The 106,943-nt window shown below is 42.0% G+C and overlaps 11 protein-coding genes across 26 annotated transcripts; 6 read left to right on the top strand and 5 right to left on the bottom strand.

Annotated features, from left to right (window-relative positions):
• Positions 1–27,655: 27,655 nt before the first annotated feature.
• On the top strand, positions 27,656–29,291 carry LOC135676461 (U-box domain-containing protein 27-like). Its single transcript, XM_065187663.1, has one exon. It carries the CDS (start codon positions 27,868–27,870, stop codon positions 29,164–29,166), a length of 1,299 nt encoding a protein of 432 aa, XP_065043735.1. The 5' UTR covers positions 27,656–27,867; the 3' UTR covers positions 29,167–29,291.
• Positions 29,292–31,098: 1,807 nt separating this feature from the next.
• LOC135676460 (transcription factor RF2b-like) lies at positions 31,099–35,532 on the bottom strand. Of its 2 annotated transcripts, XR_010514307.1 has the most exons (5): positions 34,839–35,532; positions 34,322–34,454; positions 33,322–33,406; positions 31,281–31,610; positions 31,099–31,185 (listed from the first exon to the last, which is right to left on the bottom strand). XR_010514307.1 is itself a non-coding variant. In XM_065187661.1 (4 exons), exons 1-4 carry the CDS (start codon positions 35,390–35,392, stop codon positions 31,363–31,365), a joined length of 1,020 nt encoding a protein of 339 aa, XP_065043733.1. In that variant the 5' UTR covers positions 35,393–35,532; the 3' UTR covers positions 31,099–31,362. The 2 variants fall into 2 exon arrangements, 1 of the variants encoding a protein (XP_065043733.1); XM_065187661.1 differs by having other exon boundaries at positions 31,099–31,610.
• A 14,920-nt stretch (positions 35,533–50,452) lies between these two features.
• Positions 50,453–51,089, top strand: LOC135676459 (histone H3.2). The gene has a single exon (XM_065187660.1). The coding sequence runs from the start codon at positions 50,530–50,532 to the stop codon at positions 50,938–50,940; it is 411 nt and encodes a 136-aa protein (XP_065043732.1). The 5' UTR covers positions 50,453–50,529; the 3' UTR covers positions 50,941–51,089.
• Positions 51,090–52,709: 1,620 nt separating this feature from the next.
• Positions 52,710–54,190, bottom strand: LOC135676458 (protein WHAT'S THIS FACTOR 1 homolog, chloroplastic-like). Its single transcript, XM_065187659.1, has one exon. It carries the CDS (start codon positions 54,096–54,098, stop codon positions 52,839–52,841), a length of 1,260 nt encoding a protein of 419 aa, XP_065043731.1. The 5' UTR covers positions 54,099–54,190; the 3' UTR covers positions 52,710–52,838.
• Positions 54,191–55,460: 1,270 nt separating this feature from the next.
• LOC103988105 (protein BYPASS1-LIKE-like) lies at positions 55,461–58,471 on the top strand. 7 transcript variants are annotated; one of them, XR_010514303.1, is made up of 3 exons: positions 55,461–56,850; positions 56,941–57,018; positions 58,194–58,471. XR_010514303.1 is itself a non-coding variant. In XM_009406629.3 (2 exons), the coding sequence occupies exon 1, from the start codon at positions 55,660–55,662 to the stop codon at positions 56,833–56,835; it is 1,176 nt and encodes a 391-aa protein (XP_009404904.2). In that variant the 5' UTR covers positions 55,461–55,659; the 3' UTR covers positions 56,836–56,850; positions 56,941–57,169. The 7 variants fall into 7 exon arrangements, 1 of the variants encoding a protein (XP_009404904.2); XR_010514304.1 differs by having other exon boundaries at positions 58,191–58,471; XR_671942.3 differs by having other exon boundaries at positions 58,176–58,471.
• A 5,130-nt stretch (positions 58,472–63,601) lies between these two features.
• On the top strand, positions 63,602–66,212 carry LOC135676456 (exocyst complex component EXO70C1-like). The gene is made up of 2 exons (XM_065187653.1): positions 63,602–65,870; positions 65,945–66,212. The coding sequence occupies exon 1, from the start codon at positions 63,704–63,706 to the stop codon at positions 65,840–65,842; it is 2,139 nt and encodes a 712-aa protein (XP_065043725.1). The 5' UTR covers positions 63,602–63,703; the 3' UTR covers positions 65,843–65,870; positions 65,945–66,212.
• On the bottom strand, positions 65,129–72,137 carry LOC135676457 (protein SET DOMAIN GROUP 41-like). Of its 4 annotated transcripts, none has more exons than XM_065187654.1 (7): positions 71,282–72,137; positions 71,118–71,157; positions 70,925–71,037; positions 69,986–70,084; positions 67,051–68,213; positions 66,890–66,972; positions 65,129–66,156 (listed from the first exon to the last, which is right to left on the bottom strand). In XM_065187654.1, exons 1-5 carry the CDS (start codon positions 72,110–72,112, stop codon positions 67,290–67,292), a joined length of 2,007 nt encoding a protein of 668 aa, XP_065043726.1. In that variant the 5' UTR covers positions 72,113–72,137; the 3' UTR covers positions 65,129–66,156; positions 66,890–66,972; positions 67,051–67,289. The 4 variants fall into 4 exon arrangements, with proteins under 4 accessions (XP_065043726.1, XP_065043727.1, XP_065043728.1 ...); XM_065187655.1 differs by having other exon boundaries at positions 70,925–71,025; positions 71,282–72,136; XM_065187656.1 differs by lacking the exons at positions 65,129–66,156; positions 66,890–66,972 and having other exon boundaries at positions 68,026–68,202.
• Positions 72,138–72,517: 380 nt separating this feature from the next.
• LOC103988102 (syntaxin-61) lies at positions 72,518–83,364 on the top strand. 3 transcript variants are annotated; one of them, XM_065187652.1, is made up of 10 exons: positions 72,518–72,598; positions 72,784–72,891; positions 73,443–73,556; positions 74,058–74,171; positions 74,346–74,545; positions 75,088–75,178; positions 75,651–75,716; positions 76,036–76,101; positions 76,774–76,832; positions 76,917–77,853. In XM_065187652.1, the coding sequence occupies exons 2-9, from the start codon at positions 72,838–72,840 to the stop codon at positions 76,786–76,788; spliced, it is 720 nt and encodes a 239-aa protein (XP_065043724.1). In that variant the 5' UTR covers positions 72,518–72,598; positions 72,784–72,837; the 3' UTR covers positions 76,789–76,832; positions 76,917–77,853. The 3 variants fall into 3 exon arrangements, with proteins under 3 accessions (XP_065043724.1, XP_018683587.2, XP_009404897.2); XM_018828042.2 differs by lacking the exons at positions 76,774–76,832; positions 76,917–77,853 and adding an exon at positions 82,967–83,364; XM_009406622.3 differs by lacking the exons at positions 76,774–76,832; positions 76,917–77,853 and having other exon boundaries at positions 76,036–76,291.
• Positions 76,601–86,194, bottom strand: LOC135676455 (uncharacterized). 4 transcript variants are annotated; one of them, XM_065187651.1, is made up of 14 exons: positions 85,874–86,194; positions 82,868–85,766; positions 82,189–82,743; positions 81,673–82,065; positions 81,354–81,533; positions 80,624–81,247; positions 80,492–80,554; positions 79,435–79,767; positions 79,281–79,340; positions 78,582–79,187; positions 77,894–78,463; positions 77,730–77,792; positions 77,077–77,658; positions 76,601–77,000 (listed from the first exon to the last, which is right to left on the bottom strand). In XM_065187651.1, the coding sequence occupies exons 1-14, from the start codon at positions 85,991–85,993 to the stop codon at positions 76,750–76,752; spliced, it is 7,299 nt and encodes a 2,432-aa protein (XP_065043723.1). In that variant the 5' UTR covers positions 85,994–86,194; the 3' UTR covers positions 76,601–76,749. The 4 variants fall into 4 exon arrangements, with proteins under 4 accessions (XP_065043723.1, XP_065043720.1, XP_065043722.1 ...); XM_065187648.1 differs by having other exon boundaries at positions 81,673–82,743; XM_065187650.1 differs by having other exon boundaries at positions 80,705–81,247; positions 81,673–82,743.
• Positions 86,195–86,866: 672 nt separating this feature from the next.
• On the top strand, positions 86,867–90,943 carry LOC135676454 (5-formyltetrahydrofolate cyclo-ligase-like protein COG0212). Its single transcript, XM_065187646.1, has 6 exons — positions 86,867–87,306; positions 88,093–88,183; positions 89,975–90,201; positions 90,281–90,356; positions 90,436–90,561; positions 90,646–90,943. The coding sequence occupies exons 1-6, from the start codon at positions 86,905–86,907 to the stop codon at positions 90,792–90,794; spliced, it is 1,071 nt and encodes a 356-aa protein (XP_065043718.1). The 5' UTR covers positions 86,867–86,904; the 3' UTR covers positions 90,795–90,943.
• Positions 90,944–92,490: 1,547 nt separating this feature from the next.
• LOC103988465 (ethylene-responsive transcription factor ERF110) lies at positions 92,491–93,780 on the bottom strand. Its single transcript, XM_018826844.2, has 2 exons — positions 93,320–93,780; positions 92,491–93,239 (listed from the first exon to the last, which is right to left on the bottom strand). The coding sequence occupies exons 1-2, from the start codon at positions 93,528–93,530 to the stop codon at positions 92,683–92,685; spliced, it is 768 nt and encodes a 255-aa protein (XP_018682389.2). The 5' UTR covers positions 93,531–93,780; the 3' UTR covers positions 92,491–92,682.
• Positions 93,781–106,943: the final 13,163 nt, after the last annotated feature.

Genomic DNA, 106,943 nt, shown 5'->3' with positions numbered 1-106,943 from the left:
AAGAAATATATAGACAGAGTCTATAAGACCAGAAGAAAGAAGGAAAAAGAGAAAATTAATTATCTCCATTGACATTCTCTCTCTCTCTCTCTCTCTCTCTCTCCCCTCCTCTGTGTATCTCTTATAAAGACTGAATCGAGCTAAAGAGAAAAGAGGAGGAGAAAGAGAATGGCACCAAAAAGATCAGACGAAAGCAGCCATTAACTTATTCTGTGCCCGGTGCTTCAGGGTGGAGCCTTCCTCTGAAGGCCAATGGAATTGTGCTGCCTAGAAGGACCGGACGGTGGGATCGGCACCCCCCTCGGAAGAAAACCCATGAAGTAACCAGGGTTCCTCATCCCACCATACCTCTCCTTGTACACTTCTATGTCCCGAGAACCATGGCAACATGAGACCAGCAGCAGAAGAATAAGAAGAAGCCGCGCTGCTACAACCGAGTCTCTCTTTAGCTCACTCATCTGGCCTCACAAAGAGAGAAGAGGAGAGCAGAAGATGGAGAGTAGGAGAGATGTGAACGTAAGTATATATGCACAAAGGTACACATTAAATTCTAGCAATCCTGTTGATATTTATTGTGTGGACGTGCGAAGAAGAGGAGGTGGAATTAAATGGAGGACGAGCATGGTTAGATAGCAATGGTGGGTTGAGGGGATTCTAATTAGGAGTGAAGAGGAAGGGACAAGGATTAATGGAGGGGCATAAGGAGAGGTGAGGAATGGACTTGATAAAGAATGGAAGAGGAAGTGAGACAAAAGGAGAGATGGCGAGGGTTACTGAAACGAAAAAGTAGGGTGCTGTCGACCGGTTGGGTGAGGGAAGGGGGCCACATGAATTTAATGGCCGACGAAGGAACGGGGACTGTGCTCGTAGCCTCGAGCAGCATCTGCCTGTGTCAGTTGATTCGGTGATACATGGGAAGGAAAAGGAAGGAGTTATGTACGTTAATGCATACAGACAGTGGCAAAGTAAAGGAGTTATCTCATGTTTTGTTTGCTAACAGTGTCGAATAGGAAAAGTGGGATCACTCGTCTCCCTCCTCAGCCTATTATAATGAACGTGCAAATTTCCTGACATAGGATTGTTGACCTTCAGTATGCTGTCTCTCGACCAACCAAACAGAATCCATGGTTTCCTCGACAGAATGGAGGAGTTAGCGAGATAAAGGTTCACTGTAACACCTTCCTTACATTGCACGCTCCTTATGAGGCGTCGATCGTATTCATAAACAAATCTTATCACTAGTCTCGTATCGATAGTCAACTTAGATTTATATTTTCTTGTAAAGGTTTGACCGATGCCCTATTAATAATATGAGCATAAATCGGTAATTTAGACTCAACGAGTTAATATATCAATTATTCGGAACGGTGATAACAAATGAAGTCTTTCACCAAGATTTTATATTATTTGTAAAGCGGAAGAAGTTGTCAATATTCTAGTCAGTCAAATGTAATTTGGACCCATATGTATAGGATTGTCCGGAGTATATTTTAAGTGAAAACGTCAAGTTTCTGATGTGTCACTTATACGAAGATCAAGGTTGAGAGAGGTTTCTCAATCCGATCTCTTCAATACCTAAGTTAGTAACCCGAGGATGGTGAGTGCAGATGCAAGTGGTCAAAAATTGATCTTTTTTTTTTCAATGTATTAAAAATGAGCTTTTATACCTGATCATAAATGGATGAAATATTCTATAGGGAGACAGCCTCTAATCGCCTCAAACAATCTTCCTTTAGTCTTTTATCCACATGGGCGACAAGAGGGGGATAGCCTATAATCATTTGTCTTGGATCCTTGTCCATACGAGTAGACAGGCGGAGGGTGACCTTTGTCTTCTCCTTCTACCTTAGACACCACATGGAGGTAACGTGTCGGGTGACTACTAATTGATAAAGCTCTTTCAATCATTTATCCCCTTTAAGGCGTGCTTCAACGACTCTCGTAAGAGGGATCAACGTGCAGTGTCTAATTCATCTGATATATTAACCTTATACCTTCTTGATTATTCTTTGACTCCATGCATTAGGCGGACGCTAATGGGATCGGGGGGCGCCCAACCCGCACATTGAATCAGTGACCTTTGTCCCTCAGCAAGGGGTTGCTCCTCGTCGATGGGCCCTCCTCAATAGTAGATCAATCTTTGCCGACATGAACCAAACCCTCCTCCAAGCATGAAGATTGGTAATTATGGGGCTTAGTTCTTTGATCTCTGTAGCTCGATGGCAACGACTCTCGTAAGAGGGATCAATGTGCAGTGTCTAATTCATCTGATATATTAACCTTATACCTTCTTGATTATTCTTTGACTCCATGCATTAGGCGGACGCTAATGGGATCGGGGGGCGCCCAACCCGCACATTGAATCAGTGACCTTTGTCCCTCAGCAAGGGGTTGCTCCTCGTCGATGGGCCCTCCTCAATAGTAGATCAATCTTTGCCGACATGAACCAAACCCTCCTCCAAGCATGAAGATTGGTAATTATGGGGCTTAGTTCTTTGATCTCTGTAGCTCGATGGCGACGAAAAGGGAGGGTTGGATGCTTGACCTCTATGCCTTAAGCAGAGGACAAGGTCGAATTTACTGACCTCCATACATCAAGCAGAGGTGAAGGAGGGATGGGAGCACTATTGACAGTGGTCCATCATCGACCTGCCCCTCCCATCATTAAGGGACCCACCTCAATCGGAGGGGGATTGTTTCTTCTTGACCTAGTTGGGTTTCTTGATCACCATGCCTCGACTTAACCTCCTTAACTCATGAGGATCGTAAACGAGGGATGTGAGCACTATTGATGACAGGCCATCGCCAACCTACCCCTCTTCTTTTACTTGCCATCGAGGTGGGCTACGAGAGGAGCCAAAGCGGGCTGTAAGCAATGTAGAAGTGAGCTCCTCCTCTACCTGTCCCGAAGGGAAACACGTGGGGCAACGGATCCATAGTAGGGATATTGTGAAGCCCCTCATTGCCATTCGGCCCTCTCTACTCGTCATCGAGAAAGGCTGTCAGATGAGTTAAGACAACCTATAGGCAGTGTAGAGGTGGGCTCCTCCTCTGCTCATACCCTAAGGGATACATGTCGATCAATAGGTCCACAATGGGGATGCTACAAAGCCTCCCGTCACCGACATGCCCCTCTTCTTTTATTCGCTATCGAGGCAAGCTATGAGAGGAGCCGAGGCAACCTATAGGTGGTGTCCAAGTGAGCTCCTCCTCTACACATCATCGAGAGAACTGTTGGAAAATCTTGGGGGTGACATCATATGCGTAGCGGAAGAACAAGAAAACAAAATCCCCGATTCCCAAAGAGATGTTCGTCGTCGTGCGAAGATTGGTGCGCAAAATCCGCGAAACTGAAAAACTGCATATAGAGTAGATTATGTTACCTAGGAAGATCGTATATCCTTATTTCCTTGCAGATCTTTAGAAGAGGGTAAAGGAGGTCAAGCGTCCTCCTCTCTAGCGGTGATCCACACAGCAGCGCTGCGACGACGCTCCTCAAAACTCCAGGCCTGCTTTGAGGTGGAGAGGGGAAGGAGAATAGGAGAGGCAAGCAAAGGCTCTAGCTTATGAGGCTCTGAATCCCTCCTATTTATAGAGGTCTCATATCAAACCTTAATGGATCCTCCCCTAGTGGGTATTGGATCTGCATCCAATAACCCAAGCCTTTTAGATTAGTGGATCTCTATCCAATAATCTCTCATGGGCTCTTATTGGATCTCGTCCATGGGATCCAATAATTTAGGGGCTTATTGGATATCCAATAAGATAAAGGCTCTGTCAGATATCTCATATTCGAACCTCTACTCATCGCAATGCCTACCATATATGTATGACCCTCTAGGCCCAATATCGAGCTGGCCGTGAGTCATACTTGTCAGAACTCCTTCTAACTTAGTGAATTATTATCTCTGTAATAATTCACTCGACTCATCGACTACGGACGTACTAGGCCACTACGTCGTAGTCCCCAGACGATACAGGGAAATCCAATCCATTGGACTTGTTTGTCCTCAGTTACCGTGTACCTATAGTCCCTTATCCATCTAATATCCCAAAGACCGTATATCGAGCATGGTGCTGTCAGACCCATACGGTTTCTACTTGAGTCTCGCTCTAATCGGATTCTCCCAGAGAACTCTTTCTCTCTCAACCCGAATGACCCTGGCCAGGGATCTGTCTGAGCAAAAACACATGGTATATTCCTCTCATGACGCCGAGAGTGGATGATCCTCTATCGACACTCAATAGCCCTCGTAAGGTTGACTACCACTCCCAATGACCAGTTGTACTATATATGGGATAGTCAAACCTATAAGTCTGGTATCAAAGAGTGGAGCACTCATACAGGACATCCTTGGTGTCTCAAGTCTAAGGGCCAGATATACCACTAGGACTATGGAATCGCTGTCTGACAATAAGGCATCATCAACCATCCAGCATTCTGTAAGCGGATCAATCAGTGAACTCATTCTCCAATGAGCACCTGTATTGTATCCCTAGTGTCCATACACGAGCAACTATAAGACCAGCTGCATCCATCATATGGACGAGTATACAACACACCAGTCTGTCCGGTTATCACGATATCCCTCTCAAGTAACCTATGACCGGGATTATTTAGGATATGTGTTTAAAGGTGAATCGATCTCATTTTCGTGATCTCATCACGATCCGATTCCCATTGCACAAATCCAAAGACATCACAATATATATATACATGTATGTAATAGTTATAAAGTGATATATGCTAAAATATCATAAACAAAAAGATTCTGTATCAAGTCACACGTGCCATCACTCATGTGATTGGCTTGTTGGGCACCTATAACTAGCAATCTCCCACTTGACCTAAAGCCAATCACCTATGTGTCTGATCCCCATCAGACCCTTGTGACACTCAAAGATAATCTAAGACAACGGCTTTGTCAGTAGATCTGCAATGTTATCTTCGGATGGAACTCTTTCCACTACTACATCTCCTCGGGTTACGATCTCTCTGATAAGGTGGAATCTCCTCAGAACATGCTTAGATTTCTGATGAGACCTAGGTTCCTTGAGCAATCGCCTCGTTGTTGTCGCAATATAAGGAGATTGGCTCCTCGCTACCCAACACGACTCCCAAATCTATGATGAACTTCTTCATCCAGACTCCCTCCTTCGCTGCATCTGATGCAGCAATGTACTCCGCCTCAGTGGTCGAGTCAGCAGTAGTATCTTGCTTGGAACTCTTCCAGCACACTGCTCCTCCATTCAAGGTGTACACGTACCCCGAATTCGACTTACTATCATCGACATCAGACTGAAAACTTGAGTTTGTGTAGCCTTCAACCTTAAGGCTACTACCTTCATATACTAGTAAAAGATCCTTAGTCATTCTCAAGTACTTAAGGATACACTTTACTGCTTTCCAGTGCTCCAAGCCTGGATCCGCCTGATACCTGCTCGTGACACTTAGAGCATGCGCTATATCAGGCCTAGTACATAGCATGACATACATGATAGACCCTATTGCTGAGGCATAAGGTATCATATCCATGTTCGCCCTTTCTTCTGGAGTCTTTGGGGACATACTCGTAGAAAGCGATATCCCATGTCTCATCGGTATGAGACCTCTTTTAGAATTTTTCATGCCAAACCTTTTAACAATGGTTTCTATGTACTTGGACTGGGACAAGCCAAGCATCCTCTTGGATCTATCTCTATAGATTCTAATCCCCAAGATATAGGATGCTTCCCCTAAGTCCTTCATGGAGAAGTGTCTAGATAACCAAGCCTTTACTATGGATAGCATTCCTACGTCATTCCCGATGATCAGGATGTCATCCATATATAACACCAAAAAAATGATACCGCTCCCACTTACCTTCCTGTACACACAAGGCTCATCTTCGTTCTTAACGAAGTCATAAGATCTGATTGCCTCATCAAATCATATGTTCCAACTTTGGGAAACTTGCTTTAGTCCACAAATGGATCTAAGCAACCTACACACCTTATTTGGGCAGTTCTTGGATACGAATCTCTCAGGTTGCATCATATACACCTCCTCCTCGAAGTTCCCATTGAGGAATGCGGTTTTCACATCCATCTGCCAGATCTCATAATCATAGTGTGCTGCAATAGCCAATAGAATTTTGATGGATTTTAGCAATGCTACGGGTGAGAAGGTTTTGTCGTAGTCAATACCTTGCCTTTGACGATACCCCTTAGCCATTAGCCTTGCTTTATAGGTCTCTCTACCTTTCCATCTACTCTGATCTTTTTCTTAAAGATCCACTTACAATCGATGGGTACAATACCTTCGGGCGCATCAACTAGGTTCCAAATCTTGTTGGAGTACATAGAATCCATCTCAGAATTCATGGCTTCTTGCCACTTCCCGGAATCTATACTCATAATAGCCTCCTCGTAGGTCTGAGGATCAATATCCTCAACATCCTCTCCTCTAATATGCCTCACATTTCTCTCAGGAGGATGGGATACTCTATTAGACCTACGTAAAGTTGAAACTTGTGTATTAGGTACCTGAACAGACTCGGACTGTAGAGTGGTGCTTGAGCTTGGTTCTCCAACCTCGCTCAACTCTATCATTCTCCCACTATCTCCGCCAAGAATGTATTCATTCTCAAGGAACACTGCTCTCTTAGCTACAAAGACCTTTTGGTCCTCGAGATGATAGAAATAATACCCACAAATTTCCTTGGGGTATCCCACAAATTTGCATCGCTCTGTCCTTGATTCTAACTTATCGGGGTTGTGTCTTTTAACGTGGGCAAGGCAGCCCCAAATCTTAACAACCTTAAGATCAGGCTTCTTCCCTTTCCATATCTCATATGGTGTAGACACTACCGACTTAGTTGGAACTCTGTTCAGAAGGTAAGTTACGATTTTTAGAGCATATCCCCAGAATGAGATGGGTAGGTCAGCGAAACTCATCATGGACCGTACCATGTCTAATAGCGTACGATTTCTCCTTTCAGAGACACCATTGAGCTGAGGTGTATAAGGAGGTGTCCATTGAGATAATATCCCATGGTCCTTGAGGAACTGAGTAAACTCTGTACTTAAGTACTCACCTCCTTGATTTGATCGAAGAGTTTTGATACTCTTTCTAGTCTGGTTCTCCACCTCATTCTTATACTCTTTGAATTTCTCAAAGGCCTTGGACTTGTACTTCATTAAGTACTCATATCCATACCTTGAGAAATCATCAATAAAGGTAATAAAGTAGGAGTATCCACCAATGGTATGAGTTGACATGGGTCCACATACATCACTATGTATGAGTTCCAACAGCTCAGTGGCTATCTCTCCAGTTCCACTAAATGGAGAGTTAGTCAGTTTTCCACAAAGGCAAGGCTCGCAAGTTGCATATGACACATAGTCGAATGGATCTAGATATCTATCATTTAGCAACTTTTGAATCCTTATTTCATGGATGTGACCTAGCCTACAATACCACAAGTATGCACTGTTCATCTCATCTTGTTTCCTCTTGGACACATTTACATTCATGATATGTGGAGTAGTGTCTAACATAAATAAACCATTATGCAATGTTCCTTTCATGATAATCTTATCATCTAATAATATCGAACAACCATTATTCTCAAAAACTAATTTATATCCACTAACTGTCAAACATGAAATGGAGATAATGTTTTTGATAATAGAAGGAACAAAATAACATGCATCTAATGCAATAAAAGCTCCACCAGGCAGATGTAGGGCGACCTGGCTAACAGCTACTATAGTAACTTTTGCTCCATTACCCATCTTGAGGTCCATCTCACCTCTCTCTAGTCTCCTAGGCCTTGCCAGAACCTGCAACGAATTGTATATATGATAAGCACTACCGGTATCCAATACTCATGTGTTATCATAAGAGTCTGACAAATGGAGACTGATCATGAATGTACCTAAAGCTTCATCAAGCTTTTGTTTCGCCCTTTCTGCAAGGTACTCTTTGCAGTTCCTCTTCCAGTGCCCATCTTTGCCATAGTGGAAGCACTAACCTTTGTCCTTTGCTGGGTCTTTCTTAGCAACCTTTGCTTTACCTGGTCTGCCCTTGCCCTTTCCCTTCTTAAGGGACCTTTCTGCTTTCCTTTTCTTTCTGGTCTCACCAGTGTAGAGAACTGGCTTCTCTTTCTTAATAGTACTCTCTACCTCCCTCAACATATTGAGGAGCTCTGGGAGAGTCACCTCAAGCTTGTTCATATTAAAATTCATTATGAACTGTGAAAAGGAATCTGGTAGGGACTGAAGCACAATGTCCACACACAAGTTATCCTCTAGGACCATTCCTAGACCTGTGAGTTTCTCTATCCACTCAATCATCTTTAGGACATAGTTCTAAACCGGTGTCCCCTCAGTCATCCTAGCGTAGAAGAGGCTCTTGGATATCTCATATCGCTGAGTCCTTCCCTGTTCCTCAAACAATTTACAGACATATAGGAGAATGGATCTGGCATCCATCTTTTCATGTTGTCTCTGTAACTCAGGAGTCATAGAGCCCAACATATAGCACTGAGCAAGAGTGGAGTCATCAATGTACTTCACGTAGCGAGCGATCTTATCCTCGCTTGCCCCTTCTTCGGGCGTAGGCATCACTGTATCAAGGACGTACACGATTTTCTCCACCATGAGAACAATTCTCAAGTTACGGAGCCAATCCGTATAATTTGGACCAGTGAGGCGGTTGACATCAAGTATGTCACGTAAGGGATTTGAAAGCGACATTTTCTGAAAATAAAGATGCAGCAGAAATGAATAACATACAGATTTTGAAAGAAATAAACTATCAAGATATGGACTTCTATCTTAATATGCTCTCACTATTTTACTAGCGAGTCACGCGACACCCTCAGCACGTGAAACGAAAGTCTCCGGCAGACTTCTAGTGGGGATCAGGATCCAATCAACGTCTTAGTGTAACCTCGAGGGACTCGACCAATCACACTAAGCCTAAAAGGTAGGCAACTCTTGCCGATCACAACTCCTTGTGATTCCCGTCCTGTGCAGCCTCCGAATCACCATGGTCTCGAGAGACTCGACCAACCATGATGCTTGGTTAAGTCAACACCTTCGTTACAAGATGAGTCTGATTTGATGATATACCCTCGAGGGACTCGACCAAGCATACCATGTTCTCAGGTCACCGGTGACATCTCTATGTCGTAAGCAAGATAGCGAATCACGATATAGGTGAATCTCGAGGGACTCGACCAACTCAACCTACACCGGGAATCGGTTCCTACTTATAATGATGGAAGGCCACGTGGGTCAATCTAATTGCCTCACGTTTACCGACTTAATATTATCGAGAGAGATGTTTCTATGATTTGGTCTCCTAATATGACATGTCACACATATACATATTTAATATATATCTACATCGCATGCAAATATATATACATATCTATTATGTGTATAAGCAATCACACCAGATGATCATGGACCACAACCTAATGTGATTAGGCCTAAGCCAGTAGGCCTAATCACTCACATCAAGATCTATATGTGCAACGGTGCATCTCCATGCCCTGTGATCGTCCATCTCGTCCTCATCGGTTTCGTCGACATCTCGATGCATTTTCATGTATCGCGATCGTCCGTCTCGTGGGTCCCGCTATCGCATCCAAGCTCCCGCTGCGCCTCCTCATGTGATTACAACTTAATCATAGGCACGCAGGGCCGACAATAAACGAGAACTATAATGGAGGCTCGCAGATCCCAATAATAATAATCACAAGTACACACACATCACACGGTCCATGATCATCCGTCCACATATCATACATCACATGTATAAATAATCATCATCATGTATGACTACTAGATAATAATAAAAATAATAATCAACTAAACTTTTTAATTAATTAGTATTTTATGAAATCAGAGACATATAGGAAATTTCTTAATTCCTAGGGGTATTTTCATAATTTAGACAAAAGACAAAAATTAGAATTTCTCAAATTCTAAGGGGCAAAACTATCTTTTGCCCAGAAAACCCTAATGCCCTCATCCTCCCTTGCTGCTACCGCTGTCGCCATCGCTGCCATCCTACCAGCGACGGGCTGTGCGGCGGAGGGTGGGGTCGCTGCCCTCGCCTGTAGGTGGCACGCCCGCTGGTGGCGCTGCCCCTGCAGTTGGGCGCCCCCGCGGGCGCTTCCGCCTCCGCGGGCGGTTCTGCCCGCGAGGCAGCGCCCGTAGGCGGTGCTGCCTCACCGGGAGACCGCCCTTGCGGGGTTTTTGCCCGTGGGAGCAACAGCCACAGGCGCCGCTGCCCTGCGGCGCGTCACCATGCAAGAGTAGCGGCCGCAGGCGTCGTTGCCCTTGCGGCTGCTGCTGCAGGCTGCTTGCCTGCACGTAGATGGCAGTGCTGCCATCTGCGACGGCAGCGAGGGCAGCAACTTGCTGCCCTTTTTCACTTTTGCGTCAACGATTTTGACATCAAAAGCTTCTCCAAAACACAACACACGCAGTTTAAAACCAATCTATCGCACGAACAACCTGACTCTGATACCACTGTTGGGAAATCTTGGGGGTGACATTACATGCACAGTGGAAGAGTAAAAAAACAAAATCCCTGATTCCCAAAGAGATATTCGTCGTCGTACGAAGATTGGTGCGCAAAATCCGCGAAACTGAAAAACTGCGTATAGAGTAGATTGTGTTATCTAGGGAGATCGTAAATCCCTGTTTCTTTGCAGATCTTTAGGAGAGGGTGAAGGAGGTCAAGCGTCATCCTCTCTAGTAGTGATCCACACAGCAGGGCTACGACGACGCTCCTCAAAACTCCAGGCCTGCTTTGAGGTAGAGAGGGGAGGAGAATAGGAGAGGCAAGCAAAGGCTCTAGCCTATGAGGCTCTGAATCCCTCCTATTTATAGAGGTCCCCTGTCAAACCCTAATGGATCCTCCCCTAGTGGATATTAGATCTGCATCCAATAACCCAAGCCTTTTAGATTAGTGGATCTCTATCTAATAATCTCTCATGGGCTCTTATTGGATCTCGTCCATGGGATCCAATAATTCAGGGGCTTATTGGATATCCAATAAGACAAAGGCTCCGTCGGATATCTCATATCCGAACCTCTACTCATCGCAATGTCTATCATATGTGTGTGACCCTCTAGGCCTAATATCGAGTTGGCCGTGAGTCATACCTGTCAGAACTCCTTCTAACTAAGTGAATTATTATCTCTGTAATAATTCACTCGACTCATCGACTACGGACGTACTAGGCCACTACACCGTAGTCCCCAGATGATTCAGGAGAATCCAATCCATTGGACTTGTCTATCCTCAGTTACCGTGTACCTATAGTCCCTCATCCATCTAATATCCCAGAGACCATATATCGAGCATGGTGCAGTCAGACCCATACGGTTTCTACTCGAGTCTCGCTCTAATCGGATTTTCCCGGAGAACTCTTTCTCTCTCAACCTGAATGACCCTGGCCAGGGATTTGTCTGAGCAAGAACACATGGGATATTCCTCTCATCATGCCAAGAGTGGATGATCCTCTATCGACACTCAATAGCCCTTATAAGGTTGACTACCACTCTCAATGACCATCTGTACTAGATCTAGGATAGCCAAACCTATAAGTCTGGTATCAAAGAGTGGAGCACTCATACAGGACATCCTTGGTGTCTCAAGTCTAAGGACCAGATATACCACTAGGACTACGGAATCGCTGTCTGACAATAAGGCATCATCAACCATCCAACATTCCGTAAGTGGATCAATCAGTGAACTCATTCTCCAATGAGCACCTGTACTGTATCCCTAATGTCCCTACACGAGCAGCTATGAGACCAGCTGCATCCACCATATGGATGGGTATACTGCACACCAGTCTGTCCGGTTATCACGATGTCCCTCTCGAGTAACCTATGACCGGGATTATTTAGGATATGTGTTTAAAGGTGAATCGATCTCATTTTTTTGATCTCATCACGATCCGATTCCCATTGCACAAATCCAAGGACATCACAATATATATATATATATAAAGTGATATATGCCAAAATATAATAAGCAAAAAGATTCTGTATCAAGTCACACGTGTCATCACTCACATGATTGGCTTGCTGGGCACTATGACTAGCATGAACCATGTCATGTACCGAGTCCATAATGAGAATGCCATGAATGTTGAATCTCGTATTTTGATGATGAAACTACTTGATATATGTTTATGATTTAATCTGCGTTTTGAGTGACGCAGGATGCTTCGATCAGGATGAGACAATTAAAGCAGGATAATCATGTTGTGCCGGAGGAACATGTCAGAAGATTGGACGTCGGGCCGGTGGATCGGTCGACGTATCGACAGAAGGCTTCGGGCCGTGGACTCGGGCATCGGGCCAAGAAGAGCGGGTATTGTGCCAAGGATATCGGAGTTGCGGAGTCAACTGGCCGATTGGGCAATAGGCTGCAGGAAAGGACGATGCGCCGAAGAATCGGACGAAGCGTCGAAGGACCAATGACATGCCGGACAACTTGGTTAATTGCTTAGGATTAATTGTCTCGATCGAAGTTTTGTTTTAAGTGTGCAGGATTAACTACGATGAGAGTAAGACAAGCAGCAGGTATTGCGCCGGAGTCAAGATCATGATCACGTTGGGAGTTCGAGAGTTCGACGGAAGTTCGGACGGTCGTCGGAGGTTCAGCGAGAACAGATCCGAGTAGTCCAGAAGCTTGCCAAGCGAAGCTCGTCGGAACTCGCCAAGTGGATCGTCGCAAAGTCCAGGAGTATGCCGGATGTCCGCAGAAGGATCACCGAGGGTCATCGGTTGATCGACGGAAGTTGGCCGGAAACTCGCCGGAAGAAGCGATTGACGCATCGGAGCAAAGTTGCAGAAGTTGTCTTAGAGTTAATCGTAGTTAGCATGATGATTAAGCATGAAAATGGGAGGTGATCCCATTAGCTTAATCTTGGGGCAATTGGGCCCCTGAAAAGATTCGAATTGGGCCGAATGGAGTGAACCATTCGGACCCTGATTGCACCAGGAGGTGCAACCGCCCCAGCCAGGAGGTGCAACCGCCTGGGCTGTGGGGTTGGGAGGTGCAACCGCCCCAGCCAGGAGGTGCAACCGCCTGGGCTGTGGGGCTGGGAGGTGCAACCGCTCCAGCCGAGAGGTGCAACCGCCCAGAGCTCAGTCTTCGAGCTTGACTGGGCGGTGCAACCTCCTCTGCCAAGAGGTAGCACCGCCAGAGCTCAAGTTTCGAGCTCTGCCAAGCGATGCGACCACCAAGCTCAGTCTTCGAGCTTTGGCAGAGAGGTGCATCAGCTTGATCTCAGTCTCGAGCTCTGCTAGGTGATGAAATCACCGAGCTCAGTCTTCGAGATCTGGCAGAGAGGTGCATCAGCCTGAGCTCAGTTTCGAGCTCTGCCAGGTGATGCAACCACCAAGCTCAGTTTCGAGCTCTGCCAGGTGATGCAATCACCAAGCTCAGTCTTCGAGCTCTGCCAGGTGATGCAACCATCGAGCTCGGTCTTCGAGCTCTGGCAGAGAGAAGAAATTGGCTGAGCTCAGTCTTCGAGCTCTGCCAGGCGGTGCCACCTCTCCAGTCAAGAGGTGCAACCGCCAGATCCCAGAATTCTGGGATTTGACCGTTTTGAGCTCTAAGTTTGAATTGGGTTGGGGCCTATAAATACCCCACCCATTCAGCACTGAAGAGATACAGATCCACACCGAATTCTTGATCTTTTCAGTGATTCTAAGAGCTCAAATTTGTGTAAAGTCCTAAAGTTCTCCTCCTTCTGTTCTTCAAGTTTTGAGTTGTAAAGAGAGGAGAGAAAGGATCTGTAAAGGTTGTCTCCTGAGCCTGTCAAAAGGAGAGAAGTTGTAAAGGGCAGTTAGCCTTCGCCCATTGAAGGAAGGCAGCTAGTTGACGTCGGTGACCTCGTCGGAGGAGGAAGCCAAAAGTGGAGTAGGTCAAGACTGACCGAACCACTCTAAATCTCTGGTTTGCTTTTACCTTGAGCACTTTATCATTACTGCAAACCTCCTACATTGCTACTGCCCTCTGCGCCTTTACGAACGGGTTTCTAAGCTCTGATCTTTCAGAATTTGCATTCAAACGTAAATCGTGTTTTCGTACGATCTTCACACTGCAGTTTACGCTTACATTCGGATTCCATTTATAACTGCAAATTGCTCTCTACGTAAAACGCTTTTCAAGGTTCAAAACTGCTTTTAGACGCAAAACTACATTTAGACGTAAAATTACGTTTAGACGTAAAACTGCGTTTAGACGCAAAACTGCGTTTAGACGTAAAACTGCGTTTAGACGTAAAACTGCGTTTAGACGCAAAACTGCGTTTAGACGTAAAACTACGTTTGGACGCAAAACTGCGTTTAGACGTAAAACTGTGTTTAGACGCAAAACTGCGTTTAGACGTAAAACTGCGTTTAGACGTAAAACTACGTTTAGACGCAAATCTGCGCTTAGACGCAAACTGCACTTAGATACAAACTGAGAATTAGCTTTTGCATCATAATAGTTTTTATTAAACGAACGCAGCTTTTGGTTTTTAATCGCTGTAAGATTTCCGCTGCACTAATTCACCCCCCCCTCTTAGTGCTCTCGATCCTAACAATTGGTATCAGAGCGGGGTTTTTCTCATTTCGGATTTACACCCGAGAGAAATGACTTTTCAAGAGGGATGTTCGGTCTTTCGTCCACCGTTCTTTAACGGATTGGACTACACTTATTGGAAAACTCGAATGAGAGTTTTCTTAATTTCTCTAAATCTGGATTTATGGAATATCATTGAAAACGGTTTTCAACTTCCCTCCAAACCGATGAACGAATGGTCGGTTTTGGAGAAGAAGAATTTTTCTTTAAACGCAAAGGCTATGAATGCCTTATTTTGCGCATTGGACAAAAATGAGTTCAATCGGATTTCTACGTGTGAAACGGCTTTCGATATTTGGCGCACTCTTGAAATCACGCACGAGGGAACTAGTAGAGTCAAAGACTCGAAAGTTAATATTTTACTACTTGATTTCGAGCTTTTTCATATGAAACCAAGCGAAACCGTTGTTGACATGTACACCCGTTTTACGGATGTCGTCAATGGTTTAAAATCACTTGGTAAAAGCTTTTCGGATTTTGAACTCGTTAACAAAGTTTTGCGCTCACTTTCTAAAACTTGGGATTCAAAAGTAACTGCTATTCAAGAATCGAAAAACTTGAACCATTTTCCACTTGAAGAACTAATTGGTTCATTGATCACATATGAAATGACGTGCAATGCACGTGAAGAACTTGAGAACCACCTTCCAAAGAACAGGAAGGATTTGGGACATAGAACATTTGAAGACCACTCGAGCATAAGCTCAAGTGATGGTGAACTTAAACTACAAATGAAACGAAAATTAAAAAGCAAAAAGAATGGAACTACTTGCTTTAAACGCAAGAAGAAGAATAAAAATTGGGATGAATCGAGCTCATCTGAAGACGAGAAAGTCAACAAAAGCGAGGCGGCAAACTACGCCTTACTAGCTTACGACATTGAGGTAATTAAAATGCCTTTGGTTTATTTTGAAATTACTTGATGCTTTCATGATATATTTTCTTTTTTAGTTTAGAACTAATTTTCTTGAAAATTACATGTTTAAAAATAAAAATACAAAAATTATGATCATGCTGATAATTTCGAAAATAATATTGCATATTTTATGATAAACAAACAAAATGATTTTGATCATGGTTAAGAAGTAATAATGTGTATCATGTTTGATTAACATTGTTGAATGAAATCACGTTTGATTTAAAGTAATGCATAAAGATGTAATATGAAATGGTTATTAACAATTTTATGCATGTGATTTTAAGTTATCCATGATCATGAGCTTGTTTGATCTTCTTGACTTAATTTCAAGATCTATAGCAAAAATCATGTTTGAATATATGAAAGTGTTAATTTCATTTTCGGATTCAGTTAACAATTGGTATCCTAACAATCGGATTTTCTCATACACTTATGAAAAATATTTTTCTAAAATGGATTTGATGAAATGATTCATGCTTATAAACTCCATCTTGAAATATGAATGATAGTGTTTTTGCTTGCAAAGATTTGTTTCACATTCATATCTCCTATGATTCGTGTGCAAAAAAAAAAACTTTTAAATCATAACACAATGTGATTTCTTATGCAAAAATAAAGTGCTTTTGTGATTCTTTGCTAAAGAGAATAATTATTAAAATCATGATCTTGATAACATGAAGCTCTTTATAAATCAAGATCGTTCATTATGCTCCCTACATTTATCAAAAAGGAGTTCTTCAAATGAAATGCAATTCAATGAAGTGTCATATTGATATCTTGAAACTTGGAATATTTTAAAATGTGATCTTTGATAAGAATGTTTCAAGTTGCTCCTTGTACTATATCTTTTCGAATGAATCATGAGCCTTGATATCATATATTTCATAATACAAGATTTCCTTGCCTTATGTCTTGAACTTTAATGCTTATCTTAATTTGGCATATAAAGACTAAGGCATGCTTAGATGAAAAAGAATCTCTTAAAAAATGCTTTTCCCATTTGATCGAGATTAATGATTTCATGATATTTTATGAATCTCGAAATTAATTTTAATGACTTGATTATGAACTTCAAGTTAATGATTTAATTTGAATAAGTTTTATCTAAATCATAATCTTGATCTTGCAAAATTGAAGTCACAAATAATATCTTGTGGTAGTCATGAATTGATACTCACAATATGAAAACATTGATATTCATGACTTAAAATGGATTGAAACATTGTATGCTTAATTTAATCATTCTCCTATGTTTCAAAAATTCCTTAAATGTCTTATGTGATGATTGAAAACTAATCTGCTTTATGATGAATCACGAATCATAACTTGATCTATGATGCCTTGAAATGATTGAAATATTTAACACTTTTATGCTCTACCCCCTACTTTCTTCTTGTTTTCATTGATAAAATGGGGAGAAGTTTTGATCATGCATGGTAGGATATAATTTGACAAAATTGATACCATCATGATATGAAACATTTATGATGTGCAATTATGTTTGCAATACTTGTGCTTTCTAATTATGATGTGATGTGTTGCATATGATGTAAATCATGATTTAAAATGCTATGAGTGCTAAGTTACACACTTTGAGAAGAAATTGCTATATTGAAATATTAATGTAATTATGAATGGTGATATGAAATTATGCATGTAATACTTCAACCTATGATAACGATGCATGCAATGATAAAATATTCATGATGAAAAATTGTCTTGACATTCATAACTTGATTATTCATCCTTTGTCATGATTTTGAAATCGTTGTAAAAGGAAAAAGAACTACAAAACTGTATTCTTCCTTTTTGACAATGACAAAGGGGGAGATAGCTAGCTTGCACAAGTCAAGAAGATGCAAAAACTTGATTGCTAACTTGCTTATTTCAAGAAGCAAAAATTGTCTTCTTGAAAATCACTATCTTGAATATCTCAAGAAGCAAGACTTGCAACCTGCACATTACAATAGGAAGCAATAATCATGAGCCTACACAAGAAAGTTATCTTGCATTTGCTTTCGAAATTTTTGCTAGCTTATATATTGTGAAACTTGTATATCGTAAAAATTGCTAGCTTGTTGGTCTAAAGAGAAGCAAAAAGTTGCTATCTCAAAAGAAGCAAATGTGCTATCTTGCCTATCTCAAGAGGCAAAAATGCTAACTTGCGCATCTAGCAAAGTGAGCAAAATTTTCAAGAAGCAAGAGTTGCCTTCTTGAACATCTCTAATTTGCTAGCTTGCATGATGTAGAACTTGCTATCTTGAACATTACCAAAAGTGCTATCTTATATGCTATATAACTTGCATATCTAAAACCTGATAGCATGAATGTTCTAAGCATGATGTAACACTTGCTAAATCTACTAGCTCCAAGATTGCATGATGATAAAACTTGATACTATGTTTTTCATGCAATAAGTTGGACCAATATCACACACACTTGATTGTGATACTTCTCCTTTTTGTTGATGACAAAGGGGGAGAAGTATGTTGATGAAAGTACGACATGACATGTGATGCATAAGTTTATGCATATGTTCATGTTGACGTGTTGCAAGTATTCATGATGAATATTGCAATGACTTGAATTCAGTTTGAATTCAAGGTTCTATCAATATGGCATATTGATAGGGGGAGTTTGTTTAAACTCCGGGAGTTAAGTTTAACTCCGTCATCAAGTGGTTGTCATCATCAAAAAGGGGGAGATTGTTGAATCTCGTATTTTGATGATGAAACTACTTGATATATGTTTATGATTTAATCTGCGTTTTGAGTGACGCAGGATGCTTCGATCAGGATGAGACAATTAAAGCAGGATAATCATGTTGTGCCGGAGGAACATGTCAGAAGATTGGACGTCGGGCCGGTGGATCGGTCGACGTATCGACAGAAGGCTTCGGGCCGTGGACTCGGGCATCGGGCCAAGAAGAGCGGGTATTGTGCCAAGGATATCGGAGTTGCGGAGTCAACTGGCCGATTGGGCAATAGGCTGCAGGAAAGGACGATGCGCCGAAGAATCGGACGAAGCGTCGAAGGACCAATGACATGCCGGACAACTTGGTTAATTGCTTAGGATTAATTGTCTCGATCGAAGTTTTGTTTTAAGTGTGCAGGATTAACTACGATGAGAGTAAGACAAGCAGCAGGTATTGCGCCGGAGTCAAGATCATGATCACGTTGGGAGTTCGAGAGTTCGACGGAAGTTCGGACGGTCGTCGGAGGTTCAGCGAGAACAGATCCGAGTAGTCCAGAAGCTTGCCAAGCGAAGCTCGTCGGAACTCGCCAAGTGGATCGTCGCAAAGTCCAGGAGTATGCCGGATGTCCGCAGAAGGATCACCGAGGGTCATCGGTTGATCGACGGAAGTTGGCCGGAAACTCGCCGGAAGAAGCGATTGACGCATCGGAGCAAAGTTGCAGAAGTTGTCTTAGAGTTAATCGTAGTTAGCATGATGATTAAGCATGAAAATGGGAGGTGATCCCATTAGCTTAATCTTGGGGCAATTGGGCCCCTGAAAAGATTCGAATTGGGCCGAATGGAGTGAACCATTCGGACCCTGATTGCACCAGGAGGTGCAACCGCCCCAGCCAGGAGGTGCAACCGCCTGGGCTGTGGGGTTGGGAGGTGCAACCGCCCCAGCCAGGAGGTGCAACCGCCTGGGCTGTGGGGCTGGGAGGTGCAACCGCTCCAGCCGAGAGGTGCAACCGCCCAGAGCTCAGTCTTCGAGCTTGACTGGGCGGTGCAACCTCCTCTGCCAAGAGGTAGCACCGCCAGAGCTCAAGTTTCGAGCTCTGCCAAGCGATGCGACCACCAAGCTCAGTCTTCGAGCTTTGGCAGAGAGGTGCATCAGCTTGATCTCAGTCTCGAGCTCTGCTAGGTGATGAAATCACCGAGCTCAGTCTTCGAGATCTGGCAGAGAGGTGCATCAGCCTGAGCTCAGTTTCGAGCTCTGCCAGGTGATGCAACCACCAAGCTCAGTTTCGAGCTCTGCCAGGTGATGCAATCACCAAGCTCAGTCTTCGAGCTCTGCCAGGTGATGCAACCATCGAGCTCGGTCTTCGAGCTCTGGCAGAGAGAAGAAATTGGCTGAGCTCAGTCTTCGAGCTCTGCCAGGCGGTGCCACCTCTCCAGTCAAGAGGTGCAACCGCCAGATCCCAGAATTCTGGGATTTGACCGTTTTGAGCTCTAAGTTTGAATTGGGTTGGGGCCTATAAATACCCCACCCATTCAGCACTGAAGAGATACAGATCCACACCGAATTCTTGATCTTTTCAGTGATTCTAAGAGCTCAAATTTGTGTAAAGTCCTAAAGTTCTCCTCCTTCTGTTCTTCAAGTTTTGAGTTGTAAAGAGAGGAGAGAAAGGATCTGTAAAGGTTGTCTCCTGAGCCTGTCAAAAGGAGAGAAGTTGTAAAGGGCAGTTAGCCTTCGCCCATTGAAGGAAGGCAGCTAGTTGACGTCGGTGACCTCGTCGGAGGAGGAAGCCAAAAGTGGAGTAGGTCAAGACTGACCGAACCACTCTAAATCTCTGGTTTGCTTTTACCTTGAGCACTTTATCATTACTGCAAACCTCCTACATTGCTACTGCCCTCTGCGCCTTTACGAACGGGTTTCTAAGCTCTGATCTTTCAGAATTTGCATTCAAACGTAAATCGTGTTTTCGTACGATCTTCACACTGCAGTTTACGCTTACATTCGGATTCCATTTATAACTGCAAATTGCTCTCTACGTAAAACGCTTTTCAAGGTTCAAAACTGCTTTTAGACGCAAAACTACATTTAGACGTAAAATTACGTTTAGACGTAAAACTGCGTTTAGACGCAAAACTGCGTTTAGACGTAAAACTGCGTTTAGACGTAAAACTGCGTTTAGACGCAAAACTGCGTTTAGACGTAAAACTACGTTTGGACGCAAAACTGCGTTTAGACGTAAAACTGTGTTTAGACGCAAAACTGCGTTTAGACGTAAAACTGCGTTTAGACGTAAAACTACGTTTAGACGCAAATCTGCGCTTAGACGCAAACTGCACTTAGATACAAACTGAGAATTAGCTTTTGCATCATAATAGTTTTTATTAAACGAACGCAGCTTTTGGTTTTTAATCGCTGTAAGATTTCCGCTGCACTAATTCACCCCCCCCTCTTAGTGCTCTCGATCCTAACAATGAAGCCCCCCATCACTGATCTGTTAGTCATATGTGTCATGAAAGCCAATCACGTGAGTGATGACATGTGACTTAACACACAATCTTTTTGCTTATTACATTTTAGCATTTATCACTTTATATTGCTTGTTGCATATATATATATATATATATATATATATATATATATATATATTCCTAGTCATAGGTTACTCGAGAGGGACATTGGTTACTCGAGATATTAAACACAGATATTAAATAATCCCAGTCATAGGTTACTCGAGAGGGACATTGAGATAATTAGATAAACTAGTGTATTGTATACCCATCAATATGATGGATGTAGTTGGTCTCATAGCTGCTCATGTGGCGATACTAGGGATATAGTACAGGTGCTCATTGGAGAATGATTTCACTGATTGATACGCTTTAGGAATGTTGAATGGTTGATGATGCCTTATTGTCAGACAGCGATTCCGTAGTCCTAGTGGTGTATTTGGTCCTTAAACTTGAAACACCAAGGATGTCTTATATGAGTGCTCCTCTTTTTGAGATCGAACTTATAGGTTTGGATGTCCCAAATCTAGTACGGTTGGTAAATAGAGTTATTGAGTGTCGATAGAGAATCATCCACTCTCGATGTCATGAGAGGAATATCTTATGTGTTCTTGCTTAAATAAATCCCTGGCTAGGGTCATTCAGATTGAGAGAGAAAGAGTTCTCGGGAGAATCCGATTAGAGCGAGACTCGAGTAGAAACCGTATTGGTCTGACAACATCATGCCCGGTATATTGTCTCTAGGATATTAGATGGATGAGGGACTATAGATACACGGTAAATGAAGACAAACATGTCTAATTGATTGGATTCCCCTGTATCGTTTAGGGGCTACGGTGTAGTGGCATAGTACGACCGCAGTCGATAAGTTAAGTGAATTATTATGGAGATAATAATTCACTGAGCCAGAAGGAGTTCTGATAGGTATGACTCACAGCCAGCTCAATATTGGGCCTAGAGGATCACACACATATGGTAGGCATTGCGATGAATAGAGGTTTAGATATGAGATATCCGTCGGAGCCCCTATCTTATTTAATATCCAATAAGCCCCTGAATTATTAGATCCTTTGAATAAGATACAATAAAAGCCCATGTGAGATCATTAGATAGAGATCCACTAATCTAAGAGGCTTGGGTAGTTGGATGGAGATCCAATACCCAATATGGGATGATCCATTAGGGTTAAGTTGATAGGAGACCTTTATAAATAGGAAGGAATCAGTGGTTCATAAGCTAAAACATTTTACTTGCCTCTCCTATTCTCCTCCCCCCCTCTATCTCAAAGCAGGTCTGGAGTTTTGAGGAGTGTCATCGCAATCCTGCTATGTAGATCACTACTAGAGAGGAGGGCGCTTGACCTCCTTCACTCTCTCTTAGAAATCTGTAGAGATTCATGGATATACGATCTCTCTAGGTAACACAATCTATCTCACACGTGGTTTTCTATTTTACGGATTTTTATGCACCAATCTTCGCACGACGATGAACATATCTTTGGGTATTGGAGATTTTGTTTTCTGTTCTTCCACTGCGCATGTAATGTCACCCCCCAAGATTTCCCTACATGACCTACCGCTCTTCTTTTGCTCGCATGAGGTGGGTCATGAGAGGAGCCAAGGCGGGATGCAAGCAATGCAGATATGGGTTCTCCTTCACTCATCCTTGAGAGTTCCACATCGGAAAATAGGTCCACAATAGGGACATTGCGAAGCTCTTCGTCACCGACCTACCCCTCTCATTATCGAGGGACCCACCTCAGGAAGAGGTCATCTTTGCTCGGGGTGCTCGCATCTCTCTCTCTCTCTCTCTCTCTCTCTCTCTCTCTTTTATCATGGGCCTTTAGGTTAATGGGTTACATTGGGTAATGGCCTACCCACCTCCGGTAAAGGAGGGGTCGATGCTCGACCTCCCTACTTCGGACATTTTTTCCCTTGTGTCTCCTACTATGATGGATTTACTCTCATACGGGTTAGGTTTTTTTGACTAATGTACCTTGGACAAACTCGTCTTATGCCTCCCATCATGACATATTTATTCTTACATTGGTCAAGTTTTCCCAACTCATATGCCTCGAGCACATTTGATCTTGCGTCTCCCGTCATGACAAGTTTTTTTACTACGTAGGTTGGGTTTTCCTAACTCACATGCCTTAGATATATTTTGTCTTAAGCCTCCCATCCTAATGAATTTTTTATTATGTTGGTATAATTTTTTTGACTCATGTGCTTTAAGCACATTTTGTCTTGTGCCTCCCGCTATGGTTGGTTTCTTTTTACGCAAATTGGGTTTTCTTAACTCACGTGTCTTGGGCACATTTTCTCTTATACCTTCCATGGTGGCAGGTTTCGTATTACATAAGTTTAGTTTTCCTGACTCATATACCTCAAGCATATTTTTTCTTAAGCATGCTATCATAATAGGTTTTTTATTATGTAGGTTGGGTTTTCTTAACTCATGCACCTTGGGTACATTTTGTCTTATGCCTCCCACTGCGATGAGTTTCTTATTGCGTTGATCGGATTTTCCTGATTCATGTGCCTCATGCACATTTTGTCTTGTGCCTCTCACTGTAGTGGGTTTCTTATTATGATGGTCGAGTATTTTTTATTTACATGCCTCAAGCACATTTTGTCTTATGCCTCCCGCTATGACAAGTTTCTTATACGTGGGTCGGGTTTTCTCAACTCTCATGTATCGAGCACATTTTACTTTATGCCTCCCGCCATAGTAGGTTTCTTCTTATGTGAGTTAGGGTTGATTATGGCCACTTTTGCTTCAGCCTCTTTGTAACTTTTCATGCTTGCCCGAGACCATTATCTCTCAATAATAATGTATTGATTGGTCCTTTGAAGTACCTCTAGTATAATTGTTAGTGGTCTCTCAATCAACAATCAGAAAATGCGAGAGAGCTTTAACCACATCATGAAGGTATATATTATGAGTGATGGATGGACATTTAGCACACCTCGGATCTTGCTCATGAATTGAGTGGTAAAGTCGACAAGTGTTTCTTTTTCGTCTTGCTTGAGTCCGAGGAGTGTTGCCGCCGAAGGTCATGAGTGTATGCTCCCGAGGAGATAAAGTTTGAACTCCCTTACAAGCTAGGTAAAAGAATTGAAGGAAAGTAGCTTCAGGCGAGTGTAACATTCTCATATTGAGTTTCTTAACATGATCAAGAAGGTGTCGCACATCAAAGTATCCATAGTGTTATACTATTACATTTGTGTATAGAAAGCTACAATGTGCTCAATTGGGTTGGCACTGTCATCGAACACCTCCAAGAATGAGAGATGAAAGTTCATTAGAATTGATTCCTCCTAGATTTTCTGGGTGAATAGTGATTGACCCGAGGTGAGGTCGACTGATGCTTCACATTTTGATTATTAGAACTCTTGTCGTATTTCCTCCAAACGTTAATCTATTTATCGCAATTGGATTCGCAAGGAATCCTTTATCGAATTCGTCGATTGAGCCTCGGATTCAAGCATGGTAGAATGGTGGTGCGCTTCGTTAAATTCCATGGTTGAGGATTGAAGTACTCCTAGGATGTCGGTGCCACATTCGGTCAGGGAACCTTGACAAGTGCTGATGTTGATAGCGATTTAGTGAGGGACCACAATTAAGCTAGTGGCATCGTTTGTTGAGCTAATTGGGGCAAAAGCAGAGCAATGACTTAAATTATGCTATTAGCATCTATACTTGCCGAGCGAGATTTAAGAACACCTCGGTAGAGATAAGTAGGTGGCTTAAGATCATCCCTAAGGGTGAGAGACCTAGGTTGTTGAATAGACGCCCATATCACATCGACGTATGCTTTGAGGTGGATGCACCCACATGTAGAAAGGGTGGCTATTGCCCCTCATGAGTGAAAGTATTATGGGTTGAGAGTAAGGCATCTTCACTCGAGCATTCATTGAGAGAGTTAGTGGGTGATTGTTCATGTAACATCGAGCCTTCCTTCTAACACCAGAAATTGTACAGAAGATATCGTTGATGTCTTGGTTAACTCGATGTGATCTAGACTCATATGCATAGGGTTATCAAAGGTGCCTTCAAGTTGAAAACTCCGAGCTCCCAATGTGTCACCTACATGATCGAGGTCGAAAGAGATTTATTAACTTAATTTCTTCGATGCATAAGTTAGAAACCTCGAGGTAGGTGGGTATGAACGTGAGTAGTCGAAAAATGATCTCTTTTTTTCATCGTGTTGAAAATTAGTTTTTATATCTAATCATAAAAGGATAAAATATTTTATAAAATATTTGACAATGGCCTAAGTTCAATAAGTTTCTAGGTCAATTATTTCATCGGATTAGGTAATGTCAATAATTACAGTTTTCAACAAAATTTTCCTTAGATCGAATCGTGACAATGAATAAAGCCTTCCGTGAAGGCTTTATTTGATTGATTAATAAGTCATCAAGGCCTAATAAGTTAACAGAATAATTATCCTTATTCTACGGAGTTGTGTCAACCAATGAATTGTACAATCGATTGATTCATAATTTAAGCTCAACTAATTAATAGATCAGTTAATTAAGCCGTGACAATAAGTTGTGTTAAGAGTAAAAAAACCAGTATTGGAATGTATAACGAAGGCTCATGAGAACAGTCGATACGATTGTATCGTACAATTGAAGCCAATAGTTTCCAGCATGAAAAGGATGACAAGAAGGTGCAATTTGGCGAGGAGGACCGTAAGATGAATGGCTTGAGATCTTTATTAATGACTTGAGCTAGCGTAGAAGAAAGAAAGTGCAAATAGTGATTTTGACAGCGAAAAGGAACACCAAATTTGATAGGCACAAACCAACATCTTTCCTCACGGCTACTAATTCTTTTAGTACGTTTGGTGGAATCCCAGTCAAAACTTTAAGACTTTGATGCTTATTTTTAGAAACAGTGAAGCCCAATAGACTCCCATCTCAGTCAAACTTCAAGACTTTGATGCTTATTTTCAGAAACAGTGAAGCGCATTAGGACTCCCATCTCATCCACACGTCTCTCAAATGGGTCAAAATGAAAGCCATTGGAAACGCCTCTTTTCTACAAACCCACCAAAAGTCCATTCACTTGCGCCTTTGACTTTGACGTTGGGAGACACCGACGTGTGCCATTTGGTAATGGGGTGGGCTGTAGTCGTGGTCAGGTCGGCACCACAAAAAGACAGTGCATGAGGCCAAGCAAGGCTGTCATCGTTGAAACGAAACTCGTCGGTCGAGTCCCACCTCGATGACTAAGATACGGATGACACATTCTAATTCCGAGTTGCTTTGAGAAGCAGCTGCCACTGGTTAGATGGAACACGTGTCTCGTTTGGATTGGCCCACAAAGCATGTCTCTGATTGAGACCAATGTTTATGGGAAATCAGATTAAGTCGAACAACAAAAGGCACGCTTTATTAGGATATATTGGACTGAACAACTAAATATGAGTGTTGACAGAATTACTAAGTCAAAATGTGAAGGAAAAAAACAAAAGAGTTGATCCTCAAACAATTTTTTGACCTTAAATTGACACTTGACTGCTCATCAGTTAACAAAATCTAATCTTTTGAGAGATAAATTATAATCTTATTTAATAGTACTTAATGTCGATGTCAATTTAGAGGATGATTGTCTAGCCCGATTAATTCAAACTCAAGAGTGCCCCAGATGACATCAACTAGTAAAGAAACTAATATCTTCAAATACGATCACTCCGACATCCAAGTTAAACTTCTACTATAAATTTTATGATTGAAAGAGAATAGTACTAGGCCTCGATAATTATGCTTGTGATCATCTTTAATCACTTACGATTATGACTCTATTGATGTGACAAGATCGATTGAGATTTTCTATCGTTAAAATGTGATGAGACTGTCATGTGTTAAGCTCTTGATAGAGATTTAAGATTATTATTTAGCTCGACTTATTCAATCCATGTCAAGATCAATAATCTCACCAGGAGCACGAGGGTACCCTAGATGACATCAACTTGCAAAGAGACAAATGTCTTCAAATGCAATTCCTTCTATGTCTAAGTCAAACTCCTACTACAAATTTTGTGATTGAAAAAGAAGACCTCAATAACTATGCTTATGGTCACCCTTTATAATCGATCATCTTTAATCACTTACAATTATGACTCAGTAACAAAATCTATGATGTGACTGTCTTTTGATAGAGATGAATATTTTCTATATCACTGGTCTTTTTTTTTTTTGTTTTTTCCTAACATGAGTGACTTTAAAATTGCACATGGCCTCAACCTAACATAACATTCACTAATTTAAAATAATTCTAAAGATTTTAATATTTCCAATTTGATCTAAAAACACTCAATACTTGGTTTTTCCCTTTAATTTGATTGATGACTTACATGTCATATGGATAATTGAAGTCAGATCAGCACTAAATAAAATAATAACAAATTGTTCCTAAATGTCAATGATAGAATATTACAGCAGGATTCAAATGTCTGAGGAGTAGTGGTGAGAGCATAGGATTCGCAATAGAGCGTCAGGTGAGGCCCACCGTGCCCTATGCACCGTGCACTTACTCCTCCAAGTCCATATACCATTTAGCACATAACAAAAATAGTATATTATAGCTAATAGCGCATATCAAAATAGAAACAAGAAATGAGCCCAAATGTTGGGTGCGTGCGGAATCACTAACCAGGAATGACTTGTGGACAAGTGTGGCTCCGTTCCCAGTCGCCCGTGTCAATTGATTGCGCCATGCGAGACCTGCAAAACGACACCGGCCAATGTAACGCACCCACAAAGCGCCTCCCGACAAATCCTCACCTTTCCTCATTTTGTTGTGTGTGTGCACCCGATGAGCTTTGCGTTACTTCAATCATCCACCTTTGACCGAGACCTCCCCACCGCTTACCTGTTCGAATACGTTAATTGATGGGGAATCGAAGATTTTTGATGGAGCATCAGCAGTACCACCGGTCGTCGAAAAAGCCACCTTCTTCTCCTGCAACATTATATATGTTCCCGTCGCTCTTCGCCCTTCGCCCGTAGTCTCTTCGAGCACCTGTAAGCACAGAGCAAACAGAAGCGAAGGTTCGAGAGGAGGTGGTGTTCTCGCCGCGGGTGCCACGATGGGGAGGAAGGAAGAGCGACCGGGGCACGCGTTGGAGGTGAAGATACCGAGCCTGTTCCGGTGCCCCATCTCGCTGGACGTGATGCGGTCACCGGTGAGCCTGTGCACGGGCGTAACCTACGACCGCGCCTCCATCCAACGGTGGCTTGAATCTGGGAACACCACGTGTCCGGCCACGATGCTCCCACTCCCCTCCACCGACCTCGTCCCCAACCTCACCCTCCAGCGCCTCATCCACCTCTGGTCCTCCTCCGCCGCCCCTGCCCCTCTCGTCCCCCGCCGCCTCGCCAGGGACCTCCTACACGAGCTCTCTTCCGCCTCTATCGCCGCTGGCGACGATGATCCCGTGCCCCCGCTCCTCAAGCTCGCCGAGTTTTTCTCCGCCAACGATGTCGAACCGATCGAGAAGAACGACCTCGTCGGTGTCGGCGGATGCACTTCCGTTCTCGCTTCCATTCTTGTGCGGAAGGACTCTATGTTGGAGAGCTCGGTGGCGGTGGCAAGGGTCTTCGCCTTGATCCTGACCTCCGATTTCATCGACGGCTGCAATAAGAAGATCGCGATCGCCGACCTCGTCTCCGATATCGACCGATCGGTTTCGGCTTTGATTCGAGTATTGAGGGATGGCGACAGCTTGGAGTCGCAGATCGATGCGGCGAGTGTTCTCGATGCGATCATTGCCGCGTCTGATTCTGAGGCCAAGGTCTTGATCGCCGAGAAGGAGGAGGTCGTCAGAGAGCTGATCCGGCTGATCGGTCCGTCCGACGAGGAGGGATCGACTATGGACCGCCGGGCGGTCGAGGCGGGGCTGGGGTGCCTGGCCGGGATCTCGGCTGCGAAGCGGGCCCGGCCGCGGATGGTCCGCGCGGGGGTGGTGCCAGCGCTGGCGCGCGTGTTGAGGGCGGATCCAGCGGTGGCTCCGCCGGCGACGGCGAGGCGAGCGCTGCGGGTTATGGAAGCAGCCGCCGGGTGCGCGGAGGGCCGAGCGGCGATCTGCGAGGACGGGGCAGATGCGGCGACGGCGGTGGTGGGGAGGATGGTGAAAGTCGGGAGGGAGGGTGGGGAGGCAGCGGTGGCTGTGCTTTGGAGCGTGTGCCACGCGTTCCGTGACAGGCGGGCGGTGGAAACGGTGGCGGCGACGGAGGGAGGGGCGACGAAGCTGCTGCTTCTGATGCAGACCGGGTGCTCTCCGGCGGCGAGAGAAATGGCGGCAGACTTGCTCAAAATCTTCCGTGTCAGCTCCAACTGCTTCCTCGCGGGGTACGATACCAATACCATCCATATCACGCCCTTCTGAAACATAAAACAAAAACCAATCGATTCTCTCTTGTCGAGTGTTACGAGAAACATATTTTGAAAACACATGTAAATGGACGCCAATTTTTGATAGATGAAGAAATCATACAAAAGAAATATCGTGAATTTTGTCGTGGTCTTTTTTGTTCTCTAAATTGTGAAAATAATTTGTATCTTATAGTGGGAGACAATTTTTGTTCTCTAATCGACTGGTCATGTGAATTGTTATGTTGTTTATCTTCTATCTATGTGGCCACCAAACTCCATGCAGCGAGGTGATGACCTGCCCACGTTACTCGTGCTATCAGCTGTGAGATAAACGAATAGTATATATGTCGGCAGACATGAATATTATGTATCGAGTTATGATCGAAGATAAATATTTTCTATACCACGATCAGAAGAAGAGCTGATCGTCGTCGACTTGTTGTACGGAAAAGATGATACATGGTAGGCACAGGAACGGGTGGTGAAGAAGACAGGAAGGATGGGCGCAGACGCAGAATAAAACATACGTGACCGAGACGACATGCAGACTGCACCTTCCCTTAATCTTAATCAATACAAAAGCTGGAGGACGAAGGAGGCACACGAAAGGCTCCGTTGACCGAAGACCGGTGTGTGGTGGGGAAAGGAGATGACGGGAGGCAGGCAGAAAGGGAGGAGGAGATTTATTAGTCCGCGATGCGACGTTGCTGTTACTGCGTGTCGGCTGGCGTTAGGAATATGTTGTGAAGGGAGACGCCGAATCCGAATAAAGAGAGATAGAGAAGCGAACCTCGAAGGCAAATTAAATTGAGGGAGGAGTCACGGCGTTGACGACTGCTTTGACTCGAAGAATGAGTGGCCTGCCCTCGGCCGAGACAGGAAACGCGAATCGGCGAGCGGGGCCCGCCGAAGGATAGAGCCTTGCGGGAGGGGAAGCGCGGCTGGTGTTTCGTATGGCGCAGGCGATGGCGGGCTCGAGAATAACCGGGGAGACGTCCGCATCACCCTTTTCCCCGCGCGTACGTGGAGGTGAGTCAGCGCTGCAGCGGAGACGACCCCAACACTGTGAATTCTTTTGGAGACTTGTGATGGTGTTTTAGAGAGAGAGAGAGAGAGAGACTGCTGAAAAAAAAAGGAAAAAATCTGCAAAAATATTGTAAAAATTGGTTAAAAGAGGAAAAGAAAAAGAAAAAAAAGTTGAAAGAGATGATAATATTAGAAAGATAGATATGATCTTGTAAAAGACTCTTTAACCACATCAAACTCCACATATGAAAATCATAAACAAAATATTATATTAATATTTTTAACTAAAATTATTATATTGATCAAAATATTTTGAACCATTCAAAGAAGTCGGGTTATTAAGTCAAAGAATGATAAGTACTATAGTAACTAAGTTATACTATATGGACAATATAAGACGTGTCTACGTGTCTCTTCAGAGTAACATTAAATCATAAAATCATTAGATAGAAAAATGTGTGACACTAAATTGATAGCAATGCGAAATGATAGTTTTGGAATAGTCGATTGTTTTGATCGATCCATATATAACCAAAGAGAATTAGCAATTAAACTACATAGAAAAATAATAGAATTCATTGAATAATTTGAAAGCGCAATTGAGTTTAAATTTGAGAATGATAAATTGTTGACAACCAAAATGAAATCGGAAGGCAATGCAAAATGATGAAAGAATCAAAATTATTTCATGAGCATTAAACATAAGCCATAAAATCTTTGATGAGATGTGCATGAGAAGAAGTTACTACCTGCCTCTCAGAGGTTGGAAGGTGCTGGAAACGATGCTTGGCTGAAACATAGAGATGGGAGTTCTTTCGATCAATTTCTTGACAGACTAAAATATATAGAACAGTTTAAACAAATGTCTTTGGAGCCAAAATCACAGAGCCAAAAACAACAAAAGGAATCCCTCAATTCCTGAAGACAAACTGAAACTGAAACTTCAATTACCAACAAGATTGACTGTCATGTGAATTATGTATCTCCCCATCAACTTTGTACACAACTGCAACCAGAAGACTTGTTCAGCTCAAACATACCCAATGAGAGATACATTTTTATTGTACTTAATGGTACAAAGAACAACGAACGATTCCCTACCAAATTTCTATGAGCTGCATTCAATGTCGCTGGCCTTTTAACTTATCTCACTTGAAGTCCATCTAGATCGTCGACTTTGCCCTCACATGAAGTCCATGGGATCACTTGGGGAATGAACAAGTGACTGACCATTCGAAGAAATTTGCATCTGAGATGGATGCAGATGCTGACCGTGACGCAAACTCTGGGGCGGCAACTGCTGTGGGTGAGCGTAGTAGTTCGATACAGAATGCTGAAGCCCGCCGTTGAAAGGATTTCCATTTGCGCTTGGAAGTTGTCCGGTTGCTATCTTAAGCCGCTGCACTTCCTCTCTCAAAGCGTCGTTTAAAGCTGCATCAGAACATACAAAATATATGACCAAAAAATAACGCATCAGGATTCAACCTTCACGAATAGAACCTCTAGCTAGGCAGCGGATGGTCAGGCTCAGAAGTCCTGGAGTACAAGATTAACGAAATACTTCTCATCTGAGAAAACTTGGCGTTTAAAGACGAAAGCTAAGCCACCAAAATTTTGCCATCCTGTTACTAATTAGTGCACCACAGGGAACTGGCAAATTCAAATCCCCCTTCTAGACAAAGTAACCCTCTGTGGTCCTTAGAAAGCTTTTCTATAGATGATTCATATAATAGTGTAAATTACAAAAGACCCAACAGATTTGCGTGTATATACTCCTCTAGAATTGGTTTGTCATCGTGTAAAATGACATACAAACCGATGTACATTAGTGGTCTGTATTCCAACATGACGAGGCCAGTCAAAGCAAATTGCCAGAGCACCCTCCAAACTGTAACCCATAAACAGAGGGTTACATCAGCAAGAAGAAAATAAAAAGAAATCCGTTGCTGCTTGGATTGAGACTTGACACTAACTTAAGTTTAACTAGGATTAGCATCATGTTTATAAATTACATGATATACCTAAAATACCATTCAATACCGACACATACCCTATCAAACCAGCCATCGAGTACCCGTCCCATAAGATTCCAGTACGCAGACCCATATTTAAATCTTGGTTAGTACAACATCTATAGGTGTATTGTGGAAGTAAAAGGCATGGTATGGTTTCCAAGAGTATGCAAATTGATACTTTCGAGGGTGGCATGTAAATATATGTTTAGCCAATCCTGTAGGGTTATATATGCATGCAAGAAGAGAAAAACTTTACTGAGTTCTTTGGAGCAAATGTTGACAAAGACATAGAGCAAAGGTGTCTCTAGCAAAAGCTGAGTGTTGAAATAAGCACAAAGAAGAGCAGCATGGAAAAGTTATGGGTTTCGATGGAGACAGAGAGAGAAGGAAAGAGACAGGAGGTGAGACAATATTTATTTGTGGATGACTCAAATTGTTCAGGCCACATCAGCCATCAGAACGCATGCTTGGAGAAGTGTATTTCTTTGACTCTGCTTAGAGTCAAATCTGACATGCTTGAAGACATGGTCTGAAGGTGCCAACTAGCTTAATTGGTAAAGACCTTGACAGTACATCGCAAGGTCTTGGGCTTGAATCCTGCCTTCACCACTTATTCTTTGCAAAAAAAAAAAAAAAAATCCTTGTTGCCAACAAATTCATATTTCTGTGTCCAAAGACTAATGCTGGAAGCTGGGAAGTAGAAGATTAATCATGACTATCTAGTTTTCCCCTACCCTAAACAAGTCTGTGTTTGTCATCCCAAATTTTGCTTCTGAACATAACAAGCATTAAACTGCAACAGCAGTGTTATAACAAGTGTTCTAGATTATACTCGAACAAATCTATATCTGTTACAGGGACATGCATGTATCTTTCCCAAGAAAATTCTCCGATATATGTTCTCCTATTGTATTAAATTTTAAAAGGTATCTGGCAGATATGATCAGAGCTAATTTCAATGAGTTGATAAGATATACTATAAGCTGCCTATTCAGTTGTATATCTAGAAGGAAATTCTTGCTTTGCTTCATCATTCAACATCTTAAAATTAAATGCACTTACAGAAAGCTCAAGGATATCTGAGCTTAAACTAGCAGACATCAGTTAGTGTATTGTTGAACACATACCATCATGAAGTTGAGCTTGTTGCTCCATTGCCTGCAATCGCAACTTGAGTTCTCTGTTCTCAGCAGTCAAATCTGTAGTATCCCTCTGCATTATCAAGGACTCAGACATCAGACCATTGTGCTTTCAGATTCTCTGAAAAATGCTCAACAACATTTTTCAAACAATAAAACAATGGTTAAAAAGAAAGTCCATTAGTTTTGATCGTGGTAAGAACCTTAAGAAATGTGAAATACAACAGATGATGCTTAGTGATCACTCAAAACTAATCTTGTGCATTGCTGTGTAGTATTCAGTCATGATATACAACCAACCAGAAAAGGGCACATGCAGTAAAAAAAAGGGAAAATCACAAGTATGAGGTGCCATGCAAGGTCCTAAGTTTCGGATAATCTAATAAAGAATCGAGCTGGGGTTTCCATTATATTTCTATCGATTTTAGCCGAAACTAGCAAAAAGCCATCTCTTCCTGACAAAGATCTGCAAAATTTGATTACATGCAGTTGCTCTGCAAATTCTTGTCAAGGACATTGGATGGTTTGATTTCATATATAACATAAACAATGGATGCCAAAAGCACGGCTTCAAATGAGTCAAGCTTACATAATATAAATAAACTACCACGATATAAGATCAACTTCGGTCGAACTTGAAATCTTCAATGTAATCTACATGTGTCAAAGCCGAAGGATTTGGTTCATCCATGTATTTGATCGTTAGAAATCTACCACCTTGCGGGTGCTATTTTTCATTGCAAGGACTAACTTCTGGCAGAATAATTAACTGTTACTTCAATGTTTACACTCAAACAACTAAATAATCTACTTGCAATAGAATAATCCCAAAGCAACACTAATGTCAACAGAAGATAAACTAAATTATTTCACCGATAGTGACATCGATTTAGCTTCGTTTATGTTTATTCAAAGCCAACAAATCATGTGCAATTCAATAATTTTACTGAACTTCAAATAACAAAGCCAGTCGGTAGGTAGTTCATACTTGAAGAAGTGTGAGCTGCGCCGAAAGAGTGGTTGCCTCAGTCTGTAGTGTTTGCACCTTCCGCTCAAGTTCATTAGTGTAACGGATCTTCCTCTCCTTCGAACGAGCAGCGGATTGCCTGTTTGCAAGAATCCTGCAGCAACAAATAGGGAAAAAAAAAGTAATATCAAAATCATAGATGCTGAAGCAGCTTTTGCTATAATTTGCAGAGCGATGCTAAATTGATTGTGATTTCACGTGTTGATCTAACAAAAGAGGAAGCAAATATGACATTTTTGTGCAAGAATTTAGTAAAAGAAATTGAGAGTAAGCAGCAAACAAGAGAAGATGCAAATGAATTTAGAACAGAGGAACATAACCAACAGCAAAAATTAGTCTGAAAATAAGAAGTAAAAAACACAAAGTCCGACTTGGTTTCATATAGAAATTAGTAACTAAAAAATCCGGAATCGGCTCCAAAAGATTAAATCACAGAGCAAAAGGGGGCAAAGGAGATGAGGGAAACGAAAGGTGATGCCTTTTCGCTCTCCTGGGATCGATCAGCGCTAACTCCGCAAGTTTATCGGCCGTCATGGCCTTCTTCGCGTAATCTGACAACGTCGCCGCCGAATCCCCCTCGAACGGTGAGAATGACCCGTCCATCGAGCCACTCCGCCGGTGGTGGCCCCTCCTTTCCTGCTCCCCTACACCGGCGCTGCTGCCTCCAGCCGCCGCGTCGGCCTGGAACCCTAGCCCGTCGAAGATCCCGCCGTCCACCGAAAGGCTCCTAAGGTGAGCCCCCGGGACGGTCCTCCCCGACGTGGCCGCCGCCGGATCCGACATTCCGGGCTCGGCCGCGACAGCCCCGCAGCCACCGGACAGGTTATCGTCCGAGAGCGAGGGGAAGTCGATGTCCGAGATGCCGAAGTCGGGGTCGGTGTCGAAGAAGAGGTCATCAGGGAGGCGGAGGACGGTCTCGGAGAGGGCCCGCCGGTGTCCACCGCCGCCGCCGCCGCGGGGGTTCGGCGGTGGGATCTGTCCAAACCGGTGGCCAGCAGTCGCCTGCCCTGGCGGCGCGCCGTTCGGCTCCATCGCTGAGGTCCAAGGATCGGGTGGCGGACACGATAACCCAGAAAACGGATGGGCGGTGAAATCGTCCGGTGCACTTTAAGAAGGTGACCGAGAAAGCCCCGTCGGCGACAACAGAACGCAGTCCCATGTGCTCGGGGCAGCCAACGATGTACGACACCCGCTTCTACTACCCGCTCCATTATAAGAGAAAAACTGGGACTCACGTGGGCCACCACCTTTACGCCACATCTTCCTCCAATAACAGCTCAACTAAGTCATACGGGTTCCGTTTCCAACGGGTAAGAAACTTAATTCCAATGATGTTGTTGGTCAAATGCATCCATCAAACTCACCGAGTTGCCCAATGATGGCATCGATGTGCTGGGCCCTTCTGCTTCTCATCCTCGACCGTTTGATCAGATCACGGACGGTGATCGAGACAATTACCAGACGCACGATCTCGATCGGACGGCTGGAGAAAGCCACGGAAGTCAACGTTGTAGGAAGCTTCATCTTCTTCCTGCTCCTCCTCCGTTAGCCAAAACAAGAAGCTTCTTCTCATCGACTTGACTTCGAATCTATTTGGTAGTGTACTCGCCTCAACCTGCTGTATGATTGAGCTCCTCTCACATGTCAAGTGATTAATATCCCAAGACCCCAAACTATTATTCTGTGGAAAGCTTTCTCGAGCTATATGTGGCATCAAATTCAATTGTCATGCATTTTTATTGTCCGCGGATGATCAAAAATTATTCTGACGATGAAGCAGATATATAAAGAATCTGCTGTGTGTTGGTAGGAAATGGATAACTCGTACTCAACAGACTAGCTGACGAACAAGCTTTAGATCATTCGATGGGTTTTTGACTTGGAATCAGTTCTTTCGGAACTGACTGAAGAAGCGATGCGAAGAGGATAGTAGCTCAGCAGTTTGTGATTCACCGGTGTTCATTGGATTGTCTGACACCCACAGATTTTAGAGCTCCTTTCGTTCAATCAAACAACAAGAAAACGGAGATCTTCCTGAAGTCTTATTGACGTACATTTCGCGGCTCTTTGACTTCTTATCCAAGTCGAAGAAGACGCTTTGTTTTTTTGCTGGAATTATCATTGACCAAACTTCTGCTGGACATGGCCTCGTCTGTTGAATGGGAAGCTTTTGTTTGGTGCGAGAATTGCTGGCTACGCTGCAATGCAAATGGAGCGAGCATGCAAAACATGATAATACGGGAAGTTATTCTCCACGACAACAATATGTTAGATTATGTGATCTTATTTAATTAGGTAAGATATATTATAGATATGTGGTTTTATTTCTGATTATGGTTATTGGTCAATAGAAAAAAATTCAGTTAAAGTAGGATTCCTTAGGAGATAACATTGATTGGAGGAACTCTCCTAATAACTTATCCTAGACCATTTATTCTCGCCTATAAATAGACAGGACCATTTATTCTCGCCTATAAATAGACAGGACCTATAGGGGCTAAACTGTAGCAAAGTTTTTCTTAATCTTCCTAATCCACTATGGGCTAAAAGGGGGTGATCTCAGATTTCAATGTAGTTGAGAGATTAAGAGATTAAGGTCTTTCTCTCAATCTCCCTCTCTCCTAATCCCCTAATCCATCAATCTAGGAAGAGAGAAAAAGGATCTAGTTCTCCTTGCAGATTGATATCTCAGATCCGACGATGAAGGTGCTTGTATATTAGATAAGGTTTATTCTTTTGAACAACAATGAAAGGTACACATCGTAATATTGTTAGATCCAATTTATTTGATTTCAATCTTGGCATAAAAGTTTTTTCGCATTACAGATAACATGATTACATATTTTATGCTAATAATTGGTATCAGAGCCAGGTTCTTGAGATCAAATTATTAGATTTATTATTTTTATTTACGATGTATTAATGATTCGTCGGATATTATTGATATGTGTTTCCTATATGATTTGCCCTATCGTTAATTATGAGCAATGTACGATCTTTATGTTTGATTGATGGATTTACTATCGATGTTATTGAGGCGATCATCTCTGTTGATCGTTGTTGACAACCCCACAGGGTCGTGTACCTCCCTAAAGCCACGCATCACGGTCGTGCACGGGCAGCGGTTCGCTTGCGAGTGGTGGCGGCACCATAGGCATCTCGCACTGCTTGTGAACACAGTGCTCGCGAAAGGTAGCGGCTGCACCCTGTGTGAAGGCGGCGACGACCCTCACGCGTAATAGTGGCATCCGCAGAAGGCGCAGGCGGAAGGGCGGTGGCCACAAATAGCAACAGTTGTTGCCCCTCGTGGATAGAGGGCAGCGGCAATAGTCGCGCACGAGCACAGGCCGCACAGGCAGCACCATGGCGTGGCAACCGCGCACCGACGATGGTCGCGCGTGGCCAGGCTGCACCAAGCGGCGGCCATGCGCGATAGGAACCGTCGTAGCGGTCGCACGTAGGTAGAGGAAGCCTTGCGGTGACAGCATCGCGACCGTAGGGACCACGCACAGGCAGAGGCAACACCGCACGCGCAGGCTAGGGTTTTGCCAAATTACAGTTTTACTCTAGATGCTAGGGTTTTGCTAAATTATAGTTCTACCCTTTGTGACTTTCGTAATTTCAATTTATATCCTATCAATATATTTACAATTTTACCTGTATGAAATTAAGAATTTTAAGTTATATTCTCAATTATAAAATTGATAAATATGATTTATTATAATTATGATTAAATTTAATCATGATTATATTTTGATTATTTGATTGTTTTAATTTTTAATTAAAAAAACTATAAATTACGATTACTTTTATAATTTTCTCACATGAATTATTGATTATATTTTAATATGTGATAAATAAAATTTAATTATTATTCTTGGATATTCATTTGATTATTCACATGTATATATTTGAAATTGTGAAATGATAGTTTTCTTTCACATAAATGCTCTTCATGATTCATATGTTATCATGATTATCATATAAATTTTTATTTTATTGATTAATATTCAATAATTATTATGATTGTTATTTTATTATTGAACTACTTTAGTATGAATCAAGATAAATAAATTTATGAATATTATTTATAATTTATCTTAAGTTTTATATGACCGATAGCTGTCAAAGTAGTCTGGGATAATAAACTTATGATATGTGAATTATAATAAAGGTCTTATCATTTATAGGATATTTTAGATTATATTTTATATTTTTGTATTAGTTTTGCAACCACTAAAATGACCTGGACTAATAATTTATAAAATACATTATGAAATTAGTCCTAAATGATATTAAATAAAATAATATTCATAATGGTAGTATGAATTAGGATAAAGAAATTTAGTGAATATTATTTGTAATTTATCTTCCTAAGTTTTATCTAACTTGTAGCTACCAAAGTAACCTGAGATGATAGGCTAATGGGATATGAATTATAATAAAGTTCTTATAGATATTTTAGATTGTATTTTATCTTTTTGTATTGGTCTTGTAGCCACCAAAGCGACCTGGACCAATAATCTATAAAATACATTATGAAATTAATCCTAAATGATATTAAATAAAATAATATTCATGATGACACATATAATTAGGAGATTTATATAATCCCAAAGGAGAATCTATTTCAAATAATTATGTGATCAGGTAGGATGATACTGTTTTGGATATCTTTGTATTTTAGGGTCGTATATCCAAAGGTAACAATACTATTCCATAAGGATGGTATCAGTCCTTCATAAGTGATCTTGAGTGAATACTAAATATGTTAATATTTTACCCAAAGGTGAAATATAGATGATATCAATAGTTCATCATATTTTGAAAATTCAAAGCATTAATGTTATATTATTATAGTGGTACTTCATTCATTATATTTTTGTAAATATCCCTATACTTTATGAAATAAATGGCTTGAGCATATACAAGTTGTATTGAGTGAGTGAGACCTTGATCAGATTAATTGAACAAAATATAAACTTAATTATTGAAAGTTCTATGAAATAAATAATTGAGATGACTGATCATGAAAGGTATGAAAGACTAAATTTTATGATATTTTGACTTAAGTACAATTTACAACTAGTGCATGAGAATATCTAAGGATCAATTTAAATTTTTTGATAAGTCATTAGTTGACACCTTAATATGATAGTATTTGATGAATTCAAGATTATATCCTCAAAATTAATGATAAAACTGTAAGCTCAAGACTCATAATATTTTGAATACTACTCAAGGAGTATGTAACACTAAAATAAGGATGAAGCATAAGTCACCTAAGTTTATAATTATTATATAAACTCATAAAAGAATATCCTCACAATAAAGTGTTACTTCTATAGCAAAGAAAGGACTATAAGATTTGATTTAAAATGAAAGTATATAAATATAACCTTTATATAGTCCAAATCAAATATTATAGATATTATTGATGAATTAATTTGATGCTTCATCATATGTTACCAATAATAGATATTCATAAAGAAAAAATAAAGGGGGATAAAACCAAAAGAGAATGAAGTATTTATTATTATAGGAAATCATCTTAAAGTGAAAGTAATATTAGTTTATATTTATTGTCTACATCTAAAGATAATTTAATTTGATAAATCTTGAGGATTCATGTTGTGTTCTTATAATTCTGAGAATTTAAATTTTTTTACCTAGAATTGTTAGAATATTATTTCTCTTTTGGTGGTTATAAACTTACTGTGATTCAATAAAATTAACCTTTAAATTTTGTATAATAGTCTATACATAATTAATATGAATCTTAAGTTTACAATGATCCTATAATTAAATATTAAAGTGAAATGTAGTTTTATAAACTCTTTGAGGTTTTGTTTATCACTCTATACTTTCATCTCATTAAAGAGAGATATTTTATCATCTTATAAATAATTTGTTGAGATATGATTATATATATCTAATTCATATAAAGTCTATGACCATTCACATTCTTGAAGTGTATATAAATGAAGTCGATAGATAATTAGATATAAAAGTCAAGATCATCATATTTGACAAGGGTGATAAATTTTGTGATATTTATAATGAACCCAATTATAATTCTGATTTGTTTGCTAGATTCTTGGAAAAATAAGGTATATGATTTACCAGATGTGTTACAGTAGAATATGATTGCTGAAAGATATAATTGTACCTTTCTAGATATGGTTAGGAGCAATGATAAGTTATTCTTTTGTACCAAAATCAATACGAGAAGAAGCTCGACAACTATGTATAACTTCTTTTAAGTTATGAAATGATAGAAACCTAACTTATGATATTTACATATTTGAGATTGTCCTATAGAGATAAGGATCTTCAACTCATATAAAAGAAAATTAGATTTAATAACTATTTTTAAATATTTTATAATCTATTTAAAAAGTACGAGGATAATTAAATCTGGTAATGCAAGATTCCTATAAAATAACAAATCAGTGGGAGTGAAAATCTCAAAATTTAATTTTGATATAGAGGAGATACAAGTTAATACTCTATTATTTGAGAGATTGTTGTTACTCAAATGATTAAATGATTTGATAAAAGGGGAAGGAATCATGTCATTATTAATGGTCTGGTAGAATAATCATAATTGACAACTTTGAGAATATCTCAAAGGGGAAGGAATCATGTCATTTATGGTTATTATGTTGTATATCTACAATAATTATATTATGATATAAGAATCAGAATGGATCCCTCATTATTGTCATAGGTCATGAAAAGTAATGATTCTAAAAAATAATATGAAGCAATAAAAAAAGAGTTAAAATTAATAACCAAAATAATGTTTGATAAATTTATCGAATTGTCTAATTATTGTAAAAGAGTCTATTATATAAATGTGACTTAAAGGACAATGTTGAAGAATATAATGGTCAGACTTGTAGTTAAAAGTTTTACTCATAAAGAATGTATCGATCATAACGAGACATTTAATGAACTCGTTAAGAATCATCATGACATTAGTGACTCATTATGAGTTTGAGTTATATCATAATGATATAAAAATATTTTTAAAAGATCTAGCTTTATATGGGTTACTCTAAATGATTTACAAACAAAATGAAAGAAATATAAAGTTTGGTATGTAAATTCAGGAATCCATTTATGACCTTAAACAAGCTTCAAGATAGTGATATATAAAGATTCTTGATATCATTATTTTCAGATTAAAGGTAAATACTATTAATCAGTATTTATATCAGTGGGAGCAAGTTTCATTTATTTATCTTATATATGGATAATATTTTACCTTACCAATAGTGATTTTAGTTTATTATACTAAATCAAAAAATTTATCAGAATTTTAAGATGGTTGATATGAATGAGACATCTTATATTATTAACATTGAGTAATTCAAGGATAGACCTCAATGATTATGAAGATTGTCTTAGATATGATATATCAACTGAATCTTGAAAAGATTCAATATACAGCTTTGTTCAGTAAATCATAAAAGTAAAATTTTAGTAAATAGTAAATATTTGAAAATAACTTGAAAAAAATCAGATAAAGAAGATATTCTTTGTTTATGCACAGTTGAAAATCTATGCTCAAACCTATGTTAGAAAAGATATCGATTTTTACAGTTAAAATATTAGGTATATATTAGAGTTACCCAGAAATAAAAACACTAAAGGACTACAGAAAAAAAGATAAGATATCCGGAAGGGACAAAGGATTATATACTCACATATATGAAATTATATCAGCTTGAAATAATGGTATTTTTCAAATGCTGATTATATAAATTATCTTAATAATAGGAAGTCCACCTTACAGTTAATATCTATATCAATTAGAGGAGTAATTTATTATTATTATTATTAATAAAAGTTGATTTTGTGACATGCTTTGAGGCCACTGATCAAACTTTTGGACTACGAAATTTTATCTTCAGACTTGGTGTAGTCAAACTCAATTATCAAGTCGTTGAAGATATTTTGTGATATTTCAATAATTTTCTTCTCTAAGAATAACAAATACTATTGAATCTCTATGTATTATGGTATAAAGTACTTGATGGTTAAAGAAGAGGAGTTCAGAAACATCCAATGTCAATTAATTACTTGAGTTCCACTATATTGATTGTTGATCTATTCATTTAGGACTTACAACCTAAAGTATTTTGAAAGAACATATTCTTATGATTGGGTTTGTGAGCAACCCATAAAGGATATGGTGATGCATGTTTGAGTGGATACTATAATTGATATTCTTGTCTACGTACTTAAAGTTATTTGTTTTTGTTATCCTGTTCACAATTATGTATGTACATATTATGGTTGAATGTGATGATAGGATTGTCTTGACAAGATAAATTATAGGGATATTTTGGACTGTATTAGGAAAGGCCAACAATATTGTGGTACATAGAAGGAAGTGTGACACTGATGACATATAATCGCTATGACTCATATATTAGTCATACTTAATGTAGTATTATTATAATTATTAAACTTATTGACCTATTTTAAAATTCGCGTGTGTGTATATAGTTTTTCTAAAATTTCAATGAGTCAAATTATTTTTAAATAAAATTTATTTATTTATTTTTGATTTTAAGTCTTTTTGTATCTTACCAATTATTGGGCCAAGTGGGAGAATTTTAGATTATATGACCCTATTTAGTTAGGTAAGATATATTATAGATATAATTGGATTCTGATTATGGTTATTGGCCAATAGAAAAAAAGTTTAGTTAAAGTATGATTCCTTAGGAGATAACCTTGATGGGAGGAACTCTTCTAATAACTTATCCTAGATTCTTTGTTCTTGCCTATAAATAGATAGGACCTTTAGGGGGCTAAAGTGTAGCATCTCAGCAATTGAGAGATTAAAGTTTTTCTCTCAATCTCCCTAATCCAAAGGGGGTGATCTCAGTGCATCTCAGTGTAGTTGAGAGATTAAGGTCAATCTAGGTGGTCCTGTGAAAGGATAGGAAGAGGGGAGAATAATCTAGTTCTCTTTGCAGATTGATATCTTAGATCCGATGATGGAGATGCTTGTATATCATATAAGATTTATTCTTCTGAACAACAATGAAAGGTATGTATTGTAATATTATTAGATCCAATTTATTTGATTTCAATCTTGGTATAAAAGTTTTTACGCATTATAGATAGCATGATTATAGATTTTATGCTAACACAGTATAGTATTCCTGGGAACCATGATTATTCTCATGAATGCTAAGATTTGCATCAACTTCATTCGTGTGGGACTCGATGATTTGAATTCATCTTTGACCCACTACTCTGTGTTGCAGCAACCAGTGACAAGATGAACGATCCTATCCAACTGCAGTCTCACACACAAAAATATTAAATTGATACCATCTGACACTTCTCCTAAGAAAACAAACGAAGAAAATGATCTAAATATATGAGTAAACTTGTAAGGGATAATTAAACTATTAAACTAATAGTATAAAATCACAACTGTATATTCTTTTTTTTTTTCATGTAAGAGAAAAATCTTTTATAATGTTGTCAGAAAAAAATATATAAATAGAATGTTTGATGTAATTTTCATATATATTTATATTTTTCGATTTTGTTCATTCATACAACATATAGAAATTTTATAGTAAGCTTGATAATCTATTTTGATTAGCTTTTGTGACCATTTTAGATTTATAAACACAGATTATATACGGTCATCATATAGAGATAAAACTGTCCAAAAATAAATTATTCAAACAGTCATTTTGAGGAGATTTTTAGCTTCGTAGAGTGGTATAGAGTGTCAACTAGTATAACATCCAGGAGCTACTATGATGGCATATGGTTTGATAGGCCTTTGAGGTAGTGTCTAAAGACAATTTGTTATCTTATTCCACGATAATATCATGTAGGTACTTGTGGAGATTTTTCGTCATAGCAGACTATCTTGGATCCTTTATTACGTGATCGTTCAAAACTTACAAAATCTAGTTTGTAATTTGTATTATATATTAAGTATTTACTGAAATGATTGTTTGTGAGATCCCGAGTTAAATACTTCCTGTAATATATATTCTTTTTTAGGTCCTTAAGGCATCTTAAGAGGTTTAAAAGAGGCTGACTCTTTGTGGATGAACACGTAAGGGTGTCATATGACTTAGGCAAAACTAGCTAAATCCATGACAAATGATTTTAAAACAGGATAAGCATAGTTAGAAACACAACATGTAAACATGAGGGACCTAGCGAGGCTACGTTGAGGGCAGTCAGCACATGCGATTGTTTGTGTGAAATTTGCTAGTCATAGGTGCCCTGCAAGCTAATCACGTGAGTGATGACACGTGTGATATGATACGTATTCTTTTGGCTTATTATATTATTTGATATTTTATTACTTTATATGATACAACCCAAGGGATTCATGTCCAAGGATTGCCCAAATAAGGTGTGTATGTTGTTTAGGTCTATTTATGGACCGAAACAAGTTTTCCGAAGTTGGAATATAAGATTTGATGAGATGATCAGATCTTATAACTTCGTTAAGAATGAAGATGAGCCTTGTGTGTACAAGAAGGTAAGTGAGAGCGCTATCATCTTCTTGTTGTTATATATGGATGATATCCTGATCATTGAGAATGATATAGGAATGTTATTCACAGTAAAGATTTGGTTATCTAGACACTTCTTCATGAAGTACTAGTCATAGGTGCCCTGCAAGCCAATCACATGAGTGATGGCATGTGTGACATAACATGCATTCTTTCTGCTTATTATATTATTTGATATTTTATCACTTTATATTGCTTGTTGTATGAATATATTATGATATTCATGAATCTATGTAATGGGAATCGGATAGTGATGAGATCATGATAATAAGATCGATTCACATTTAAACACAAATTCTAAATAATCTCGGTCATAGATTGTTCGAGAGAGACATCGAGATAACCAGACAGATTGACATACTATATACCCGTACATATGATGGAGGCGGCTGATCTCATAGCTGCTCATGTGGGGACACTAGGGATACAATGTAGGTGCTCATTAGAGAATGAGTTCACTGATTGATCCGATCACAAAATGCTGGATGGTTGATGATGTCTTATTGTCAAACAATGATTATATAATCTCAGTGGTGTATCGATTCCTTAGACTTGAGACACTAAGAATGTCATGTATGAGTACTCAACTATTTGATAACGAACTTATAGGTTTGAAAGTTTTAGATCTAGCACAACTAGTCATCGAGAGTGATAGCCAATCTTACGAGAACTATTGAGTGTCGATAGATGATCATCCGCTCTCAGAGTTATGAGAGGAATATCTCATGTGTTCTTGCTCAGACAAATCTCTAGCCAGGGTCATTCGAATTGAGAGAGAAAGAGTTCCCCGAGAGATTCTAATTAGAGCGAGACTCGAGTAGAAACTGTACATGTATGGTATATTATATTTGAGGTATTAGATGGATAAGAGACTATAAATATATGATAATTGAGGATAGACATGTCCAATAGATTAGATTCCCCTTTATATTCTGGGGACTATGGCATAGTGGCCTAGCACTTTCGTAGTTGATGAGTCGAGTGAATTTTTATGGAGATAATAATATTCACTGAGTCAGGAGTTCAAACAGATATGACTCACGACCAGCTCGATATTAGGCTTAGAGGGTTACACATATATATTAGGCATTACAACAAATAAAAGTTCGGATATGAGATATTCGTTGGAGCCCTATCTTATTGGAAATGCAATAAGCCCTTGAATTATTGGATCCTACGGATGAGATCCAATAAGAGCCAATGAGAGATAATTACATAGGGATTCACTAATCTAAGAGGCTTTGGTAATTTGTTGGAGATCCAATACCCAATAGGGTAGGATCCATTATGGTTAAGTTGACAAGGGACCTTTATAAATAGGAGGGAACCAAATATTCATAGGCTAGAGGTTTCTTGGTTGTCACCTCCTATTCTCCTCTCTCATTCTCATCCTCAGATATCAGGTGTGGAGTTTCGGGCAGTGATTTGAGGAGCATCGCGTAGTCCTATTGTGTGAATCACCGTTAAAGAGGAGGACGCTTAACCTCCTTCATCCTCTCCTACAGATCTACAAGGATTCAGGGATATACGATCTCCCTACATAACTATCTCATGCGTGATTTTAAGTTTCATGGATTTTGCACATTAATCTTCACACGACAACGAACATATTTTTTTTTAGGAATTTGAAGATTTTTATTTTTTATTCTGCCATTGCATATGTAATGTTGTCCCTAGATTTTTCTACAAAATAAGCATTGAGATGTAGAGAAAGGAGTCACTCAGATTAGTAAGTATCTGAGATTGACATTCAGAGAAATAGCCAACTCTTCGTGTGAGAGACACAATGAGAACAAGTGAGCTAGAAGAAACGTATAGCGCATAAAGGTTGGGATAGTTGAGTTTGCGTTACAGCTCGACATTAGCAACCAAACTTGATGATGCTCAAGGCAATCAAGACGCTTGGCAAAGTATGAGATCATGTAAGGAGGGATGGGTTGTTCGGCGACCGAAAGAGTTATGCAAAGCTCACAAAGGTGAAGGGAATTACTAATTCAAAGAATTTGGTACCAATGCAAAGACTTGTATATAGATGATGGATTATCTATGCCCATCCTAAGGTGACTGAAACTAAATGCCATGAAGCATTGAAGCTTTCTCTTCGGCATGAGAATGATACATCCGTAGGAGTCAAAAGTATATAGTAAGTTCAGCATATTGCTAAGTCTTAAGGGGTGCAGCGGGGGCTATATTAGCGAAGAGTCCTTATCTAGCAAGTGCATTCATGGGAGAAAAATAGTACATACTTTATTCAGCAAGGCAGAATAGTCCAAGGGGATGTTGGTCTTCAAAACTTATAGAGAAAAGGATATGAAGAAAACATTTGCTCCAATGGAATAGATATCTAAGAGGGATAAGTCTTGATTCTCCAATAGGAGAATCATATATAACAAACCATACATATTTAAAAGGGGTACCTCGAGATAATATTTCCACAAAGCTCAACGAGCCGAGTGAGTAATAAGGAGTCGTCGAATGATCTAGCACAAAGTAATGCGTTAGTTGATATATTACAAGATCAAGTGGGGAAGCAACCCAAGACAATATGAAACAAAAGTACACTTGGAGTTAATATGGAGAATAGACTTAACGGAGGGCTAATTTATGAAATGATTGGCATGAAGGCTACCATCAACTCAATGTAAGCCGAGAAGCAAAGAAACTTGGATGGAACTTGGTGAAGTACCCAGGCCATAGGATAGGAAGAGAGTAGACATAGAAGATTGAATATCGAGTGGAGGTGTGAAGCTTACCTTAAATAGAGGTCAAAGACAAACTTTTGTAGAGGCAAGAGAGAGATAATATCATTTTATGAGTCTCTTATTTTAATAGAGTGGAGTCATCTTGCATATGCCAAAGTCGAAGGGAGCTTTGAGGCATATGCATCTTATCTCGATGAAGCATATGATAGAGGAACTAAGACGATTCTACTTATGATGGCGAAGTTGGAGTCAAAATGCTTTAGCGCAAGGTAAGAGGATATATAGATAGATTCTCTTAAAAAATATGTCGTAGTGCTATCATTCGAGTTACTACGAAAGAAGCAATACGCAGCGCAGATTATGTTGAGGGGTAAAGGCCCAAGATCCAAATAATAGGGTAGAAGTTTCAACAAATTTAGTGGATTTCGAGAGCTGCCAGACGGTGAACTATCCTAAAGCTGTGCTTTGTCTGAGAGTGACTCGAGAGCAAGTGGATTAATGTTGATTGTTAAAAGAGCAAATATAGTCGAAGGTGACAGAGGTCTTGTGATATGCTAGTAGAGGCCACACATGAAGAGGTCATATTTCAAGTTCATCCTATAAAGATTAGAATACAATGGAGATATCACCAGTAGGCAACGTAATACAGTGGATTATAGTTGAATAGTTCGATGCAATATAACACACATAAGAGAAGTCCCGTGAGGGACTTAATCATACATATGTATAATCGAGAGCTACTAGAGCTCTATTTTGATGAATAATATGATGAAAATAAGTATTATCGATTAAAGGAGTGAATGCCATTGTACCAGGAGGGTCATCCATGCATGTATTAAATTTTACATCGAATGAAAATCTTGATCATTATCATATGAGGGTTATATATAACCTAAGGAGAATTTTAAGTATAAGCAACAATGAGTCTTATAAAGAGGGGGCTTAATCATACTGACCATCTTACATTCTTGTGGGGATTTCTATTCATGATGAACCATCTTACATTCTCTGTCGTAAAACTATTCGAACCCTATGAAGTCTATATTTGTATTTATATTACCTATCATGTGTTTGTTGAAATGACTTGTGAAATTTTAGAACAAATATTTTTTTTAACTTATCTTTTCTTTTATAGGTTCTTTAAGTGACCTAAGAAGTTTTTTAAAAAATTGATTCTTTATAAATTAACATGTAAAGGTATTGCATGATATAGATAAAACTAACTAAGTATGATAGAATGGATACGAATGTGATAAAGAAATGTCAAGATTTGTATTCATAAAATTTTTTTTTAATCTCAATTATAAAAATAATAATTTTTTTTTTTTTGGTGTCCAACATATCTAAGTCGAAAAACCTCACGTTATATTTTTCTTCTATTGCACGTAACTCGGGTGCTTGAGGACCTCAGTGGATCAGAAGCCCCGTTTCAATAAATCAAGAACTTCATCTTGCAATTTTGACTTCACCTCGAAGTCTTGACTCTCATCCAACTTGTTAGTATATCAAGCCAAGTTGAAATGCTTCTCCATAGGGATCAGATTAAATAACGTCATTTTCAATATCACTAAATGACTAACTTTGGAGATAGCACTTCAATATACAACTTGAAACTAAAATAAGGAATTATATCTTTTTATTTCCTAATTTGACATCATGGTCAAGGTTTAGATCAAAACATGATCTAAAATTAAATTCTACTACTGTGCAAGTAAGTCTAAGTCCAATAGTAACATCACGTGATATGGATAAAAAATTAAGCCAATGAAAATATTATAAAATAATTTACTATAAATTCAGGTTGAAGTATTTTTGGATAAGTAATTAAACTTATCAATTCGATGAGTTAATTATTCCAGTAAATCCGATCATTACATGAGCCCATAATTTATCCCCTTAGGTTTATGTTGTTAGGTTTTACATTTCCATCGACGAACTATATAACCATTGTGGTCGTGACAATGAAAGACCTGATTTGACATTAGTCATGATGGTACTATGAATCTACAAGTCCAATGCTAAGGCTTGCTCGAGACTTATATCTTCGTCAGTACAACTTTAATTTAGCTCTAAGAAACCTCTGCACTTAAGCAAAGTGTGGTTATAAGCAACCACCCTCATAATTATTCATGTATAGCAACATTTAATAATTTATTTATGTAAATATTTGAAAAATATAATATATTGTACAATTTGAATCCAATATAAGATTTGATTCTTATGAGAAAATGTTATTGACATCCTCGTAAAATTAAACATCGAGTCCTAAAATATTATACGTACAAAGATCGAGGTCGAAAAAAATTTTTGACTTAAAATTTTTAATATTCAAATTAGTATTTCGAGATATATAAGTTATAAAAAGTAATCTCTAAATAAATAAAATATTTTATGAAGAGATAATCTTTAATTAAAATATTCAGATGTCAAAAAGGAAGGTAAGTTTTATCATTGAGATTGATTTACTCACGCAAAGGATTCATCCTAATACTTTTCCGATCACTTATTTTCTTTTTTCTGAATTTGTTTCGGATCAAACTAAGGGGTATTTGGATCCGATTTAACGAATCCGATCCGCTGTCTATTTTAAGCGCATCATAGGTCGGTGTGGTGCTGCAGGAGAGAGCGATCCGCGTGGTCCTCGTAAATGAGATCTCGACCGTCCGTTTAGATAACAATCCGATTTAACGAATCCAATCCGACGATCCACGAGAACTCCCGCTTCGATAACACACCCAAATCCCCCAATATCTTTTCGAATTCCACGTTTCCCCGCCTCGATCACCCCTTCAAATACCCGCCCTTCCGTCGCCCATTACCCCAGCATCTCATCTCGATCCGCCTACGGCTCTCCGCGACCAAGAAGTGTTGTTAGCCTCCTCCTCCCGATTCGACGATGGCGCGGACGAAGCAGACGGCCCGGAAGTCCACCGGTGGAAAGGCTCCACGGAAGCAGCTGGCGACGAAGGCGGCGCGGAAGTCGGCCCCGGCGACGGGCGGCGTGAAGAAGCCACACCGTTTCCGCCCCGGGACGGTGGCGCTGAGGGAGATCCGCAAGTACCAGAAGAGCACGGAGCTGCTCATCCGGAAGCTGCCCTTCCAGCGCCTGGTCCGCGAGATCGCCCAGGACTTCAAGACCGACCTCCGCTTCCAGAGCTCGGCGGTGGCGGCGCTCCAGGAGGCGGCCGAGGCCTACCTCGTCGGCCTCTTCGAGGACACCAACCTCTGCGCCATCCACGCCAAGCGGGTCACCATCATGCCCAAGGACATCCAGCTCGCTCGCCGGATCCGAGGCGAGCGGGCTTAAGCGCTTCTCTCTTCTTTTCCTCCATCTGTTTGTTTCACTAGTAGCGGTGATGGGAAGGGGAAAGGAAAGCTGTAGTATGTCGACCACGTCAGTTTATGTTTCCTATTGTAAGTTTGTAGCCGTTAGTTCTAACATTGTCGCATGATCAATATATGAAGTTGAGGTTTAGTAGCACAACTTGGTTGCTTTGCTCATTGTAGATCAATATATTGCTTTGCTTATTCTGTCAAATCAGAAACCAAAAAGGAAAACAGGTCCACCAGCAAATACAGAACAATATTGACTGTGTAATGTACTAATGCACAAACATAATCGCGTAATATTGATCCAATCTGAACCAACACCATTTTAGTCAAACAGAATGCACATACAGTAAATTCTATTTTTTATTCATGCATAATGGCACAAGAAGAAGATGCTTAATTTTAATTAAATGCAGTGGATGGATGTCATGCGTTGATCATCCATATCATATAAATTAAATTACTACTAATTTAATTTTGATATGAAATCCATATTATCTGAAGTCTCCTTGTGAGCCATAGATGAGATTATCAGTTGATCATATCAATTCTCAAGTATCACTAATGATCATCAGCTTCACTATGAGGCAATGGTACAGAAGAGGGAGAAAAACTCTACCCAGAATTAAAACAGTAAAGTGACATCAACCTTATTTATGATCGCTGCTTTCTTCGGTAAAATTGTAATTTCTTGAAGAAATCTTATTCATACAACACACAAATCAGCTTAATAACATTCTTCCTTTCCAACATAAAAAGGAAGACTATGCTGATTATGGTCTTGACATGTTATACTAATAACTCGGTCATAATTCAAGGTTTTAAGATGGGCATGATAATCTAATTATGATAACAATAGAACTCTAAAATCACTGAAATCTATCAAAAGCCATAAGAACATAGGAAAAATCTTTTACATGTAAAGTCAGATGAAACTAAACCAGAAGGAAAATAACCAATAAATAGGATAGAAATCTGTCTATGGAGTAACATCAAAGGACAAAAGTCCTGTAGAATTTTCCTTCTTGTTCTCTCTCTCTCTCTCTCAGTGTTTATTAACACCTTTATATTGACATGATGATATTTCACCTATACTTCAATCCTTGCTTAAAACCATGGAGCAACCCTTCAAAATTCTATGATAATTAGAACACTCAAGAAGAAGAGGGAAATGATTTTATTACATTGAGAAAGGTTCAACTTTATAAAACATAAATAGACAAATTCCTACAAAGGGAACCACTTCAAATGAATATGCATGAACATACACAACAAAATAAGTACATCACATAGATGAAAGTGGCAGATCTACAGTCATTCAGTTGTTATTACAACAAAATAAAGATAATCTCATGACGCCGGGAACAAAGAAATACATGTGCTATCAGTTCTATCGCTCGATGAATAAGAATCCAATGCAATTGTCAGCATAAACCATTAGAAAAGGAGCCTGAAGAACTCCTATCAATATAATTTGAAGAAAAAACGATCAGGTGCATTACCTATATCGATGGTTGGCAAGGAGGGAGACCTACTTGGATGCTTGGCACATTAGTTCTACCACTCGATAAGAAGTCAATCGATTCGTCACTATAAATATAAAATAGGAGACTCACTCCTATCTACATAATTTTAAGAAAAAAATGTGGGTCGGTTTTATGGCCCAAGTCCATTTTTGCAACTTTGAGGCCAATAACAATGTGTCCTCTGAGCATACTAGGATGACAATACTTGAATGACAACATATAATCATGAACTAAGGCATTTAAATAAACGACGATCAAATTGTAACAGATGGTCACTATCCCACATTTCAATTCAAAAGGCATTAATTTCGAATTATACAAGAAAGGTTGCAGTCATACCTCCATTTCATCATGGTTTCTCGTCGAAGAGCACTTTGTAAAACCTTATCCTCTCTTCCCTCTTTTCAACAGTGTCCAGTCTCAAAGCTTCCTCTTCATTTTCATCATCTACTTCCTTCTTCGGTGTCAAGTCAATCTCACCTCTCTTCCTCTTCTTCCCTAAGTTTGCTAGATGCCGTCTCCGATTGTACTCGTGAAGCCCCTCCTGCATCAATTCCCCAAGCTTATCCTTCACCACCACCAACGGGTCCTTATCGATGAGCTCCGACCCATTGTATGCTTCCCTGAGGACCACCGTATAAATCTTATACCTGTTCGACACATAGAAGATGCACGGATGCCTCAGCAACAATAGGTTCAGCCTCACCGGCAATCCAAACTCCCTCTTAAAGTGCTCCAGCTTTAGGATCGATGCTTTCTTCCACAGCGACAGCGAAAGGATCTCATGGACGACCCCCACCGCCCGCTTTTCTGACTCCGTCCGGTCCTCCGAGTACGGCGAGACGTACGGCGTGGCGTCGTTGAACTCGTCGAACTTCTCCCGGGTCTTGAACCAGGTCTCCGGCAACGAGCATACGTACCGCGGCTCAGTTCCGCGATCGATGGCCGCGGCCTCGACGGCGGAGATCGCGAGATTGGGATCCCACCGGAGGAGCTCGATCTCCATCGCGTTCTGCCGCCCAGTGCGGTTGATTACCCTGAAGATCTCCGGATGCTTGGGAATGAGGCGCAGGACGTAGTCGTCGGGGAAGCCGAAGTTGCGCTTAAGCTCGTTGAGCTTGACGACGTTGAGGCGGCGGTCTCGGGAGAGCATGAGGAGCTTAGCGAGCCGCCGGGCCATGGCGGGCTCGGAGGCCTCCTTGACGCTCTCCTCCTCGTCGACGAGCGCGGCCATGCGCTTGGAGAAGGTGAAGCGAAGCTCCTCACCGCCGCCGCCGTCGGGGCCAGCCTGGCCGGATAAGGTGTCGAAGCAGCAGGGGTACTTTCGGAGCCAGTTGAGGGCGCGGCCTTGGAGGTCAAAGGTCTTGAAACGCTTCTGGAGGGAGCGAACGGTGGCGGTGCGGCCGGGGGAGCGGAGGAGGAGGTTCTTGATCTGGTTGTTGACGATCCAGCGGCGGTTGCGGGAGAGCGCCGCCTCCAGCAAGGCGTCCTTCTTCATCGACCATAGGCGGCGGCGGAGGAGGAGTATCTCCGGGACGCGATCGGGACCGGCGAGGCCGGGGGGGTTCGGGATGAAGCTGTGAAGGACGGCGACGCGCTTGGTCGCCATGGCCAATTTTCGCCCGGAGCTCAAACCCTTATCACAAACAGGTCCAGTCCAAAAACGACCGAGCTACTTAGAAACAAACAGAAGCCCAATGAGCCCACATTCCCACAGAAACATACGCCCACACCACCAACCCATCGGAGGAGCGTCAGTCTTCTTCTTGATCTCGAAATCAATGTTTTGAAACCCCCAACCGACAGGTGGATTAATCGGATCTGTTACATTGAAAGACTGTGGCACATGCCATAAGGTCTCACGAGATCATGTTGGACCATAAATGATCACACATGCAGATCAATTCGCACGACATAGTGGACCTCTCTAGTATTCTTTTAAGCATGTCATGGTGGCTTTTGAGACATACCCAAATGGCTGGTTTTGCCCAGCCAAGTTGAACATTCCGTTTCCTATGGCTTTGTAACATCTGGTTATGGCTACTGCCGCCGGTGCCACATCAACATCAACCCAATCAAAGCCAATAAGCTAATGCATGGTTGGTTGAACTTTATCTTCCTTCCATGTTTCGGGACTACATTCTCCATAGATTGTGCCCCACGTCGTGAAATTTCTAGGAGAGAAGTTGAAGTCGGATTAGGCGATTTAATTAGGAGTTCGTTGGGGAAGTTAATATCGGAAAACAACTTCCAAATGGGCATTTATGATTCGATTTATATTGACCATTCATTATATGTATTATTTATAATTTTACGTGTTCACATACGGTGGTATCCTCACGTAAATAAATATATTCTCATATTGTAATAATCCGCCTCCAATTCCTCATCCGACGTCAGCGTGATGGAATCCCTACGTGCGCGACGCCAACCTCCGCGATGCCGACCGACCGCAGTGATGCGTCCCAGGCATCAAGACCGTCCGTCCCCGACCGACGCTCAATCGGACGGTCGATGGCGAAAGGGTCTAATGATACATTTTAATCTTTTAATTAGCCTCTCTCTCGCGGATATATCCCCCACGTAATCTCCACGTGTTTGCGGCATTATCCGCCTCACCGACGTCCCTTGAAAGAGGGAGAAGAATAGCTCTCTGCCGTGACGTGGACGAGTCATTCACCGCTCGTTCTGCCGAGCCCACACCCTTATGTGGGGTCCACTGATTCGTGGGTTCGTCCGCGGACCCATTCTTGAGTTCCCAAGGTAGGCTTGAATTCTGTAAAAGACCCTAAAGTAAGGGGTAGTTTCGTCAAAGCATTGCGGAGATGATGTGCGTCAGCTCCACGTGGCACGGGAGAGTCTCCAAATCTGCGGTTACAGTAACCGCCTCTTGCCTCTTCGTCTCTTCGCTTTACCATTAGGAAAATAGGAGGTGGTTAAAGAGTTATCAACGAAGGAATAATTTCGTGGTCCCCCTGGCGGGGAAGAGAGGCGTCCCTTTCCCATGACGATAAAGGAGGACCACTAGGGTTTCGGGGGCATCGGCCATTCGCGACCTCCTCCGTCGATCGGATTCGCTCCTCCCCCTCTCCCTCCAATATCTGTCACTCTGGCTTTGATCGAATCCTGATGCATATGGTCTTGGTGTGGGGGGACTTGGAGGCGTGACGATGCCCACCGCGGACTTCCAGGGCTCGTCGGCCCCCTTCGCCTCCACCGGCCGGTCCTTCCTGAGCCTGCGGCGGGACCACGCCGCCGATCCGATGGACGCACATCATCGCCACCACATCGATGCCGGCGAGCAGAGGGAGCTCGACGCCTTCCAGCACCAGGTCGCTGATCTCTTCCACGACCTCGCTGGCGGCGGCGACGAGATCCTCTCCATATCCTGGGTCCGGCGCCTCCTGGACACCTTCCTCGTCTGCCAGGAGGAGTTCCGGGTGATCCTCTTCGGCCACCGCCGGCCCCCGGCCCTGATGGACCGCCTCGTGTCCGACTTCTTCGAGCGCGCCGTGAAGGCGCTCGACGTCTGCAACGCCGTGCGCGATGGCGTCGATCAGTTGCGGCAGTGGCGGAAGCACCTCGAGATCGTGATCGTGGCCCTCGGCCCGCACCACCGGGAACTAGGAGAGGGGCAGCTCCGCCGGGCCAAGAAGGCGCTCGGCGACCTCGCCATCCTCATGCTCGACGAGAAGGACTCGGGCTCCGTCCTCTCCCAGCGCAACCGTTCTTTCGGCCGCCATAGCGGCTCCTCTTCCTCGTCGAGCGGGGGCCGACGCTCGCACTTCCGCTCCCTCTCCTGGAGCGTCTCCCGGTCCTGGTCCGCGTCACGGCAGCTTCAAGCCATCGGGAATAATATAGCCGCACCTCGTGGCCACGAGGTCGTGGAGACGGCCGGGCTCGCAGTGCCTGTGTTCACGATGAATTTGGTGCTCCTCTTCGTGATGTGGGCCCTCGTGGCGGCGATCCCCTGTCAGGATCGCGGCCTCCAGATCCACTTCTCCGTCCCGCGGAGCTACCTCTGGGCCGCCTCGATCACGTCTCTCCACGAGAGGATCGTGGAGGAGTCCAAGAAGAAGGACAGGAAGAACTCGATTGGGCTGTTGAAGGAGATCCACCAGATCGAGAAGTGCGTCCACCACTTGATTGACCTGATAGATGCCGTTCAGCTCCCGATGGCGGAGGAGAAAGAGATGGAGGTGAGGCAGGGGGTGCAGGAGCTGGCCCAAGTCTGCGAGGCCATGAAGGAGGGTCTTGATCCATTGGAGCGTCTGGTCAGGGAAGTCTTCCTTCGGATCATACGAAGCCGCACAGAGGGGTTGGATTGCTTAAATGGTGTCGAATGACATCATCGTATCGAGGTTTCCTTGTAATGAAACTAAGTGTACAACATTGATGGTATATTATATAACCTTTCTCAAGTTGGCTTTCTGGGCTGCATGTGTTCACAGGCCAGAGACGGAAGAGCCTGCTAATGAAAAGAACCAAGAGATGGATGGAATGTTCTCTTCCACGAGTAAGTATAGCAGGTAATGCTCTTGTATTTACCGTATTGCATTCTGTATAAAGAAAGGTTTGGGTTGTTGAATTTTGTGATTCTGATGTTATGTTTTTGTGTCTTTGGTGTACATGTTTTGGGCTATTCAAATCTACTTGGCTATTCAAGCATTCACTGACTTAGTCTCTGATGCGTAAAATATTTTTAGTCTAATTATATGTTGGATGGATTTATTTTTTGGATGTTTGGCTTGGAGAGTAGTTGTCTTATGGAGTTCAGATTTTACGGTAGTTGATCTGTTCTGCCATGTGTGCAGTATAGAGTCGATACTTGTGGTTACAATTTTGTGGCCTGTAAATAATCATATTCAAAAGGGCTATACTATACTTGCAGTCTTTTAAAACAGGAAGGCCTACCAAGACTTACAGGTCGGAATGCAATGCTTTGTTGCATTATTTTGTCACCAATGAACATCGCTAAACGATACAATGAGAAATCCTCTGTAAAACTTTTTCCCTTTTCGAATGTTCTTGTCTGGAGTTACTTTTGGATTATGGATGGCACCACTAGGACAACATTTGCAGAAGGCATTGTATTCTTCAACTCACATCGTACGATGACCTCGAACCGATGTGATCCACCTTGTTTCCTGGCTCGACGATTCTTCCCTCATCCAAGTAATTGGTGTGTTCGGATGGACCTCGGTCCCTGTGAAGCTCTTCGGTTGAGAACTCGCAAATTAGTCTTCAGGGCTTAGTAGTTCCGTACATTTTTGCCTATTGTTTTTTCCTTTAGTACTTATATGCAGAAATCCATGCTGAAAAAATGGTCAAAAGAGAAGAGAAGGAACACTTACTTATTCGTTCTTCATTAGTAAGGTTTATATAGTTGTTGCAAATAAATTGTATTGAATTTGAAGTAATTTGGTGATATTGAAATCTATCAATATCAGATCAGGTGGGTTGAATTATGCTTGCTGATAATGCGAAATGTGGTTTATTTCGCATCATCTACTTGTGAAAACGAACTAGTTCCTTAATCCTCCAGTACCATATATTTCTAAATTTAGAGTGTGCATTGTGATATAGAAAGTTTGTTTGCTAATGCTGGTTGTCACTGCACTTGTATATTGTTATAATTATGTTCGTCCATCATCTCGGAAATGGTTTAATAGTTGATGGATTTTAGGGTGTGGTGGTGTAGCAGGAGCCTTCTATTTTGTGGGAGCTACTACTCCGTACCATATTTAGAGATGATGAAGAATCTATTAAAAGACTGAACTTGGTGTTCAAGGAAAATTTGTCTCTGTATAATCAAATTTATTAGAATGGACTATTGTCGCTACAACAGGCTGATCATTATGTTCTTGAAATTGTTTATTGTGGATATGTATGCACCTAAAACAGCATCTTGTTTGCTCCTCTTCCTCTGTTACTTGTGGACAATCAATCCTCTATATTTCAAATACAAGTTATAATTTCTGATGTTGAGATCAAATTACTGTCGTTGATGATTGAGTCATTTCATGCTGTACCTTTGTGTCTCGATCTGCACTGATGGAAGACAGGTTCTGAAGCCGAAACCTTGTCTCAATTTGCTCTGCTACGACAACAAAAGCTGGGAGACGACTTCTTGTCGACATGGGTATAATCTGAAACATTCTACCATCACTCAGAGAACGTTTTGATATGTCGTTTGTAGGACAAACTGAGTCAGGTGGTCTGATCATGAATCAATTTTGTTCCCAAAATATAATGTCTCCGTTTCTCTATGGTGGATAGGAGAGGAGATTGCGGTTCTCACTCTGCTTTTGCGTCTTCAATCCGATATGATGTAACTATTAATTAATAACATTGTGGCAAGAATTTTGAAGATTATAAATAATTTTGATTGATTTGGGATATACTTATTTGATTCGATTAATCGATTCAAATTGAATCAAATCAATTTTAATTTAAAAGGATATTAATTCGATTGACTTCGTTATTCTAAACCCTTAATTGGTTTAAACTAATTAATCAAATCGATCCAAAAGTCCAATTTTACAAATCAAGAATTAATTTAGCAAATTTTATTATATCTTCGATTCGATTGAATTGAATCGTTTCATTTGAAATATTTATTTTTTTTAAATTATTTAAAATTATAAATCGATTAACTGAACTGAATTAATTGATTTTGAATCTGTAGATCCAAATCGACACCGATTTAGACTATTTTATTTTAATCAAATCGAATAAAAAAATAATTTGATTCAGAGGAAGAAAATATTTTAATCAAAAATATTTTATTTTCTAAAAAATAAAAGAAAAAGATATATATTTTTGTCACCACCATTTTCCATCAGAGGAAGAAGACAATGGGGAAACACCTCATCATCCACACATGGTTTGCAATAGAAAACCCTGCATGTCAGGTTTAACCTAGTTGAACACCACCTATAAATGTATGGTTCAAAAATATTAACTAACTAAAATGACCTGCTTATGATCAAATTTCTGCTCTAAATCTTCTTCATCACCATCGTTCAATATTTGGACTCAGCTCGCCAAAGAAAATTCACATATATTTTCCTTCCCATCCTCCGATAGTGTTGGTGTCAACAATTTTATACCGTGGCCTCGGGGCCGACACGGCTTGTTTCGGATCCGAATGATGGGGATCTTGCTCAAGGTCTCTCGGGGTTGCTGATGTGGGCGGCCGTGCGGATCGGATCACGTCGGGGATCGTCGGGACATCCCGTATGGAAGGGTCCCTCTCCTCGGCGTTGATGGGGAAGTAGCTCCGTCTTCGTACCTGCACACAGGTCGGGTCGAAGCTCGGCCCGACCCCTCCGACGATCAAGTCAGATGAAGTGAAGAGGTCTTTTTTGTGTGTGTTTTCTCCCCCCATTTTGCTCCTCTCGGGAGCGGGGTTTTTATAGGATGACTTACTGTGTCTGTTGTGCCTATTTTGCATGGAGCAGGATTGTACTCCCGGCCACGTCTGACAACGGTGTTGGCGTGGCGTGAAGGATTAGGCCTGAGCAGGTCGTTAATGCGCCTCGGTCGGCGTTCTGGTCCGTTTGACCAGCTGCTGTCGGGTCGATCGAGGCGTGAGGCGTCATCTGGGGCAGCTGATGTCAGCCCGAGTCTTGTCGCCATTATTATCCTCATCATATTCCCCCCCGGAAAGAAGCTATGCGTCGGTCGTTGTAACGGGAGTCCGAGGCGTGGTTTCAGCTTTCAGTATTTGTTCTTGCCGGGCGGCTGCTGGTCCGTTACCAGGGGCGCGGTCCGGATTTAGCAAATAAGGGAGGCTGGGTGTGCGGCGGTGGTCTCGGACAGCATGCAGCTTGAGGAGAACGTCTCAAGCGGGCAGGCCGCGTAGAGGAAGTGGTCTCGGGCGACATGCAGCCGAGGAGCTCGGCGTAGGCGGGCTGGCCGCGCAGGTGTGGTCTCGAGGAGCATAGAGTCGAAGAGCACGACGCAGGCGGGCTGGCCACGCAGGTGTGGTCTCGGGGAGCATGGAGCCAAGGAGCATGACGCAGGCGGGCTGGCCGCGCAGGTGTGGTCTCGGGCAACATGCGACCGAGGAGCACGACGCAGGCGGGCAGGCCGCGCAGGTGTGGTCTTAGGCAACACACGGCCGAGGAGCACGACGCAAGCGGGCAGGCCGCGTAGGTGTGGTCTCGGGCAACACGCGGCCGAGGAGCACGATGCAAGCAGGCAGGCCGCGTAGGTGTGGTCTCGGGCAACATGTAGCCGAGGAGCACGACACAGGTGGGCTGCGGCTGAGGGGTATGGCTCAGGCGGGCAGGTCGCGCAGGCGTGGTCTCGGGCAAAATGCGGTCGAGGAGCACGACGCAGGCGGGCAGGCCGCGCAAGTGTGGTCTCAGGCAACATGCAGCCGAGGAGCACGGCACAGGCGGGCTACAGCCAAGGGGTATGGCTCAGGCGGGTAGGCCGCGCAAGCGTGGTCTCGGGCAATATGTGGCCGATGAGCACGATGCAGGCGGGCAGGCCGCGCAGGTGTGGTCTCGGGCAACATGCAGCCGAGGAGCACGACACAAGCGAGCTGCAGCCAAGGGGTATGGCTTAAGCGGCAGGCTGCGCAGGCGTGGTCTTGGGCGACATGCAGCCGAGGAGCACGACGCAGGCGGGCTGCGACTGATGGGTATGGCTTAGGCGGGTAGGCCGCGCATGCATGGTCTCGGGCAACATGCGGCCGAGGAGCACGGCGCAGGCGGGCTGACCACGTAGAGGCAGTCTCGGGCAGACTGCGGTCGAGGGACACGGCTCAGGCGGGCAGGCCGCACTGAGGTGGACTCGGGTAGTCTACGGCCGAGCCGTGTAGATACAGAAGGGGGTTAGGCCGGAGCTAACCGCAAGCCGGGAGGCAGTCAGGTAGATACTGAGCCTTCGCTTGGAAGAGAATGAGGCAGGGCCTGGATTCCTTTTACGAGGACTGCATCGAATAGCCATCGCGGGTGCTCGACTTCTTCTATGGAGCTCGCTGTCAAAAGTCGCTCCTCCTCACGGCCACCCAGGCCTCCACCACGATGTACTGGTTAGTCTGCTGGAGCATATCTGGTACTGTGGTGGGGGGTCGCTCCACGAGGGACTAGAAGAATCTGGAAGATCGCAGGCCTGTCATAAACGCTTGCACTAATAGAGAGGGATGAGCATCCGGCAACCCTCGGATTTGTGTTGTAAAACGATTCACAAAATGGGAGAGAGGCTCGTCCTCCCTTTGGTTGAGTCTGAAGAGCAATGCAACAGACGGCTTTGGCCGGGCGTAGGCTAAGAAGTTAAGCTCGAAGCCTTTGATGAGCTGATCAAAGGAAGCGATCGTTCCGGTCTTCAGACCATTGTACCATGTGCGGGCTGGCCCCCTCAAAGTCGTGGGAAACACCCTGCACATCAAGGCGTCAGAAGTTTCATACAGCGCCATTTGGGCACGGAAAGCGGCTATGTGGTCCGCTGGGTTGGTGGCGCCATCATATGCGTCCAGAGAGGGGAGCCGAAAGTTCGGGGGGACTATCTGATCTTGTATCTTGGGCGCGAACGGAGAACCTTGGTGTGTATCCTCCCCGAGCTCTCCCTTTGACCTGCGAACCTCCTTCTCCACTTCGTCGAGCCGTTGACTGACAAAGCGTAGCTAGGCTCACAGGGAGTCCGTTGAATCCGAAGACAATGCCTCGGGTTCCGGGCGGCAGCTCGGGTTTGCCATCACTCGATCTCCGAGTGGGGCCGATCGGACCCGAGGCGAAGTGGGCAGCTCCGGAAGTAGCGTGTGGGCCCGAATGGGCGGCTCCTATTGCCGCAGCGGTTGGATCGCAGGCGGATGCGCCGGATGAGAAACGAGCGGGATAATGGTTTGCACCATACCCGTCAGAGCTCGGACTTGATGAGCGAGGTCCTGAAAGGCCTCGGATGACACGGGCGATGGGTCGGCTGGGGCTCCTTCGGGCGGCGACCAGCCGGGTCGTTGAATAACCACCAATGGCACTCTGAGGTCGCGACGGGGTGCTCAGCTCGAGGTTCTTCACGCAAGGGGTTTTCCCCCGGAGCTCCGATCGGGTGTGACCCCTCAGCCGTGAGCTCGTCTGAGTCGATCGGGCGATCCCTTGACATTCGGGCCCTCCTTCTAGCGCCAAAAATGTTGGTGTCAACAACTTTATGCCGTGGCCTCGGGACCGACACAGCTTGTTTCGGGTCCGAATGGCGGGGATCTTGCTCAAGGTCTCTCAGGGTTGCTGATGTGGGCGGCCGTGCGGATCGGATCACGTCGGGACGTCCCGTATGGAAGGGTCCCTCTCCTCGGCGTTGGTGGAGAAGTAGCTCCGTCTTCGTACCTGCACACAGGTCGGGTCGAAGCTTGGCCCGACCCCTCCGACGATCAAGTCAGATGAAGTGAAGAGGTCTTTTTTGTGTGTGTTTCCTCCCCCCCATTTTGCTCCTCTCGGGAGCGGGGTTTTTATAGGGTGACTTGCTGTGTCTGTTATGCCTGTTTTGCAGGGAGCAAGATTGTATTCCCGGCCACGTCTGACTGCGGTGTTGGCGTGGCATGAAGGATTGGGCCTGAGCAGGTCGTTAATGCGCCTCGATCGACGTTCTGATCCGTTTGACCAAGTGCTGTCGGGTCGATCGAGGCGTGAGGCGTCATCTGGAGCAACTGACGTCAGCCCGAGTCTTGTCACCATTATTATCCTCGTCAAATAGTAACAAGTTAATGATATAATATATCTTTAGATGACAAATTAGATCATTGTTAGTGGTTCAAAATTAAACATACAAACCTATATTAATGCGTACTCACAAAAGGCGTTGTGAATTGCATGTCTCCGAGTGAAGTCAAAGTGGGACCGGAATTGTATTCCTCGGTGTCTCGAGCCGCTCCTCACGTCGACATAAAATAACGCTTTTATGTCACTAAATAATAGTCGAAATTAATTATTTAGTGGCCTCTACTAACTGTTTACGTGGCTCCAACATCTGTACGTGTGGAGTCAACCATTGCCCAATTGACTTAGTCCGATCACCCAATAGAACATCTCTCTCTATCTCTCTCTCTCTCTAAAAGCGATGACCATTTCAAATGGTGATCCCTCCTCCTCCTCAGTTTCCGCCACCCCTTTGCCTCGCGCTCCTCTCCTTGGTTTCATCTCTTTGCCACCCTTGGTTGGCTTCTTTTGCTGAACGCAAGAACACGTCAGAGAAGGGAGAAGGACGTCGATGGAGTGTAATCAACCACTTGCTCCTAGGAAATCCAGCAGCTTCTCCTCCGGCCGCGACGAGAAGCGCCGGGAGATCGACCGCAACTTCTCCTTGGGCACCGTCAAGTTGGAACAAGGCCACGAGAGGAAGGAGAGACGCAACAAAGAGACCATTCAGGAAGAGGAGGAGGAGGAGGAGGAGGAGGCCGAGGAGAGGGCCGGGAAGATGGGGGAGGGTGCAAGCAATGGTGAGGAGCCGGAAGCCAATTTGATTACCGTCTCCGGAGACATCGATAACTTCCTCGCCGTCCTTCTCGCCGTCGGAGATGGTCGAGATGGGAGGCACGAGCCGCCGGAGATCCCTGAATCTACCATCGAGAAGTTTGTGGCTTTGGTGGAGGAGGAGATGGCCACGTACGAAACAGGCGACGAGAAGTGGCCCTCCGGTGGTGCCGAGTCGTCGCTTCTCGATGCGATCGACAGGGTCTCGAAGCTGACGACGGGGTTGAGGAAGTTCTCGTCGGAGCCCAAGTACCAGCAGGCGATGAACCGATCCGGCACCGTCCTCCACCAGGCCATGTGCTTCCTCGAAGATGAGTTCCACTCGTTGCTTCAGGACGCCAGAACAAAGCAGGAGGCCGTCAGCAGCAGCTCCAAGACCAAGCCGCAGCCCTCGTTCAGCCGCCTCTACGAGTTCGATCGCCACGTGCCACCCTCGTCGGAACCAAGTTCCTGCGTGCCTTCCCCCGCGTATCCACCGGAGGCCGTCGAGAGGCTGCACAAGATCGCCGACGCCATGATCTCCGCCGGGTATGATGCCGAGTGCTGCCAGGTGTTCGCCGTCGCCCGGCGCAATGCCTTCGAGGCAGGACTGCCGAGCCTCGGTTTCGAGAAGGTCAGCATCGAGGACGTGCTGAAGATGGCATGGGAGTCACTGGAGTCCGAGATCGCGACGTGGATCAAGGCCTTTCGGCACACCATCACGGCCTCCATCTCCGCCGAGCGCGAGCTCTGCGAGGCTGTTTTCGCCAGCCACCGCGCCATCTCCGACCGCCTCTTTCGCAGCTTCGCCCACTGCGCCATCATCCAGCTCCTCACCTTCGCGGAGGCCGTCACGATGACCAAACGCTCCGCCGAGAAGCTGTTCAAGGTGCTCGACATCTACGAGGCCATGCGCGACGTGATGCCGACTGTCGACGCCCTGCTCCCGGACGAAGCCGACCAGGAAGAATCCTCCATCCTTGTGGATCCCAAGACGGAGATATCCTCGGTACGGTTTCGTCTCGGAGAGGCAGCCGTCGCAATCTTCTGCGAACTAGAGAGCTCCATCAAAGCCGACAGCAGTAAGACCCCTGTGCCCGGCGGCGCAGTCCACCCGCTCACCCGCTACGTGACGAACTACCTCAAGTACGCCTGCGAGTACAAGAACACGCTGGAGCAGGTCTTCAAGGAGCACAGACATTCCGAGAAGCCATCGTCCACCGACGGGGACGGCGACAATTCACGGGGAAGCGGCGGGGGCGGCAGGGGCGACAACCGCGGCAACAATGGCGGCAACGGAAATTACAATCCGTTCGCAGCTCAACTAGTGGGGGCGATGGACTTGCTGCACTCCAATCTGGAGTCGAAATCGAAGCTGTACAAGGACCTCGCCTTGAGCAACATCTTCTTGATGAACAACGGGCGGTACGTCGCGAAGAAGGTGAAGGGGTCGCCGGAGATCCATCAGCTAGTGGGGGAGACGTGGTACCGGAAGCGGTCGTCGGACCTGAGGCAGTACCACAAGAACTACCAGCGGGAGACGTGGTCCAAGTTGCTGGCCTGCCTGCGGGACGACGGGCTCCAGGTGAAGGGGAGCGTGTACAAGCCGTTGCTCAAGGAGCGGTTCAAGAGCTTCAACGCCATGTTCGAAGACATCCACAAGGCGCAGAGCTCGTGGGTGGTGAGCGACGAGCAACTGCAGTCGGAGCTGAGGGTGTCGGTGTCGGCGGTGGTGGTGCCGGCCTACCGGTCCTTCCTGGGGAGGTTCTCGCAGTACCTCGACCCGGGGAGGCAGACGGAGAAGTACATCAAGTTCGGGGCGGAGGATCTGGAGAATCTGATCGACGAGCTGTTCGACGGCAACCCTTCTTCCATGGCGAGCAAGAGGAGGACGTGAGGGGGGGCTGGTGGTGGTGGTGGTGGTGGTGAGTGCGCTGCCGTTGTGTCGTCTTCTACCGTGTTCGTCGGAATCCTCTAATCGAGAAATCTGGTTGCGCAGGAGGCGACGACGAAGCAACTGCTGCGCTCCACGATCTGGATTCCGGGCCTCGTTCATGCTGGGCTCGAGGAAGGCAGAGCATTCTCGCGGGGAGCCGAGCTTTCTGCGGCTCAACACAGAGCGACCGTATTCTGCCCTTTCCGTTGCTTGTGTGGGTGTTGTGTCTTGAACTCGTTAAGCTTCCTAGTCATCACGACGAGTCTTGTTGGACTCTGGAAAGATCATGATCACCATCACACAAAAAATAAAGCAAATCTCAATTATCTGATTTATGATCCACTGCTGGTAAGATTAGATATTACAATTACAATATATGGTGTTATCAAGGAATTTTCTTTAAGTTTTAATATTATGAGCCTTAACCAAAAAATAAAATAAAATAAAAATTCTGAATGTATGATTCTTTTTCTTTTTTTTGGAACCTGAGCAAATTACTACTTTGAACACAAAAGAGGAACATAGTATAAAGTACATGATATGATATTCATGAACTCCAAAACCTATCACTTTGTGTGACAAATGTATTAATCGATCCGAATGTCTCAACATTGGACTGTCTATGTTAATTGTGGTCTCACAAATCAGGTTTTTGAGAGAGATGCACAGGATGAACAAAAGTGTTCATTCCATCTCCAAAGGAATTTGATATGTATTCGTTTTGAGATATGTATGTGTATGTGTATATCTACTTAGTCCAAGCTTCAAACATTGCAAAATCTGTTGTCCATGTTGAGATTGCAAGAACTTGTAGCCAAAATAGTCTTATTCTCAAGCACAATTTACCTGTTTGATGCAGACCATGTCACAAGCAGATATGACTTAAGAGTGAACCTTTTCATATTAGTGAATTCAAGTTGATCACAAAACAGATATGCCACATGATTAATAAAGAACACAAATCTATCTTCAAACCAGAATGACAGTAAAATCACAGAAGATCATTACCTCATTTCAGTTTTCCTCACCCAGTCGACTTATAAAAGTGACAGGTTGATGGCGGTCTGAGTGCAGAGAGACTTGTGTTAATGCTGGCACAAAACCATAAGGGTTGATCAGACAACTCAAACAGATGAGAACAAAAGTACATTGAGATCTTTGGCACTCACCTCCTGACCGGCGTTTTGCAACAGCATTTCAGATGCCATCACAGTAGAGCTTAGGATGACACGTCATCCGGATGTGCAGTCATAGAAACAGAGTTGCACCAAGAATTTATATTTCATTTCTGACCAAGTAATGTGACTCGAGATTCACATACACAATTAGTTAATTGTATATGTGACAGTAAACTCAATAATATGGCTTGTGAAAAGGTCTTCTGAATAGTCAATGGATCAAATAACAATCATAAAAAACCATGAAGCATAATCTCTACATGATCTGCCAAATTGCATTGTGGTCCATAGCATATGCTTGCCAGATATCTACCGTAAGCGAAGCAATGAACAACAAGCTGAAACAAGAACCTCCTTTTGTCTTCGATGAATATATCTTCATGATGTTTACACCCAGAGCAATCTTTATTAATGAAGTCAGATATCCCTCTCGGATTGGCAAAACACTGAGGATTTATGACATTCGGACCAAGCCAACTAAAATCTACTGGGCTGTTTATGCTTTCCAAGTAAGGCAAACCTTCAGTTAAAAACGGCCAGGTTCTTGATAGAATTTCTGAAATACATCCCAGAAACCTCATTGATGTTGCCTTGCACTCATCCAATGAGTGTTCCATCATGATACTCTGATAATGACATAATACTGAGTCAATGTCTGACTTGCATTGATTTGCATTTAGTGACCACCCTGGAATTCTAAGAATGCCGCATGTAGATTCAGCTGCACTTATAAGGAAATGTGCAGTGGTTGCTATCAAGGAGGGTTCAGACAAGAACAAATGGTGCACGGTGCCAGCAAGTAGCAAAGAGTATGATGCAGCAGCTCTGCCCATTTTAAAGGCCTCAGAATTGTTACCTTCATCCAAAGAGATGGCAAGCAAGTTGAACAGACGTGTCCGATATGCAGATGAGATGGTGATGTATGCATTAAGAGGAAGATGATGAAGAGTATGCAATTTGATTCTTCCTCCAGCTTGAAACTCTTTGTCTTGAGAGCTACAGAAAAGCATGCTTTCAAGCTTCTCACAGCAAGCTTCAGGATTCTCATCTAATGTGTAATCAGCTATAGCTTGATGTAGTATATCAGCAAATTCTTCACAACAGGGATCTGTGCTGTTACTGCAGTTGTCTAGGCTCAATTCCCTAGCATCACACTGATCTGAAGTCAAATCCACACATTTCAATCTAACAAAGACTCATTGTTGAATTCCACATTCATCAATAGTTACCAAGAAGTTTAAGGTGTATCTATTATTACATATTTACGGATTGCAATGCATGTAGTATAGCATCAGTGAGAAAACCAATCAGAAACTGCTGAATCAGATACAAGATTATATCAATGGCACTAGTTTATTAACAAATATATTACGATTGATATATGTGATAATGATTTGTTTAGATTTTTAAGAGAGAAACCAAGGGTATTAAAATTTTCTTATTTACCGAAATAATTAGAAATCAATCACATGTAGGCTGGTTGTCTAAACAAATTCAAGAATCTACAGAGATTTGGAAATTTGTACTATGGTAATCTTGTCTCTGTGATATCACTGACAAGGATACAGAACAACATGGACTTTAGTTTACAGCAACATATCCCAGAAACCAACATTTACTGCGTTAGATCTACATAAGTCTGTGTATAAGTTTCCAAGTCTCAGACACTGTAACAATAATACAATTGTGAACAAATGGTTCTATAAATAGAAAAGTCAAATAATAGTGAAACTCAGAAACTACCAACTCTAATTAGAAAAAGCAGCATTCAAGATTTGCTCCTAGCATGCTACCAATTGTCACTATGAAGCCATTTCACTCATTAAGCAACTATGCAACTTGTCCGCATCTACACTGCCTATCCTGAGTAAAAATTAGTAAGATCATCTTGTGAATTAGTATGGTTTACATTTGCGAAAGTGTTATAATGGTGCTTTTCCTCAACATTTCCACATTTCTCAAAGCGCACTCATAAAGTAACTATAGCAGGTTGCACTAAATTAATTCTGGTTAATTAGATTCAAGTTTGTTTTAATATTTAAATTCCAGTTACCTCTCTCTTTGACCATCTCTTTGACAAAGATCATTTAACTGGCACAGATTTAAGCTCGTCCACCATTCAAATGCTACGTAGCCAAACCCAATTAGCTGGGGCTCGTTGTTGATGAGGTTTCAAATGTTATGCATTAGTACTTTAGTTCAAAATAACTCCTAAAATAAATTTTACGATAAGTCATGTAATGACTTCTGCAAATACCACAATGCATATCATACATCATTAATATGAAAACCTATGAGAATTATCTAGATTAGAAAATGCAAAAGAATCTAAAGCTGGGTTACACTATTCCTCACTTACATGCCTAGCAATTAAGCAAGGGCAAATGTGATGCATGCATCAGAAAGCAATATATCAAAAAGAATTGTTTGTTTCCATTGTTGAGGAATCTGATAGAACTTCCTGATTGCAAGAACATCTTTTATAAGGACATGACAATCAAAGCCCGTAATCTGAATGGAACTAATACCAACATAAAAAACTGCAAAAAAGAAAAAGAAATCATTTGGTAAAGAAATTAAGGCTCAAGTTGTAAGAACCGTACCAATCAGTTCTTGCAGCTTAAACATGATATTTAACTTGCATGTAAATTGAATGTTTAAGAAATCTTTATGCAATGAAAAATCATTTGAAATTGTACAAAGAAGTCACCTAATAAAGCAATGACATAATCCTGCTAACAAATTATGTGCAGTTTATGTTTCATGATCAGCCATAGTGCTTCAGAAAAGGAAAATTTCAACAATATCAAATAATGGAAAAGTGGATGCTCATACTGGAACTATTGCTTTTATACAGTCAAAATGGGAAAAGATAAAAGAGAAGCAAATGAAAAGTTGATATCCTTAAATTTGCTTGGTTTCTTACATTCAGAACAAAATCCATATATAATGGTGATGATGCACCACATCGTCCACAGCAGCAAACAAATCGATATTTTTCCCACAAATCATCTTGTCTCTCGACCTGTAAACAGAAACATTAGAGGAACCAAACAATTTGAAAAAAAAAAGAAATAGCATAAAACATGTAGCACCAGAAGAAAAAAATGAATACCAACCGAAAAAGCACACTAATATAAATGGTCTCCATGCATAATTACATGTAAAAGACTATATATAATTTAACAAGTCAAACATCAAATTCGATACACAAAGGAACTTTAATATAAGATGAAAAAGAGCGATACCAAAAATGGATTAGGAAACAAATGTTATATAATAACCAAAGCAACTCAAAAATAAAAAGAGCTTTTAAGATTTTTGAGATCCATAACTGTTTGTTGTGAAAATAAATTAGGAATCCAATGTTTAGATTATCTTCCATATATATGAAAAGAAGATACAATTAACAGAGCTGCACAGCATTGAAAAAAACAAGGAGCTGCACAGCAAATTGCAAGGGGATTATAGGAAGATATTTATATTCAAGAAAAGATCTATACTTTACAGGTGTCAATGTTTACAGTAAGGTTGTCACCTGATCAAGCCCAGTCACGGTCTGTAGTAAACCGATCAAGGGTCTGAACTGGGAACTTAAAAAAACATTACTCTTATCATCTAGCTGAGCTCGTGGCAAGCTAAAAAAAAAATACAGAAGCAGCTTAATTTAAGCTTGAATCAAATTATTAAATTTGAATATGATCAATTATTCAAGATTGCAACTCCAACTTCTTTGTTTAGGATAAAGTCACATTGATAAGCAATAAAAACTACCCAATTTAAATCCTGTACGATGTTCATGATCATTTCTAGTTCAGCATCACACTGACCAGGTCCCAGACAATATTAATATCAAAAACTATACCTTGGGTTGTAGCAGGTCGACGTACGTAACGCAAACCTCTTCGCCTTTCATGATTGGCTTTATGCTCCGGACAGTAACCCTTGGCCCAAATTTGGAGAATCCTAATAAAGAAACTATATAAAATATTCATACAATTGACAGAAATTTTTCTCCTTTTTTTCAGATAAAGGCAAGGCGGAAACAAAAATTTCACCACAAGCCAATCTGCTTTCACCATAAATCCATGCATTCCACTGCAGCCAACATCGAATTCGACATCACTCTCACCACAAACATATATTCTCAAAAGAAGAAATCATCTTTCTCTGAAACAGAGGAAGATGAAAAGGAGTCAAAAGAAGTGATCGAACAGCGTACCGCATCTGTTGCCACTCCGGCCGCAGCAGACGAGGCAAGAAACGATTCCGGCGTAACTGGACCGGGTTCTCCGAAACGGTAACCCAGTTCGAACCGGTAGCAAGCGTTGGGCACGCAGCTATGGTTGAACCAAGAGAAGCCCGGGCCGTAAACCGCGACCCCGAGTGCGCCGACCTCGCTAATATGCACCTCCACGGAGTTCCTTAGCACCGCCCAGAGCACCACCTCCGGGGAAGCCGCCCCGCCGTCGAAGTCGGCCTCTCGCGATCGACCCCTACCCCTCGCGAGCGACATCAGCGCCGCCCCCTCCAATATCCTCTCCGCCACCTCCCCTCCTTCCTCCAGAACCTTCTCGAGATCGCTCGCAAGCAAGCCGGCGAACCGGCGCGGCTGGTCGGGGAGGGAAGCGGGCGGGAGAATCCCCATCCCTAGTGTCTCGAGGGAGTGGAGGAGCCGGAGCGCCGCGCGGAGGTCGGAGGTGTCGCCGTCAGGATGGTGGTCGCGGAGGAGGCAGCACTCGCCGCTGGCGGCGTGGGCGGAGGAGTCGGCAGCGGAGCAGGCGGCAGAGCAGTAGCGAGAGGCGCCTCGGCAGGCGGCGCAGGGGAGGAAGGAATCGAGTGGTCGGAAGCAAGCGGAGCAACGGGATGGAAGGAAGCAGCGGTGGAGGGCAGCGGCGAGGGGCGGAATGGGTGGGGTCATGTCTCGCGCCAACCCCGTCTCTTCGCGCGCCCGCATCTCCATCGCCGGGTGTTCTCGGGGCTCCTCTTCGGCGCTTGTTGCTGCAGTGCGAAACATGTTTTCCATACTTTTCTCTCTCCCCTTTTCATTCATTCAGAAACGTTTTCTTTGTTGCTTAAATCTTCTTCCGGAAGCAAAATGTTTTCCAAGTTTTATAAAACAAAAACAAAACAATGAGCACAATCGAACCCTTCAATATTGAAATTTTTTTCTATTAATGATATTAACTATTCATGTCTTAATATTGCACGATTTGAGTGGTCGATTATTTTATTTTGTGCAGTATTTACTTCCCAAAAAAAAAGGAAAATGATGACATAATCCTCATTTTCTTTTTAACTTTGGAGAAAAATACGATGAGAAATTTTGGGGCCGAGGTAATAATTTTTTCATATTATATATGATAATGACGTCACGTGAACCGAGCTGCAATTAAATGTCGAGTTCTTGTATGAGAGAATTCGACCCGGTTTATTTGTCCACGTCACGGTCCAAATCCCACACCCTCTACAAATCTTCGTCTCTTTGCATCGCCTGTTCGATTCATCGACACCATCAGCTGCTCCTCCAACGCTTCAGGTATTCCGTCGTCACCCTTCTCGCTCCTCTCTCTCTCCCCGAATCCTTACCAATCTGATCCTCTTCGGGTCTTGCGTCGAATGCCCTTACGCGTAGATCTTGGCTTTTGGCATTTGATCGATATCTGGTCTTTCTTGTGGTGCTAATTCTTGTGCCGTGGACCTTGGTTCGTTTCGTGGCTGCAGAAGTTGGTGTATGAACGGAGGGGTCGGTCGATCTCTCTCGGGGAATGCGCTGAGATGGCTGCTGCTCAAGATCCGTTCTATATTGTCAAAGGGGAGATTCAGGAGTCTGTACGTCGTGTTTCGTTGATCATTTGCTTTTACTTTGGCACGGATTATTCTTTTCCTTTTTGCCTATGATTGGATCTCTTTTGTGCTTTTCTTTTTGATCCTACGGAGAACTAATTTCTGATGAATGAGTTTGAGTGTGGCTAATGGTTGATAAATTGATCTAATCGGTTGCTTGGCTGTGTGTTTATGTACGGCGAGGGATTTATTTGGGTTCAAGTACTCTTTTTCATGATGTAGATAGATAGATAGATAGATGGATAGAGAGAGAGAGAGAGAGAGAGATGAGGCGACCTGAACGGAGTAATGAGAGGAAATCTGAAATCACTTCACTTTGAAGAACCCTTGATTGAATCTTTTTTTTGTCCTGGCCTCCAGAATCCAAAATGTGGACGAATTGGAACTCTTTTACTGTGCTTGAATGTGCCTCTGCGGAAAGCATAAATTTATTACATCCAAAATCAAACAAGTATTGCATCTAGATTATTTCAATCATGTTCTAGGGCTGTCTTATCTGTCTATGATATCATCTGGGATACTTGTTCTGGTAACAGATTGACAAACTGCAAGTTACTTTTCATCAATGGGAACAAACCCCTTCAAACACCGGAGAGCGTGTACATCTGACAAAAGAGCTCCTGACCAGCTGTGAAAGCATAGAATGGCAGGTACTGCTTCAAAGCAAATCCTAGATATTCATGTTATGTATATTTATGTCATGTCTTCAGAATTCTTCATCTCAAAATCTTTATGACAGTTGCCCATTGGAGTAAAATTTAACTGCAGTGAGGTGAAAGTTAACTTTTACTGGGGAATTTTTGCTTATTAGTGCCCCAAATCTTTTGATTTTATGTGCTTGTCTATAAATTCTTATTATTCATATGAAAGTGCCTAGAATTTTCTTCCACCGTGCAAGTTCTTTTTTTTTCACCTTCTGCTTTTTTCACTTAAATTACGGCCAATCAAAAAGACCTTATTATCCTGACTTATAAAAATAGTTGACTTATGAATGAGCAAACGATATTGCTTAAGACTGAACTTATTTAGCAAAACTACAAGACAGATGCCACTGGATTCTATTATCGTTTAGCAGAATTGCAATATTTATTTTCCTGGTTCTCTGTAATGTTGGAACCCTTTTGTTGAACTTGTACTCTTTTGATGGAAAGGTAGATGAATTGGACAAGGCAATTGCAGTGGCTGCAAGAGATCCTGCTTGGTATGGTCTTGATGAGGTTGAACTTGAAAAGCGTAGGAGATGGACTAGCACTGCTCATAATCAGGTAAACCTTTAAATGTTAGAACTATTTCTCTATTATTGCCTTAGTCACATCTTGGATTGGTTTAATATTTTGACTTATGATGTAGACAAAATTATGTTTAGATGTGCATAATCAGAAGAACAAATATCACATGTTCTTTCCTCCATAATTTTGATTATGTAGTAGTTATTGTAGGTCGGGAGGACTAGGAGAACTGTAGAAACTGGAAAGGTGAAGCAGAATTTATTCAGCTCAGGTGCAAATGGTGTGCGCAAAGAGCTGATGAGGCTTCCAAATGATCATGCTTCCCAGGCAGGCAGATCGAACCACTACGTTAACCAAGATAATGATGATTTTATATCTTCAGAATCAGATCAGCAGCTGCTCCTCGTAAAGTAATGTTTTATGTATTTTATAGTTCTTTTATTGATTATAGTAGTCAAGATGATATAAGGCTGTTAGGATGCATCTGCTGCAGCAGATTTGGAATTTTACTTGTGGTCCATTCATGCATGGTAAATAACCAATTATATGTCTCGATTTTCTGGTTCTGGCATTCATCCAATGTGACTATGAATGCTTTATTTTGTTGTTTCTTTAATGTGTTTTAGAATATGGCAAGATGTGGGTGTAAACTGCAGGATCAAAAGGGATGCTTAATGAATTTAATGAAGTTTATATACTTTTAAGGCTTCCACAAGTCGTGGGTCCTTGGAGTTAAAACCTCTCTTGGTTTCTTTCAGGAGTCTAAGCTGTAATATTCATATTCATAGACACTGTGAGTTGTTCAGGACAATCCAATCTTTATATGATAGAGGGCCTTAAATATTTAGCCTTCTTACTTAATCAAGTTTGATTTTTTTAGCTAAAAAGATGTAGATTAAAGGCGTATAGTGAAAAAATTCCTTTTTTTTACCTCTTCTAAATCATGCTTCAGGAAACAAGATGAGGAGCTGGATGAGCTTAGTGCTAGTGTTCGGAGAATTGGACATGTAGGACTTACCATACATGATGAACTTATTGGGCAGGTACGTTGAGCATCAAGATACCTAATTGTCTCGTGTGATGATCAATTAACTCGGAGAATAATGTTCCCATTCTGAAAGGACATCCAAAATGAATGCAGTCTATGAGCATGATATTTTTTAATTGCAGAGAATTTGGAGTCTTTATGCCTTCCTTTGTACAATGAATAAAAATAGTTCAGCACCAACATTGTGCAAACAAAAGAAAATGCCATCTTTTGATTTGTAAATGATTTTTAATGGATTTGTACCAAAGAACTCTGTCATGTATTGCTTTGGTGTATGTTGTTGGATATATACATATCGTTGTGCGTTAGATACTGTGTATGTTCCTATGATGCTACTATGTTTGTTAGGGTCAGTAGTCCTATGATTTTGAACCCATGCAAATTAATATGTTGTTTGCAAGACTTGTGAAGCTCCAAAGTGAAGAGTTGAATCTCATATTCATTTTGTAAAACTCTTGATATTGCAGGAAAAAATCTTGGACGAACTAGGCATGGAGATGGAGACTACTTCAAACAGGCTCGACTTTGTCCAGGTTATTCTTGGCTCTTTTCTCCCTTCTCTTTTTAATTTTTAAGTTGCTCTTCCTAAATTTAGTTCTGCATTTTGCCATGAAAATGTAACCCATCAACTAGGTAGACAACATGGATATTAGCAGCCTGGTGTATCCCGATTAACAGAAACACAGAAGCATTCGATTCAATTTGCATTTCTTTCCGATTCAAGATTTGATTCGACCACGATTAGCAATCTGTCATATTACTTGTGTTTTTCCCATGAGCTTGTGGTCAGCAAGTCTAGTTGAAGTTTCATCTGGGGTTTCATGCTAAAAGAGAGCACTTGTCTTTGTGCAGAAGAAAGTTGCTTTGGTGATGAGGAAGGCTGGTGCCAAGGGCCAAATCATGATGATAGCATTCTTGGTAGTGCTCTTTATAATTCTTTTTATTTTGGTGTTCTTCACGTAGCAAGATAGAGTAAATTTGTGTGACTAATTACTTTTGAAAGTACATGATGGTTACTTAAGGAAATTTTTTTATGCTTAAAATACTTGTCATATCAAGAAAACCCCAATCTCAAAACAACAAATGATCATGCCTTTTTGCTTTTTTACAGGTGTGTAGCTCATTCATTTTTGCTTAAGTTTACTTTCTCAATTACATTTACATGAATCCATCATTAACTGTTGCATTCATGATTTTAAATGTCTTTTTATCAGCATATAACTGTTGGTATTTACCAAGTATCGATATCTCAATCCAATAAATAGTTTAAACTGCTACCAATGTGATATTTAAGTTTGCCTTCATCGGTAGCAACTGCAACAATATTTATGGTGCTTTCATACATGTTGCTCATGAATGCAAACTCAAATGACTTCCATACTCCTAACTGAGCTAAAACCAACATCACTAGCTCATGTACCAGAAAACAACAAATCACATCCTTCAATATGCATACAATGATATCTTTTGGTTTACTTTTATCAAACACATACAATTTCCTTCAACCAAATATTGAAGAACAATAGAGAACAAAGAAACAAATCAGAATCCAGAAATCTTCCTAACTCAATTATGATTAACATTTTGTAGAGGCCTCCTTACTGATCCATCTGCATGAGGTTTATGAGAATACTCCTTCCTGACTGCAGGTGTGTTCTCCTTACCCATCACTATATCATTATTAAGATTATCGTCATGCTTTGGCCTCTTTGCTGATCCATCTACCTTACTAGCTTTCCTGGCACTGGAAATCCTGAAATCTACCAACTTCCGACTAATTTCCTCCATCCAGTCATGCCCAGTGGTTCGAGATAATTCTGAATCAACAAAACAAATCAAATAGTCAGATGAAATGAACAATGTTTCTCTTAAAGCTTGTAACCTGTCACTCACCTCGGGGCTCTCTTCCACATTTTGAATTGGAATGATCGGCTGACACTCCCAGTGTCTGCTGAGTTTTTACCCTGCTATTCTGCTGAAACAAACCATTCATACGGATGGTTTCGACATGACATCGCTGAGGATCATCTAAAGTCTCTCCCTCCACTAAGGTCTCTTTGCGGCCAGAGTTGAATTGCTCTTGCTCTCCTGCATTGTTGATGTTAATATCTTCCTGCTTATTTGGTGAAGCCAATGTATAACCAGTTGTGCCCGGAACACTTCTCCACTCCATTTTCTTCGATGCAGTGCGTGTATCCACTATGTTGCCGGCAGTTTCAACTGTAAGTTGAGATCTATCATTCGCCCGCAAAGTGTCAGTGGTTTCCATCTGACATATCGTATTGCCATTCTCTGAGACCGATGCTTCTGGATTGCTAACCAATTTACTTGTAAGATCTTCAACCCAAGCTTCTGCTGCTTCTGGATTGTCATTCTGACAGCCCACCGTATCAGAAATTTCCATATCTTCATCGTTTGGTTGACTAGCAGGATGTTTTTCTGATACAGTCTGAAGACACTCAACTGAACTCCCATCTGCATTCCGACATAGAACACTAAGCTTCAATGAAAACTATAAAGATACCAGAAGGGGCAGAGGCACTAACCTTCATCTTCAACAGCTGCACCGGTCTCTTTGTATAACCTTTCCTCAAAAGATTGCATAGATGCTGAAAACACTATTAAAATGTTACCAAATACTACGAGACAGAAATGAAGCATTTTGAAATAGCATATAAGCAAGAAAAGAAAACAGCATAGCATTTTGTACCTGGACACACCATCCCATCCATAGGTTCTAAATCAGAGCAGTCAGTTGACATTTTTGGTTGAACTGCATTCTCAGACTCGATAGTTTCATCTATATTCATCCTAAAACCATCACTCCAAGCAGTAATTACTGCTTGTTCCTCATGCTCTTTCGCAACATCCATAAGTTTTGAATCGGACCTACCATATGATAATTCTAGCTGGATTGTGTTATCATACTCGATGGTTGCATCAAAATTCACCTTTGGATCATCACAAAGTGTTGCTTGCTCCTCATATTCATTAGTAACATTATAATCCGACATGAATGACACTCTCTCCATCTTTTGTGCTTTTCTTAATGCTCCTGAGATGCCCACTAAATTGTCATGTTCATGTTGGCAATTCTCTTCATGAGATATATGCTCATTGGCCACTGCTTGAACAATGTCATTCCTGGCAAATGATCGTTTCTGTTCCATGTCAAATAGGTCTTCTAAGCACATCAGTGTTGCTCCTGGTGCAACCCATACTTCTTCGGATTTAATCCTCTGATTAACATTGGCATCCTTCTTAAGACTGCCAAGCTTACCTGAAACCATAGATATGACATGATATAATTAGATGCAATATTCTTATGAAGTCATAAACTTTAGAAACAAAAAGCATAGCTAATCAAAACTTATCAATTTTGGTAGACGAGGCAATACATAAGCAATCATCTGAAGTTTCTGATGCAAATATATTTTCCTTTCCTTCATTGTGCTTATGGACAGTGTGGCTTAAGTTACTTCCAGAATCGGTTTCACAATTATCCATGTCAGCTTCTTCAGAACATTCAAGATCTAGTTTCACTTGTAAGGCATCTGAGAATTCGCTTCTTTCATCTTTAGGATCTTTGCTGTCAAGTTGTTGCCGCAAAATCTCATCATTCTTTGTCTCAAGAACTCCATTGCTATCAGTATCGCATCCTTTTGTGTCATCAAATTCATCATCCTCACAATCAAGTTTCTTGAAGCCACAATTCATATCATCCTTTATAGTCTCTTCTGCACATTCCGAATGCTGTGGGGTTAGTGAAACATCTCCTACTTCAGGTCCCACAGTATCTACAGCTTCTTGAGCTATCTCAGGAGCGGATGCTTCTTGGGTTACCACAGATATGGTTGAGTTACAACTATCTAAATTATACTCTGGTTTCGCTAATTTAGTTTCGGCAATAACTAGGGTTCTTGAAGCCAAAATTTCTCTTCTTGTATTGTTGTCACAATTGCTAGCAGAGTCGTTCTCAAAGCAAGGTGTAACACAGCAAGCATCTGCAATACCCAAAACAAAATAATATGGAATCTTAAGGTTTCTTTGCCATAAAGATATACTTCGAAAGGTCGAGTGTGTCCATTTTTCCATACCTGCTTCATGTTGATCTGCCATTCTGGTTATTTCACAAGAGTGCACGTCGTGACATGAAGCTGCAATCAACAGTAAAGAACTGTCATGAAGTAACAGAGTCAAAAAATGACAATTGTTCAAATGCAATTATCCAAAGGATCCTCCTTCAATCACCTGTGGATTCGAACGAGTCCATGAGCAGAGGAACATTATGCTTTTCATCATTCAAGTTATCTCGTGACCTAATCGAACCAGAACTCATAGCATGCTCATCAATTTCCTTATCATCGAGGGTCACCAAATATTCTTCAACTTCCTCCATTTCCATTTTCTCCTCCATATCTTTAGCCTCATGTTCTTCATCATCTGCAGAGACTTTGGATATATCCCTCATGTTATTCTTCTCAACATTGTCACTGTGAGGTGCAAGTTCCTCGTTTATGCAAGATGTTGTAGACGATTGATGATGCTCCAAAGAAAGTATCTTTTCTTCGAGTTCAGTTGACTCTGTATCAAACTCAATATCAGAAGATAAGTAACAGAGCTTCTAAGCCATCTAACCTACTTAAATTCACATGAACAGAATGGAACGAGGACAAACAAGTCCTTTTGAGTACCATCTAGAAAGAACATGCACATGTACACCAGGCAAAATAAGTAGGTGTATCGAGGAGCACTCGTAGGGACCCAAAACCTAATTAGTAGTCATTGTTTTGTATTGAACAGTGGTAGACACTTCAGATAAGCCAACATATGTATGAATTTTCTATTGTTATGCTTTTATGATAAATCTTGCATTATAAAGATATGATCTATAACTACACTAATCAACCAAGGAGCTAGTACACAAAAATATGCCTTTTTCCTCATCTTTCCACAATATTTGCACATCAGAAGGACCAGCCTAAAGGCAGTCCATGAGTCACAAAAGGCTAAGTTTCACAATTCTTAGTGCTTGATTTTAGTAAAAGCTATGCATAGTAGCAAGATTTCTTGTATCATGACATATCATTCGATATAGATAATACGTACCAATCCGATAAGAGACTAATATGAGTAATACATTGGTATACCCCTATATACCATATATCGAGTAGATAACTGATCAATATATCGATACAAATCGATAAAGCAAATCATACATGATAGTACCTGTAAATTGATGCATTAACAATTTATGGAGGATGCAAAGAATAAATTCATATACAAATGGTTATTCATATATACTAACCGTATTTAACTGATGATGAAGTTCTTCCGAATGGTACGGTAATCTCCCATCTTCCTGCGGAACCTGCCCAATATTATATGAACATGAACAAAGTATTTAACCTTGCTCTTAAAATCAAAGACCTCAACACACCTTGACCATCTGGAGTTCCCCAAGTTGTTTCGCCAATATCTGAAGAAGCTTGAAATTTACCACAAAGGTCAAGTGGCTCACCTATGTTATCAATGGGTTCTCCGTCAAATTTATTTGTGAGTGCCACACTCTCCATACACAAAGATTTGGCATGTTCATATCCACTGCAGGAGAAACCACATGATGCATCCAAGCCACCATTCTTAGCTCCATCATGTTGGACGTCATCATCTTTACCTTCCGCTAATACTGGTGTTTGCAATTCCAGAATTGGTCTCTCGATTACAGCTGAATTTTCACTTTCGCTTGGGATAATTATATCACTATCATTCATAACATTACTCTCCCTTAGGATGGACAGAGGTGGTGGCCTTCTATTAGAAACATCATCATCATCGGCGGGTTCAATCAAATTAGCTTTTGTAAGTGCTTGGAATTCATCTTCACCAGTACATGAATTCCTCCCACCTGAAAGAACCAAGCGTTGTCTTTCTTCAAGCTTGTCTACAACCTTAAATTCATGGGGCACAGAATATGGACTTTTCATATTTGCTGAATCTGCCCATGTTTCTGCTTCACTTTCAGAAACTTCAAGATTACTCAACTGGTGGGCACTAGCTTCCCCTATAAGCAGAAACAAATGTTTGGAGTTGACATAACAAATGAGTGATCATCCTGAATATAATAAATGGCAATGACTATTAAATACAAAGGGAATCATAAAGTATACCCTCAGAACGATTTCCTGATGCAGGAGGACTACCATTTGCAATGTGGTCTTCCTTATTGCCGGCTAAAACATTTATGTGAGACTCTATGTGTGTATTCGGCATTTTCCTGGAGGATGGACTGAAGGACTTCCCCTTGTTGGATTTCTTATACATGCTTAATGAATCCATGCTGCCAGTACCTATGACATGGACAAAAGCTTAGAATTATCCAAAAGAATATAGTGCAACAATATAAGATAAAAACAACTTACTGGGTGGATGCCCTTTTACCCAGACATCACAGATATAGCATAATGAGACAGTTTCAGAGATCTGTACCTTCACTTTTAATTGGATTGACAGGAGAGTGATCATTACTTTCATCACTAGATGCTCTAGCATCATGTGTGTCTTCTAGTTTAGCTGATTCGGATTCTTCTTTAAATTGCAAAGTGCCTCCAGTGGCATATGTTGTGCCAACTATCTCTGTTCTGTCATTGTTTTCATTGCCATCTGAACATCGAGGGGCCTTAGCAGCTGATCCATTCTTCCCAGATCGGATGCTAGAAGCAGAAAATTCCACTTGAAATTTATCCTCTTGAACTTCTAGCTGCTTTTCAAATTCAGATCCAACTAGCAACAATGTGGTGGATTTGTCATAGGCACATGATTTCCCCTGTGAAGAAACTTCCGCACTTTCCATTTGTACAGAAGCATCTGCAATTGTGTCACCTGGTATTTCTGATAAAGATGGTGAGATTGCACAAACCAAATTGGCATCATCTGAACAACAAATTTCAGAATTATCATCATGAGATGTGATAACTTTCTCATAATTTTGACATAGATTATCACCTGAAGATAATCTGCTAACATCAGTCACTTCCAAAAGAGTTTCCATGATATCACTGCTCAGCTCCATAAGTTTATGTGGTGACAATTCTCTATGCCCAGCTACTTGTTCTAAAGAATCATATTTTGTTGCACTTTTACCAGAGCTACAATCAGTAGCACTGAAGGAACTATTTTGATTTCCCTCATCTAAAACCACAATGTCAGCACCCTGTGCTATCTCAGATGGACCTGTATTACCATCAAAAGATTCCTCCTCACATTTATCTCCAATAGACTCGGTACCAATTGTTGATGTATTAGTTAACAAATGAGAAGATGAAGACTCATATTTACCTTCTTCTTCAGCAGTTTCACACATTTTTGGAATATTAGAATATGTATTGGTTCCCTTGAGTTCTATCAATCCATTGAATTCTTGACATGCAGATTCGGTGTCTAACAGTGCCACAGAAGTTGCTCCAATACTCCCTGATTCATTTTTGACGATGTTCTGCTGGTTTAATAAGCCCACAAAATCATTATCGGGTACAACAATTAAAGGCAGGACCACTTCATCTGCAAATCACAGACTTCCGTAAGTAGATATTCAAAGTGACATATTAGCATGAAATATGAAATAAGGGAAAAAGACAACGAATCAGAGAACCACCAGATATTGCATTGTTAAGTCTAAACTTACCCTTAAGTCCACTAGGACAGACAGGACTATGAGAAGCAACAGCATGAACATCGTATAACATTAATGCTGTTCTGGGATCACTGACAGTAGAAGCTTCAGTAACAACTGCAGGAGAAGGTTCTTCAAGATGGCTGCAAGGAAGTGGTGAATCAACAACGTTTGTTCCTTTGGGCTGTCCATCTCTTTCTTCTGTGTAATTTGCACCATCCATAGTGCTGTTCGTAGAAGGCGTATCTGCAAATCCCCCGCACTCGGTACCAGGAACTTCAGAATCTGCCTTCACAGAAGGGTCAACATATGAAAAAGCATCCTGTAATCTGCGAGAAACTTCAACCGGATTGTAAGAAGAAATTTCTCTATCCTCTTTCACCATTAGTGTAAGATTGTCAAAGCCTTGCAGAGTCTTTACCCGTGATAAATTTCCAGACTCAATTAATTGGTCAGCATGACATTTATCATTGGTTAGATCATCAATTAATGGAGAATGTTGAACCTTATTAGCACTTTTCACCTTTGGATGATTGCTGCCTGCTGTTTCTGAAACCACATATTTAGCAGCAACTGACGATTCAGAAGTAGAGACAGGTGCAGACTCTTGGGAACCATCAGTATCATCAGTAGTTCTATGAGTGTCAATCAAACCAAATGCTACAGGCTCAACCTCCATGGAAGGGCAATTTTTGTCTTCCTTAATTTGGTGCTCGCTACACTCGTCATGTATCTCATTTTTATGCCTTTTACTACTTGCTATTTTCTTTACGGCAGTGTGATATGCATCAAAGTTAGCCATCTCATCAGTCAAAATCACAGCTAATTCAGCGGAACAGTTTCCTCGTATGGCATCATCACTCTCAAGAACTTTCTCACAGCAATCTTCACAAAGCCTTTCTTTATGCTCGTTGGAACCAGCATTCTGCTGCACGCGGACAGGATCTAATCTGCCAGCAATTTCTACTTCCTCAATTGAAATTTCTTTATCTGAAACCACTGCTCTTTTCCTCTTCTTCTGCCTTGTGTTTTTTAAAGCCTCATCTGTTGGCATCACCAATTCTCTTCTGGAGGCATTGTAACTTGATTTTCTTCCTGGTTCTTCAACATGTCTGTGGCCTTCTAGCATTTCATTTTCACCTCCGACTGTACAGTCAGTGGTAGAATCCTCCGTTGGTGCTTCTGCTAAGACCTGACCTTTCTTCAACCTCTGTGACCTTCTGGCTTTCTCAACTACATCAACTAATGTATTCCCAGTTATTTGAAGTCCCGGAGCATTATGCTTTGGAAGCTTAGTTTCCTTGTTGTGTTCATCAGTTATTGAACTCTCGACTAAAGGAGCTGAAGTCTTGAATTCAGTCGAAGCAAGCTTTGGAACATTTCGCATTGAACGCCTCAAAGTATCTTTAGTCTGTGCCACCCTTTTTGGATCTACTTGAACAATAAGTTCTTGAAGTGCAGCTCTAGTTTCACAGCTAGGGACAGTAATTTCTGTAGCTCCTTTACTCGTCTTCATGTTCCTCTCATGCCTCCTGGTCTTGCTCTTTCTGACTAGTTCAACATCATGAGCTAATGAAGTTTCATGCTCCAACACAGTAAGCACAGATGAACTCCGTGTGCACAGCCAACGAGGTTCTACTTCGGAGAGCTTTTCTTTTCTGGCATGATCCTCTGCAGTTTCAGTTAAGATTGCATCAGGAAGAGGGGCTGCAAGATCTGGATTTCTGATAGCCTTTCTTTCCTTCTTTTGTAGCACCTTATTCGGATGTTCATCTCTTGATTCCAAACTTCCAGGCAAGGAGGCCCCAATATCTTCATCTTTGATCCTTGAAGTGTGACGCCTTGGCCGATACAAAGCACCTCGTAATTTTGCTGCCTCTTTAGTCTCCTCCCCTGCTGGTTTTTCATATTTCTGAACATTAGGAATTGAAACTACTGAAGTAGGTCCTGATTCCTCACTTTCCTGGAATAAGTTATGAGACTTTGCAAGATTACGTTTTGATCGCCTAGGTGGAGGCACTTCAATATGTGGAACCATAATTTCATGTTGATCATCAAGTCCAACGGTGGAATTGATACAAGCTTTACTGCCAAAATTTTCATCTTTCTCCAACACTTGTGCTTCCGAAGATACATCAAAGACAGGAGCAACAACATCCTCTTCTTTCCTTTTAGCATTTCCCCTTGTTTGCATCCTTCTGGGTTTCGTGTCTCCCTGCTTTGCTTCATCTCCTCCAATAGTCACCACTCTGTTCCTCAGAGATCTAGTAGTTGGTGCGCAGTGATCGTCTTCCTTATCGACCTTCTTTCTATTGTTCTCCTCTTGGTGAGGAACCTTTGCAGCCAAATCAGGCCCATTGTTTCTGTTCTGTGCCTCTTCCTCGATGACATGGGAACGTACTACTGCAGCTGCAGTGGATCGAGGTCTCGTGCTTCTAGTCTTCATTTCCGTAATAGTCACCACTCTGCTCGGAGATCTAGTCGTTGCTGCACAATCCACCTCCCTTCTGTTATTTTCCTCTTCGTGAGGAACCTTTGCAACCAAATCAGGCCCATTGTTTCTGTTCCGTGATCTCTTCTCCTCGATGACAGGAGACCATACTACTGCAGCTGCAGTGGATCGGAGCCTCTTGCTTCTAGTCTTCACTTGAAAAGCACCATTTGCTTCCAAAACTGGCTCACTGACTGCTTTTGATGCGTACACAACAAAAGACCTCCTCCTACTCGGCCGCCTCCTCTCCGGAGAAGTTCGCGCTTCCAGGTCTCCCTGGCTGCCATCTCGTTCACCATCGTCTTCTTGCATATAGAAGCTTACCTTCTTATTGACCCCTCCTCTTCCAGCGCCCTCAACACTGCTTCCATTGGAGCCCTTCAAGCAGCCTTTCGGCTTCATCTCCTCGCTCTTCCGCTTCTTTTTGTCACAATCAGACAAAAAGTTGGTCTTGAAACGTCGCAGTAACTACTCATAACAATTCCAACAGCAAGAGCAGAGCGAGAAAGAGAAACACGGTACGGTACCTGTAGAAGGGAAGCGAGGTTTTCGGCCATCCGGGAGTTGGTGAGATTGGCCGGGAGGCCGTGCTGCTTGCTGAGGGCTTGGAGCTCCCTCCTCGACATGCTCTTGGACTCCATCTCCATTGAGAAACGTGGGGGAAAACCGAACCAACCGCCGGCGCGGCGAGACTGCTAAGGATCCGTCGTCATTGGAGGAAGAAAATTTCTTGGATTCAGCTATTTCCACGGTAAGATCGTCGGAATCCTCGAGTCTTCCTCACTGAAAAGGAACGGGGAGGAAATCCAAAGCGGAGCGATCTGGTTAGCGCCTCGACTGTAGCGTTTGAAATCATTTGAATTTGGAAGCGTTTAGAGATTCACGCGCTTTGCCCGACTCCGTAAACTTCTGTTGCCAATCCTTTCATTGGACGTTTCGATACCGCCCTTGTGATTGAACAAACACCATGGAGCCCACAGGGACCCAATCGTCCATCTAAGGTAGACGAAGAGGAGTAGAGGATCCCTCGTCCGTCTCCGAATGGGTAGCCACGTGGGTGCTGTGGGACTCCTGTGGCTGTCGATTGCCCGTTCGATTCTTCACTGAAGAATCCGACGGTCAAGATGACAGAGTACTCCGCTTAACATGCCCACTTTACCATGTGCCTCAACGCATCATTACCGTCACCCGTATCATCATGCCACCACGAAAGTTGCTCTACACGTGGAGAGTGATAAGGTACGGCTCCGAGAAATGGACGGTCCTGATCTAATTTCGTTGATTTCAACTGAAATCTTTAATAATAGCTCTGATAACATGTTTAATTAGCAAGAGATTAGCTGATAATTTCAATCGAATAGATATATACCAAAGAGAGATTTGGAGTTAAATTTATGATCGTTGCAGCAGGGCCTGACACGTGGAGGAATATTGGGACGCTACGTGCCACTTGAGGTGGCCTCCAGTGGATCGGGATGTAACGCGACGCCACGTGTTAACAGATTAGTTTTGGGCTCCCGTAGCCGAAGGCGTAGGACAAATGCCAGTCGCCGAGTAGATGATAATGTCGCTCTCCCTCCACCGCGCCGCTGGGTGGCCTCCCGCCGCTCCTCTCCGCTGGCCCCCGCTACGCCGCCGCTCGTACGTCGCCTCCCCGAGGCCTCCGGGTGCTCCCGCCGCCGCAAGAGTGGACGGCGCCTCCTCATCTTCCTCCTTCGACCCCTCAGCATTCGAGGCCGAGAGGCTCCGCCTCGACGCGGAGGCCCGAGCGTCTATGGCTGCCGCCGCCGCTGCCTCCGATGCGGAGGGTGAGGGACAAGGAGGGGATCCCAAGGCTTGGAAGTGGAAGATCCGGAAGCGTGTCTGGGATATCTTGGAGGCGGAAGATATCGCGCGGAACCCTCGCCCCGTCCACCACCGCATCCCTAATTTTGCCGGCGCTGCCTTAGCCGCTGACTCGGTTGGCTTCTTAATTTATCTTCTTACTTTGCGATTCATTTCTACAACTATTTAGTATGAATTGTTTTGCCACTCGTTACTAATATATCATCCTCTATATACAGCAAAGACTTCATTAGGGCCACAAAGTAGTTGTGACCGAAGAGCAACCGAGAAATTGGGGATCTTCAAGGGTACAAACCTTTTGGAGACCTCAAGCTATATATGGTTATACCGAGTAGATTTGGGAAACATCTATGTTTTCTAATCATTGTGTTAAACGATCATGATCTAAAGTTCACCTTGATTATTCCGAGATTCAATGCTAAAAATCATCCAGCATATGAAGTAACATATTGTTACTAGATTTTGCTACCATCTTTTATTGTCCATCAATAGGTTACATAAGGCTGCAAGCAGTCAATATGTCAAATTTTGAACTACTGAAAATAAGCGTATATGCTAGGTATCTTATTCTACACGTAATTATGAGGTCAGGAGGTTGGGAATGGAAGTTGTGGGGCATGTTGCCAGTGAAAATTTGATGTTCTCTCACGATTATAAGGTCTACTCTCATGGTACATGTCTCTGACAGGGCTTATTGCTTTTCCTTGTTTTGTTGATCGTTTAAGTTTGGATTGAGATTAGAGATTTTTTGGTACTCTGTATTAAATTCATGTGCTTTTTTGGCATGTTATTTATGCTTCTTTGTCCTTTTGTTCCTTTTTTGTGTGTCTAAATTTATTGTACTTTTAGATGTACACCTTTTATTAATTTGCTGAAGTGGTTTAAATCTGTTGGGGTTAAGTTAGGTAAGTTGGATGTGTTTCAAAAGGCCCAATGCGTGAAGGTCAACCCTGACTCGCCTCAGAAACAAGTCCGGTTTTTGACACTTACAGGTTGGTCAACTGTCCCATCTCCAAATATGCTATGATTCACTGTTGCATAATTTTTTTGTTTTTGTATGTATGCATTTGTTGTAGTAGGTTGATTGCATGGATTATTTGTGCTTCCCCACCCTAACTTAGAATGTCAAAACTTGCCTGAACATGGAAAAATGCTGTTTCTTTGTACACAGTGTACAATGCTACTTGTAAGAAATAAAATGTTGAACCAAATTCCCTCATCTACACACCGTCTGTGAAATTCTTTATTAGCTCATTTAGCATGTAAATAGACCAGACCTGATTTAGATGGATGTTTGTGGCTGCAAGTTCTATCACACGTTGCACATGTGCAACTCTATTTTCAGAAACAAGTTCGGTTTTTTACACTTACAGGTTGGTCAACTGTCCCATCTCCAAACGTGCTATGATTCACTGTTGCATAATTTTTTTGTTTTTGTATATATGCATTTGTTGTAGTAGGTTAATTGCATGGATTATTTGTGCTTCACCACCCTAACTTAGAATGTCAAAACTTGCCTGAACATTGAAAAGTGCTATTTCTTTGTAAACTGTGTACAATGCTACTTGTAAGAAATAAAATGTTGAAGGAACCAAATTCCCTCATCTACATCAGCTCCTGAAGAATGAAATGGCAACAAATAGTTGCAAATGTCAAAAAACCAGAAATGTAGAACTTGGTAATTGAAATGGACGATGTGAGTATCTGCTGGTCATGTTTGATTGAACTATTTTGTGTTAATGAACTCAGATCTGCTGGACTTACTGTTTGAAATCAATTTTTAATAGCATGGTAATGAAAGTAAAAAGTCCTTTTAAGGTAGCCAGAGTTGTAATGTTGGTTGGAGATTTCTCATGAAAGTAAAAAGTCCTTTTAGCTCCTACCACCGAAGTACCATTTATAGAGGTACCTGGAAGCTGTCACAATGCCCCATTGTTGGCAACCTACAAAGTCTATATTATCTGCTCTACAACCTTTTTACACCTGACAACTTACAAGAACAAAATAATGTAATAAATGCTTCCCCTGATAGTAGATTTTGAACATACAAGAAAGCAATTAATAAATGTTGCATGCTAGGTTTATTTTGGAGGTTTTTTTTTTTCAACATGTCCTACCATACAAGATCCACATATCTTTATTGATGTGCACCCTTGTTTTTGTTAATACTTGCTGCAATTGATATGTACTTCGCTTCTATGACAAGTTTCATTGGTTACGAATCAATAGAAATTTGAAACGGTTAACTTGTAAGACAATGGAGCAAATGATCCGTCTAACAAGGACTTTGCAGCACTACTCAGTAGCAGAGGAAGAGGAACTGGCACATTCTGCAGCCATCTTTGTTATTTTAGATAGTACTTTTATCACTTAGGATTATAATAATGGATGCTGATGCGGTGTATACTGGTAACATAACTACAACAACTCTTTTTTCGTGGTCCATGGCATGCTGCAGAAAGGTGTGGCATGGGCAGGCCTCTGTTGTTTTATACTAATCTCTTTTGTTCAATCTGCAATAAGATGAGTAAACTCTTAAGAAGTTTATTCTTTTATTATACATTACATTTATTGGTCTTCAATGTTCTGTTATTGTGTGTTCCCTCTTAAAAATGTTCTGTAGTTTCTTGGACTGAAGACTTTGTTAGAAATCACATATTTCTGCCAATTAGTTCAGTTAACATTAACCAATGCCCAGTGGTTCCTCACATGTCATCTTTGCTGATCATGGTTTGCCCATGGTTTGCCCATTTTCTGATTGCAGCTTGATTCGGTGTATGCAGGTGGAAAGAAGTTACTGACTCCTCAACCACGACTGAGGACTGGATTTTTCTCAGTATTGGCATCTCAGACACTGCCTTCTGGTTCCATTTTGGAGGCATGTACCTCTGTAGGAGCTGCGAAATATGGTCAACCAATTGGTCTGGATGAAAAAATAAAAGTTGATTTGATAGTTATTGGTTCAGTTGCAGTCGATCCAACAACAGGAGCACGACTGGGCAAGGGTGAGGTAAGCTGTTGATGTTTTTAATGTGGTATTGCCTAACATTCAGCTGGCATCATTTTTTCTTTGGTGATGTACAATGTAGGGTTTTGCAGAACTCGAGTATGGGATGCTGCGTTATATGGGAGCTATAGATGACAACGTGATGATAGTAACATCTGGTAATATTGTATCTTTTCAGTCGTCCCATTTGGTGTTTTACGTGTAACATCAGAAACATTATCATGCGTGTTCTTCCAGTTCATGACAAGCAATTGGTGGACGATATCCCAGCTGAGAAGCTCTTAGTTCATGATGTGCCAGTTGACATTATCTGCACTCCAACTCAGATCATCTACACCAATACAAGAATCCCAAAGCCTCAGGGTGGGTTCATATTGAATCAATGTACTTCGTTCACTTAAATCCAGTGCCAAGATTAGCTGATCCTGAAGTTTCTTGCATATGTAGGAATCTACTGGGAGAAGTTATCTCCAGAAAAACTGGGTCAGATTCGAATTCTTCGAGAGTTGAAGAGGCGAATAGAGCGGGAGACCGGGCAGCTGCTGCCTACTGGGCCTTCTGAGAAGCTTCCTCCCACCGCTCGACGCAGGCGGTGAGCTTTTATGATATGATCGTAGATTACACTACCTATATATTGTCTCACTGCCATCATCATGCTATATAAACAAATTTGGATTACACTATATCATTTTCTGAACATTATGTGTGATAAAATTTTGTGCAAGGAACAATCCTTTTAATATTATGTTAATATGAATAATCCCTTTTTTTTTCCTGTAAGATACCTGTCTGCTGTTTGTAGAGCACCTGTCAAACGATCGAAACTGTTTATTTATCGTGTCAATATAATGTTATTGTTTTAGGGGATTATTGTTTACAATCCTTATTTATTATTTATAATTGTATTTTAATATTTCAAAATTATTTTTTGATAAATATTTGTATCTCTCTCCTCATCCTATTCTTCCTTGCGGATGGTGTTGAGGGGACAAGGAGCAAGTTTGAGGGATAGGCTAGGGGTGTTGATCGATAAAAAGCACAGGTTAAGGAATGACGGTTGATGACATGTAGAGATAATGATCAGAGATAACGATCAATATTTTTTTTTTCTCTCTTCTCATCTTGTTCTTCCTTGAGGATAGTGTTTTTCCTTGAGGATAGTGTTGAGGGGACAACGATCAAGCATAGACTAAGGAATAAACTAAGAGACAGGATATTGATCGATAAAAAGCACAGATTAGGAAATGATCAGAGATAACGATCAATATATTTTTTTCTCTCTTCTCATCATGTTCTTCCTTGAGGATAGCGTTGAGGTGACAACGAACAAGGTTAGAGCATAGACTAAGGGATAAACTAAGAGACAGGACACTAGATTGGGGATGATGATCAACACTAGAGAGGTGCACAAGATGGATCGTAAATAGTAAATTTTTATCAATAGTAAAAAAAGGATTTTAAACAGTAACTCCTTTTTTTAATCATGATTATATGGTTTTTTTGTACGGTGTCGTTCTCGTGACAACACATGTCATGCCATTTTTGCTAACTTGTTCTTCCATATTTAAAGAAAGAAGAAAAATGGAACCCTTCTCTTCTTGTCAACGTCGACGACGCTGAAATGAGATGTCCTTTTTGTTTGACCAATGTCGGTCCACGAATACCTATGAGGATACACCCCAAACCAGAAGAGCACCAATAAGGAACGAAAACGAATTCATATGTGGTTTTGGTCCCTTTGCCTGCGCCTCAAGACTCCTGTGAAGTGTGAGCCACTTCTCTCTGTTGGACTGGACTCCTCCGTGTTTGCTTGCCAATCCTATCTGTCTGGTTTGACCGATCGAGTTGCAGGTCGGTCAGCTGTGTCACAAACGTAAACAACCGTCTTAAGCAACCATCGCCATCACATACTTGTGTGTGCGAAAGGAGAGGAGAAGACGATCTAATTTTATATTTATATATATACTACTCAAATTATATGGATGTTTTCGCATGCCTATATTGACTCACCCCCGAATTCTCCTCATCATTCATTACAAATAAGGAAAGAAAAAGATCGAATCAAAGATCAATGAAGCATTTGTGAGGATTCAGTCATCCCTACCACAGATTCTCCAGTGTCCGCGTCAAAACATTCAAGTCAAATCACATCCGTCAACTCATTGACCACCGCGCCACGACAAGAACACCTTTCTGGTATCCAAGCAGATAGCTTAAAACAAGAACACCACTGGATTCACGTTTCTGCTCGGCTTCCCAAGAAATATCCTTTCTTTGAATAGCCAGCAAGTATTTTCCTTTAGAAGCATCTTAAACTTGTGTGTGAAGAAAGCATAATTTGGTGAATAAAATAAAGGAATTAATGTTCTTTCTCCTGTCAGAATTCTAGCAATACAATATGGAAGAAGCTAAAGAGAAGTACGTGTAGGAAAACGAGATCGAAAGAGGCGAAGGAATAATCTCTGAGGCACAGTAAGTCTATCTCTATCCCGACGAGGAAGATGGAGGATAATGGCTGGATTCAGTCCAAGGTGGAAGTTGAAGATAGTCCATCTGTTGCTCTGATGCTGGTGGATAGAGCAGTGGAGATAAGGGATGACCGGAAGCAGCAGCAGCAGCAGTGAGAGGAGAAGCAGGATTATTAGCTCTGCAACTCACCGTCTCATCCAACAAAACAGGCGGAGGCATCCCTCGGCCATCCTCTGCTCCCTGCAGCAGCCTCGAGTACTCCCAGTAATTCCTCATGGCGTCGAAGGGTCGGGACTCCAGGAGAGCAGCAGGAGCGGCGGACGGCGCGGCTGCCGGCGCTTGTCGAACCCCGGCGTCCTCGGGGAAGTTGAGCTTGGCTCTGTTTCCTCGGAACCGAAGGGCGGCCTCGTCGTAGGCCCGGGCGGCCGCCTCGGCGGTGTCGAAGGTACCGAGCCAGACGCGGGCCGCCTTGTGCGGGTCTCTTATCTCCGCGGCCCATTTGCCCCAAGGGCGTTGCCGCACTCCTCGGAACCTTTTCCTGCCCCCTTGCTCCGCTCGAGCTTGCTCTCTTCCTGTTCGAGAACGAGAGAATACATGAAACGAAACGTAGACGCTACAGAGGAACAGAAATGGACCGCTCGAGTACTCGAACCAGCTGCCGAAGCCGACGACGACGACGACGACCCCCCCGGAGACGACCCGAACGTAATGCAAAAGCTGGGCACCTCCTCGTGCACGAAGCTCTCCCTCCCCTGCATCTGCCGGCCGCCACCGTTCTGCTCGCCACTCGACGGTAAGGACGGCAGAGACGCGCCATCCTCTCCTGCGACCACGCGCGCCAGCGTCGACACCATCACGGACATCTCCTGCTCCACGAACGACGCCGTCAGCCTCGTCCCTCTCGCCCTCGTCGACGGCACGGGCACTCTTTCGCCCCCGTCATCGAGCCAGATGACGTCGCCAGCGGATTCTCTCTGAAGGTTAGCCACCTTGACGTCGCCAGCGGATTCTCTCTGAAGGTTAGCCACCTTGACGCGCGTGCAAGCTTCGCTATTGGCTCCTCTCCCGCGAACGAGCCGCTCAAAAGACCACTCGAAACGTGACGATCCGATTCATACATATATGCATATATACACATATGTTTAGAGAGAGAGAGAGAGATATGGATCGAGCACAGGAAAGCACGAGGCGGCAATTAACGCCGTCATATGAATATGGGGAAGCAATGCTATCTCGGTGGGGTTAAAAGCGGGGTTCAAACGTTGGTTTGACCGTGGAGGCGGTGGAGGGTGAGATTGTGGGTCGCCAACGTCGTTGTGATATATAATAAATATAGGATATTTTATTTAGAAAAGTCCTTCATATTAAGTTTTAATCAAAATAATATCCCCTTAATTTGTTTTTAATTAGGGCGTTCTTTTTTCATCAACTTGACTAAAATGCCCTCGGTCGTCCTCGTCGTCGCAGCCACCGCCTCCACCCACCACGAGCGGTGGCTCCTCCCTTCCTTCTTCCCGTCCCTTCCCCCTCCTCCTCCCCCCTTTCCCGCCGCCCGCCCTTCCTCTGCTGCCCTCGCCGCGGTTCCCACTGCTACGAGAGAGGAAGAAGACGAACAGGAGGAAGCAGAGTCCTCCGCGGCGGGGGGGCGCCGGAGGCAGTGCTTCTACTCCTTGAGCCGGGACGCGATCGCCTCCTCGGCGGTGGCGAAGGTGCTGAGCAAGCGGACGCCGCGGATGGGATCTCGGATCTCCGCCGTCCTCGCCTCCCGCCTCCGCTCTACCCGGGCGGCGGAGAAAGCGGGGAGGAGGAGGCGACGACGGGTGGATCGAGGATATTTTCGTCAAATTGATGACGCATAAAAATCAATCAAACAGGCATCATTTGATTAAAACTTAATATTCAAACCTTTTTAGGTAAAATAATTAAAATTTTAATTATGTTATATATATATATATATATAATTAGAGTTTAGCTAATCTTAGGAATTTGGTTACTAAATAAATAATTAATTAATTAAGGTTAAGATGAGAAAGATATTTTATATGTTGTCGTGATTAAGACGATCACCAAACGCAACACGGATCGCACATCGTACACGTGGTTTGCCATAGTCGGCAGCAATTGGACTCGAGCCAATGATCAATTGCCACATCATCCAACAACGCGTCCAGTAAATTAGCCCAACCTTGGACGAATCGGGGTCTGCGGTCGGCGGATTCACACTGCACGAAGCAACTTGACTCGGTCGACATCCTCGTCGGCATCGAACACGATCGGACGGATAAGTCAAACAGAATCCGGTCAACCTCAACGACAACGTCCTCTCAGTTCTTTAATCGTTTTAATCCACATGGAAATTGACGAGCATGCGATGGATTCTTTTCTCACTTCTTAATTTATAGCTCAGTCGATCCTATTAGGTTGACTGTGGTGTTGATCTGATCAACTTGAATTTGACATCTGACATCGATATCTTAATCTAATCTCACTATTATGTGTCGAGTTTTTATCGAAAGAATATTATGTGTATTAAAAGTTAATTTCAAGATATTATTTAAAATTATTTTAAAAGAAAATATGGATAATTATATATACAATAAATATAGATCATCAAAAGATACAAATAGAGAACTCACAAACGCCACAGGATTCAATCGTTCCAGTCTCGAACGCCGGTGCTTTGCGTACAGCGACATGTCGTTGGATGTGAGGAGCATTAATCGGAAAACAAAGGGAACTGTTTCTGTCGGCCGAGGAAGCTTATCGGTGAAAGGTGTTCTTCCGTCGTATGCCACCTTTGAACCAGTCAACACGTGGTGTGATGCCATTTAATGTCCCACGCGAACATGTGGTGGCCACGCATTTGCACGGTCTGCCATGTCTCCATGGCAAATCCACATAGTCCACATAGTTCGGTGACCACATCAATCATCAAAATATTAATATTATCATATCTATTTATCAAGAATTAAGGGTTCAAAAACTCATCGATAATTGAAAATAATATGTATATATGAAACTACATTGGGAAAGAGTCACTCGATCATTTACCTTCGTATCTTTATCCTTCACTTGTTATGAGTGATTAATTGACATATACATAGGTATTTTACTAGGATGAATAAAAAAATAATCAAAATAGCTCAATAGATATTGATCGATAAGAGATGTATATTTTTCTCCAATAATATTTCAACACGTGGCAATGCAATGTGATAATGTAGTCAGCGATGAGAAGCATAATCTGATTAACAACTCGACTACATGTACATCGGTTCAAAATATTGATAAGAAAATATTTTAAATATATCCAAAAGTGATAGATAGGGGAAGAAATAGTCTTGAAATATTCCTCTCGATTGGATTAATATAAAAAGTTACATTAGGCATGATAATTGATGAGGATAATAACTGCGGGTGACATCAACCGATCAATGATGCTTCGGTTGACCTGACACCACGTGGTCAAATGGTCCTGAACGTCGATCGAGGCACATTAAACATCCTGCTCAAGCTCGGTCCTTCATGCCATGTCAACACCAGTGTCAAACGCTACTAGTCTGCCCCTGCAAACGGGCACATCAGGAAATAATAAGCTTCCCTATAAATACCCTCGCATTCTAAACGGAAAGGGGGGAGGAGGAAACACACACAAAAAGACCTCTTCATTTCATCTGACTTGATCGTCAAGGAAGGAGAACTTAGCTAAAGAATTCCCCTCCACTATCTTCTAACTTGGTCGTCGGAGGGGTCGGGTCGAGCTTCTCAACTCGACCTTTGTGCAGGTGCGAGGCCGAAAGCCCCCACGGGACGCGCAGGCGAGGAGTCCTTGCTCGGAGTAAAAGGCGATCCCGTCTCGATCGGACCACTGCACTTGACCACCTCAGCGGGCTCGAAGGCTGTCCCGGGAAGATCCCCCGTCGTTCAGACCCGAACCGAGCCGTGTCGGCCCCGAGGCCACAGCTCAAGATTGTTTCCCACAATATTTTGACGCTAGAAGGAGAGCCCGGAATGTCGAGTGATCACCCGAGCGGCTCAGATGAGCCCGTGGCTAAGAGGTCGCACCTAATTGGAGCCTCGGGGGAACATCCCTTGCACGGAGGTCATCGTGACGAACACCTCGCCACGACCTCATAGTGCTATTGGCGGATATTCAACGACCCGGGCCTGTCGCCGCCCGACGGCGCCCCTGCCGACCCCTCACCCATATCATCCGAGGACTTTCAGGACCTCGCTCGTCAAGTCCGAGCTCTGATGGGTATGGTGCAAACCATTATCCCGCTCGTTTCTCATCTAGCGCAACCGCCTGCGATCCAACCATTGCGACAACACAAGGCGCCCGTTCGGGCCCACATGACACTTCCGGAGCTCCCCACCTCGCCTCGGGTCCGACCAGCCCCACTCGGGGATCGAGTGATGGATAACCCGAGCGGTCGCCCGGAACCCAAGGCACTCTCTTCAGACTCCCTACGGGCCCAGTTGTGCTTCGTCAGCCAGCAACTCGATGAGGTGCAGAAAGAGGTTCGCAGGTCCAAGGGAGAGCTTGGGGAGGATGCACATCAGGGATCTTCGTTCACACCCAAGATACAGGATCAAACGGTCCCCTCGAACTTCCGACTCCCCTCCTTGGACGCATATGACGGCGCCATCGACCCGGCGGACCATGTAGCCACTTTTTGCGCCCAGATGGCGTTGTACGGAACCTATGACGCTGTGATGTGCAGGGTGTTTCTCACCACTCTGAGTGGGCCGACCCGCACATGGTACTGTGGCCTGAAGACCGGGACTATCGGCTCCTTCAACCAGCTCATCAAGGACTTCGAGCTTAACTTCCTGGCCTACGCCCGGCCGAAACCATTTGTGGCACTGCTCATCGAACTCAAACAAAGGGAAGACGAGCCCCTCTCACATTTTGTGGATCGCTTTGCCACGCAAATCCGGGGTTTCTCGGATACTCATCCCTCTCTGTTAGTGCAGGCGTTTATGATAGGCCTGCAACCTTCCAGATTTCTCTGGTCCCTCGCGGAGCGACCTCCCACTACAGTGCCAGAGATGCTCCAGCGGGCTAACCGATACATCGCAACGGAGGCCTGGGTGGCCGTGAGGAGAAGGGACGACTTCCGACAGCGGGCTCCATAAGAGAGGTCAAGCACCCGCGATGGCTATCCGATGTAGTCCTCATGAAAAGAAATCTAGGCCCTGCCTCAATCTCTTCCGAGCAAAGGTTCAGTATCTAGCTGATCGCCTCCCGACTCGCGGTTAGCCCCAGCCTAACCCTATTTGCATCTACACGCCTCGGTCGTAGCCCGCTTGCGTCGTGCTCCTCAGCCACAGTTTGCCCGAGACCACGCTTGAGCCGCACTCCTCGGCCGCAGCCTGCCTGCATCGTGCTTCTCGGTTGTAGTTTGCCCGAGACCACGCTTGCGCAGTCTGCCCACCTAAGCCACACTCCTCGGCCGCAGCCCGCCTGCGTCATGCTTCTCGGCCACAGTTTGCCCGAGACCACACTTGTGCGACCTGCTTGCCTGAGCCACACTCCTCGGCAGTAGCCCGCCTGCATCGTGTTAGGATCGAGAGCACTAAGAGGGGGGGGTGAATTAGTGCAGCGGAAATCTTTCAGTGATTAAAAACGAAAGCTGCGTTCGTTCGATAAAAACTATTTTGATGCAAAAGCCAATTCTAAGATTACTTATGATTAAGTGCAGTTTACGTTGAAACACAGTTTGCGTCTAAGTGCAATTTACGCAGTTTGCGTCTAAATGCAGTTTGTGTCTAAATGCAGATTGCGTCTAAGCACAGTTTGCATCTAAGCGCAGTTTACGTCTAAGCTTAGATTGCATCTAAGCGCAGTTTGCATCTAAGCGCAGATTGCGTCTAAGCGCAGTTTGCGTCTAAACACAGTTTGCGTCTAAGCGCAGTTTACGTCTAAACTCAGATTGCGTCTAAGCGCAGTTTGCGTCTAAGCGCAGTTTGCGTCTAAACGCAGATTGCGTCTAAGCGCAGAAGGCAGTTTGCAGTTATAAATGGAATCAAAACGTAAACGTAAACTGCAAAGAAACTCGTTCGTAAAAGCGCAGAAGACAGTTTGCAGTTATAAATAGAATCAAAACGTAAATGTAAACCGCAATGTAGAGATCGTACGAAAACACCGATTTACGTATGAATGCAGATTTGAAAAGAATAGAACTTAGAAACTTGTTCGTAAAAGCGCAGAGAGCAGTAGCTATGTAGGAGGTTTGCAGTAATGATAAAATGCTCAAAATGAAAGCAAACCAGAGATTTAGAGTGGTTCGGTCAGTCTTGACCTACTCCACTTTTGGCTTCCTCCACCGACGAGGTCACCGACGTCAACTAGAAGCCTTCCTTCAATAGGCGAAGGCCAACTACCCTCTTACAGATTCACTCCTTTTGACGGGCTTAGGAGACAACCCTTACAGAAGTTTTCTCTCCTCTCTTTACAACTCAAACTTGAAGAATAGAAAGAGGAGAACTAGTAGTTTTGAGCTCTAAGAAACACAGAAAGATAGCAAGATTTCTGTTAGGATCGGAGCGGCACTAAGAGGGGGGGGGGTGAATTAGTGCAGCGGATTAAAACTTCGATTTTAACAAAATCTTTCGTACGATAAGAACGAAACTTGAAAAGTTTAACTTGAAGGCGTATTCTTAAAGTTGCGCAGCAAGGGTAATAAGGAACTAAAGCAGTAAGAAGATTTACAGTAATGTAAATGACAATAATAAAATGCAAACCAGAGATTACGCCGATTTTTAGAGTGGTTCGGTCAAATGACCTACTCCACTTGCGAGGCCCCTCTTCGATGAGGCTCCCACCTTCCACTAGCAAGTCTCTTGAAATGGAAGGGTAAACACCCCTCTTACAACCTTTTACAAGCAGCTCAACCTCTTACAAATTTTCAATAAGAAAGAAGGAGGAGAACTCTCTAGCAAATTGAAAACAAGACTTGCTAAGACTTTCTAAGACTTTTCTCTCAATCAAAATGCTTCTCAAAAGTTGTAACCTCAGCTGAGATTTAAGGGGTATTTATAGGCCTCAAGAGGATTCAAATTTTGGGCTCCAAAATTTGAATTCTCTTAGGGTTCCCGGTGCTGGAGGTGCCACCGCCCAGCCAGGCGGTGCCACCGCCCAGCCAGGCGGTGCCACCGCCCAGCGCTCGGGTGCTGGACGGTGCAACCGCCCATCCAAGGAGGTGTCACCGCCCAGCCAGGCGGTGCCACCGCCTGGCTCTCCAATTCATTTGTTTGGCTTAATTTTAGCCCAAACTAAATCTGACTTTGGGCCCAGTTGGCCCCTAACCAGTATATAGGATTATCTCTTAATCCTAATCCTAATTACAGGTGAACTACATAACACAAAAAAACATCCTAAGCAAGTTTTTTAACCGCGAACGTCGAGTCTTGTTCCGGCGAGCTTTCCGACGGACTCTCTGCAAGCTCCCAATCTTTGTGATGACTTTAACGAGTAGCCGAGCCTTCTCGGTGATCTCCGCGAGCCTCCGACGATTTCTTCGGCGAACTTCCAACACGTTCCCGATTTCTTCTCGGTTGGTTCCGGCAGCATCTCCGATGATTCTTCGGTCTCTTAAACGTCCATCGAGCTCGACTCCGGTATCCTTGCTTTATGTTTTCTGGTTATCGTAGTTAATCCTGCACACTTAACTCAATAATATGGATTAGATCAATTAACCCACCAATTGATTATATCATCAAAATCCGAGATTCAACAATCTCCCCCTTTTTGATGATGACAATCAATTGATGACGGAGTTAAATATAACTCCTCCTATCTATATGTCATATTATGAGAAGATAAAAAACACTTGAATTTCATCCCATTGGATTCAAGCATAACCCGATAAGTTCTAATCGTAGAACTTATCGTTATCCTCATTAAACAATAGTAAGTACGAAACTTCGATGAAAATCATAAGTTAAATGATACGGGACGAATTTTGCTACGACAGAAGATAAAGATTTTCAATATAAATTTCATGATATCAATCTTGTGATATTTTCAAGGATTCGCAAGTCATATAAGACATTCATATCACACAGAAGATAAAGATTTTCAATATAAATTTCATGATATCAATCTTGTGATATTTTCAAGGATTTGCAAGTCATATAAGACATTCATATCACACAAGTTTTTGTAATTCATATTAGTCATGCTATCGTTCTGGTGTAAGTCATCACTTCTCCCCCTTTGTCATCAACAAAAAGAGACAAGCCAGCTAATTGATGATCATAGAAAAAGGTTTAGCATTCATCAAAGTTCATCATTCAAATTTGCCAGAAATAGTTTATCCAAAAGACATCATCATCTATGCAGATTAAGACAGTAGTTATCTAAAAGGAAAGATCAGTTATCGTTCAATCGATGACAAACTTGAACTTGTTGTTAAAAGCAAACAGAACAGAATAAAAAGATACATCAATTTAATCCTTAGGAGGTAGTCCACAGTGCTGATACATGATATCTATTTTTTCATTCATCTGTCGTAGTGTCTTCAAAATTTCAACTTGTTGATTCTGAATTTGTTCTTGCTGTGATTTGATCTGAGATAGCTCCGCCATAATGATATCTTCAGAGGAGGAAACAGGAGCTGAAGGTGCTGCGCCAAAGGGACTAGGAGGAGGAGATTCATTTCCCATAAGAATTGGTGTTTCGGGTTGTTCTATTGGTGTAGGAATTGGATCCGTCCTTCTAGGCTGCCTAACCCATATGCCATTGCTAAAAGTGCACCTAAGTCTTTTCAGCAGGTTTTTATTTATTATGTTATATCGATCATTTTGAATAGATTCTTCATCGGGTGGAATGCAAATGTCATACGCATGAAGAATTCTAGTGATTAACCTCCCATATGGCAATATAGTATCTTTAGTCATAATATCCTGCATGTGTTGGCGAATTAAGTACCCAAAACAATTATGCTGACCGGTCATAATCCAATACATGGTTCCTATCTCTATTTGACTTATTTCGTCAAGATGAAATTGTTTGGGGAATATGATGCTTGTGATAATGTGATGAAGAATTTTAGAGTTGAAAGGCAGTAAGTGTTCACAGCTCTTGGGTAGGAAGTCAAGGTTTGGATTTACAAAAATTGTTTTCACGGCTTCGGTATAGGTTGCTCCTATGGTTTTGACGTCCCATTTACCTTTAAAATAGCATCCCCTATCTTTTTCAGTTATGCCAATTAGCTCACAAATGGTGCTGTCAAATATTCTAATGGGTGTTCCTAGAATGTAAGTGCTTAGGCTATCATTGTCCTCATATAGGTTGGCATAGAACAATCTCACTAACCGTGGATAGATTGGTTCCTCTATTTGTAGTAGAGGTAGAGCTTCTAGGTGTGCAAACCACCTAATGGGATCTAAGTCCTCTAGTTCATCCAAATCAACGTATTTTCCCTTATGGACACATCGTGTTTCAAATTTTGGAAAGCTAAGGGCTACCTCTTTTGATCTAAAAAGGTCATGGTTATATGAATCTCCTTCAATCCTTATTTCTTTTGATCTCTTAGGAGCCATTTTCTAGACAAGATGATGATGAAATTGTGAAAAATAAGCAAGAGAAAGAGAAAAGAAAAGAGGGATTTCAAGTGTTACCTTGTGGAGATTATGTTGAGAGATGGAAAGCTTGGACCACCAAGAATCCTTCTCCAATGTTTCTAAGAGTTAGAATGAGGGTTAGAGGGAATGAGAGAGGGTTTTTGAGAGGTTTTTCTTCGGGTTGGGGGCGGTGTCACCGCCGGCCCTAACCCCTCGGGTTAAAAGGGTGACTCGGTCGGTGTCACCGCCAAACTGGTCGGTGTCACCGCCTGGCGCCCGAGCGCCAGGCGATGCAACAACCGGATCTGGCGGTGCCACCGCTGGCATCACGCGGAGGAAAGAAAAAAAAAATTTTCTTCCTTCCTTTTGTTTAGCTTCTTCCCTCAAGATCATAAGTTATACTTTAATGGATCATTTTGAATTGAAGAGGAAGGAAGAATTCAAATTCATAAACGAAGGGAAAAGAACGAGTCCTTTTTGTGAAGTTCATTTTAGGGACAATTTAGCATGCCTAATTCCCTTCGGATGAATTCAAATTGGTCTTCATTCAAAGCTTTTGTAAATATATCTGCTAATTGATGCTTTGTGTCAATGAATTCTAGAACAACATCATTGTTAAGGACATGATCGCGTATGAAATGATGCCTAACGTCGATGTGCTTAGTTCTAGAGTACTGAATTGGATTTTTAGTAAGGCATATGACACTAGTATTATCGCATTTTATGGGAATATTTTCAAAGTGAATTCCAAAGTCTTCTAATGTATTTTTCATCCAAATTACTTGTGCACAACATGCACTTGCAGCAATGTATTCGGCTTCCGCCATAGATAGTGCAACTGAATTTTGTTTCTTGGAAGTCCAAGAAACAAGTGCATGTCCTAAAAATTGACATGTTCCGGATGTACTTTTTCTATCTATCCTGCATCCGCCAAAATCGGCATCTGCATAAGCTATTAGATCGAATTTTTCAGATTTTGGATACCACAATCCTAAATTTGGAGTTCCTTTAAGATACCTAAATATTCTTTTAACACTCTTAAGATGAGATAATTTAGGATTAGATTGAAACCTAGCGCAAAGTCCTACACTAAACATAATATCCGGTCTAGTCGCGGTGAGGTAGAGTAGACTACCTATCATTCCCCTATATGTTTTTTGATCGAAACTTTCACCATTTTCATCCATATCTAACTTAGTCGCAGTACTCATATGGGTGTTTATTGCTTTTGAATTATCCATGTTAAATCGTTTTAACAATTCTAATGTATATTTAGATTGGTTAAGAAATATACCATCACTAAGTTGTTTGATTTGTAATCCCAAAAAGAAAGTTAATTCACCCATTAAACTCATTTCAAATTCAAGACTCATACATTTGGCAAATGATTCACATAGTGATTCATCCGAAGAGCCAAAAATAATATCATCAACATAAATTTGCACAATAAGAAAATTATTTTCAAAATGTTTAATAAACAATGTAGTATCAACCTTGCCTTTAGTAAAATTATCCAAAATAAGAAAGGAACTAAGCCTTTCGTACCAAGCTCTAGGAGCTTGTTTCAAGCCATAGAGGGCCTTGGTCAATTTGAATACATGATTAGGAAGAAGAGAATTTTCAAATCCGGGAGGTTGTTCGACAAATACTTCTTCGGAAATAAAACCATTCAAGAAATCACTTTTAACATCCATTTGAAATAGTTTAAAATTATTACTACTAGCATAGGCAAGGAGCATCCTTATGGCTTCTAATCGAGCCACGGGAGCGAAGGTTTCTTCGTAATCGATACCTTCTTCTTGGTTGAAACCTTTGGCCACTAATCTAGCTTTGTTTCTAACCACGATACCATTTTCGTCTTGCTTGTTTCTAAAGACCCACTTAGTACCTATGACTAAGTGGTCACTTGGTCTAGGAACAAGCTTCCATACTTCATTCCTCTCAAATTGGTTCAATTCTTCTTGCATTGCAATGACCCAAAAATCATCTTTTAAGGCTTCGTCAATGCATTTAGGTTCAATTTGAGAAAGGAAAGCGGCGTTAGCACAGAAATTTTTGAAAGAAGAACGAGTTTGAACCCCTTTTGATGTATCTCCTATAATTTGCTCTTTTGGATGAGCATCTACATACTTCCATTCTTTTGGTAAAGAAATTTCGGAAGAAGATGCATTCAAATGGCTATTTTGAGGAGAGGGTTCATTTAAATTCAAATTATCAAAACCAAGATCATCATCAAAATCATTTTTCTTTAAATTGGAAATTTCATTAAAAACTACATGAATAGACTCTTCTATTACTAAGGTTCTTTTATTAAAAATCCGAAAAGCCTTAGAAACGGAAGAGTAGCCAAGAAAGATGCCTTCATCGGATTTAGCATCAAATTTTCCTAAGGCATCCCTTTCATTTAAAATAAAGCATTTACAACCAAAATCTTTAAAATAGGAGATGTTTGGTTTTTTGTTATTCCATAATTCATAGGGAGTTTTGGATAAGGATGGTCTTATTAGGACTCTATTCATGATGTAGCAAGTCGTATTTACGGCTTCGGCCCAAAAGTACTTAGGTAAACTATGTTCATTCAACATAGTTCTTGCCATTTCTTGTAGGTTTCTATTTTTCCTTTCAACTACTCCATTTTGTTGAGGATTTCTTGGAGTTGAGAAGTTGTGATTGTACCCATTACTTTCGCAAAAATTTTGAAAGTCACGGTTTTGGAATTCACCACCGTGATCACTCCGAATTGATGAAATCATGAAGCCTTTTTCGTTTTGAGTGAGTTTACAAAATTTAGAGAAACACTTGAAGCAATCACTTTTGTGAGCTAAGAAATAGGTCCAAATGTATCTAGAGTAGTCATCCACAATCACAAAAGCATATTTGCTTCCACCTAGACTTGTTGTATCAATTGGTCCAAATAAGTCCAAATGGATCAATTGTAATGGTCTAGTGGTGCTAATTTGATTTTTTGGTTTGAAGCTTGTTTTTATTTGTTTGCCTAGTTGACATGCATCGCATACTTTGTCCTTAATAAACTTTATATTTGGAATTCCTCGTACTAATTCTTGAGATGAGATCTTAGATATTGTTTTCATGCTTGCATGGCCTAATCTCCTATGCCAAAGCCAAGCATCATCATTTACGATGGAGAAACACATTTCATTACTTAGTTCATCAAGATTGATGGTATAGACATTATTTTGTTTTAAAGCAATCATAGTCATGTTATGATTTGGTTTTTCAATAATGCATATATTTGATTCAAATCTAACGATGTAACCTTTATCGCATAGTTGACTAATACTCAAGAGATTATGTTTCAATCCATCAACTAGTAAGACATCATCAATGGAAAAATTAAATTTGTTACCAATAGTTCCCTTGCCAATGATTTTGCCCTTGTTGTTGTCTCCGAAGGTAACGTACCCTTCTTCTTTGCTAGTGAGCATAGAGAAATGAGATGGATCTCCAGTCATATGTCTTGAGCATCCACTATCGAGATACCATCTCTTGCTCCTAGCTTGTGGGTTTGTCTACAAAAGAGGATGATTTTTAGGTACCCATTTGATTTTGGGTGCCTCAAAAATTGACCCACTAACTTTGTTATTTATTATTGAATTCTTTATAGTTCCTTTAGGAACCCATATTAATTTTTGTGAACTAATTTTTCTAAATGGGCATTTGTAGGCAATATGTCCGGATTTGCAACAAAAGTTGCATTTCATATAAGAGGAAACATGTAATGTAGGTCTTTTTATGAAAGTGGTAGGATTTTGATGTAATCCTTTTACAAATCCAATTCCATTTCTATTTGCGATGTGACCCTTGTGTGCAAGGATCATATCTAATCCTTTGCTACCAACCTTAAACTTGTTTAAGGTTTCCTTAAGAAGCAAATTTTCATTTTTTAATGCTTCTAAGTGCTCACACTTAGAGCATGGAGGAGTTTGAAGACTATCAAACTTATCTTGTAGCAAAGCATGCTCTTTCTTTAAGATACTTAACTTCTTGCTAACAGTTCTACATTCATCAAATAATTCATGAAAAGCGATAGATAGTTCTTCAAAAGATAAATCTTCATTAAATAAATCACATACCTCTTCTCCTAACGCCATTAGCGCGTAATGAGCAACTTGCTCGGTGTTGGACTCCTCTTCTTCGGATGCGCTTGAATCATCCCACGTTGCCTTGAACGCCTTCTTCTTTGATGTTCTCTTTTTGGCTTGAGGACAATCGTTCTTATAGTGTCCCGGTTTTTTGCATTCATAGCAAATCACTTGGTCCTTCTTTTGTTCAAATTTATTTTTTGTATTATTTTTAAATTTGTTCTTTCTTAAATATTTTTTAAATTTTTGAGTCAAAAGTGCAATGTCATTGTCACTGTCCTCATCACTTGATGTTCCTTTCAAGTGGTCTTCTTGTGATTTGAGTGCCATATCCTTCCTGTTCTTTGGAAGGGGGTTCTCGAGCTCGTCATGAGCTTGACATGTCATTTCGTAGGTCATTAGAGACCCAATGAGTTCTTCAAGAGGGAATGCTTTAAGGTCTTTGGCCTCTTGAATGGCCGTAACTTTTGGATCCCAACTTTTAGGGAGGGATCTTAAGATTTTAGTTACTAGTTCAAAGTTAGTAAAATCTTTACCAAGAGCTTTGAGTCCATTGATGACATCCGTAAACCGGGTGTACATGTCTCCGATGGACTCACTTGG

The sequence above is a fragment of the Musa acuminata genome, chromosome BXJ1-6 (genome assembly GCF_036884655.1).
Source record: "Musa acuminata AAA Group cultivar baxijiao chromosome BXJ1-6, Cavendish_Baxijiao_AAA, whole genome shotgun sequence".
NCBI lineage: Eukaryota > Viridiplantae > Streptophyta > Magnoliopsida > Zingiberales > Musaceae > Musa > Musa acuminata.
The sequence above is the reverse complement of the archived record's forward strand: the minus strand, read 5'-3'. Positions and strand labels throughout refer to the sequence as shown.

Bases quoted from the DNA above. Each gene is read 5' to 3' on its own strand.
- LOC135676461 (XM_065187663.1), top strand. From the start codon at position 27,868: ATGGGGAGGAAGGAAGAGCGACCGGGGCACGCGTTGGAGGTGAAGATA.
- LOC135676460 (XM_065187661.1), bottom strand. From the start codon at position 35,392: ATGGAGCCGAACGGCGCGCCGCCAGGGCAGGCGACTGCTGGCCACCGG. The intron at 34,455-34,838 runs GCATCACCTTTC...TTGTTGCTGCAG, and splicing joins GATCCCAGGAGAGCGAAAAG to GATTCTTGCAAACAGGCAAT. The intron at 31,611-33,321 runs GTATGTGTTCAA...GTTCTGATGCAG, and splicing joins ACAAGCTCAACTTCATGATG to CTTTAAACGACGCTTTGAGA.
- LOC135676459 (XM_065187660.1), top strand. From the start codon at position 50,530: ATGGCGCGGACGAAGCAGACGGCCCGGAAGTCCACCGGTGGAAAGGCT.
- LOC135676458 (XM_065187659.1), bottom strand. From the start codon at position 54,098: ATGGCGACCAAGCGCGTCGCCGTCCTTCACAGCTTCATCCCGAACCCC.
- LOC103988105 (XM_009406629.3), top strand. From the start codon at position 55,660: ATGCCCACCGCGGACTTCCAGGGCTCGTCGGCCCCCTTCGCCTCCACC.
- LOC135676456 (XM_065187653.1), top strand. From the start codon at position 63,704: ATGGAGTGTAATCAACCACTTGCTCCTAGGAAATCCAGCAGCTTCTCC.
- LOC135676457 (XM_065187654.1), bottom strand. From the start codon at position 72,112: ATGAATGAAAAGGGGAGAGAGAAAAGTATGGAAAACATGTTTCGCACT. The intron at 71,158-71,281 runs GTACGCTGTTCG...TGTTGGCTGCAG, and splicing joins CCGGAGTGGCAACAGATGCG to TGGAATGCATGGATTTATGG. The intron at 71,038-71,117 runs GTGAAATTTTTG...TATTTTATATAG, and splicing joins TGAAAGCAGATTGGCTTGTG to TTTCTTTATTAGGATTCTCC.
- LOC103988102 (XM_009406622.3), top strand. From the start codon at position 72,838: ATGGCTGCTGCTCAAGATCCGTTCTATATTGTCAAAGGGGAGATTCAG. The intron at 74,546-75,087 runs GTAATGTTTTAT...ATCATGCTTCAG, and splicing joins CAGCAGCTGCTCCTCGTAAA to GAAACAAGATGAGGAGCTGG. The intron at 75,717-76,035 runs GTTATTCTTGGC...GTCTTTGTGCAG, and splicing joins ACAGGCTCGACTTTGTCCAG to AAGAAAGTTGCTTTGGTGAT.
- LOC135676455 (XM_065187648.1), bottom strand. From the start codon at position 85,993: ATGGAGATGGAGTCCAAGAGCATGTCGAGGAGGGAGCTCCAAGCCCTC. The intron at 82,744-82,867 runs GTAAGTTTAGAC...TGTGATTTGCAG, and splicing joins CTGTCCTAGTGGACTTAAGG to ATGAAGTGGTCCTGCCTTTA. The intron at 79,341-79,434 runs GTGATTGAAGGA...TGTTGATTGCAG, and splicing joins GGACTCGTTCGAATCCACAG to CTTCATGTCACGACGTGCAC.
- LOC135676454 (XM_065187646.1), top strand. From the start codon at position 86,905: ATGATAATGTCGCTCTCCCTCCACCGCGCCGCTGGGTGGCCTCCCGCC. The intron at 87,307-88,092 runs GTTGGCTTCTTA...GTTGGGGTTAAG, and splicing joins CTGCCTTAGCCGCTGACTCG to TTAGGTAAGTTGGATGTGTT. The intron at 88,184-89,974 runs GTTGGTCAACTG...CGGTGTATGCAG, and splicing joins CCGGTTTTTGACACTTACAG to GTGGAAAGAAGTTACTGACT.
- LOC103988465 (XM_018826844.2), bottom strand. From the start codon at position 93,530: ATGTCCGTGATGGTGTCGACGCTGGCGCGCGTGGTCGCAGGAGAGGAT. The intron at 93,240-93,319 runs GTTCGAGTACTC...GTTCTCGAACAG, and splicing joins GTCGTCGGCTTCGGCAGCTG to GAAGAGAGCAAGCTCGAGCG.